Raw genomic sequence first — 129,624 nt, 5'->3', positions numbered from 1 at the left:
TCCCAAAGTGTTGGGATTACAGGCGTGAGCCACCGTGCCCGGCCTATCCACGTTTATTTATTTATTTGTTTATTTATTTATTTATTTTTTGAGACAGAGTTTCGCTCGTGTTACCCAGGCTGGAGTGCAATGGCGCGATCTCGGCTCACCGCAACCTCCGCCTCCTGGGTTCAAGCAATTCTCCTGCCTCAGCCTCCCTAGTAGCTGGGACTACAGGCGTGCACCACCATGCCCAGCTAATTTTTGTATTTTTAGTAGAGACGGGGTTTCACTATGTTGACCAGGATGGTCTCGATCTCTCGACCTCGTGATCCACCCGCCTCGGCCTCCCAAAGTGCTGGGATTACAGGCTTGAGCCACCGCGCCCGGCCCGGGCATCTATGTTTTTAAAAGCTTTTCATTTTTTTAATTATTTTTATTTTTTTTATAAGAAAAATAATAAAGAGGAAGAAAGAGAAAGAGGAAGAGGGAGAGAGAATGGGGGTATTGCTTTATTGCCCGGGCTAGAATGCAATCTAAATATGGGTATGCCTATAATTGTCCTTAATAATGGAGATATAAAAGAAAATGAGGGAAGAGAATAACAAACAAGGATCCAACCAACATTTCGTTTAAACTTCTAAGTTGATATGATGTGGTACTGATCTACGTATTCCTGTATTGGGTGCGTATATATTTAGGATCTTTAGCTCTTCTTGTTGTTGCATTGATCCTTTTATCATTACATAATGTCCTTCTTTGCTTCTTTTGATCTTTGTTGCTTAATTGTAACTTCTGCTTTTTATTTATTTATTTTAGCTCTCTGTTTGGTTGGTAAATCCTTCTCCATCCCTTGTTTTGAGTCTCTGTGTATCCTTGAATGTGAGATGGGTCTGGATGCAGCATACTGATGGGTTTTAGTTTTTTATTCAAATTGCCTGTCTGTCTTTGGATTGGGGGATTTAGTCAATTTAAATTGAGAATCAATAATAATATATGTGAGTTGAATACTGCCATTTAATATTAGCTGGCTATTTTGCCCATTAATTGATATAAATTCTTCATTATATTGATGCTCTTTCTGGTATTTTTTTTAGAAAGGCTGATACTGTTTGTTCCTTTCTATGTGTAGTGGTTCTTTCAGAAGCTCTTGTAAAGCAGGCCTGGTGGTGGTGAAATCTCTGAGTGCTTGCTTATTCACAAAAAACTTTATTTTTCCTTCACTTGTGAAGCTTAGTTTGGCTGGATGTGAAATTCTGGGTTGAAAGTTCTTTTCTTTAAGGATGTTGAATATTGGTCCCCACTCTCTTCTGGCTTGTAGGGTTTCTGCTGAGAGATCTGCTGTAAGTCTGATAGGCTTCCCCTTGTGGGTAACCTGACCTTTCTCTCTGGCTGCCCTTAGTATTTTCTCCTTCATTTCAACCCTGGTGAATCTGACGATTATGTGCCTTGGAGTTGCTCTTCTTGAGGAATATCTCTGTGGTGTTCTCTGTATTACTTGGAGTTGAATATTATCCTGCCCTACTAGGTTGGGAAAATTTTCCTGAATAATGTCCTGAAGCATATTTTCCAGCTTGGATTCATTCTCTTCGTCACATACAGGTACACCTATCAAGCGTAGATTAGGTCTTTTCACATAGTCCCATATTTCTTGGAGACTTTGCTCGTTCCTTTTTATCCTTTTTTTCTCTAATCTTGTCTTCTTGTTTTATTTCACTGAGTTGGTCTTCGACCTCTGATATCCTTTCTTCTGCTTGATCAATTCGGCTGTTAAAACTTGTGCATACTTCATGAAGTTCTCGTATTGTGTTTTTCAGCTCCATCAATTCACTTATATTCCTCTCGAAATTGTGTATTCTTGTTAACATTTTGTCAAATCTTTTTCAAAGTTCTTAGTTTCTTTGGATTGGTTTAAAACAAGTTCTTTTAATTCACAGAAGTTTCTCATTATCCACATTTTGAAGCCTGCTTCTGTAATTGGAACACACTCGTTCTCCATCAAGCCTCGTGCGGTTGCTGATGAGGAACCGTGATCCCCCGCTGAGGGAGAGGCGCTCTGATCTTGGGCATTCTCAGCCTTTCTTGGCTGTTTTCTTCCCTTCGTTATAAATTTATCCATATGTGGTCTTTGTATTTACCGTCTTCGTAATTGGTTTTCTGAGTGAACGTCCGACTTATTCTCAGCGCCGAAATCTGAGCAACCCGCTGCACCGACTAAATCAGTGGCGTTAAGATTGATGGTGCTTTTCTGATTCTGCACCAAGAACCGACGCTCCGAGGCGCCGGCAAAACCGCCTCGCCGGTCACAAGAGTCGCGCTGGCGACCCGTGGGGCTCCTCCGCTGGGAATCTCCTGGTGCCTGAGCAACAAGAATTCATGTGAAGGTATGGCGTCCTCTCGTTCTTTGCGCTTTCACTGGGAGCTACAATCCCGAGCTGCTAGTGATCAGCCATCTTGGATCTCTCTCCGAGTTGAGATTTTGACTCAATTGCAGCCTGGGTGACAGAGCAAGACCCTGTCTCAAAAACAGACAGACAAACAAGAAAATCCCCCAAAACCTGACAAAAGCAGACAAGCATGGGTTCCTGGGTTGAATTAAGGGTGTGTATTCCTGGCATCTGTATCTTAACTTCCTTGAGTTAAGGGTAACAGATGGCTGGACGCAGTGGCTAACGGCTGTCATCCCAGCACTTTGGGAGGGCGAGGGGTGGATTACCTGAGGTCAGGAGTTCGAGACCAGCCTGGCCAACATGGTGAAAACCCGTCTTTAATAAAAATACAAAAATCAGCTGGGTATGGTGGTGGGCGCCTGTAATCCCAGCTACTCAGGAGGCTGAGGCAGGAGAATCGCTTGAACCTGGGAGGCGGAGGTTGCAGTGAGCCGAGATCGCACCACTACACTCCAATTTGGTGATAAAATGAGACTCTGTCTCAAAATAAATAAATAAATGATAAAATAAAACAGACGACCGGGCACAGTGGCTCGCGCCTGTAATCCCAGGACTTTGGAAGGCTGAGGCCTAAAGACAGGAGTTCAAGACCAGTCTGGGCAACATGGCGAAACCCCGTCTCTACAAAAAATACAAAAATTAATCAGGTGTGGTGGTGCACTGTCCTCAGGAGTGTGAGGTGGGAGGATTGCTTGAGCCAGGGAGATCGAGCATGCGGTGTGCAGTGAGTTTAGATTTTTTTTTTTTTCTGTTGAGAGGCTGTCTCTCTTATGCTCATAGTTGGAGCAGGATAAACAAGGCTTGGCAGAGAGGCTATCCCTTAAATAATATTGGAGTTCAGGTCTCATTTCAGGCTAAATGGTGGTTCAGATGTTGGCTCTGCCCTTATTTGTGTTATAATCTCAAGTGAGTTACTTAACCTTACTAGACTTCAATATTTGCAATTTGTATAATGAGGTTAATATAATAAAGTTGTTGCAAAGCTTAAGTGACAAAACAATATAAATAAGTAGTAATGGGACTATCTTTTGTGGTTTTTTTGTTTGTTTGTTTTTGTTTCGTTTTGTTTTGCGCCTGGAGCTGTAGCCACGGAGGAGCATGGCCACAGCCAGAATCTCAGCCTGGTCCAGCGGGCCTCATCCATGCTCGCCTCTCCTGTCTCTGACTTTCACTGACTGAACTCAATCAGAAGCCAGAGCTTGGTGATCCCTGCAGATACAGTCCATAGAGCTCAGGCTCCCAGGACAGGGTAGAGAAGAGCCAAGAATGAATCTAGGTGGTGGGAGGGCAAATGGAGAGAAACCAGCATGGAGGGGAGATGCCTCTGCTTTGTGAGCAACGTGTATATGATTAGTTTGCCTACCAGGTAATCAAGCACTGAGTCAAGACCTGTAGATGGGAGTTCTAAGTGTCATGTTTTGTATAGTTAGGTATTTGTGTGTGCAAGCTTCTTAAAATTGGTGCCACTAATTAGTAGGTCTTGGGTGGGGCAAGGGCATCTATGTTTTTTTTTCTTTTTTTTTTGAGATGGAGTTTCGCTCTTGATACCCAGGCTGGAATGCAATGGCACGATCTCGGCTCACTGCAACCTCCGCCCCCTGGGTTCAAGCAATTCTCCTGCCTCAGCCTCCCTAGTCGCTGGGACTACAGGCGTGCACCACCATGCCCAGCTAATTTTTGTATTTTTAGTAGAGACGGGGTTTCACCATGTTGACCAGGATGGTCTCGATCTCTCGACCTCGTGATCCACCCGCCTCGGCCTCTCAAAGTGCTGGGATTACAGGCTTGAGCCACCGCGCCCGGCCCGGGCATCTATGTTTTTAAAAGCTTTTCATTTTTTAATTTTTTTTTAATAAGAAAAAGAATAAAGAGGAAGAAAGAGAAAGAGGAAGAGGGAGAGAGAATGGGGGTATTGCTTTATTGCCTGGGCTAGAATGCAATCTAAATATGGGTATGCCTATAATTGTCCTTAATAATGGAGGTATAAGAGAAAATGAGGGAAGAGAATAACAAACAAGGATCCAACCAACATTTCGTTTAAACTTCTAAGTTGATATGATGTGGTACTGATCTACGTATTCCTGTATTGGGCGTGTATATATTTAGGATCTTTAGCTCTTCTTGTTGTTGCATTGATCCTTTTATCATTATATAATGTCCTTCTTTGCTTCTTTTGATCTTTGTTGCTTAATTGTAACTTCTGCTTTTTATTTATTTATTTTAGCTCTCTGGTTGGTTGGTAAATCCTTCTCCATCCCTTGTTTTGAGTCTTTGTGTATCCTTGAATGTGAGATGGGTCTGGATGCAGCACACTGATGGGTTTTAGTTTTTTATTCAAATTGCCTGTCTGTCTTTGGATTGGGGGATTTAGTCAATTTAAATTGAGAATCAATAATAATATATGTGAGTTGAATACTGCCATTTAATATTAGCTGGCTATTTTGCCCATTAGTTGATATAAATTCTTCATTATATTGATGCTCTTTCTGGTATTTTTTTTAGAAAGGCTGATACTGTTTGTTCCTTTCTGTGTGTAGTGGTTCTTTCAGAAGCTCTTGTAAAGCAGGCCTGGTGGTGATGAAATCTCTGAGTGCTTGCTTATTCACAAAAAACTTTATTTTTCCTTCACTTGTGAAGCTTAGTTTGGCTGGATGTGAAATTCTGGGTTGAAAGTTCTTTTCTTTAAGGATGTTGAATATTGGTCCCCACTCTCTTCTGGCTTGTAGGGTTTCTGCTGAGAGATCTGCTGTAAGGCTGATAGGCTTCCCTTTGTGGGTAACCTGACCTTTCTCTCTGGCTGCCCTTAGTATTTTCTCCTTCATTTCAACCCTGGTGAATCTGACGATTATGTGCCTTGGAGTTGCTCTTCTTGAGGAATATCTCTGTGGTGTTCTCTGTATTACCTGGAGTTGAATATTATCCTGCCTTACTAGGCTGGGAAAATTTTCCTGAATAATGTCCTGAAGCGTATTTTCCAGCTTGGATTCATTCTCTTTGTCACATTCAGGTACACCGATCAAGCGTAGATTAGGTCTTTTCACATAGTCCCATATTTCTTGGAGACTTTGCTCGTTCCTTTTTATCCTTTTTTCTCTAATCTTGTCTTCTTGTTTCATTTCATTGAGTTGGTCTTCGACCTCTGATATCCTTTCTTCTGCTTGATCAATTCAGCTGTTAAAACTCGTGCATACTTCACGAAGTTCTCGTATTGTGTTTTTCAGCTCCATCAATTCACTTATATTCCTCTCGAAATTGTGTATTCTTGTTAACATTTCGTCAAATCTTTTTTCAAAGTTCTTAGTTTCTTTGGATTGGTTTAAAACAAGTTCTTTTAATTCACAGAAGTTTCTCATTATCCACATTTTGAAGCCTGCTTCTGTAATTGGAACACACTCTTTCTCCATCAAGCCTCGTGCCGTTGCTGATGAGGAACCGTGATCCCCCGCTGAGGGAGAGGCGTTCTGATCTTGGGTATTCTCAGCCTTTCTTGGCTGTTTTCTTCCCTTCATTGTAGATTTATCCATCTGTGGTCTTTGTATTTATCGTCTTTGTAATTGGGTTTCTGAGTGGACGTCCGACTTATTCTCAGCGCCGAAATCTGAGCAACCTGCTGCACCGACTAAATCAGCCGCGTTAAGACTGATGGTGCTTTTCTGATTCTGCACCAAGAACCGACGCTCCGAGGCGTTGGCAAAACCTCCTCGCCGGTCACAAGAGTCGTGCTGGCGACCCGTGGGGCTCCTCCGCTGGGAATCTCCTGGTGCCTGAGCAACAAGAATTCATGTGAAGGTGTGGCGTCCTCTCGTTCTTTGCGCTTTCACTGGGAGCTACAATCTCGAGCTGCTAGTGATCAGCCATCTTGGATCTCTCTCCGAGTTGAGATTTTGACTCAATTGCAGCCTGGGTGACAGAGCAAGACCCTGTTTCAAAAACAGACAGACAAACAAGAAAATCCCCCAAAACCTGACAAAAGCAGACAAGCATGGGTTCCTGGGTTGAATTAAGGGTGTGTATTCCTGGCATGTGTATCTTAACTTCCTTGAGTTAAGGGTAACGGATGGCTGGACACAGTGGCTAACGGGTGTCATCCCAGCACTTTGGGAGGGCGAGGGGTGGATCACCTGAGGTCAGGAGTTCAAGACCAGCCTGGCCAACATGGTGAAAACCCGTCTTTAATAAAAATACAAAAATCAGCTGGGTATGGTGGTGGGCGCCTGTAATCCCAGCTACTCAGGAGGCTGAGGCAGGAGAATTGCTTGAACCTGGGAGGCGGAGGTTGCAGTGAGCCGAGATCGCACCACTACACTCCAGTTTGGTGATAAAATGAGACTCTGTCTCAAAATAAATAAATAAATAATACAAATAAAACAGACGACTGGGCACAGTGGCTTGCGCCTGTAATCCCAGGACTTTGGAAGGCTGAGGCCTAAAGACAGGAGTTCAAGACCAGTCTGGGCAACATGGCGAAACCCCGTCTCTACAAAAAATACAAAAATTAATCAGGTGTGGTGGTGCACTGTCCTCAGGAGTGTGAGGTGGGAGGATTGCTTGAGCCAGGGAGATCGAGCATGCAGTGTGCAGTGAGTTGAGATTTTTTTTTTTTTTTTTTTTTTTTTTTTTTTTCTGTTGAGAGGCTGTCTCTCTTATGCTCATAGTTGGAGCAGGATAAACAAGGCTTGGCAGAGAGGCTATCCCTTAAATAATATTGGAGTTCAGGTCTCATTTCAGGCTAAATGGTGGTTCAGATGTTGGCTCTGCCCTTATTTGTGTTATAATCTCAAGTGAGTTACTTAACCTTACTAGACTTCAATATTTGCAATTTGTATAATGAGGTTAATATAATAAAGTTGTTGCAAAGCTTAAGTGACAAAACAATATAAATAAGTAGTAATGGGACTATCTTTTGTGGTTTTTTTGTTTGTTTGTTTTTGTTTTGTTTTGTTTTGCGCCTGGAGCTGTAGCCACGGAGGAGCATGGCCACAGCCAGAATCTCAGCCTGGTCCAGCGGGCCTCATCCATGCTCGCCTCTCCTGTCTCTGACTTTCACTGACTGAACTCAATCAGAAGCCAGAGCTTGGTGATCCCTGCAGATACAGTCCATAGAGCTCAGGCTCCCAGGACAGGGTAGAGAAGAGCCAAGAATGAATCTAGGTGGTGGGAGGGCAAATGGAGAGAAACCAGCATGGAGGGGAGATGCCTCTGCTTTGTGAGCAACGTGTATATGATTAGTTTGCCTACCAGGTAATCAAGCACTGAGTCAAGACCTGTAGATGGGAGTTCTAAGTGTCATGTTTTGTATAGTTAGGTATTTGTGTGTGCAAGCTTCTTAAAATTGGTGCCACTAATTAGTAGGTCTTGGGTGGGGCAAGGGCATCTATGTTTTTAAAAGCTTTTCATTTTTTTAATTACTTTTATTTTTTTATAAGAAAATGAATAAAGAGGAAGAAAGAGAAAGAGGAAGAGGGAGAGAGAATGGGGGTATTGCTTTATTGCCCGGGCTAGAATGCAATCTAAATATGGGTATGCCTATAATTGTCCTTAATAATGGAGGTATAAGAGAAAATGAGGGAAGAGAATAACAAACAAGGAGCCAACGAACATTTCGTTTAAACTTCTAAGTTGATATGATGTGGTACTGATCTACGTATTCCTGTATTGGGTGCGTATATATTTAGGATCTTTAGCTCTTCTTGTTGTTGCATTGATCCTTTTATCATTATATAATGTCCTTCTTTGCTTCTTTTGATCTTTGTTGCTTAATTTTAACTTCTGCTTTTTATTTATTTATTTTAGCTCTCTGGTTGGTAAATCCTTCTGCATCCCTTGTTTTAGGTCTTTGTGTATCCTTGAATTTGAGATGGGTCTAAATGCAGCATACTGATGGGTTTTAGTTTTTTATTCAAATTGCCTGTCTCTTTGGATTGGGGGATTTAGTCAATTTAAATTGAGAATCAATAATAATATATGTGAGTTGAATACTGCCATTTAATATTAGCTGGCTATTTTGCCCATTAGTTGATATAAATTCTTCATTATATTGATGCTCTTTTTGGTATTTTTTAGAAAGGCTGATACTGTTTGTTCCTTTCTATGTGTAGTGGTTCTTTCAGAAGCTCTTGTAAAGCAGGCCTGGTGGTGATGAAATCTCTGAGTGCTTGCTTATTCACAAAAAACTTTATTTTTCCTTCACTTGTGAAGCTTAGTTTGGCTGGATGTGAAATTCTGGGTTGAAAGTTCTTTTCTTTAAGGATGTTGAATATTGGTCCCCACTCTCTTCTGGCTTGTAGGGTTTCTGCTGAGAGATCTGCTGTAAGGCTGATAGGCTTCCCCTTGTGGGTAACCTGACCTTTCTCTCTGGCTGCCCTTAGTATTTTCTCCTTCATTTCAACCCTGGTGAATCTGACGATTATGTGCCTTGGAGTTGCTCTTCTTGAGGAATATCTCTGTGGTGTTCTCTGTATTACCTGGAGTTGAATATTATCCTGCCTTACTAGGTTGGGAAAATTTTCCTGAATAATGTCCTGAAGCGTATTTTCCAGCTTGGATTCATTCTCTTCCTCACTTTCAGGTACACCTATCAAGCGTAGATTAGGTCTTTTCACATAGTCCCATATTTCTTGGAGACTTTGCTCGTTCCTTTTTATCCTTTTTTCTCTAATCTTGTCTTCTTGTTTTATTTCATTGAGTTGGTCTGCGACCTCTGATATCCTTTCTTCTGCTTGATCAATTCGGCTGTTAAAACTTGTGCATACTGGCCGGGTGCGGTGGCTCAAGCCTGTAATCCCAGCACTTTGGGAGGCCGAGACGGGTGGATCCCTAGGTCGAGAGATCGAGACCATCCTGGTCAACATAGTGAAACCCCGTCTCTACTAAAAATACAAAAAATTAGCTGGGCATGGTGGCTCGTGCCTGTAATCCCAGCTACTCAGGAGGCTGAGGCAGGAGAATTGCCTGAACCCAGGAGGCGGAGGTTGCAGTGAGCCGAGATCGCGCCATTGCACTCCAGCCTGGGTGACAAGAGCGAAACTCCGTCTCAAAAAAAAAAAAAAAAAACTTATGCATACTTCACATAGTTCTCATATTGTGTTTTTCAGCTCCATCAATTCACTTATATTCCTCTCTAAATTGTGTATTCTTGTTAACATTTTGTCAAATCTTTTTTCAAAGTTCTTAGTTTCTTTGGATTGGTTTAAAACAAGTTCTTTTAATTCATAGAAGTTTCTCATTATCCACGTTTTGAAGCCTGCTTCCGTAATTGGAACACACTCGTTCTCCATCAAGCCTCGTGCCTTTGCTGATGAGGAACTGTGATCCCCCGCTGAGGGAGAGGCGTTCTGATCTTGGGTATTCTCAGCCTTTTTTGGCTGTTTTCTTCCCTTCGTTATAAATTTATCCATCTGTGGTCTTTGTATTTACCGTCTTTGTAATTGGTTTTCTGAGTGGACGTCCGACTTACTCTCAGTGCCGAAATCTGAGCAACCTGCTGCGCCGACTAAATCAGCCGCGTTAAGATTGATGGTGCTTTTCTGACTCTGCACCAAGAACCGGCGCTCCGAGGCGTCGGCAAAACCGCCTCGCCGGTCACAAGAGTCGCGCTGGCGACCCGTGGGGCTCTTGCGCTGGGAATCTCCTGGTGCGTGAGTAACAAGAATTCATGTGAAGGTGTGGCGTCCTCTCGTTCTTTGCGCTTTCACTGGGAGCTACAATCCCGAGCTGCTAGTGATCAGCCATCTTGGATCTCTCTCCGAGTTGAGATTTTGACTGTATTGCAGCCTGGGTGACAGAGCAAGACCCTGTTTCAAAAACAGACAAACAAGAAAATCCCCCAAAACCTGGCAAAAGCAGACAAGCATGGGTTCCTGGGTTGAATTAAGGGTGTGTATTCCTGGCATGTGTATCTTAACTTCCTTGAGTTAAGGGTAACAGATGGCTGGACGCAGTGGCTAACGGCTGTCATCCCAGCTCTTTGGGAGGGCGAGGGGTGGATCACCTGAGGTCAGGAGTTCGAGACCAGCCTGGCCAACATGGTGAAACCCCGTCCTTAATAAAAATACAAAAATCAGCTGGGCATGGTGGTGGGTGCCTGTAATCCCAGCTACTCAGGAGGCCGAGGCAGGAGAATCGCTTGAACCTGGGAGGCGGAAGTTGCAGTGAGCCGAGATTGCACCACTGCACTCCAACCTGGGGGGCAGAGACTCTGTCTCAAAAAAAAAAAAAAAAAAAAAAAAGCAACGTTTGTACAACATCCTAGGTTCAGATCCGAGCTCCATCTCTTCCTGGCTATGTGATCTGGGCAAGATCTCGTCTCTCTGTGCCTCAGTTTTCTTCTCTGTAAAATGGGGATGACTCCAGTTGTGGATGAGCCTCATTCATGGGCAGACAGTGTGTTCTACTGAGTCTGCATCTAGTAGGTGCTAAACGTGCCTGAGTGTGTTGTTTTTGTTTTTTGCTGAGAAAGGAATGCAAAAAAGGCAACCACGTGTCCAAGGCTGTGTGTGCTTTTTCTTTTTTTAATGTCTGCTGCTAATAAAATATTTTTACAGAGCCCAAAAAGTCAGAATAGTGCAAAACATCTCAACACCATGCATTCATGACCACTTCTCGTTTGTGTTAAACATTTGTTCCAAGTCACATATTTACAAAGAAATGAAGGCATCTGTGCAGACGCCGGACCGACGGGGTGGAATCAAAACAAAACGAGAAACGAACAACGTTTTGATTTCACATCTGCAATCACATGCTAAGAGAAGCTTGTGGAGGGGAAGCCTCCCGGGACTGCTTGGCCGATCTGCAGGGTGTCTGACAGAGCACGAGACAGGGATGGACAGGGGTGAAGTCCCCCTGGCTGTGTGGTTGGGGATGAGTGGGGGACCCTCCGCCTGTGACCTGTGTCTCCAGAGAGCCACTATGGCTGGATGGGGGGAAGGGGTGGGGTGTTACTGGACACAGTCAACTTCATTTTTCTCTAAAACGATAAAAGGCAAAGAGAAAAGCAACACGTGTCAGCAAAGACAACTTTGGTCCTCAACGATTCTTAGGAAAGGATTTGGAGGAGCAGACGGGGTTGTGATCCAGGATGGAGGCCCTCCCCCCAGCTTCCCCAGGGTGGCAGGGTTCCGGGAGGCCCCAGGCTGTCCCCATCTGCAAAATCGACAGCACACGGGGGTCGGGGTGGGGGACAGAAAGGCTCTGAGATCCCAGCCGAGAGGTCCCAAGGATTTCTAGTTGGGTGTTTAGTTTTTTGCATCTCTGATGGGGGCATGGTGAGGTTTCAGGCTCTGGGGCCTGAGAGGGGAATTAGGGGCATGGACAGGCACCTCCTCATTTTATGCAAATCATTCGAGGGCAGATTGGTGAGACGGAACAGATCCTTCTTTCTCCGGGACACTCTCTTTACTTTCCCCAAGAGCCCTGCTCTGGTCTCAGCAGTTCTTTCTCTGTATTTCTCCATCTCTGTCTCTCTCCAACCTCATCAGGGATCTCACTCTCTGTTTTCTTTTCTTTCTTGCTTTTTAAAATTTATTTATTTATTTATTTATTTTGAGACGGAGTTTCACTCTTGCCACGCAGGCTGGACTGCAGTGGCTCCATCTTGGCTCATTGCAACCTCCGCCTCCTGGGTTCAAGCGATTCTCCTGCCTCAGCCTCCTGAGTAATGGATTGCAGGCGCACGCCACCAGAACTGGCTAATTTTTATATTTTTAGTAGAGATGGGGTTTCCTCATGTTGGCCAGGCTGGTCTTGACCTCCTTACCACAAGTGATCCACCCGCCTCGGCCTCTCAAAGCACAGGGATTATAGGCATGAGCCACTGCACCTGGCCTCCTACCGGATTTTTAAATTTCAGTTGGGTGAGTTGAGACAGGTGGGATTGCTGGGTCAGGTTTCAGTAGAGGCGGCCATATTCTTTTTCTTGTTGAATCCTAATCATCATCTATTAACCAGAGTGGGTTATCCACATTTTGTTTGTTTGTTTGTTTGTTCGTTTCGAGGCAGAGTCTCGTTCTGTCGCCCGGGCTGGAGTGCAACGGTGCGGTCTCTGCTCACTGCAACCTCCGCCTCTTGGGTGCAAGTGATTCTCCTGCCTCAGCATCGGAGTAGCTGGGATGACAGGCACCCAGCATCCCGCCCAGCTGATTTTTTTTTTTTTTTTTTTTTTGTAGTTTTAGTAGAGATGGTGTTTCATCTTGTTGGTCAGGCTGGTCTCAAGCTCTTGACCTCATGATCCACCCGCCTTAGCCTCCCAAAGTGTTGGGATTACAGGCGTGAGCCACCGTGCCCGGCCTATCCACGTTTATTTATTTATTTGTTTATTTATTTATTTATTTTTTGAGACAGAGTTTCGCTCGTGTTACCCAGGCTGGAGTGCAATGGTGCGATCTCGGCTCACCGCAACCTCCGCCTCCTGGGTTCCGGCAATTCTCCTGCCTCAGCCTCCCGAATAGCTGGCATTACAGGCACGCACCACCATGCCCAGCTAATTTGTTGCATTTTTAGTAGAGACGGGGTTTCACTATGTTGACCAGGATGGTCTCGATCTCTCGACCTCGTGATCCACCCGCCTCGGCCTCCCAAAGTGCTGGGATTACAGGCGTGAGCCACCATGCCTGGCCAATTTTCCCCAGCTTCTATTCAAGATGGAGTTGCTCTGGTTCAAACGCCTCTGACATATGGATTTGTCTCTTCTGGACATGTCATGTCAATGGAATCTCACACCATGTGACTTTTTGTGTCTGGGTTCTCTCACTCAGCATCATGCTTTTAGGGTTCAGCCACATTGTGGCAAGGATCAGTGCTTCCTTTGTTTTTTTTTTTTTTTTTCTTTTAGATGGAGTTTCGCTCTTGTTGACCAGGCTAAAGTGCAGTGGCGCGATCTCGCCTCATTGTAACCTCCGCTTCCCAGGTTCAAGTGAGTTTCCTGCCTCAGCCTCCCGAGTAGCTGGGATTACAGGCACGTGCCACCATGCCCAGCTAATTTTGTATTTTTAGTAGAGACAGGGTTTCATCACGTTGGCCTGGCTGGTCTCGAACTCCTGACCTCAGGTGATCTGCCCGCCTCAGCCTCCCAAAGCGCTAGGATTACAGGCGTGAGCTGCTGTGCCTGGCCTGTAACTGGTTAATACTGCAAAAGACCAGAGTCAATAGATTCTGCTCTGCAGACCATCCAGTCTCTACTGCAACCACTCAGTTCTTCAGTTCCAGCCCCAGAGCAGCTGCAGACAATACACAATAAGCAGGTGTGGCTATGTTCCAGTAAAACTTTATTTCTGCCCCGGGTAGCTCATGCCTGTAATCCCAGCACTGTGGGAAGCCAAGGCAGGTGGATCGCTTGAGGTTAGAAGTTCGAGACCATCCTGGACCACATGGGGAAACCCTGTGTCTACTAAAAATACAAAAATTAGCTGGGGTGGTGGTGCGCGCCTGTAATCCCAGCTACTCGGGAGGCTGGGGCAGAAGAATCACTTGAACCTGGGAGGCGGAGGTTGCAGTGAGCCGAGATCGCACCACTACACTCCAGTTTGGTGACAAAATGAGACTCTGTCTCAAAATAAATAAATAAATAATACAAATAAAACAGACGACCGGGCACAGTGGCTCGCGCCTGTAATCCCAGGACTTTGGAAGGCTGAGGCCTAAAGACAGGAGTTCAAGACCAGTCTGGGCAACATGGCGAAACCCCGTCTCTACAAAAAATACAAAAATTAATCAGGTGTGGTGGTGCACTGTCCTCAGGAGTGTGAGGTGGGAGGATTGCTTGAGCCAGGGAGATCGAGCATGCAGTGTGCAGTGAGTTGAGATTTTTTTTTTTTTTTTTTTTTCTGTTGAGAGGCTGTCTCTCTTATGCTCATACTTGGAGCAGGATAAACAAGGCTTGGCAGAGAGGCTATCCCTTAAATAATATTGGAGTTCAGGTCTCATTTCAGGCTAAATGGTGGTTCAGATGTTGGCTCTGCCCTTATTTGTGTTATAATCTCAAGTGAGTTACTTAAACTTACTAGACTTCAATATTTGCAATTTGTATAATGAGGTTAATATAATAAAGTTGTTGCAAAGCTTAAGTGACAAAACAATATAAATAAGTAGTAATGGGACTATCTTTTGTGGTTTTTTTGTTTGTTTGTTTTTGTTTTGTTTTGTTTTGCGCCTGGAGCTGTATTCAGGGAGGAGCATGGCCACAGCCCGAATCTCAGCCTGGTCCAGCGGGCCTCACCCATGCTTGCCTCTCCTGTCTCTGATTTTCACTGACTGAGCTCAATCAGAAGCCAGAGCTTGGTGATCCCTGCAGATACAGTCCATAGAGCTCAGGCTCCCAGGACAGGGTAGAGAAGAGCCAAGAATGAATCTAGGTGGTGGGAGGGCAAATGGAGAGAAACCAGCATGGAGGGGAGATGCCTCTGCTTTGTGAGCAACGTGTTTATGATTAGTTTGCCTACCAGGTAATCAAGCACTGAGTCAAGACCTGTAGATGGGAGTTCTAAGTGTCATGTTTTGTATAGTTAGGTATTTGTGTGTGCAAGCTTCTTAAAATTGGTGCCACTAATTAGTAGGTCTTGGGTGGGGCAAGGGCATCTATGTTTTTAAAAGCTTTTCATTTTTTTTAATTATTTTTATTTTTTTTAATAAGAAAAAGAATAAAGAGGAAGAAAGAGAAAGAGGAAGAGGGAGAGAGAATGGGAGTATTGCTTTATTGCCTGGGCTAGAATGCAGTCTAAATATGGGTATGCCTATAATTGTCCTTAATAATGGAGATATAAAAGAAAATGAGGGAAGAGAATAACAAACAAGGAGCCAACCAACATTTCGTTTAAACTTCTAAGTTGATATGATGTGGTACTGATCTACGTATTCCTGTATTGGGTGCGTATATATTTAGGATCTTTAGCTCTTCTTGTTGTTGCATTGATCCTTTTATCATTATATAATGTCCTTCTTTGCTTCTTCTTTTTTTTTTTTTTTTTGGCAAAGAAATCCTTCCCCATCAGTGACTAAATGAAAAAAACAAACAAACAAAAAAAGGAGCCAACCAGATGCTGTCTATAAGAGACTCACTTTATTTTATTTTATTTTTTTTGTGTGTCACCGAGGCATGGAGGTGGGCCGTGCAAAGTGCAGAGGGTACAGTGTGCGATACTTCTATCTATGGGAAACTACTTCTAAGAAGATTTATAGGAGGATGCTTAAATCACATAGCAGTGACAGAGCTGTCAAGGTTACCACCACCTTCTGGCAGCTTCCAATGGCTTCTATGGGAAGATGCTTTTCAAGCAGCACAGGAGCAAGAGCTGATAAAGTTCACGGTCACCAAGGTGGATTGCCGTTCTGAGGGCAGCCTTCCACAAGAACTGGAGCAAGGTCCTACAACTCCTTTATCAGGAGGAGTGGCTCTCGCCCCAAGCCTGCCATATAGCGGGTATCTTTACAATACTGAACACTGTCGCCTGGGCCATGGATTCTTGTCCTGATATAACTGTCTTCCCTTAAACCATGCTCTGCACTGTGTCTGCTCTAGGCATTCCTCTGACTATAAGCTGCTTATCCCTAATTCATGCTCTGTACTGTGTTCACTCTAGGCATTCCTCCGATTATGGACTAAGATATAATTATAGGTATATATGTAGGGAAATATTCTTTATTTTTAATTTTTTTTATTTTTTTATAAGAAAAAGAATAAAGAAGAGGAAGAAAGAGAAAGAGGAAGAGGGAGAGAGAATGGGGGTATTGCTTTATTGCCCGGACTAGAATGCAATCTAAATATGGGTATGCCTATAATTGTCCTTAATAATGGAGATATAAAAGAAAATGAGGGAAGAGAATAACAAACAAGGAGCCAACCAAAATTTCGTTTACACTTCTAAGTTGATATGATGTGGTACTGATCTACGTATTCCTGTATTAGATGCGTATATATTTAGGATCTTTAGCTCTTCTTGTTGTTGCATTGATCCTTTTATCATTATATAATGTCCTTCTTTGCTTCTTTTGATCTTTGTTGCTTAATTTTAACTTCTGCTTTTTATTTATTTATTTTAGCTCTCTGTTTGGTTGGTAAATCCTTCTCCATCCCTTGTTTTAAGTCTTTGTGTATCCTTGAATGTGAGATGGGTCTGGATGCAGCACACTGATGGGTTTTAGTTTTTTATTCAAATTGCCTGTCTGTCTTTGGATTGGGGGATTTAGTCAATTTAAATTGAGAATCAATAATAATATATGTGAGTTTAATACTGCCATTTACTATTAGCTGGCTATTTTGCCCATTAGTTGATGTAAATTCTTCATTATATTGATGCTCTTTTTGGTGTTTTTTAGAAAGGCTGATACTGTTTATTCCTTTCTATGTGTAGTGATTCTTTCAGAAGCTCTTGTAAAGCAGGCCTGGTGGTGATGAAACCTCTGAGTGCTTGCTTGTTCACAAAAAACTTTTACTTTTCCTTCACTTATGAAGCTTAGCTTGGCTGGATGTGAAATTCTGGGTTGAAAGTTCTTTTCTTTAAAGATGTTGAATATTAGTCCCCACTCTCTTCTGGCTTGTAGGGTTTCTGCTGACAGATCTGCTGCAAGTCTGATAGGCTTCCCTTTGTGGGAAACCTGACCTTTCTCTCTAGCTGCCCTTAGTATTTTCTCCTTCATTTCAACCCGGGTAAATCTGACGATTATGTGCCTTGGAGTTGCTCTTCTTGAGGAATATCTTTGTGGTGTTCTCTGTATTACCTGGAGTTGAATATTATCCTGCCTTACTAGGTTGGGAAAATTTTCCTGAATAATATCCTGAAGCGTATTTTCCAGCTTGGATTCATTCTCTTTGTCACATTCAGGTACACCTATCAAGCGTAGATTAGGTCTTTTCACATAGTCCCATATTTCTTGGAGACTTTGCTCGTTCCTTTTTATCCTTTTTTCTCTAATCTTGTCTTCTCGTTTTATTTCATTGAGTTGGTCTTCGACCTCTGATATTCTTTCTTCTGCTTGATCAATTCGGCTGTTAAAACTTGTGCATACTGGCCGGGTGCGGTGGCTCAAGCCTGTAATCCCAGCACTTTGGGAGGCCGAGGCGGGTGGATCACTAGGTCGAGAGATCAAGACCATCCTGGTCAACATAGTGAAACCCTGTCTCTACTAAAAATACAAAAAATCAGCTGGGCATGGTGGCTCGTGCCTGTAATCCCAGCTACTCAGGAGGCTGAGGCAGAATTGCCTGAACCCAGGAGGCGGAGGTTGCGGTGAGCCGAGATCGCGCCATTGCACTCCAGCCTGGGTGACAAGAGGGAAACTCCGTCTCAGAAAAAAAAAAAAAAAAACTTGTGCATACTTCACATAGTTCTCATATTGTGTTTTTCAGCTCCATCAATTCACTTATATTCCTCTCTAAATTGTGTATTCTTGTTAACATTTTGTCAAATCTTTTTTCAAAGTTCTTAGTTTCTTTGGATTGGTTTAAAACAAGTTCTTTTAATTCATAGAAGTTTCTCATTATCCACGTTTTGAAGCCTGCTTCTGTAATTGGAACACACTCATTCTCCATCAAGCCTCGTGCCGTTGCTGATGAGGAACTGTGATCCCCCGCTGAGGGAGAGGCGTTCTGATCTTGGGCATTCTCAGCCTTTTTTGGCTGTTTTCTTCCCTTCGTTATAAATTTATCCATCTGTGGTCTTTGTATTTACCGTCTTTGTAATTGGTTTTCTGAGTGGACGTCCGACTTATTCTCAGCGCCGAAATCTGAGCAACCCGCTGCACCGACTAAATCAGCCGCATTAAGATTGATGGTGCTTTTCTGACTCTGCACCAAGAACCGACGCTCCGACGCGTCGGCAAAACCACCTCGCCGGTCACAAGAGTCGCGCTGGCGACCTGTGGGGCTCTTGCGCTGGGAATCTCCTGGTGCGTGAGTAACAAGAATTCATGTGAAGGTATGGCGTCCTCTCGTTCTTTGCGCTTTCACTGGGAGCTACAATCTCGAGCTGCTAGTGGTCAGCCATCTTGGATCTCTCTCCGAGTTGAGATTTTGACTCAATTGCAGCCTGGGTGACAGAGCAAGACCCTGTCTCAAAAACAGACAGACAAACAAGAAAATCCCCCAAAACCTGACAAAAGCAGACAAGCATGGGTTCCTGGGTTGAATTAAGGGTGTGTATTCCTGGCATGTGTATCTTAACTTCCTTGAGTTAAGGGTAACAGATGGCTGGACGCAGTGGCTAACGGCTGTCATCCCAGCACTTTGGGAGGGCGAGGGGTGGATCACCTGAGGTCAGGAGTTCGAGACCAGCCTGGCCAACATGGTGAAACCCCGTCTTTAATAAAAATACAAAAATCAGCTGGGCATGGTGGTGAGCGCCTGTAGTCCCAGCTACTCAGGAGGCTGAGGCAGGAGAATCACTTGAACCTGGGAGGCGGTGGTTGCAGTGAGCTGAGATTGCGCCACTGCACTCCAGCCTGGGGGGCAGAGACTCTGTCTCAAAAAAAAAAAAAAAAAAAAAAAAAAGCTACGTTTGTACAACATCCTAGGTTCAGATCCGAGCTCCATCTCTTCCTGGCTATGTGATCTGGGCAAGATCTCGTCTCTCTGTGCCTCAGTTTTCTTCTCTGTAAAGTGGGGATGACTCCAGTTGTGGATGAGCCTCATTCATGGGCAGACAGTGTGTTCTACTGAGTCTGCATCTAGTAGGTGCTAAACGTGCCTGAGTTTGTTGTTTTTGTTTTTTGCTGAGAAAGGAATGCAAAAAAGGCAACCACATGTCCAAAGCTGTGTGTGCTTTTTCTTTTTTTAATGTCTGCTGTTAATAAAATATTTTTACAGAGACCAAAAAGTCAGAATAGTGCAAAACATCTCAACACCATGCATTCATGACCACTTCTCGTTTGTGTTAAACATTTGTTCCAAGTCACATATTTACAAAGAAATGAAGGCATCTGTGCAGACGCCGGACCGACGGGGTGGAATCAAAACAAAACGAGAAACGAACAACGTTTTGATTTCACATCTGCAATCACATGCTAAGAGAAGCTGTGTGGAGGGGAAGCCTCCCGGGACTGCTTGGCCGATCTGCAGGGTGTCTGACAGAGCACGGGACAGGGATGGACAGGGGTGAAGTCCCCCTGGCTGTGTGGTTGGGGATGAGTGGGGGACCCTCCGCCTGTGACCTGTGTCTCCAGAGAGCCACTATGGCTGGATGGGGGGAAGGGGTGGGGTGTTACTGGACACAGTCAACTTCATTTTTCTCTAAAACGATAAAAGGCAAAGAGAAAAGCAACACGTGTCAGCAAAGACAACTTTGGTCCTCAACGATTCTTAGGAAAGGATTTGGAGGAGCAGACGGGGTTGTGATCCAGGATGGAGGCCCTCCCCCCAGCTTCCCCAGGGTGGCAGGGTTCCGGGAGGCCCCAGGCTGTCCCCATCTGCAAAATCGACAGCACACGGGGGTAGGGGTGGGGGACAGAAAGGCTCTGAGATCCCAGCCGAGAGGTCCCAAGGATTTCTAGTTGGGTGTTTAGTTTTTTGCATCTCTGATGGGGGCATGGTGAGGTTTCAGGCTCTGGGGCCTGAGAGGGGAATTAGGGGCATGGACAGGCACCTCCTCATTTTATGCAAATCATTCGAGGGCAGATTGGTGAGACGGAACAGATCCTTCTTTCTCCGGGACTCACTTTTTTTTTGTGTGTGTGTGTGACAGTTTCGCTCTTGTTACCCAGGCTGGAGTGCAATGGCGCGATCTCGGCTCACCGCAACCTCCGCCTCCTGGGTTCAGGCAATTCTCCTGCCTCAGCCTCCCGAGTAGCTGGGATTACAGAGACGTGCCACCATGCCCAGGTAATTTTTTGTATTTTTAGTAGAGATGGGGTTTCACTATGTTGACCGGGATGGTCTCGATCTCTCGACCTCGTGATCCACCCGCCTCGGCCTCCCAAAGTGCTGGGATTACAGGCTTGAGCCACTGCGCCCTGCCGGGACACTCTCTTTACTTCCCCCAAGAGCCTGCTCTGGTCTCAGCAGTTCTTTCTCTGTATTTCTCCATCTCTGTGTCTCTCTCCACCTCCGTGTGTCTCTCCATCTCTGTCTCTCTCCATCCTCATCAGGGATCTCACTCTCTGTTTTCTTTTCTTTCTTGCTTTTTTTTTTTTTTTTTTTGAGACGGAGTTTCACTCTTGCCACGCAGGCTGGACTGCAGTGGCTCAATCTTGGCTCATTGCAACCTCCGCCTCCTGGGTTCAAGCGATTCTCCTGCCTCAGCCTCCCGAGTAGCTGGGGTTACAGGCACACGCCACCATGCCCAGCTAATTTAATTTTATATTTTTAGTAGAGACGGGGTTTCTCCATGTTGGTCAGGCTGGTCTTGAACTCCCGACCCCAGGTGATCCGCCCACCTCAGCCCCCCGAAATGCTGGGATTACAAGTGTGAGCCACAGCGCCCGGCCTTCTGTCTCTGTTTTCTACTTCATTGCTCTTGGTCAGGGGACTTTGACTCTGAGGCATCACTCAGTGTCACCCCTTTAACCTCCACCCTGCCACAGGCCAACTTCTGTGGCCTTTCCCTGATTCATGGAAATCTGGGGCCACCTCCTTGCATGAAGCCGGGTCCAGGGTTCAGAACCCTGGAGGTGTCGTCCAAGGCCGGGCCCTGCCTCCACTTGCTGGGTGGCTTTGTCGAAAGCCCTGCTCCTCTCTGAGCTTTGTTCTGCCAAGACAGGAACTTCCTGATTTCAAAAGGTTTTCAGCCCCCTGGACTCTTTGTGTTTTCTCTGTCCGTGTCTCAGCCGTGTCCACTCTCTGTCCCATGTGTTGGCCTTGGTCTGGCTCAGACACCTCCTAAGTGCCCAGGTGTGTGTGGAAGGGGAAGGTTGGTACGGACATGGACAGACGTGCATGTGGACGTGTATTCACACGACCTCGTCCCAACACGTAATTCCACTAGGCACATCCTCCCTGGCACCCCCTTGGGCTCAGCCTGTTCTAGGTAAAGTTGGGGTTCCTGAGAGGCCTTCAAACCCCCGTCTGGGAGAAACAGCTCAACAGAGACACCCCCAGTCCCATGGCATCAGGCCGGACTGGAGGAGGGATGGAGGCTGGGAAAGTCCTGAGGAGAAAGAGGGAGATTTTCCTTCAAGAGAGGTTTTTGTAATGGGTTTTGAAGGATGAGTAGGAGTTCTCTGGGGGAAAGAAAAGAGGGAGGAAATTGCAAAAACAGTTCTAGCCTGGGAGTCAGGAAAATGCGTTCACCAACCTAAAGCATATTTCCCTTCACACATCTGGGCCATTGCTGGGGAGCCTAAACCCACACACACACACACACACACACACACACACACACACACACCCACCCACCCACCCACCCAAGATCATGACCAGAAAGACTCCTAAGGAATCCTTTGGGAAACATTTTGGCTCTCTCAAGCACCTCAATTTCCCCATTTCTTTCCAGCCATCCAAAATCTTCCAGATCACCCTCACCCCAGGTCACAGATCACTTCTTCCCCTTTGGAGTCTACTGGTTACAACCCTGAATCATCCATCCTCTCCCCACACTCAGCCACGGCATGGTCCGAAACTCACATCGGCGCCTCAGTCCATTAACAGACACTCCCTTATTCCTGGCTCCAGCTTCCCAATCCTGCATGAGGATTTGCATTTTAACCTTTGGTTCAGAACCTCTAGTTACCTGCACCTGTCTGAATTTAGGGGACACGCTGTCCCTTGAAGCAAATTAGAAAGTGATGCCCCTTCTTCCAGACAGTTGCCCTTCCTATGTCGGTAAACCATCATCATAAACATACAACACTCAATGTTTAGGATTTGCATGTGGCCTTCTTAGAGATGCCAAACAGCTGGGCACTATACAACTGGACAACTGTGCCCCACAGCCCTGGAGCTCATCTAAGGGCAGATTTTTAAATTTTTTTTTGATCGGGGAGGGGACAGATGGAGTATTGGTTGCTGGTTGCCCAGGCTAGAGCACAGTAGCGTGATCTCATTTCACTGTAACCTCCGCCTTCAGTGTTCAAGCAAGTCTCCTGCCTCAGTCTCCTGAGTAGCTGGGACACACCATCGTGACCGGCTAATTTTTGTATTTTTAGTAAAGACAGGGTTTCACCATGTTGGCCAGACTGGTCTTGAACTCCTGACCCTAAAGGATCTGCCAGCCTCGGCCTCCCAAAGAGCTGGGATTACAGGTGTCTTTTCTTTAAATACAGCCTTCGGCATCTTTCCAAGAATCAATTTCAGCATCTCCACCCCTCTTCACTGGTTTTAGTCTTCACAGAACAGCTTTTGCATGCTGGAATACAATCTCTCCCCAGCTGTCTTAGAATAAAAGTGACACTCCTCAGGACAGCGGACGAGACCCTGCCTGCTCTGATGCCTCTGCAGATCTCCTCGGCCCCCAGGCTCCCCAGGATCCTCCTTGCTGGCTCAGCTCCAGCCATGCCACCCTTCTTGTTTCAGCAGTTCTCATCTCCTGGCCTTTGCATGTGCCGTTTCCCTGCCTGGAGCTTTTCTCTCTCAAGTAAGTGGTTCCCTCTCATTCTTCACCTCGGAAAGCCTCCCCATCTGATCTTCCATCCTCCAGGAACCCAGCTACTCATCTCACCCCACTTTCATTTCTCCCTAGCACAGCAAAGTCTTGCGCTTCCCAATCCAGCAGAAAAAGGAATGCCATCCACACAGGTAGAAAAGCAGAGCAAACTTAGTTCATGCTGAACTTTCTCTAAAGGTCCCGTAAGCACGCAGTAACTCCAGCCAAGTCACCACGACTTTGCTCATTGGAGAAGGAGCTTCCAGCAGGTAAGAGGGCCACCAGAGTATATATCCTGTGGCTTGGGTGTTTGAATGAATGAATAGGATCTTAGAGACTCAGCTCTGAGTGTGTTTGTGTTTTCTCTCTCTCTCTCTCTCTCTCAGGCACACACACCCCTAGAGTTTCTGGTCTCCTGTTCTTTCCTGTCTAGAGAATTCCGGGAAAGGAAGAAGGGGTGGAGAAACCTGGGACCAGAGCTCGCAAATTCTCTCTTTTGTGGTGGGAGGTCAAGAGCCCTCATGGCATCCCCTATGGAGTCCCAGGAGAAAGGGTTGAGGGCAGGGGTTTTGCTTGGCAGCCAGAGAAGGAAACGTGAAGTAGAGGTCTTGGCCTGGAACTCCCACCCCTTGGAGGAGGCCCCCAAGGGGGAATTAGCAGCAATAGGGAGCTGTGTCAGGTCATCCCGACCTCAGCCCACCCTTCCATGGGGCACACAGGCCTAAGGGAGGGGATAGAGGGTATGGCACTGGGAACCTCAGCCGAGTCTCAAGCAGCTCTTTGAGCCTCAGTTTCGCCATCTGTCAAACGGGTGTGTTGAACTCTATGATATGAGGACTGGGTTTGTTGGGGAAGAAGAGGAGGCTGACTCCCAGAGGGAAGTAGGGGCAACGTGGGGGAAGAAGAGGAGGCTGACTCCCAGAGGGAAGTAGGGGCAACGTGGGTGCCCCAGAGCCGTCCCTCGGCCCCCAGGGTTTGGGCGCCCAAGGGCGCATGTGCTTTTAAAATCCCATCCTCCCCCCTCCCCCCATTTGTTTTTTGCACAAACAACTAAAAGGGACTACGGTATTCCCGGTCCCTCCAACCACCATCCTGGTCCCTCCAGCCCCCAGGCCACCTCCAGGGGCGCTCCGGGGAGCCCTAACCCTTGCCCAGGGCTCCCCCTTGAGTGAGCTGAGATTTTCATACTTGGCAATTGGTCTGGAGTCCCAGGTTTCTGGGACCCGTCTTATGGCTTTTCCAGGGGACAGGAGACGGTGCCTCCTGGTACCAGAGCCCCGGGATGTGGCCTCCTCCGTAGGGACGAGGCTTCCCCCATCCCAGCTCAAAATGCCCCCTAAATGCTGGGGGCGTGGCCTCAAGTTGGAGATGTGGCTTCTTCCTTCGTCGCACCCTTGGGCGTGGCTTCCCGAGAGGGCCGGGCATCCTTCATTCCTAATTCCCGCAAAGGGAGAGCTGTAACAGGGACGCAGGCGCAGCCCTCCCTCGGGGCGGAGCCCCCGAGCCCCGCCCCGAGGGCGGTCCTGCTGAGGCACAAAGCCCGCCCCTCCCCGCCCTCCGCGCAGGCGCAGTGCCGCTCGGCTGCGCGCCCGGCGCTAAGGCGCAGGCGCGGCACCGCCCTCCTCGGCGGAGCGCGTGTCGGACTTGAGCTTCACGAACTCCTTGGCCACCTCGTCGTTGCTGCGCTGCGAGAGGATGCGCAGCACCGTGAGGCCCGTGTCGTCCATGTGGATGCGGCGGCCGAGCGGCAGCCAGCAGGCGGCGGTCCCGCGCTGGGCCAGCTCCCGCAGCTGCAGCACGGCCAGCCCCACCGTGCGGTCCTCGCGCGCGAAGCAGTAGTCCTTGACGCACACCTGCAGCTCGTAGCACTCGGGGCTCGCGTCGGCGCTCAGCGTGCTGCGGGGAGCGGGGCGGAGCGTGAGACATGCCCCGCCCCCCGGGACGCCCCGCCCCACGGCCTCGCCCCCACTGCGTTTGCGGTCCACGCCCACGCCGGGGAGGGCCACACCGGGATACCCACACCTATCACCACCCCACGATACACGATACACTCGCCCCGCCCATGCCCCGTGACTTGCCCTACAACCCAGTGCTTGGCCACGCCCACAGCAGCTGACCCCGAGCTGGGCCACGCCCACACCTGTCTGTTCCCTTTGCACCCACCGACAAATGACCTCGTAGTTTTCCATCCAAGCTCCCGCCCCTCTAAATAACCCTTTCCTCAAACACCGCCCCGCAAGCCCATGCTCCCAACCTGAGATACCTGCACCTGCGCCCTCTTCCGGCGGAACTGCTGCCCGCACGGCCCCGCCCCTAATGTTCCACCCAGAAGCTCTTTAACCAGGCCCTCCTCTAGAACCCCGACGTGGCCCTTCCCCCAGCCCCCCAGCCCACCCCTCTTACTCCCAAGATGCCCTCCAGACACGAGCCTGCCCTGGTGCCTCACTATGGGTGACACTGCCTCCTGCCAGCCCCTCACCTGTGCTCCTGCCCCTAAGCAGTCCAGTGACTCACAAGAGCCCTCCTGCAGGGCCATTCCCAGATGCTCCCTCTTGTCCCCCTCCCAGGTTGCACACCTCGATCTCTGAAGTACTCCGACCCACTCTGGCTGACATCTGACCTCCCACTAGACCAGGCTTCTCCTCCCTAAGGGAGCCAATCGTCCCAAACCCTTCTGACCAAGAGCGCTGGCTGTGAAGGGCGTCACACCTTGCATAGTCTGGCCCTCCAACGGTCTGAGGGACAGTGAACTGGCCCCCTGTGTAAAAAGTTTGGGGACCCCTGCTCTAGACCCTGTCCTGATACCCAGAGCCTAGGTGCACTCCCAACTCTGAGAACCTCCATCCAATGTGACTCCACCTCCACCCCACGTGACCCCCACCCCGATGCGTGGAATCCATCCACACTCCACTCTTGTTCTCAGAGCCGACTCCCTCTGATGGGCTGCCCCAATGGTCCTGACAAGGCTCCACGTGGACTCCAGGGGTCCCCACCCCCAAGCATCCTCAGTCCTGTCCCCAGGTCCCTCAGCCCCGGACTCATAAGCTTCACCACTGCCACCCTCGACCCTTCACCAGTCTCCAGCCCCAGCAATGGCCCCGCCCACCACGCCCTTCCTGCCCACTTCCCCTCCCCTCTGCAAGCCTTCATCACGAAATTATCCCACTCCGCTCACTGCCTCTCCTGGGATCTGCCTGCCCCGAAGGTGACCTCCATCCGCGTGTCCCCTCCCTGATGTCACTCCTGCACTACTAAAATGTCTCCCTTTCCAGCACCCCCACCTAGAATGTGGCCCCTCCCATTCCCGGGCCCAGATCCCAGATCCCTCCTGCCTACCTGGCCTTGGGGTTCACCTGGGGGATGCCCCCTCCCTTCCCCCCATGCTCTTCAAAGCATCCCAAACTCACAACTGGAAGCTCTCATTGTACTTGGGAGCCCAGCTATTGTTCTTGGATTTGGTGGCAAACTTTCGTTTCTTGTCGCTGAGCTGGGGCCCAATGATGTTGACCTCGATGAACGGCCGGAAGATGCCAGAAGTCTGCCACTTGAGGTCATTGGCAGCCACCACTGTGGGGGGAAGTAGAGGGTGAGGCAGGTCAGGTTCTCCCAGTAGGAAAAAGTAGATGGTTCTCAAAATCTGTCTAAGGTCGGGCGTGGTGGCTCACGCTTGTAATCCCAGAACTTCGGGAGGCCAAAGCCGGTGGATCACTTGAGTCCAGGAGTTTGAGACCAGCCTGGGCAACATGGTAAAACCCTGTGTCTATTAAAAATACAAAAATTAGCTGGGCGGCACGTGCCTACAGTCCCAGCTACTTGTGGGGCTAAGGCAGGAGCATTGCTTGAGCCTGGGAGGCAGAGGTTTCAGTGAGCCGAGATTGTACCACTGCACTCCAGTCTGGGTGACAAAGCGAGATCCTGTCTAAAAAAAAAAAAAAAAAAAAAAAAAAAAAAAATTAAAGACCCGGCTCCGTGGCTCACGCCTGTAATCCCAGCACTTTGGGAGGCCGAAGCGGGTGGATCACGAGGTCAGGAGATCTAGACCATCCCGGTTATGAAATCCCATCTCTACTAAAAATACAAAAAAATTAGCCAGGCATGGTGGCATGTGCCTGTAGTCCCAGATACTCAGGAGGCTGAGGCAGGAGAATCCCAGGAGGCGGAGGTTGCAGTGAGCCAAGATCACGCCACTGCACTCCAGCCTGGGTGACAGATACTCTCACCTCTAAAACAAACAACAAAAACACGTCAGGGATGAAAATGCAACGGAAGATCGCAGCAAGACAGATCCCCAACACTGCGAAGCCTCCGTCTCAGCTCGAGGCTGGCTGCTCGAGTCAGTCACCCCAGAGAAAACCCAGTTCTATCACTTTATTTTTATTTGTTTACATGGAGTCTCGCTCTGTCACTCAGGCTGGAGCGCAGTGGCGGGTTCTCGGCTCACTGCCAACCTCCGCCTCCCGGGTTCAAGCGGTCTTCCCACCTCAGCTTCCTTGAACAGCTGGACCTACAGGTACACGCCACTGCACCCAGCTAATTTTAGAATTTTTTTTTGGAGTCAGAGTCTCACTCTGTCACCCAGGCTGGAGTGCAGTGGCTCGATGTTGGCTCACTGCAACCTCCACATCCCGGGTTCAAGAGATTCTCCTGCCTCAGCCTCCCGAGTAGCTGGGACTACAGGTGCACACCACCACACTTGGTTAATTTTTGTATTTTTTAGTAGAGATGGGTTTCATCGTGTTGTCCAGGCTGGTCTTGAACTCCTGACCTCTTGATCTGCCCACTTTGGCCTTCCAAAGTGCTGGGATTACAGGTGTGAGCCACCACACATGGCCCCCCTAATATTTGAATTTTTAGTAGAGACATGGTTTCACCATGTTGGTGAAACACCACCACACTTGGTTAATTTTTGTTTTTTTGTTTTTTTGTTTTTTTGTTTTTTTTTTTTTGAGACGGAGTTTTGCTCTTGTTACCCAGGCTGGAGTGCAATGGCGCGATCTCGGCTCACCGCAACCTCCGCCTCCCGGGTTCGGGCAATTCTCCTGCCTCAGCCTTCTGAGTAGCTGGGATTACAGGCACGTGCCACCATGCCCAGCTAATGTTTTGTATTTTTAGTAGAGACGAGGTTTCACCATGTTGACCAGGATGGTCTCGATCTCTTGACCTCGTGATCGACCCGCCTCGGCCTGTAATCCCAAAGTGCTGGGATTACAGGCTTGAGCCACCGCGCCCGGCCAATTTTTGTATTTTTTAGTAGAGATGGTTTCATCGTGTTGGCCAGGCTGGTCTTGAACTCCTGGCCTCTAGTGATACGCCAGGCTCAGCCTTCCACAGTGTTGGGATTACAGCTCTTGGTCACTGTGCCTGACCTAATTCTATCTTATTTAAGCCATGTTGAACACAGCCCAATCTGTGTTCTAGTCAGCAAAAGCCATGAAAAGGAAACCAAGGCTGAGAGACGGAGAAAGTAGGATTCAGTCTTAGAACACTGTTTACCCTGCTGGATCCAGCCATGCCTGAAGGTGTTCACCTCTGGACATTTTTGTTTCACGGACCATTAAACAACAACAACAACAACAACAACAACAACAACAAAGGGTGTTGCTGAAGCCAGTTTAAGGTTGGTTCCTGTTTTAGAGCCTAGGGAGTCCCTCCCACCTCAGACCACTCACCTTTCACTGTGACCTTGTGTTCTCCAGTTCCCGGATGAGTGAACAGCTCAACATGGACGGAGACTTCACCCACAGCGTCTTCTACACCCGTGCCTGGGCAGGGTAGGGGAGGATGGTTGGCATGAGCTCTGTTCTTCCCCACCCACCAGGAGGGACCTCGATGGCCTCCCACCCACCCCGTGCTGGCGGCACCAGGTCATCAGCCCTGATAGGGAGGCACTGGGGTAGGGGTGGGGGCGGCCAGGATGGGAGGCGCTCTTGGAAAGCCAAGAATCCTGGGTTCTGGCCTTTTACTGCCTTGCTGTGTGATCTTGGGGCTGTCTCTTAACCTCTCTGGGCCTAATGCAATTCTTTCCTTTTCACTTATTCCATTGATTGCCATACTGTCAAAATTCAGTCTTCCTGTTACATCTTGGCAGAGTCTGGCACCCTGGGCTCCTTTGCCAGTCTGTCCTCTTGGCTGCAACAGTGTCACTGACTCCAGATTCTCATCCTACATAGTTGCCACACCTTCCAACCCCCTTGGTCATTTTCCCCTCTGTGTGTCCTCCGACTGACCCTGCACCTCAGTCTTGACCTCTGTTCTTCTTCTTTGTCTTCACTTCCTCCCTAGCTGCCTATAGACTGGAAAATCCTACCAGCTCTACCTTCAAAATACAAAATACATCCAGAAGCAGAGCCACGTCCTTTTTTTTTTTTTTAGACGGAGTCTCGCACTGTCGCCCAGGCTGGAGTGCAGTGGCACGATCTCGGCTCACTGCAATCTCCACCTCCTGGGTTCAAGTGATTCTCCTGCCTCAGCCTCCTGAGTAGCTGAGATTACAGGCGCCTGCCACCACGCCCAGCTAACTTTTGTATTTTTAGTAGAGATGGGATTTCACCATATTGGCCAGGCTGGTCTTGATCTCCTGACCTCATGATCCACTCGCTTCGGCCTCCCAAAATGCTGGGATTACAGGCGTGAGCCACCACGGGCAGCAGAGCCATGTCTCTTACGTGTATCCTACGCATGCCCCCAGCATCCCATGCCTGGACCATTGCAGTAGCCTCCTGGCCAGACTCCCTCCTTCTACTCTTTCATCTGCTCTCAACACACCAGCCAGAAAAATCCTATTCAGTCAGCTGATGTCGGCCAGGTGCGGTGACTCACAGCTGTCACCCCAGCACTTTGGGAAGTTGAGGCAGGAGGCTCACTTGAGCCCTGAAGTTTGAGACTAGCCTGGGCAATGGGGCAAAACACCATCTGTACAAAAAAGACAAAAAGCAGTGGCCGTGGTGGTGTGTGCTTGCAGCCCCAGCTACTCTGGTGGCTGAGGTGGGAGGATTGTTTGGGCTTAGAAGGGTCCAGGCTGCAGTGAGACGAGATCACACCACTGAACTTCAATCTGGGTGACAGAACAAGCCCCTGCCTCAAAAAATAAATAAATAAATAAATAAATAAATAAAATTCAAAAGTCAGATCATGTCTCTCCTTGGCTCAAAACTCTTTCATGGACCAGACAGTGATGGCTCATGCCTGTAACCCCAGTACTTTGGGAGGCTCATGCTTGTAATCCCAGGATTTGGGGAGGCCGAGGTAGGCAGATAACTTGAGGGCGGGAGTTAAAGACCAGCCTGGCCAACATGGTGAAAGCCCATCTCTAATTTTGAAATTACAAACACAAAATTTTTGTATTTGTAAAAATACAAAAATTAGCCGGGCATGGTAGTGCACGCCTGTAATCCAGCTACTTGGGAGGCTGAGACAGGAGAACCACTTGAACCTGGGAGGTGGAGGTTGCAGTGAGCCAAGGTGCAACCACTGCACTCCAGCCTGGGTGACAGAGAGAGGGACCCTGTCTCAAAAAAGAAAGAGAGAGAGAGAAAGAAAAAGAAAAAAGAAGGAAAGAAAGAGAAAGAAAAAAGGAAAGAAAGGAAGAAAGAAGAAAAAGAAAAAGAAAGAAAAAAAGAAAGAAAGAGAAAGAAAATTAGCCAGGCGTGGCTGTGCATGCGCCTGTAGTCCTATCGACTTGGGAGGCTGAGGCAGGAGGATCGCTGCAACCCAGCAGGTTGAGGCTGCAGTGAGCTATGATCCCGCCACTGCACTTCAGCCTGGGTGACAGGGCAAGACTCTGTCTCAAAACATGAAACAAAACAAAAGAAAGCAAAAACAGAGTCTTCCCCGGCTCCCACCTCGCTCTGAAATAATCAAAGTGGGTTTTGTGATTCTGCACCACCCCTTCCAAAAGTGGCCCTTTCCAATAGGTTACTATGACCTCTCCCCACTCACCCCATCCCTGCCCTTGTTAACTCTGACCCAGCCCCACGGGTCACCTCATTGCATCCCCTGGCCCAGAATCCTCATCCCTTTGGATGTGACAGCTTGTAGGGGCATCTTTTTATTTTCCTTAGCCCTATTTCTCTTCTAATGCAGAATCTTGATTAAGTTTCTTTTCTTTTTTTTTTTTTTTGAGATGGAGTCTCCCTCTGTCGCCCAGGCTGGAGGGCAGTGGTGTGATCTCGGCTCACTGCAACCTCCAACTCCCAGGTTCAAGAAATTCTCCTGCCTCAGCCTCCCGAGTAGCTGGGACTACAGGCATGTGCCACCATGGCCGGATAATTTTTATATTTTTATTAGAGATGGGGTTTCGCCAAGTTGGCCAGGCTGGCCTCAAACTCCTGACCTCAGGTGATCTGCTCACCTCGGCCTCCCAAAGTGCTGGGATGACAGGCATGAGCCACTGTGACCGGCCAGAATCTAAAGTTTCTGTTAAGAAATGCTCCCACACTCACCTTAGACCTTGTGGCTCAGGTAAGATGGGCTCCATCCCAGCTTCAGAGATGGCTCAATGAGCCACAGCTGGCCAATCAGAGCATTCCCTGCCCATAGCCTCAATAATTGGTTCAGAGATGGTCATGTGACCCAAGCAGGGCCAATAGGAATTGCACCTGGGACTTTGGTTGTAACTCTTAGTGAAAAAGGTCACCCTCTGGTGCTAAGCTGTGAGCATTGGGCTATTTTTGCTCAATGAGACCCCAAGGAGGTCTCAGCAGAGAACAACGGCCAATGGCGTTCTTGGAGACTCTGGATTCAGCTGTTCCAGATGTCAATTCAACTCTATCTATAATCTTTCATTTTAATTTTTATTCTTTTTTTTTTTTTTTTTTTTTTTTTGAGACAGAATCTCACTCTGTCACCTAGGCTGGAGTGCAGCGGTGCGATCTCGGCTCCCTGCAACCTCTGCCTCCGGGGTTCAACCAATTTTCCTGCTTCAGCCTCCCAAGTAGCTGGGATTACAGGCATCCACCAACACGCCTGGCTAATTTTTGTATTTTTAGTAGAGATGGGGTTTGATCATGCTGGTGAGACAGGCTGGTCTCAAACTCCTGACCTCAAGTGATCCACCCACCTTGGCCTCCCAAAGTGGTGGGATTACAAGCACGAGCCACTGTGCCTGGCCTTGACTCCTGATTTTTTCCCTTCTGTAGCCAACAAGTCCCTTGTCTGCTTGAATTATGGTGTAGTGTGCTTCTGTCTGGGGCCACCACATGTGTCCTTTATGGTTCCAGTGGGGATCACTGACGGGGGAGCTTAAAGGAATCTGTCCCAGTTCTGCCTTCTGTGACTCAAAAGGGCATCCTATGGGGCCTGTGGACCTGTGACCGCCAGCACCTCCCCCAGCCCCTCCCAACCCCCCACCAGGCAGCTCCCCCTTCCTGGACCACCCCATGCACAGGGAGAAGAAGGGGAAGTCAGGTCGGTCAAAGGCTGATTGGGTTACCTCGCGCTGGACAGGAAGTGACTGATGATCGGGGAGCACAGGGGCCTGGAGACTCCCATCACCCCAGTACTGGGGTATGCGGCCCCAGTCTTTGCTGCCCACCCCAGGTCCCGTTCCTTGATGCCTCAGGCTCCCATTCCACCCCGACCTCCACCAGTCACATGCTCAGCCGCTCTGCCCTCCCCCAGGCCGATGCTTCACAGCAAGCTCAATCCGGGCCAGACTTGGGTGCCGGGGGTGCTGGGGGGAGTCGGACAGTGGTGGGTCAGGTGAGGGGTCAGACCAAGGCCAAAGCTAGTAAGAAGTGGGGAGGGGGGCAATGCTGGGTGCCCCCATCCCATGCTTTGCTGGCTCCGTGGGGAAGGGTCTTTCCTGGGCCTCTCAGTGTCTCTCCCAACCCCACTCCCCACTCCCCAAGTCCCGGGACCTCTGCAGGGGAAGGTTCCTGGGACAAGTGGTCGAATCTCTTCTGCTATCAGCATCTCATCTGTGGAATGATGGACCCCTTGTGGGGCAATTGGAGAAATCCTTTTCAGATTCCCCAGGAAGGCTAGGCATGGAGTGAGTGGCCTCATGCCTGTAATCCCAGCACTTTGGGAGGCCAAGGTGGGAGGATCATCTGAGGTCAGGAGTTAGAGAGCAGCCTGACCAACATGGTGAAAGCCCCTCTCTACTAAAAATACACAAATTAGCCAGGCATGGTGGCGCATGCCTGTAATCCTAGGAGTGAGGAGACCAGCTGTGAGGCCAGGAGTTTGAGACCAACCCGGGCAACAGAGCCCGGGAGGTGGAAGTTGCAGTGAGCTGAAATGGTGCCATTGCTCTCTGGCCTGAGTGGCAGCGCCTGCCTCAAATTAAAAACAAACTGGCCGGGCGCAGTGGTTCACACCTGTAGTCCCAGCACTTTGGGAGGCCAAGGCCAAGGTGGGTGGATCACTTGAGGCCAGGAGTTCGAGACCAGCCTGGCCAACATGGTGAAACCCCGTCTCTACTAAAAATACAAAAATTAGCCAGGCATGGTGGTGTTCGCCTATAACCAGCTACTCAGGAGGCTGAGGCAGGAGAATCGCTTGAACCCGGGAGGTGGAGGTTGCAGTGAGCTGAGATTTCAGCCTGGATGACAGAGCGAGACTGTCTCAAACAACAACAAAACCCAACACAGATTCTTCAAGAAATACCTGGCATGAGGTCTTGATCAGCCTAAGAGGCTAAGTGTTCACTGTTTTCAACAGTGGAAATATGACATCAAATATATTAATAAGAACTATAGGCCGGGCGCGGTGGCTCAAGCCTGTAATCCCAGCACTTTGGGAGGCCGAGGCGGGTGGATCACGAGGTCAAGAGATCAAGACCATCCTGGTCAACATGGTGAAACCCCGTCTCTACCAAAAATACAAAAAATTAGCTAGGCATGGTGGCGTGTGCCTGTAATCCCAGCTACTCAGGAGGCTGAGGCAGGAGAATTGCCTGAACCCAGGAGGCAGAGGTTGCGGTGAGCCAAGATCACGCCATTGCACTCCAGCCTGGGTAACAAGAGCGAAACTCCCTCTCATAAAATAAAATAAAATAAAATAAAATAAAATAAAAAAAAAGAACTATAACACCGGGCGTGGTGGTTTGCGTCTGTAATCCCAGCACTTTGGGAGGCCGAGGCGGGCGGATCACCTGAGGTTGGGAGTTCGAGACCAGCCTGACCAACATAGTGAAACCTCATCTCTACTAAAAATACAAAATTAGCCAGGTGTGGGGGCACGTGCCTGTAATCCCAGCTACTCGGGAGGCTGAGGCAGGAGAATCGCTTGAACCTGGGAGGTGGAGGCTGGTTGTGGTGAGCCGAGAGGGCATCATTGCACTCCAGCCTGGGAGAAACTCCATCTCAAAAAAAAAAAAAAAAAAAGAAAAAAAGAAAAAAAGAAAAGACCAGTAACAACAGTGAGGAATTGCTGAGATCTTATCCTGTGCCAGAAATTGCTCTAAATGTTAAGTCCTCCAATTCTTTTTTTTTTTTTTTTTTTTTTTTTCTGAGACGGAGTTTCGCTCTTGTTACCCAGGCTGGAGTGCAATGGCGCGATCTCGGCTCACCGCAACCTCCGCCTCCTGGGTTCAGGCAATTCTCCTGCCTCAGCCTCCTGAGTAGCTGGGATTATAGGCACGAGCCACCATGCCCAGCTAATTTTTTGTATTTTTAGTAGAGACGGGGTTTCACCATGTTGACCAGGATGGTCTCGATCTCTCAACCTCGTGATCCACCCGCCTCGGCCTCCCAAAGTGCTGGGATTACAGGCTTGAGCCACCGCGCCCGGCCTAAGTCCTCCAATTCTAAACATAATCTCATCAGCCTCTGCTAGTGGCTCACAGCTGTAATCCCAACACTTTTGGAGGCCAAAAAGGAGGATCACTTGAGGCCAGGAACTAGATATCAGCCTGGGCAAGAAAGTGAGACCCCCCCCCCCAACAAAAAAAAAATTAAAAAATTAGCTGGGCATGGTGGCATAGGCCTGTAGTCCCAGGTGCTCGGGAGGCTGAGGCAGGAGGATCACTTGAGCATGGGAGGTGGAGGCTGCAGTAAGCAGTGACTGCACCACTTCATTCCAGCCTAGGTGACAGAAGGAGACCCTGTTTCTAAATAATAATATTAATAACAATAATCCTATGAAATAGGGTCCTTGAGTGTCCCCATTTTACAGATGAGAAAACTGAGGCTCAGGGAGACAGATTCTTGCCCAAGGTGCCTACCCAGGGAGTCACTGAGCTGGGATCTGAGCCCACCTCTTAAACTGACAGGTGCCTGTCCCGGGGTCCCAGGATATGGCTTTAAAAAGACGTCATCTCGGGAGAAATGGATTCTGAGATTCCCACTGGAATCGCTTTTTCTTCCCCATGTGGAACCAGCAAATCGTCCTTCCCCCTCACCCGCCTGGGCCCTCCAAGCCGCTCAGGCCTGGGCAGGGGCCCTGCAGGCCCTGGAGGCAGAAGGGCGAGCCTTTTACTAGCCGGGGCCGGGAGGGGCGCAGGCACCGGGCACCAGGCGCGGGTGGCGGGCGGGCGGGCGGCGGAGGCACGTACCCTTCTCAGGATAAATGTCTTCACTAAGGGTAAACCTAGTACCTTTTCCACCATGGACTAATTGGGGGGTGGATGGGGGAGAGAGGGGGGGAGCATGGGGAGCGGGGAGAGACGAGCCAGTGAGAGGTGAGGATGGAGGAGTGTGTGTGGAGGGGGCAGGGGAGGTGCGGAGAGGGGACAGCGAGTGAGAAGGAGGAAAAACAAGAGAGAGAGAAACGTCAGCTGCAGACAGACGGACAGACAGACACACAGCCTCCTGCTCCAGGGACACCAGGGACACTAAAAGCAGCCAGATCTGGACGGGAAGCTGAGCTCAGAGACCCAGCGTCCACGGAGGGCACTGGGCTGGCTGGATCCGGGGAGAAGAGGCCCGTTCGAGGCTCCCCTCGCCCCAGGCTGGGTGCGACAGCGACTCTCCCTCCCCCTCCCGAGGTCAGCCGCCAAACTTCTTTCCCTTGTCTGTCGGGACCAATTGTGAAAAGGGGAGGGCGGTCCCCAGGAAATCCTGCTCTCCATCCAGCCCCAGCTGCCCTGTGTGTGCGCTCAGAGAGGGACAGGAGACCGAAGCAAAAGACAGAGAGAAAGAGAGAGAGAGTTTGAGAAATGGGAACTCCCTCTCCGTCCCTCCCTCCCTTGGGGCTGTCAATCATTCCTTAGCCCCATGACATCACAGAGGTCCTGCTCAGGGGACTTCAACCACTCCCTGGGACCATGATGTCAGAAGCCCCACCCCTGGACCTGCCAATCATTCCTTGACCCCTTGACGTCAGAGGTCCTGCCCATCCTGAGCTGTCAATCACTCCTGATGACCCCCAGAGAGGTCAACCACTCCTTGGACCCATGACTCTCAAGGTCCCCCAGGAGCTGACAATCATTCATTGGCCCTGGGACACCACAGATTTTCCCAGGCGACGACAATCACCTTGTGGCCCTACGACATCATAGGTTCCCCACCCTGGTCCTTGATGTCAAAGACATTCCATCCCAGAGCTGTCAATCATTGTCTGGCCCCAGGAGATTACAGATTTTCCCAGGAGTGGACAATCGCCTCCCGGCCTGTGATGTCAGAGGCCCCGCCCCCACAAACGTTGCATCACTCATTGGTCCCTGGACTTGGTGCAGAGATGTCAATTCTGCCCCATCCATGACATCACAGGAGGAGTGAGCCAATGGCTGCTGCTTAGGCTCTGGGTTGGGCCGCCTCTGCAGAGCTGGAGAGGGTGGTGGGGTCTGGGCACCCTTACCCTGGGCCGATTGCGTCTGCACGAAGGTCTTGATGAGCAGGTCGGTGGCCTGCGTGTACAGTGACAGGGCATAGCGCAAGGATTGCAGGTCCGGGCTCTTCTCCAGGAAGGTCTTCTTAAGGCCCACGCCACCCGCGTGGAAATATTGCTGTGGAGGATGGGGTGGGGAGAGGTGAGGCTGGTGGTATCCTCTATCCACTCATCTAGGGCTGGGCAGCCCTGCTGTTACCACTCCCAGTCCCTCCCTCTGCTACTTTTTCACCTCCTCCTTTGCTTTGACTAGTGAACTCCTATGCATTCCTCAGAACCCACCTCTCACATGCCCTCTTCCAGGAAGTCCTGGCTTTGCCCACCTTGGGCTCCCTCAGCCCGCGTCCTTCCCTCTACCCCAAGGCTGACCCTACAAGGCTGAGGATGGGGTTCCTTAAGCCTCCAGCATTAGCCCGCCCAGCTCTGGCACAGAAGGGGGACAGAGGGAGTATTTACAAATGATTGAATGAATATGGGTCTGAGGCGAACCTAGGTTCATGACCACAGCAGCCACACCCTCTGCACCCCCCACCTGGGATGGGCAGGGGTAGGGCCTCTCACCTTGATGGTGTCCAGGGCCAACTCAACAACGGCACACTGCTTCGGGGTCAAGCTCTTGGCTTCTTCTCGTACCATGTGGTCCTGGATGGATGGGGAGACGGCCACATGGGTAGTGTGGGCCCTGCCTTCAGAATCTGTGTCTATGGGCCTCATCTCTGTAAAACTTGGACAAGCTGGGCTGGGGCTCAATGTTTTCATCATCCCAGCACCCAGCATGTGATTGGCACACAGCAGGTGCTCAATGAATATTTGGTGAATGACGTGCCCTCTTGATCAAGCTGTACCTGAAGCTGAACTATTCACACTTTTCTCACACACCGGGGAGCAAATGTCTTGTGCTTGAGTGAGTAGAGTTCCTGTCCTTGCAGCCTGTAATGCATGTCGTCATCCTGGGACCCCCTCCCCCAGGATGGTGGCAACCTGGAAGCCACGTGAGTATGAGGGGGCAGTCCCCCACCCCATAATCTGTCCCCACTCCTCACCTTGAGTTTGGACAGCTGGCCCAGTTCCTTGGCTGCATTGAAGATCATCTGGGTTCCCTGCAGGTAACAACAGACAGCTGGGTGAGGGCAGGGGCGCTACCGCCTTGTCCCCAAACACCCAGCTGACACCCCAGCCCAGGAGACCATCTTGGTTCTTGCCCAAAGGCTTGAGGCTGGGCAATAATTGTGTCCCAGGGGCAGGGGTCTGGAACGCCCCAGGAAGAACTCAAGAGGATGTGGTAAGCTTGTCCTTGAAAATCCAAGTCCCATGGGGATAGTACCCACTCTGTCAGCCCCACCCAGGCTTGTGAAACGGGACGAACAGACAGGGACCAGGGGCAGTGGATTGGGGGAGCCTCAGACAGCGGTGTTTGTGGGTGTGGGCAGGGCTTTTCAGGGAAAGGAAGCTTGGAGAAAACAGGAGATTGGGCTGGGGTTTCAGAAAGTGGCTCTGGTGAAACGTCTCCTCCTCCTCAAGGCATCATGCCCTCTGCAGGGAAATTTCCCCTGTAATCTGGGAGGACTTTCCGTCCGATTTTTGTTTTGTTTTGTTTTTTGACACAGGGTCTCCCTCTGTTGCCCTGGCTGGAGTGCAGTGACATGATCATAGCTCACTGTGGCCTCACACTCCTGGGCTCAAGAAATCCTCCCGCCTTCCCAGTAGCTGGGACTACACGTGGGAGCCACCATGTTCAGCTAATTCTTTTTTTTTTTTTTAGATGGAGTTCCACTCTTGTTGTCCAGGCTGGAATGCAATGGCACCACCTCAGCTCACCACAACCTCTGCCTCCCGGGTTCAAGCGATTTTCCTGCCTCAGTCTCCCAAGTAGCTGGGATTACAGGTATGCCCCACCATGCCCGGCTAATTTTTGTATTTTTAGTAGAGACAGGGTTTCTCTTTTGGTCAGGCTGGTCTCGAACTCCCAACCTCAGGTGATCCGCCCACCTCAGCCTCCCAAAGTGCTGGGATTACAGGTGTGAGCCACCACGCCCAGCTGCTCAGCTAATTTTTTAATATTTTTGAAATATTTTCCGTAGAGATGGAGTCTTGCCATGTTGTCCAGGCTAGTCTTGAATTACTGGGCTCAATTGATCCTTCCACCTCAGCCTCCTGAAGTGCTGGGATTACAGGCATCAGCCACATTGCTAGCCAGTCTGACCTTTTAAAGGAAAAATCCTCCCTCTACACAACAAACACCTCCATATCCATCCTGCATCCCACCCCCAAACAGATACTAGCAAGACGGCTTTGACAATCTAAATGGGTCTGGGTTCAAATTGCAGCCCTGCTGTGTGCCCTGGGAGAGTCACTTAACCTCTCTGAGCCTCAGTTTTCCCATCTAGATGGGGAAAATTAGATTCACTTTGTGGCTTAGTCTGATCTAAACAAGTCTTTGCTCAGTGTTCACTAATTATCACTTGGTCTCAAAGTCAAAGGCAATGTTAAGGGAGACAGGGTTCCAGCCTGGAAGCCATGCACGTGTCTAGCCTCCTCTGTCACTGTTGGGTGGCCTCAAGCGTGTCCCTGAGCTGTCTGAGCCTCAATTCCCACCCTGGCTAACAGAGATACCCACAGAAACTTGGGGGACAGAGTAGGGCTGAGTATTGAGGTAATGAGTCTTGTATTACTGGGTCCTGGGATGGTCTGGGGGTCCCGGGCGAGGCTAGATGGGGAGGGGGCCCATTTGCAGTGGGGACGTTTGGAATTATCTTCATAGTTTACCTGCTGGTCATGTGGTCATTCCTACTAGTATTATTATTATCATCTTGGCTGTTACTATTATTCTTATTTCTTATCTGTGATCCTAAAGTTCTTACAAGGCACAGTTACTCAGGAGCCCAGTGGACTGGGCCTCAGTTTCCCCTGCTGCACCCACCTGTAGTCTGGAAGGGCTCAGGGGCCTTCTTGGGCACCCTCTGCCCTACCCACCAACCCCCCACCCACCACCCCCCACGAGCAAGCCAGACAGACAAAGGAAGAAGAGACCAACAGACAGGTTCACAGTACGCCCTCGGACGGCACGGACCACAGAGGTGGAAGGGGCACGGGGTGGGGTGAGGGAGTGGGGTGGGAGCCAGACAGACAGTGAGAGGCTGGTCTTACGTCTGAGTGGCTTGTCAATTTCACCCTGCCCTGTGGAGAGAATCAGGTGGAGGTCAGAGTTCTGGTGGCTGCTGGGAGGATACTCAGTGGGACTTCTCTGGCCCCTCAAACCACAGTCCCACTTCCCAGCCCAGGAGCTCCTCCCCAGGTCCTGGGTCTAATGGTGGGTCCCTCCCCAGCTAGCACCTCCTCTTGTTCCCTAGCATGGGCTTTGGGGTCAGACTCCTTGACTACGAGCACACTCTCTGGGTGCCCAGGAGGCTGGAAGCAGCCCCATCCCACAGTCAGCCTGCCCCTGCCCCAGGATGGGGTACCTGGGGAGGTGAGGAGATGAAACAGGGGTAGGGTAGGAATCTCTCCTCCCCGAGTTCCTAAGGGGCTGCCCCTATATCCCCATACCTGACTCTACAAAAGAACATACTAACATATACTGCAAGTTCACTCAATGCTGAAGAACTCATACACTAAACTACACACATGCACTCCTAAACATTTGCAGGCATGTGCACAATCACACACATAAAGCCATACACCAGGTGTCCCCAAACTATGGCCTGCGGGCCGCATGCGGCCCCCTGAGGCCATTTATCCAGCCCCCCGCCGCACTTCAGGAAGGGGCACCTCTTTCATTGGTGGTCAGTGAGAGGAGCACAGTATGTGGCGGCCCTCCAACAGTCTGAGGGACAGTGAACTGGCCCCTGTGTAAAAAGTTGGGGGACGCCTGCCATACACCCTTGACCTCACAGGAATTCACATACACATATAGGGTGCCTGGCACATTGAATGTGACCCCCAAAGGGCTGGCTGAGAGAGTAGGCAACCCTTGTGTCCCACATTCACAAAAGTAAGACTCCATTTATATGTGCACAGGCACAATAACATCTGCACAGGTGCACAGCAAGTCAGCTGCCTGCGTGTTGCTGCAGCTCCCATGTTGCTGTAGCTCCCATCTCCGTACCAATAAACATCCATTAGCACAGCAACAACAACAAAAAATCTATGTAAAAAACAACACATGTCTCAATCCAGAGTGGTGATCCAGTGTGTAGGCTTTTCAAGAAGCCACAGAGTTTCAGCTGAGCCCAGGGCTGTGGGTACTGCTGTGGGAGGACGGGAGCTGTTTGTGCACATACATTAGTTCACATTTGCACACACACTGCACATTCTGTCCCTGGAGAATCACTTCATCTCTGACTTCTGGTTTTTCAGGACTTGGTTAGGACAGCTATCCCTACCCACGACCCCCAGCTGGCCTTCCTGCTCAGGTGCACAGATTCACACACATGCACACACATGCCCAGACACCAGAGCTCAGGGCCTCACTGAGATGAGGCCCTCATTACCTTTTCTAATCCCTTGCCATGTTTTCTCAAGAGGTTCCCCTGCAGAGACAATGTCACAGGGTGATCAACCTGGCAAGTCGTGCAGGGTGGGAACCCGGGATGCTCACAGGTATATTCATGGGGACAGGGGAATCCACACTGCACAGGGGACTGGTGATTGGGTTGCATGGGGATTGTGGTGTGTGTGTGTGTGTGTGTGTGTGTGTGTGTGTGTGTACTTTAATGACTGACTCTTAAATGGTGTGAGAGTCAGAGACAGTAAACAGAGAGAGAGAGAGAGAAAGAGAGAGAAAGAGATACAGATACAGAGCTAGAGAAAGCCAGAAAGAAAGGAGAGAAGTCACTGCCAAAACATAATCCATTTACATTTACTGTACAATGAGACTCTTGGTTCTTGGGTTAATAGCAAAGCAAATGGGCTGCATATTCAGACAGATCTGAATTTGAATCCTGACTCTGGCATTTACTATATGACCTTAAACAAGTGACTTCTCTCTGAGCCTCAGCTTTCCTCATCTGCAAAATGGGGACAATAATATCCACCTCATTCAAAGGCTTGTTATGAAGGTGAGCTGAAACAGGGGCTATGAGAAGGTCTGGCATATGGGCAGTCATTAAATGCAAATTCCTTTATCCCCCTGCCCACAAGTGCATTGCCTGTGGTTGGCTATGCTGCCACCAAAGCATACCCTTTGGCTCTCTATGGTTACAGCCAAAGACCCAGGCTGCGGCTACCAAGAAGTAAGAAGAGCACTTATAAACTTTTGACGAAGTAAAATCTTGTGACAGCCTTGTCTTGCCCACAAAGGGAAAATCTGAAGTTGTTTTGTCTCTGCTCTCATACATGTCTGCATATCACTGGCCCCCCCCACCACCACCATCACCACCACCACCATCATTAGCTCTGATTTCGTGATCGCTGCCTCTGGGCCAGTCACTGAGAGTGCAGTGGCGTGATCTTGGATCACTGCAATGTCCACCTCCTGGGTTCAAGCAATACTGAGATGAGTATTTTAATGCATCATGCCATTTGGTTCTTAGAACTACCCTCAGGGAGGTGATGCAATGAGCCCCATTTTCCAGACAAGAAAACAGAGGCTGGGAGGTCAAGTGACTTCCCAAGGTCACACAGAGAGAGAGAGTGGCTGGGCTAGGAACTGACATCAAAGCCATGACACAAGTCTCCCACTTGGGCACCTGGGTGTGTGTCTGGCATTGGTGTGTGCCAGTGTGGATGGTGGGAGTTGGGTAGGCAGGGTGGTGGGGTACTGAGGGATGGTCTGGAGCATGGAATTTCAGGGGAGTCAGAAGTAGAGACCCTCATGATGAGGATCTGCATTCTGGGAAGCTGCTGACAGTTCAGAGCCCAAAGAGGAGGTCAGAGGGATCCTGGGGTTGATCCTCTTTCTAGCTTCAGGGCATCTGGTGGCATCTGGGCACAGGAGCGAGGTTGGATCCTACCCTTAGATGGCAGGTCCACTGTGAAGGAGGAGCTGGGCCGGGGGTTTGGAAGCGGGTTGTGGGGGGCTCCTCCGGACTTCAAAGGGAGAGGGTGGGTGGGCGTGATCTCCCTCCCTCCCAGCCCTGCCCCCTCCCCATGCCCTGCCCCAGACAGACACAGGCACATCTAGGCGGGAGGAAGGATGGCAGGTGAGGAGGGGGTGCTGGGTGGGTGGGGAGAGGGGTGCAGCGACGCGGTGGGCCGAGTCCCGACACAGAGCGGATGGACAGACATACGACAGACGGGCCTCTACTTACGATCATCTGTCAGCCATGATGGGGGCAGGTTGATGGGGGAGGAGGGGAATAAGGTACCATAAGTTTCCCGGGAAGGCCAGGGAGGGGTCGGAGACGGCAGCAAGGAGGGGCAAGACCCCTGCCCCAGCCCAACCCACAGAATTGGGGAGGCTGGGAAGTCCGGGCCTCCCCCACCATCCTTGCCTCTCTTTGGCCCCCGAGCACCCTCCCCAAGCCTCCAGGGTCCAACTGGGAAACACCTCCCTGTTCCGAGATGTGCCCATAGCCCACGTGCCATTGCTGTTCTCAGGTTCCTGAGGCCTCCTGGAGGGACCCACACCCAACTACATCCCTCTACAGATGTCTGGGTCCCCCTGGTCCCTGGCAGGAGGGCGGTCTATAGATCCTGGTCTCTGGATGGCCACTGACCTCTGCTTGACCTCTCTGACCCTGGATGCCCTTCATGACCTCTGGCTGACCTCCGGGAGCCCCCTGGTCTATTGATCTCTGATCTTTGGAACGAGCCCCAAAGCCCTTAGAAAAACCCACCATTGATGCCTATGTCTTTTTTTTGTTGAGACAGGGTCTCACTCTCGCCCAGGCTGGAGTGCAGTGGCGCCATCTTGGCTCACTGCAGCCTCCACCTCCTGGCTCAAACAATTCTCGTGTCCCACCTTCCCAAGAAGCTGGGATCACAGGCATGTGCCACCACAACCAGCTAATTTCTGTATTTTTAGTAGAGACAGGATTTTACCATGTTGCCCAGGCTGGTCTTGAACTCCTGACCTCAACCAATCTGCCTGCCTCGGGCCTCCCAAAGTGCTGGGATTGCAAACGTGAGCCATGGTGCCTAGCCAAGGTCTATGCCTTCCATGACTCAAGGATAACCTTGATCCCCAAGCCTACCTGTTTTCTGGATGACCTCTGACCTAAGAATGCTCTTTTGACCTACATGCGACCTCTATGACTTTAGATATCTCTTGACTCTACCTAATCTCTTTGACCCTGGAGTCACCACGATGGACTCTGAATGACCTCCTTAACTCTTTGATGAACTTTAACCCCCATGTGACCTCTCTGACCTCTGAATGGCCTCACTGATGTCTGGTGACTTCCACAACCCTTGGATGGACCTTGAGCCTGGATGACCTCTCTGAGCCTGGACGCCTTTGTTCACACCCCCCAGCCTCTCTAGGCACCACGTTTTCTGGGCTCCCCCCAGGAGGTGACCCAAGTGTCCCCATGGGCCCCCTGCAGGCCTCACCGTCTGGTCGGTGAGGGGCGGCAGGACGATGGTTTTCTCCATGGTGTTCATAACCAGCTTCCACAGCTCCTTCAGCACTCGCTTCAGCACCGTCTTCTCGCAGATTTTGGCAAAGAGGGTCAGGCTGGGGGGAGGGGAAGGTCTGAGAGGGGGCCCAGCTGGTCCCAACCCACAGAGCCCCTTCCCTTAACAGGTGGTCGAGGCATTCCACAGACATGAAAGAGGGCACACAGCCTATACAGGGACCCCTGGGTGGTCTAATGGGACTATGATATCTGATGCATGAAGAGAAGAGTGAGTGGTGGTTGGACTGGCCAGCAGGGACCAGATGGGAAGGGGCATCAGTGTCTGGGAGGAAGGCTTGGGCCTTATCATGAGGATAGGGGTAATGGGGAGCCACGGAGTGTTCAAGAGGGAGACACAGCCAGCCTTTCATGTTTGAAAGAACAGTGTGGGGGATGAACTGAAACAGGAAGGATGGAGATCAGGGACTATAGGGGATAAGGCCAAGCCCAGGAGAAAGAGGAGGGAAATGGTCAGAGGAAAGCAGACTTGAAAGGGAAAGCAGCAAAGAAGTTGTGGTTGGATGTACAGGGGTTGAAGGAGAGAGGCAGTCCACCATGATCTATCCACCAACTGATCCAGTACCCACCAATCTATCCCTCCTCTAGTAGTCTTTAATTCTCTATTTTTCTATCCATCCATCCATCCTTCTATGTATCCTTCTATCCATCTACCCACTGGTCCATTTATTTATCCATTCACTAGTTCATTTATCCATCTGTCCATCCATCTATGCATCAAAACATTTATTCATCCATCCAAATATTTATCCACCTATTCATCCATCCATCCATCCATCCATGGACCCACTCGTCCACCTACCCACCCATCTGTCCTTTCATTTATGCATCACATTTATTTATCCATCCAAATATTTATCCACCTGTATCTATGCATCATCCATCCACCTAGCCATCTGCCCACCCATCCACCCATTCATTTATTCACCCAGTCAGCCATCTGTCCATCCATTTCTGCATCAAAATATTTATTCAATGATCCAAATATCTATCGACCTATCCATCCATCCATCCATGCATCCATCCATGCATCTACGCATCAAAACATTTATTCATTCATCCAAATATTTATCCACCTATCCATCCATCCATCCATCCATCCATCCGTCCATGCATGCATCCATCCATCCAGCCATCTGTGCGTCAAAACATTTATTCATTCACCCAAATATTTATCCATCTATCCATCCATCCATCCATCCATCCATCCATCCATCCACCCACTCACCCATCCACCCATTCATTTATTCACCCAGTCAGCCATCTGTCTATCCATTTCTGCATCAAAATATTTATTTAATGATCCAAATATCTATCGAACTATCCATGCATCCATCCATGCATCCATCCATGCATCTATGCATCAAAACATTTATTCATTCATCCAAATATGTATCCACCTATCCATCCATGTATCCATCCATCCATCTTCCCATCCATGCATGCATCCATCCAGCCAGCCATCTGTGCGTCAAAACATTTATTCATTCATCCAAATATTTATCCACCTATCCATCCATCCATCCATCCATCCATGCATGCATCATCCATCCAGCCATCTATGCATTGAAACATTTATTCACTCATCCAAATATTTATCCACCTATCCATCCATCCATCCATCCATGCATCCATCCATCCAGCCATCTGTGTCAAAACATTTATTCATTCATCCAATTATTTATCCACCTGTCCATCCATCCACCCATCCATCCGTCCACTCATCCATCCATCCATTTATTCATCCATCCACCCATCTGTCCATCCATTTATTCATCCATCCACCCATCTGTCCATCCATTTATCCATCAAAACATTTATTATTCATCCAAATATTTATTCACCTATCCATCCATTTATCTATCCATCCATCCAACCATCCATCCATCCATCCATCCAGCCAGCCAGCCAGCCAGCCAGACATCCATCCAGCTACGCATAAAAACATTTATTCACCCATCCAAATATTTACTCAACTATTCACTCATCCATCTTTTTAAGACATCTATCTTCCATCTAGCCTTCTAAACATTTATCTTTTAATCCATGCATCCACCCACCTACGCATCCCTCATGTCACCACCCATTCATCCACACAAATATTTACCCAGGAAGCCTTCCGATCATTCACCCACGCAACTTTCCATCCCCTTCATGCCACCATCTATTCGCCCATCCAACTATCCAATGACCACCCAGCAAACATTCCCTGCACACTCTCTCCAGACCAGTTCCTGGGTCTCTCTGGCCCTGCCCCAGCCCCTCCCTGGCCAGCCCAGTCCACCTGGCCCGGCTCACTTGCTGTCCAACAGGTCCATGATGGGCTGTAACACATTGTCAGCGTCCTGGGCCACGCTACTGCAGGCACTGGCTGGCACATTGCCTGTGCCCTTAACCTGGCTAAGGATGTCACCCATCTGTTTGACACACTCCTCAATGTGCGGCTGGAAGCTGGGGACACAGAAGGGAAGGGCTCAGACCAGAGGAAGGGCCGGATGAAGATGCAAATGTTGATCTGTGGTTGTTAAGGTCATATCAGCATCACAGCACGTAATCAAGCAAGAATGAAGAATCATAACAGCAGAACCAGGCAAAGGGATAAGACATTTGCCTGTTGTTCATTTCATTCTCAAAATCCTACTCAGGTACTATTATTGTCATCACCCTCACTTTACAGAGGAATAAAAAATTCTATAAGGCTCAGAGAGATTAAGTGATTCCCCCAAGGCAGCCACTAGTCACAGCTAGTAAGCAGTAAAGCCAAGATTTCAACTCAGCCTTGTCTAACTCTGAGCCTGCAATCTTCATTTCTACATCTGCTGAGCCTCCAGACGCCCCAGGCCCGGAAGGCTGGGGGCTGTTCCCTCCCCACTGCTCCCAGCCCTGGAGATGTTCCCACCTGGTAGCAAACACCCGGCTGAGCTCGTCCAAGACATTATTGAGCTTCACCTGAAGCTCCTTCAAGATGTCACTGGCTTCAGCATCCAACTAAGGAGAGAGAAGGGTCATCAGGCCAGGTCCAGTAAGCATCCACGCATACTGGGCATTTTCTCTTCTGACCCAGGGAAAGGGATCCCAAGGGGCTGGAGGGGAAACTGAGGCACAGAGAGTTGCACGGCATGCGTGGATTTAAGAGCATGGTTGAGCTGGAATTTATCCCCAGGCCTGGTGGCATATGAGCTCGGGGACCTGCAGGAACGCACAGTGGTGGGGGTGCTCCCATCCCGTCTCCAGCCCTGCCTGGGCCCTGCCTCACCTCCTTCCCTCCCATGGCTTCGAACATCTTCTCCAGCTGAACTCTTAGCTGTTGCGTGTTGTTCATGAGGATGCAGGGCTGTGGAGGGGAACAGAAAGGGGAGTCAGGCCTCAGGACCTCTCCCCAGAGCCTCCCCTACCCTCCGCCAGGGACCTCGGAATGGTTTCAGGGTCTGGGTTTGGAGAAAGCTGGGGTTCCACGAGGTCACCTGCAGACGGCAAGCAGCATTTGTGCTCAGGTTTCTGGGCGTGTTGCCAGGAGGGGGCATCTCTGGGGATGGGTGGGGACAAGGCCAGCCAGCCAGACATCCATCCAGGTAATCTCCCAACCCCAGGCCTGGTAGGTCCATCAGAGGGGCTGGGAACTCGGCGGGTAGCAGAGTTTCCTGCAGGGCCCAGTGTTTTCCAGTTCACACCCCTAAGGCTTCATTTGCAACAGCCAACAGTGACACACTAAGGTGGGTGCCCTCACACCCAGATAGACACACAAGATTCCCCAAAGACACACAAATCCAGACAGGCACAGCCAGACACAGCCACAGACACACACTCACACCATGCACAGTCAACACAGCCAGAAAAACCTGGTGAGACACACCCACCAGATGTGCACAGCCAGATGCACACACACACTCACACTCACTTATACCCTCACACTATATGCAGTTAACTCAGCCAGACAAAACATGGTCGCACACACCCAGACACGCACAGTTGGACACACACATAAGCATACACACACTCACACTACAACCGGTTAACACAGCTAGGTAAAATATGAGACACACACCAAGATGTGCACAGTTGAACACACATACACATACATGCACTCATGCTTTACCCAATTAACACAAACAGATGGAACATGGCTGGACACCCACACTCAGATATGTACAAACACACACACACAGACACACATATGCTCACGTTACACCCAGTTAACACAGCCAGATGAAACATAATCAGACATGCGTACTTAGATGTGCACAGTCAGACTCACACACACACAGTATAACAGTCAACACAGACAATACACAGTGAATCACATGCACTCGGATCCCATACACTCAGGCACACGCAACTAGATACACTCTGATCACACACATTCAAACAAGCACCTGTAACCACACACACAAGCCAGTCAGATCACACACAGGTGGACACACATAGCCTCAGGTGTCAGGGCCCTGGGAAGAAGGGAGCCCTGGGGATGCTGAATGGGGCTGAGGAGGGGACAGGTCAGGGGCCCCAGCAGGTCACCACTTTCTCCTTCTCCTTGGAGCAGTAAGAGGCAAAGTCTTTGGAGATGATGTCCGCGTACTGGAGGAGCACATTACTGATGGTCTGGGGAAGACACAGAGTGTGGGTGAGAGGAGAGGCTGGGACCAAGGTAGGCTCCAGTCACCAAGTGCCATCAAGAGCCACTAGGGAGATCACTGATGAGCCCAAACCTATTGGCACCTAAGATGGACCCTTGGGCTAGGCAGATTCTCCACCCAAGGTGACCATCAAAGCCTAGAGGAGGTGCCACTCAGTGAAGACAATCATTTTATGTAGACCCAGCTTTTTTTCTTTTTTCTTTTCTTTTTTTTGAGACAGAGTCTTACTCTGTGCCCAGGCTGGAGTGCAATGGCATGATCTCAGCTCAACGTAACCTCCGCCTCCCGGGTCCAAGCGATTCTCCTGCCTCAGCCTCCTGAGTGGCTGGGACTACAGGCAAATGCCACTACGCACAGCTAATTTTTGTATTGCGGTTTCACCATGTTGGTCAGAATGGTCTTGAACTCCTGGCCTTGTGATCTGCCCGCCTCGGCCTCCAAAGTGCTGGGATTACAGATGTGAACCACCGCGCCTGGCCGACCCAGCTCTTTTTCAGAGCAACCGAGCGTCATATTAACCCAGCCTCAACTACAAGCATGACCTGATCTTCAATCAAAAGCCAGTTCCTACCTGCAATCCCCAAGGTCAACACAGCCTAATGCCAATCAATCAAACCTCAACACCAATGATCCCAACCCTCAAACTCACCCCAAGACGCACTCAAATTCTGTATCAATCACAGCACTCACTCCAACCTCGATCCCAAATTAAGACCCAACCCAGCCTCAAACTCCAACCAACCAGCGTTGCCAACTGCACCAATGACCTCAGATCCTCAGTTCACACCCTGAAGGCTTCAAAACATTTATTCAGGTGGGAGCGGTGGCTCAGACCTGTAATCCCAGCACTTTGGGAGGCCAAGGCGGGAGGATCACAAAGTCAGGAGTTCGAGACCAGCCTGGCCAACATGGCGAAACTCTGTCTCTACTAAAAATACAAAAAAATTAGCCGGGCATGGTGGTGTGCACCTATAATCCCAGCTTCTTGGGAGGCTGAGGCAGGGAGAATCACTTGAACCTGGGAGGCGGAGATTGCAGTGAGCCGAGATCACGCCACTGCACTCCAGCCCAGGCAATAGTGCAAGACTCTGTCTCAAAAAAATATTATTTATCCATCTAAATATTTACCCACCTATATCTATCCACCATCCATCCATCTACTCATCCACCCATGCATCCACCCATCCACCCATCTCAACCTGATCTCAAACCATACCTCAACTTCAACCTGAGCCTACACCTCAACTCCAAAGCCAACCTCAACTCCAATCTCAATTTAAACACCAGCCCCAACCCCGACCTCCAGCCAAACCTCAACTCCAACCTCATCTCAACCTCAACCTCAACCCAACGTCAATCCCAGCGTCAGTGACACCACCAACCCAACTGTAACCCATCTCCAACTCTGACCTCGATTCCCCAGCCCTGACCTCAGCCCCCAGCCCCAACCCTGCCCACTTTCCCACACCTTGGCAAAGCGTCTCATGTAGTGCCCCACAATCTGGGGGTCAGGGCACTCGAGTTTCTTGATGATTTCAAAGCTCTGATTGAGTTGGGAGAAGACGTCCACCACGGAACAGGAGAATAGAGCATGCTCCGAGGTCTGCTGGAACTGCAGGGGAAAGAAGGCAGGGGGAAGGAGGAGGCTGGCGCCAGAGAAGCCCCAGAGCACGACTCTCCCGCTATCCACGGGGAGAGCCAGAGACCACCTTCCCTGGGGTGAGATGGCAGAGGGCGAGGTCGACTTAAGAGTCAACCTCTAGAGGTGGACGTGGAAGCCATGGGGTGTATGGAGACATCTGGCTTGATGGAACTCACATTAAAAAAAAAATTTTTTTTTTTTTAAAGACAGGGTTTCACCATGTTGGTCGGGCTGGTTTCGAACTCCCAACCTCAGGTGATCCACCCGCCTCAGTCTCCCAAAGTGCTGGGATTCCAGGCGTGAGCCACCACACCCAGCCTGGAACTCACATTTTGTAGTTGATGAATAAACAAAAAATTTAAAAAAAACCATGAGCCAGACGAAGATGGCAGATACCAACAGAGACTGGCCTCATCCCAAGGGCAGATTTCCCCCGAAACTGGACCCCAGTGGGAAGATCAGGAACTTGGTTGTGGGTTGGCCTTCTTACCCCGTCCTTCTTGTCTCGCTCCAGGGCGCCATGCAGGAAATCCCGGGACACCTCCTCATTCTCGTCCAGCCACTGGATGACGAAGGGTTCAAACCATCTGGAATGAAGAGCCGGGGTGGGGCTCTGCCACCTCTTCGCTTCCTCCACCTCTGCGCTGCCTGGTTCTGGCCCAATGCTAGGTGGTGCTACAGTGGCTCCAATTCTTCTTGGAGCTCTCCCTGCAGCCTTGAGTGGCTGCCCCTCTGCCCACCTCCTGCAGCGAGCCTCAGTTACCTCGCTCATGAAATACATTGAGCGGCCCCTTTTACGGCAGGGCCCAGACCTGTGGGAATCCTCGTTCAGATACACTGCCCATGACAAGTGGGTTTTTTCTCCGAGCTCTTGTTTTGTTTTATTTTATTTTATTATTGAGACAAAGTCTCACTCTTTCAGACCTCAATCCAGGCTGGAGTGCAGGGGTGCAATCTCTGCTCACCTCAACCTCAGCCTCCTGGGTTCACGTGATTCTCCTGCCTCAGCCTCCCAAGTAGCTGGGATTACAGGCATGTGCCACCACGCCCAACTCATTTTTATATTTGTTTAGTAGAGTTGGGGTTTCACCATGGTGGCCTGGCTGGTCTTGAACTCCTGACCTCAGGTGATACTGCTGCTTCAGCCTCCCAAAGTGCTACGATTACAGGTGTGAGCCGCTGCACCCAGCCAAGCTCTTGTTTTCCTTTTCTTTCTGTCTTTTCTTTCTTTCTTTTCTTTTCTTTTTTTTTTTTGAGACAGGGTCTTGCTCTGTTGCCCAGGCTGGAGTGCAGTGGTGTGATCTCAGCTCACTGCAACCTCTGCCTCTCAGGTTCAAGTGATTCTCCTGCCTCAGCTTCCCACATAGCTGGGATTCCAGACACATGTCACCACACCTGGCTAGTTTTTATATTTTTAGTGGAGACAGGGTTTTATGATGTTGGCCAGGGTGGTCTCAAACTCCTGACCTCCGGTGATCCACCCACCTCAACCTCCCTAAGTGCTGGGATTACAGGTGTGAGCCACTGTACCCGGCCAATTTTTGTATTTTTGTAGAGCCTTGTTGGCTAGGCTGGTCTCAAACCCCTGACCTCAGGTGATCTCCTGCCTTGGCCTCCCAAAGTCCTGGGATTACAGGCACAAGCCACTGTGCCTGACCCATTCACTCATTTCAGACATGGGGTCTCACTACCTTGTCCAGGCAGGTCTGGAACTCCTGGGCTCAAGCAAGCTTCCTGCCTCAGCCTCCCAAATTGCCAGGACTACAGGCATGCGCCACTGTGTCTGGCCATTTGGCATCTTTAACTCTCCAATTTCTCCTCCGCAAAATAGGAGTTAAAATGATCCTACCTTAACTCATAGAATTGTCAAAGGATAAAATGAGAAAGTCACATGGTTCCTGCTGCTGTTATGACTAGGAATTTTCGGGGCTGTAGGAGTCAACTGCTCAATGGCTGAGCCTAGAGAACATTGGGTTCGAGCCCAGCCTGTGCCCCCGACGCCCAGGTAACATAAGGAGGTCAGCCCTCCCCTCTGGGTTTCCTTCTAGCTGTCAGTGCTATGGTTCTGGCTTGGGCTGGGCTTGGGGCAGGGGACTTACGCAGGGTACTCAGGCACACGGTCCTTGAAGGCAGGAAGTTCCGTCACATACTCATTGTAGAGCCATTTCACCTTGAAGTGGAGGTTCATGTAGTCGGCACTCTTGCATAGACGATGTTTGTCATGCTCTGGCCAGGGACAAAGAGGGTGGCACAGCTGGAAGGTCTGCCACCCTGGGTCTCGGCAGAGAGGCTGCCCACTCTGGCCGTCACTGATGTCCAACTCAGGCATAAGGCTATAGGGCACTCACAGCCTTGGCGGGGGACACAGAGGAGCAGCCATCTCTGTGGCCAGGCTGGGGAACACTGGGGTGGGAAACTCACCTTCCATGGCATACTTCATGTCTTGGGCAAACAGATTCCACATCACTTCAGCGCTGATTTTACCCACATTCAGCTCCTGGGGAAACCTGGCAAAGGCATGGACGTATAAAACTTTGGCAGGCAGAAGACAGATGGCATGGGTTGCTTTGTTCTTTCCTGCCCTACAGAGGAGCGTACGCTAGGGTAGAGGGATTTGGGTAAAGGTTCCCTCACAGCCACTGCTGGCTGACTCTGCACTAAGGCTTCACTTCTCCTTGAGCCTCCACCCACTCATCCATCTGTCCTTCCATTCATTCATTCATCCATTCACACAACTATCCACCCATCCATTCACCAACTCATTTATCTATTCATCCATCCATCCTTCCATCCATTCATTCACCCACTCCTGCAACTACCCATCTATCCAACCACTTACCCCTCTGTCCATTTATCCATCCATCCAACCATCCCTTCATCCATTCATTCACCAAGTCATGGAACTATCCATCCATCCATCCACTTACCCATCTGTCTATTTATCTGTCTACCCATCCATCCATCTCTCTGCTGGGAGAAGCAGCAGCGGAGGAAGGGCTTACAGTGTGCCTACATAAATTGGTTTTATGTATAAAAGAAATCAGGAACAATAAGCTGTGGAAGGCCGCAGGAGGCTTCTGAGGAGGAAGGCCTCTCCATGCCTCATGTTCTGGTGCAGGGTGACCTAGGCTCTGTTACCATAAATATTGTGCTCAAGGACGTAAAACCCCTCTGTAGCACTATGACAGAGCCAGACTTGTAGGCTCTTTGTAAGGCCCACGTTCCACCAGCTGCACATAGATAATAGGCTAAGGATAACCACATGTTCTTGTTTTGTGAAACTCCCAAACCGCCACTGTTACCAAACTTTAGAATGACACATCAGTTCCGGCTCACTGATTCAGTTTCAGCTCACTGATTCACTCCACCACCACGTCACCCTCTCCCCACCATCACTCCCCCCCTGCCCTATAGATCAAAGTGATTGTAGCCAATAAATAGTGTGAGAGATCAGAGCTCGGGACCTTCACTGCCTCCAGGAATAAGTGATGGCCCCCTGGTCCCACTTTCACTCTTAATCTGTCATTTTCTCAATCTTTTGTTGCCACTGAACTTGGGGTACCCATGGGTGATGTGGGGGCTGGTTCCCTACATTTATCCATTCATTCCTTTACTATGCAACTATGCACCCATCCATTCACCTATCCATCTATCTATTCATCCATCCATCCCTCCATCCATTCATTCGCTCGTTCATCCATCCACTCAACCACCTATCTATCTGTTCATCCATCTATCCCTCTACCCATTCATCCAACTATCCATCCATCCAGGTACCCATCTATCTTTTCATCTATCCATCCTTCCATCATCCACCTACGTATCTATCCTTCCATCCATTAATGCACCCACTTATCCAACTACCCACCCACATCTATTCATCCATCCACCCATCCCTCTATCCATTTATTTACTGACTTATCCAGCTATCCATTCATCCATTTACACATCCAACTGTCCATCCGTTCATCTTTTTTTTGAGACAGGGTCTGATTGTTACGCAGTCTAGAGTACAGTGGTGTGATCTCAGCTCACTGCAACCTCCACATCCCGGGTTCAAGTGATTCTCGAGTCTCGGTCTCCCAAGCAGCTAGGAGTATGGGTGCAACCGCCAAACCCAGCTAATGTTTTGTATTTTTAGTAGAGATGGGGTTTTGCCACATTGGCCAGGCTGGTCTCGAACTCCTGAATTCAGGTGTTCCTCCTGCCTCGGCCTCCCAAAGTGCTGTGATTACAAGCGTGAGCCACCACGCCCGGCCCATCCATTCATTTATTCACACACTCAACCTTCTACAAATCTACCTGTCCATCTGTTTATTAATTCATCCATTCATCCACCCACCCTTCAATCCATCCAAATCCCTGATCTTAATTCCCCAACTAACCAAGACATGTTAATGTCCCGAAGTTAGAGCCCTCTCTAGCACTCATCTGGCAGAGAAACAGAACACAATAGCTCATTCAGCTAACACAAGTGAAAATTCGACAGATGCATAAGTCCACAAATGGAAACTGTGTACACATCCACACACAAGACTGTATATTGTACAATATTGTATGTTGAAGTATGTTCACTATTCTTTATACACATATGCATAATCAAACCTGCTGACCACAACAATATACAAAATTACTTACCTCCATACGTGTACGTACAATGCAATTTAAATGTACAGTACATAGTAGAGTAGCACATAGTAATACTTGAGCAACACTATCGCTAATTATCCTACGCACATACGAAATTGTATACAGTTATTCACGCGAATGAATGCATACGAAATACATGTCTGATCATACCGTGATTGTGAACATACACACAGTTTTGTTTATGTTTGCAAATTGTACCCATATTTGAATGTCGCACAGGCACAATCAGACCCCTCATTACCCCCAGGTACGTTTCTGTACATTTGTATCATTAGACCTGATCACCCTGACACACAAGACACAAAGTTGTATACATACACACGACGACACCCAGATAATTAACTACACAGAGACACGACTCACTGGTTGAGGCAGGGAGTGTACGAATTCTTGTCTTCCTCAATGATGGACACTATGAGGGTAATCAGCTTGGACCAGAAGTCGAGATTCTTGATGCTGGGACCCTGTTCCTCTGGGGGAACTTCCCCCTTCTTCGCCTGAAATGGGCAGTGGAGGCCTCGGTTATAGGAGGGCCAGAGGTTGGTGCCTCGGTCAGTTTATTACCCAGGGACAAGAGGTTGTTGAGGAACGGCTCCCATTACCATGTGTATGGTTCAGGTAAGAAGTCTACAGAGAAAGTAAACTCATAAGCTGCTCCAAACGCAGCTCATGTCAATGCAGCTTGACGAAGCTTAAGATTTTAGACTCCACTCTAAAACTGAATGGAAATAAATGAAACCAAATTCAGTTGAACAAACCCAGCTCCACTAAACCAAACGGAACTGAAATGAATGCAAATTAAGCCCACTTAGCTTAACGGAAGTCAGTTCTCGGTGTTGAATCAACGGAATTGAACTTGGGCCAATTATACTGAATGGAGTGAAATTCAACCTAACTGGATTGAATTAAACTCAAATGAACTCCATTGGATTGAACCTAATCAACTTGTCCAAGACGAACATTAACCCAAATCAAAACAATGGAAAAAAATTGACTTGAACTCAACTCTACACCAAGTCAACCCAATCCGATTCTACCTATCTAAACGCAGCCTAACATATCCAGTCCAATTCAACCCAACGTTTGTTAATTAATGGAAATGAGCATCATCAGCTGAAATTAGCCCAATTCAACCCAACTCAACTGACATCAATTGCTTCTAATCCAACAACCCAGTTCATCCGAACTCAAAACAATTTAACCCAGTTGAGAACAACTTGACTTGACTGTAAATGAACTAAATGGAAATGTATGAATTTGTACTCAATAACACTCAGTGCAATCAATCAACTTAGTTCTGCTCACTTTTTTTTTAAGAGACAGGGTCTCACTCCATCACTCAGCCTGGAGTGCAGTGGTATAATCATGGCTTACAACAGACTGGCACTCCTGAGCTCAAGTGATCCTCCTTCCTCAGCCTCTCAAGTAGCCAGGACTATGGGTGTGCCACCACACCTGGCTAATTTTTATATATTTTGCAGAGATGGGGTCTTGCTACATTGCCCAAACTGATCTCGAGCTCCTGGCCTCAAGGGATCCTCCTGCCTGGCTTCCCAAAGTGCTGAGATTACAGGTGTGAGTCACTGAGCCCAGCCTAGCTCACTAATTTGTCAAGAACATTTTTTTTTTTTTTTTTTTTTTGAGACAGAGTTTCACTCTCATTGCCCAGGCTGGAGTGCAGAGGTGTGATCTCAGCTCACTGAAACCTCCGCCTCCCGGGTTCATGCAATTCTCCTGCCTCAGCCTCCCGAGTAGCTGGGATTACAGGTATGCACCACCACATCCAGCTAAGAACAATTTTAACTTAAGTCAACTAAACAGAAATAAACAGAACTAAACTGATTATGGTTGAACTAAACAATTTAATTTAATCCAGTTCACCTCAACTCAATTCAAATGAGAGTGAGACTGATTCCAAGGCTAATCAACTGAATGTAAAGGAACAGAATGAAATCAAACTGAACTGAACACAGCTTGTGTGTTACATCCTATCAGAACCTGGGATAAGGGCTGCCTCCAGCTCCCACAGCCTCCAAGACCCCACCATCTCAATACTAATCATCCCCGTTTGTATATTTCCAGTTTGTACATCTTTCCCTCATAATAGGCCATAAGCTCCTTATAGGTGGTGGCGCCTGCCTGTAATCCTAGCACTTTGGGAGGCTGAGGTGGGAGGATCACTTGAGCCAGGAGTTCGAGACCAGCCTGGGCAACATACTGGGATGCCTTCTCTACAAAAGTACAAAAATTAGCCGGGCATGGTGGCATGTGCCTATAGTCCCAACTACTTGGGAGGCTGAAGTGGGAGGATCGCTTGAGCCTGGGAGGTCGAGCCTGCAGTGAGCCATGATCGCATCACCACACTCCAGCCAGGGCAACAGAGTGAGATCCCATCTCAGAATAGATAAATAAATTCAATTCAACTCAACATTGATTGAACAGTGACTGCAAGCCAGACATAAATTTTTATGCCAGGCCGGGCGCGGTGGCTCATGCCTATAATCCAAGTACTTTGGGAGGCTGAGATGGGTAGATCACCTGAGATCAGGAGTTCAAGACCAGCCTGGCCAACATGGTGAAACCCCATTTCTACTAAAAATACAAAAAATTAGCTGGGTGTGGTGGCGGGGACCTGTAATCCCAGCTACTCAGGAGGCTGAGGCAGGAGAATTACTTAAACTCGGGAGGCAAAGGTTGCAGTACGCTCAGATCGCACCACTGCACTCCAGCCTGGGCAACAAGGGTGAAACTTCCTCTCAAAAAAATTTAAAAAAAAAAAAAACAACTTTATGCCAAACTCAGCTACGCAACCAAGTGTACTATGTGCCTACTGTATTTTATCTAAAGCTTATAGCTCTTGAACTCTTCTCCCTACTCCTGAGATGTGGGTTAATGATCCCATTTTACAGAGTAAGATACTGAGGTTCAGAAGAGTTAAATCCCACAGGAAGGGGCGGAGCTGGGACTTGAGTCTCGCTGATTTCCCCGTTCCCTTCTGACCCATCTAGGGTCTCACCGGGTCTGTCTGGTACTCCCGGCTGTAGAGCTCATGACAGTTGTTGAAGATGTACTCATAGGTAGAATTAAGGCAGGCTTTCACGCAGTCCTTCACCACCTGGCTGGCTCGGGGTGGGCTCTGGAGTTCTTGTACCTGAAGGGAGGGAGAGAGGCATAGGCGGCCACAGCTGGGACAGGAGGTCCCCAGAAGTGACTGCAAGTCATTTTGGGTTTAAGGAAATGAAGTGGAACGGAGGGAGAAGGTTACTGAGAAAGGCTGCCATTCTCCAGGAGAAATGGCACTTGTCCCGAAAGCTAGGAATCCTAGAGAACCTTCCTCGGAGGGCAGATGCAACCAGATCCTCTCCTACCTTCATCCGAAAGAAGGTGATGCTGGTGAGAAGGTCCACAGTGGATTTGAGGTCCTGGAGTCTCTCCGGGCTGCTGGCTGGGAAGTTATTCTGTTGGAAACAGGAAGAGAGGTGGGGTTATGGAAGAAGGCTCGGGGAGGAGGGGAGAGTGCTTTTTAGGGGGATACAAAGTCTCCCTGGTTTCAGGTTGGGGGTTGGTTAGAGCACCTCGAAGGGACTTGGGGTCTGCTTGGATGCGCCAAGCACGTTAGGGCAGGTAGTGCCCGTGCAGGCATACACACGCCAGAGGAACACATCGTAAGTGTGGAGATGGGTCCCCTCATGCACACACCTGCTGGTTGCTTTCCCCTCCAGGCACACACACGTGCACGGGGCCAGGAAATCCTCATGCACGCACTTCCTACCCGGTACATGGAGAGGTCAATCCGCAGAGAGTTGTGCAGCTGGTCCAAGAGTTTCACGAAGCGCTCTTTCTGAGGAGGAAGGGGAGGAGGGAGGATGGATGGAGGCAGGACTTGGCTGCCATGCTGGCTGAGCGCCTACCGTACACTAAGTACACCCCATCCACCCCCCTCATAATGTCCATTTCCATTCAGTTGCAACCTCTTACATTTATTTTTTTTTAGACAGCCTCGCTCTGTCTCCCAGGCCGGAGTGCAGTGGCACAATCTCAGCTCACTGCAACCTCTGACTCCAGGCTCAAGCGATTCTCCTGCCTCAGCCTCCCAAGTAACTTGGACTACAGGCACAGGCCACCACACCTGGCTAATTTTCTTTTGGATTTTTAGGAGAGATGGGTTTCAACATGTTGGCCAGGCTGGTCTCAAACTCCTGGCCTCAAGTGATCCGCTCACCTTGGCCTCCCAAAGTGCTGGGATCACAGGCATGAGCCACCTCGACCGTCCTCCATTCTATAGCATTCTACAGAGGGATCAATGGAGGCCCAGAGACAGCAAGTGACTGGCAGAAAGTCACACAGCAATCTGGTCTAGATTGGGGACCCAGGAGTCACATCAGTTCTGACCGGTATAAAGTTGGGCTTTCCCTCATTCTCCAGTCCCAGCCCCCAGGACTGACCCCGAAGTTGGAGGCGGCGAAGCGGTCGGAGGCAGACACGTTGGTGGAGGCGGTGGTGTGCGCGTAGTAGGCATTGATGTTGGCGAGCAGGGTGCTCATGACGGCGGGCACCCCCGGGCACATATACTTGGAGGAGAGGCAGGCAAAGTGGCTGGAGACAGGGACCAGAAGGCACTGGGTCAGGGTTCCAGCCAGGATGGACCAAGTTCCCCCCAGAACGCCTCCAAGACAGCATCTGTGAGTGGCTGTCCGCCACCACCCAATCCATCCCCGCCTGATTCTATCCTTGGAGTGTCTGCGTCTCCTCTCCACTCCTTCGTTATACCCTTTTGAGTTGCTCTAACTCTGCTTCTCTTTTTTTCTTTTCTTTTTTTTTTTTTTTTTTGAGATGGAGTCTCACTCTGTCACCCAGGCTGAAGTTGAGTGGTACAATGTCAGCTCGCTGCAACCTCCGCCTCCTGGGTTCAAGTGATTCTCCTGTCTCAACCTCCTGAGTAGCTGGGATTACAGGCAGGTGCTACCACACCTGGCTAATTTTTGTATTTTTTAGTAGAGACAGGGTTTCACCATGTTGGCCAAGATGGTCTCGATCTCTTGACCTTGCGATCTGCCCGCCTCGGCCTCCCAAAGTGCTGATTACAGGCGTGAGCCACCGTTCCCAGCCTCTATCTCCGCTTCTAACTCCTCCCTCTCTTCCTTGTCACTCCAGGTGTCCATCACAGCGCTCTCCTGATCTCCAGGGGAATTACAGAACCCCCCACACACCACGCCCACTTCCTCTCTGGCCCCTCCCCCTCAGAATCACCCACAGCAGACTTGCTAATGCCCCCCCCCAACTTTTTTTTTTTTGAGATAGAATTTCCCTCTGTCACCCAGGCTGGTGTCCAATGGTGCGATCTTGGCTCACTACAACCTCTGCCTCCCGGGTTCAAGTAATTCTTCTGCCTCAGCCTTCTGAGTAGCTGGGACTAGCGGCACATGCCACCATGCCCAGCTAATTTTGTGTTTTTAGTAGAGACGGGGTTTCACCATACTGGCCAGGCTGATCTCGAACTCCTGACCTCATGATCCGCCCGCCTTGGCCTCCCAAAGTGCTGGGATTACAGGCGTGAGCCGCCACGCCCGGCCGCCAGTGCCCTCTTGGTGACCTCCCTCTCGTTTCCTGCACCTTGCCCTCGTGTCCACCCCAGTCTGCGGCCTCACGTCATGGCTTGGTAGATGGACTCGACGCCGTAGCGCATGGCAAACTCGTCCACAATCTCCTGGGCTGTCTCATCGTAGTAAACCTTCCAGGCGTCGTCGCCTTTGGCATCCGGGATCTTCACAACCCCGTTGTTCTGCACATCCGTCACGAAGTGGAAGAGGTTCTGCCACCATGGGGGAGAAGGCATCATCATGGAGAGTGCAAGGGGTCACCAGGGCTCAGAGGTCCTAGCGTCCGGGGCCCCTTACATCATACACCTGCTTGTTTACTCATTAATTCATTCATCTACTCTCATCCATCCACGCACCCACCCATCTAACTACCCCAAATTTCACCCATTCACTCTTCCAACCTTTCAGTAATTTAACCATCCATCCATCCATCCACCCATCCATCCACCCACCCACCCACCCATCCGTCCATCCGTCCATCCGTCCATCTGTCCATCCACCCACCCACCCATCCAGCCATCCATCCACCCATCCAGCCATCCATCCACCCGTCCACCCATCCGTCCGTCCGTCCGTCCATCCGTACGTCCACCTGTGCACCTACCCACCCACCCACCCATCCATCCATCCACCCATCCAGCCATCCATCCACCTATCCACCCGTCCATCTGTCCATCCGTCCATCCGTCTGTCCGTCCGTCCGTCCGTCCGTCCGTCCGTCCTCCCACCCACACACCCATCCATCCATCCACCCACCCGTCCGTCCATCTGTCCGTCCACCCGTTCACCTGTCCACCCCTCCATCCGTCCACCCGTCCATCCGTCTACCCGCCCACCCATCCATCCATCCACCCACCCGTCCATCTGTCCACCCACCCACCCATCCGTCCATTCGTCCATCCGTCCACCCATCCACCCATCCACCCATCCACCCACCCACCCATCCATCCATCCACCCATCCATCCATCCACCCACCCACCCACCCATCCATCCATCCATCCACTCATCCACCCATCCACCCATCCATCCCATACATTGATCCATAGCTTAATCCACCTGTCCAATCATTCATTCTTCCATAAACCAGCCATCCGTCTAGCCATCAACTTACCACCCATCCATCTATGCATCTACTCTTCATCTGTCCACCAACTACTCACAACCATCCGTCTATCTAAATGCTCAAAAATTATGAACCCACTTTTCAATACTTTCAATAATTCAACCACACGTCCTTCCATACATCCACCCACCCACCCATTCATCCATCCGTCTGTCCATCCATCCATCCATCTACCTATCTACCCATCCAACTATCAACAAGTTCACCTATCTACTCATCCTTCCTTCTAATAATTCAACCACACATCCACCCATCTCATCCAATACAGCTTAACGTTCTCATCCAACAACTCATCTATCCACCCATTCAATCATCTGTCCACCAATCTATCTATCCACCTATCAAGTTATCCATCTATCATCTATCCAATTACCCCAAAATTCACCCTGCACTTCCAACAGTTGAATCACATATCCATCCATCTGTCCATCTATCATCCATCTAGTCACGAATCTACCCATCAACTCATCTATCTCTCCATCCATCCTTTTATCTACCTCATCACTCATTCATTTATTCAGTCATTCACTCATTCACCAGCATTCATTCAACAAACTAGTTCCTGGGGATAGAGTTGTTTCCAGGAACCCCCAGGCAGCCAGAAGAGACATACCCAGACACAAACAGCCCAATCCTGAGTGGTTAGGGCTGGAACAGAAGGAAGAATCTGATGGTGTGTATGAGAGGCAACCTGGAGGCCAAGGAAGGCTTTCCAGAGGAGGCAACCCTAAATCTGGACCTTGATGGATATAAAGGGAATGGCATGGTGGGCAGTCTCAGAGGGCCAGGAGAGTGTGGACAGTGTGGCCAGAGAGAGGAAGGGCGGGAAGAAATGGTGAGTGGAGGTGGCATGGGAGGGGCTGAGCAATGAGGCTCACCTCGTGCAGACAGGTGTACTGGACGTGATACGGGGCCACCTTCTCCTCGCCTTTGATCTCCACACTGATGTGGAGCCGGATGGCGCCAGACACGGCAGATTTGTCAGTTCGCTTGTCTGTGGGGCAGAAAAGGATGACCAGCGTCAGAACCTCTCACTATAGCTGTGGGCAATTTTTAATAGATGCATGATTCCGTAGTCCTCCCAGACCTCCGGAAACTAAGGCCTGGGTGTCTCTCTTCCGATTGGCTCCCTAGGCTTGAGTCTCTCTGCTTAGGCTAGAATTCCTGAAGCCCTGTTTCTCCCTTCAAACAAGGATCCCAGGCCTCGCTTCTTCACTCAGATTAAGTTCCTGGGTGTGTGCCTCCCTCCTTAGACTAGCAGCCCTAGAGCCTGCTTCTTGCCCAGTCTGAGCTCCCAGGACCTGCCTCCCCCATCAAATCACACTCCCCAGAAACTACACATCTTAGACACGGTTCCTGGGTCCGTGCCTCTCTCCTTTGACTAGGACCCCCAGATCTTGTCTCCTGTCTCCCCCATCAGAATGGGATATGTAGATTTCTTCGAACCTAAGAGATTTCTGGGCTCCACTCAACCCTCTCAGGCTGGGTCTTTTCTACCCCTTCAGATTAGGTTCATACACTCTGCCTCATTAGATTGGACTCCCCAGATTCTACTCATTTTCTTTTTGTTTTTTCTCTTTCCTTTTTTTCTGAGATGGAGTCTCGTTCTGTAGCCCAGGCTGGAGTGCAGTGGTGCGATCTCAGCTCACTGTGACCTCTGCCTCCCGGGTCCCAGTTCAAGCAATTCTCCTACCTCAGCCTCCCAAGTAGCTAGGATTACAGACATGAGCCACTACGCCCAGCTAATTTTTGTATTTTTTAGTAGAGATGGGGTTTCACCATGTTGTCCAGTCTGGTCTTGGAACTTCTGACCTAGTGATCCACCCACCTTGGCCTCCCAAAGTGTTGGGATTACAGGTGTGAGCCACTACGCTGGCTTTTTTTTTTTTTTTTTTTTTTTTTTGAGATGGAGTCTAGCTCTGTCACCAGGCTGGAGTGCAGTGGTGCAATCTTGGCTCACTACGACCTCTGCCTCCCAGGTTCAAGCAATTCTCCTGCCTCAGCCTTCCAAATAGCTGGGATTACAGGCACATGCCACCACGCCGGGCTAATTTTTGTATTTTTAGTAGAGACAGGGTTTCGTCATGTTGGACAGTCTGGTCTTGAACTCCTGACCTCAAGTAATCTACCCACCTCTGCCTCCCAAAGTGTTGGGATTACAGGTGTGAGCCACTGCACCTGGCCGTATTTGTTTTTTGAGAAAAGGTCTCACTCTGTTCCCCAGGCTGGAGTGCAGCAGTGCAATCACAGCTCACTGCAGCCTTTATCTCTCAGGCTCAGGTGATCCCCACACCTTAGCTTCCAGAGTAGCTGGGACTATAGGTGTGTGTCACCCTGCCCAGCTAATTTTTCTATCTTTTATAGAGACAGGGTTTCACAATGTTCCCCAGGCTGGTCTCAAACTCCGGGACTCAAGTGATTAGCCTGCCTCAGCCTTTCAAAATGATAGGATTACAGATGTGAGCCACTGCCCAGTGCCCCCAACCTGGATTCTTTCTTTTTTCTGGAGATGGAATTTTGCTTTTGTCGTCCGGGTTGGAGTGCAGTGGTGTGGTCTTGGCTCACTGCAACCTCCGCCTTCCAGGTTCAAGCGATTCTCCTGCCTTTGCTTCCTGAGTAGCTGGGACTACAGGTGCCCACCACCATGCCCGGCTAATTTTTGTATTTTTAGTAGAGATGGGGTTTAACCATGTTGGCCAGGCTGGTCTCGAACTCCTGACTTCCGGTGATCCGCCCACCTCCGCCTATCAAAGTATTGGGATTACAGGTATGAGCCACTGCACCCAGCCCCAGCTTGGATTCTTAAAGCTCAATCTTCTTTCTTTGATTTGGTTTATAGGTCTGTGCCTCTCCCCTCAGACTAGGATTACCAGGTCTTGCTTCCTGCCTCCCCCATTAGACTGGGACACGGAGATTCTGTCCCTGCCCTCCCTTGTAAGCTGAGCTATGAAATTCCTGGGCTCTGCTGACCCTCCCTGCCTGGGTGCTTTCTGCCCCCATCAGATTGGGCTCCTAGACCCTGCCTCCCCCATCAGATCATGCTCCTTGACCAAACTTTTCTTGAGAATGCTTCTCTCCCCTCTTCATGGGGTCCACGCTCTGGCTGGATCCCTGGGACCCATCCCCACCCCTTTCAGAACCCGGCTTCTCTCACCCAGGTTGTACCACACGTCCATCTCGCCGCTGAGCGTCCGCACCTCAATGATCGTCTGCCCCAGGAAATCGTCAGATTCCCTCTTGAACCTCTGTTTCACACGGGATTTGATGTCATCATCCTCGTCCCAGACGCGCACCTTGATGCGGTCGGAGGAATTGTGACATTCACTGTGGCGGGAGGAGGAGGCAGGGGCGGGGGTCAGGCGGCCAGCGTGAGTCCTGTCTTTGGAGCCCCCTTTCGGCTGCCCCAGCAGGGAGCCCCGTACGGGCCCAGGGACCCAGCCAGGCACTTACAAGTGGAAATTCTCCTCCCACACCGGGTTGAGGTTCCCATAGATGGTTTTTGTCCGTTTCTTGGTCTTCCCGACTTGGACGGTGACATAGGGGTCACTGGATCCCGTCTTGTCCTTTGCCTGCAAGCCCTGGGCGCAGACCACTGGAAGACACAGAGGGCGTACACAGGCGTGTACTCAAGGAGCGAGGCATGCTGGGGCAGTCGCTGCCACACACTTCAGGCTGATAACTGGGACACCTGCAGCATGGCTGGAGAGCAATGGCAGGCACGCTGGACTTGCTAAAGAGGTTTTTTGTTAGTTTGTTTTTGAGATGGAGTTCGCTCTTGTCACCCAGGCTGAAGCGCAGTGGCTTGATTTTGGCTCACTGCAACCTCTGCCTCCTGGGTTCAAGCGATTCTCCTGCCTCAGTCTCCCAAGTAGCTAGGATTACAAGCGTGGGCCACCATGTCCGACTAATTTTTTTTTTTTTTTGCATTTTTAGTAGAGATAGGGTTTCAGCATGTTGGCCAGGCTGGTCTTGAACTCCTAACTTCAGGTGATCCGCCCGCCTCAGCCGCCCAAAGTGCTGGGATTACAGGCGTGAGCCACCGTGCCTGGCCTTGGTAGGGAGTTAACAAGGAGGGAGCACCCAACCCATGAAGGATGGGAAGGTGCCTCAGCCCCCCTTGCGCATGGTTGGGACCTCTTTCAGGTGTGAGCTCTCCGAGGTCGTACACCCAGAAGAACCCATTGTCCCCGCGATCTCCTGCTCGTTGGCGCCCCCTGCAGGGTGCCTTCCCTCCCTGACTCGCCACCCCAGCTTCATCCTGGGGTCGTTTCCTGGATAACCCACATACCCTGAAATCCTCATCCTCGGATCTGTTTATGGGTAAAATCCACATGAGTCTGGGTGTGGAGAAATACTAGTATCCTCGCCCCTGAGTGGGGCCACAATGAGCTGCATGAATGACCCCACGATGGGCTGAGCTGGTGGCCTACAGCATGGTCTGCCCCACGGTATCTCCTCCAGGGCACCTTCCACCCCTGTCTCAAGTCCTTGCCCCTCACCAGGGCTTTCTGGGGTCACTTTCCAGATAAACTATGCACCCACAATTCCTCTTCTTGGGGTCTCATTCTGGAGGGCACCATCCAAGATGCACCCAGACACAGCCTCATGAACAGGCATTTGGAGGTACACACGTCCCCCCATATGCGTGCACACACGGACATGGGATGGAATGGACGAGATCGAGGACTTGCTGCAAAGGAGAGGTACAGGCCTCAGTGGGTGGAGAAGGAGGGGCCCTGTGGCGGCCCCCACCCCCTCACCAGTGATGCTGATCTTGGCGGACCACTTGGATGTGCCGTCCAGCACGCTCTGCTTGACCGCCTTCATCTGCTGTGTGTGCGCCGTCTTGGTCACTGCGAAGATCTCCTGGATGAGCTCGAAGATCTCAGGTTTGTTGCGCTCCCGGATCTTCATGCGGTCCTTGAGCACCATGATGATGTTTTGCGTCCGGTCCTCCGCCCCGTGCTTGGAGCTCTTCTCCGCGGCTCCTGCGGACGCCAGAGGCCGGCGCTGACCCCAGCGCGCCTGCCCTGTGGCCCCTCACCAGGGCGAGAGCCCCGCCCCATTCATCAACCGCGGGGGCTCCGGTGTCACCCCTGAAGCCAGTTTCCTGCCTGCTGTCTGTACCACCCATCCAGACCCCTTCACCTTTCCGACTCCAGGCTCCTCTGAGTCCCCACGACCCTGAGTCCTGCCCTTCTCTACCTTCCGCCTCTCGGAGTCCCCACAGGATTTTGGAGCCCCTAAGCCCCACCCCTCGAAGTCCCCGCCCCCTCTCTGAGCCCCACGCCTCTGAGTCCCCGCCCCCTCTGAATCCCACCTCTCTGAGCCCCACCCCCTCTCTGGGCCGTACCCCTCTGAGTCCCCACCCCCTCCCTGAGCCCCACTCCTGAGTCCCCGCCCGCTCTCTGAGCCCCACTCCTGAGTCCCCGCCCCCTCCCTGAGCTCCACCCCCTGAGTCGCCGCCCCCTCTGAATCCCACCTCTCTGAGCCCCACCCTCTCTCTGGGCCCTACCCCTCTGAGTCCCCACCCCCTCCCTGAGCCCCACTCCTGAGTCCCCGCCCCCTCCCTGAGCCCCACCTCTCCGAGTCCCCGCCTCCTCTGAATCCCGCCTCTCTGAGCCCCACTCCTCTGAATCCCCTCCCCATCTCTGATCTCCACTCCTGTGAGTCCCTTCCACATCTCCGAGCCCCTACCTTCCCTGATACCCCTCCGCCTTCCAACCCCCTCCTCCACAGTCCTCTCTCAGTCTGAGCCCCTCCCTTCTCTGAGCCCCTCTTCCAGAGCTACCCCTAGCTAACCCATTTCTATCCAGGGGAGCCGCCTCTTCTCACTAAGCCTGTCCTTTGCACCACCTCGCTCGTCCCTGAGCCCTCCCCCATCCCTCTCTGACACCCTCGCAGCTTCTTTCCCCATCCCTCGCCGCCCTGGCCCTTTCCCCGGGGAGTCCTGCCCCTCCAGCCCCACCCCTCCCCTTCAGCGGGACGCTCCCTTGCCCCGCGACGCCCCGCCCCTTGCCCCGCCCCCTCCCCACCTCATGGCCCCGCCCATCTTCTCGCTCCTCCAGCCTTTCCTCCCACGCAAGCCGCGGCGCTCCCCACGCCCACCCGCAGGCCTGAGTTCGGGCCCTGCGCTCACGCTGCAGGCAGTCGGCGTTGAGCAGGTCCTGGCACTTCTCGTGGCACTTGACGCCGCACTCGGTGCAGCGCATGCCCTGCCTGGCGATGCCCCACAGCAGCCCCTCGCACTCGTAGCAGTAGGTGGGCGTGGTGGCCGTCCACACCTCGAAGTTGTGCGGCGTCGTGCATGAGATGGGATAGATTAAGGCTTGCAGGGTCTTCTTGTAAACGTGGTTTTTCTGCAGGGAGGGAGGGGTGCGCTTTGGGGCCCTAACCTGGTGCTGTCCGTCTTGCCCGCCTCGGCCCCAGCACTGAGCGCGGTAAAGTCCCAGACCCTCCCTGCCTCCACGCTGTCGCAATCCAGGCTGCCTCCTCTTCCCAGGGAGCCACAGAGGCTTGGACTCTTCCAGAATCTCCCAGCCCAGTCCATCTCTGACCCCGGGAAAAAGAGGTGCCCCACATACCAGCTCCTCGTTGTTCAACGTGCTGGAGGCCAAGGCCGAGGTGATGCCCGCTTTCCTGGACTGGACCAGGGACTAGGGAGGTCACAGAAGAGGGAGTCGGGGGGTTGACATCCATGAGATCACCACCAGGAGGGTTCACAGCCACACATGGGGCCCGAAGCCATATTTTGGAGCCGCAACCACAAATTGGAAACAGGTCACCGACAGCATCCGGGCCAGACCCAGCAAAGAATTAGGAGGTGATGGAGACTTTGAGTTAGAAGGGACCCTGGAAAGTGAGCAGCCCCACACCCCGACTCACAGCCTCCAACACAGAGGGAGAAGGCAAGGTTCCACCAGAAACCATGAATTGGGGGCCTGTTACAAGATCCCCCTAGGGGATTTTGGGGAGAAGACCCCAAGGGGCCCACGTCACCATCACTCACCATGGCCTGAAGTGTCCACGCAGCACGTGGGGGTAGAAATCAGACTACATTAGACTCAGAGAATGCCTAGCTAGCCCCCAAACCCAGGTTGACCATGGGCAGTTGTACAGGCTGCACACTGCTTATAGCAGGCCTGCTCTGCTCGGGGAGTAAAGTGGGTGGGTGCTTACCAGGTCACTCACGAGCGGGATGGGTTTCCTCTTGCGGATGTCTGGCATGCTGTCGATGATGATGAGACCGCCCCCTGGGCTGCAAGACACAGAGGGACATTGAGGGCCCAGACGTCCCTATTCCTCACACAGACATCACTTGAGGCGTGGGGAGAATGCTCAGCCTCCCCGGGTGTTAAGGGGTTGAATTGAGTCCCGCAAAAAAAAAAAGATATGTTGATTCCTTAACCCTCACTACCTCAGAAGGCGACCTTATTTGGAAATGGGTTGTCACAGATGTCATTAGTTAAGATAAGGTCATATGGGGCTAGGGTAGATGCTTCATCTAATATGACTGGTGTCTTTAGAAGAGAGAGGTGGAAAGAAGGTGTCTGCGTGGCAACAGAGGCAGAGAGTGATGATCTGCAAACAAGTATCTACTTGGTGACTAAGGATTTCAGGCAAACACCAGAAGCTAAAAGAGACAGGGGAGGAATTCTCTTCTAGATTCCAGAGGGAGCATAGCCTGACCAACCAACGCCTTCATTTCAGACTTCTGACCTCCAGAACTGTGAGGCCAAATGCTACTGTGGTTTTAAGCCACCAGTCTATGGTACTTTGTGATAGCAGTTCTAAGAAACGGAGACACCAGGCCTCAACCTCCGCATCTGAAAAATGGGGAGATGATGGAGTTGCCCACCTTGAATGAAAACGTGAATTAAGGCAAACCTAAGTTATATACTAAAATATAGATGAGATCTTTCTTTTTTTCGAGACAGAGTCTCGCTCTGTTGCCCAGGCTGGAGTGCAGTCCTGAGATCTCAGCTCACTGCAGCCTCCTGAGTTCAAGCAATTCTCGTGCCTCAGCCGCCCAAGTAGCTGGGATTACTGTCACACACCACCACACTGGGCTAATTTTTGTATTTTTAGTGGAGAAGGGGTTTCACCATGTTGGCCAGGCTGGTCTTGAACTCCTAACCTCAGGTGATCCACCCACATTGGCCTCCCAAAGTGCCGGAATTACAGGCATGAACCACGGCGCCTGGTCCACACCCGGATAATTGAAAAAAAATTTGGACTAGGTGCAATGGCTCATGCCTGTAATCCCAGCACTTTGGGAGGCAGAGGCGGGCAGATCACCTGAGGTCGGGAGTTCAAGACCAACTTGACCAACATGGGGAAACGCTGTCTCCACTAAAAATACAAAAATTAGCTGGGTGTGGTGGTGTATGCTTGCAATCCCAGCTACTTGGGAGGCTGAGGCAGAAGAATCGCGTGAACCCGGGAGGTGGAGGTTGCAGTGAGCCAAGCGCCGTTGCACTCCAGCCTGGGCAACAAGAGCAAAACTCCATCTCAAAAAAATTTTTTTTTTTTGTTACCCAAGCTGGTCTTGAACTCCTAGTCTCAAGCGAATCTCCAGCCTCACCCTCCCAAGCATGCACCACCAAACCCGGCTAATTTTTGTAGTTGTAGAAGAGACGGCATTTTGCCATGTTGGGCAAGCTGGTCTTGAACTCCTGACCTCAGGCGATCCACCTGCCTCAGCTTCCCAAAGTGCTGGGATTACAGACGTGAACCACCACACCCGGCCCCAAAAGTCTCTCATTGGCCAATGAGATAGGTGCCTGCAGCCAATGACTCCAGACAAGCCCACAGGGCCATTCCTGCTACCAAGCTTTCTGCAGGAGTCGACTGAGGCTTAGAGACGCCTAAGCCACATCTTTTCTCGGTGGCCTCCCCTAGTCTGACAGCTTTCTCCTGAGAGAAATATCCTTCATAAATCAGGTGCACAGAAATCCCCATTTCAGGCCCTGCCTCCAGGCTCTCTAGCTAGGGCACCTGCTCATTTATTTAGGAGTGCCAGCTGCTGCCTCCCTGCCTGTCTGCAAAGGGTGTACAAGGAAGGTCACTATCGTGCTGCTATTTTAAAACCTGAGCATATTTTAAAAATATCTTGTGCATCCTCTAACCTGAAAATCCCTAACATAAGAAGTTAGATGTGATCACATGCCCCACTGAAGAATAAACAACTATCTTTAATCAAGAGCCCTCACTGTAGCAATAATTAGAGAGATTTAAAAATAGATTCAAAGCAAAAAACTTTGCTCTGGGATTACAAATATATAGTGTATATTTCCCAATAATGTCTAGTTCCTAATAGTGTCTGCTTTATATTGCATTTATTTATTTGTTCATTTTGGAGACAGTGTCCCTCGCGGTTGCCCAGGCTGGCGTGCAGTGGCGCAATTTCAGATCACCGCAACCTCTGCCTCCTGGGTTCATGCAATTCTCCTGCTTCAGCAACCCAAGTAGCTGGGATTACAGGTGCCTGCCACCATGCCTGGCTAATTTTTGTATTTTTAGTAGAGACGGGGTTTTACCGCGTTGGCCAGACCGGTTTCAAACTCCTGACCTCAAATGATCCTCCTGCCTCAGCCTCCCAAGGTGCTTGGATTATGGGCATGAGCCAGGGCACCTGGCCCTGTCTTCAAAGATGACTGCCTTTTGCATCTGCATCTGGTTGTGTGCCTTAGGAAATTGACATATTGTGCCCAAGCTCAATCTGTCCCCCGTCTAAATGACCCCTCCCCATCCTCTCTGGGCTGAGGCTCAGGCACAAACCAGCCTTGAGCTCAGCTCGGGGTTCAAAACTTCCTCCCACCACTCACAGCTCATCACTTACCCGCCTTTGAACCACAGAGATTTGGACATCTCTCCTTCTCCCCGGGCCTGCAGGACAGACAGACAGATACGGGCAGTGTGGTCGTCCCTCCCCTCCCCACAGCAGGCTCCACACCCACTTCTGATCCCCTCTGGGCTGGGAGTCAGATGGCCTGGGTCCTAGTCCTGGCTGAGTGATCTTAGGAAGCTCCCTGGTTATCTCTGGCCTTAGTTTGCTCATCTGTAAGATGGGCTGGGGGAGAAAGAAGAGCCTCTCTTTCACCTACCTCAATGGATCTCAGTCTCTTCATTGGTTACCCTTAAACTCCCTACAGTCTCACAGTCTCACTTGTTCATCTGCTCTCGTGCCCCGGGCCCCTTCCAGGAGTTGTGACTTTAGCTTGTATGCGCCCTTACCTTCTGCACCCACCCAACCAGCCTCTGTTTATCATTCAGGTCTCAGCCAGACTCAGGGTCCACACCCCCTACCTTCCCTCCATCTTGTAACTAAAGAGTTAACACGGGAGTCCTTTCGGGGGAGAGGGAAGCATTCTTCTGTTCTGAAATATTGAGGGGGTGTTTGATTTTTTTTAAAGACAGAATCTTGCTATATTGCCCAGACTGGTCTTGAACTCCTGGCCTCATACGATCTTCCTGCCTCAGCCTCCTGAGTAGCTGAGACTACAGGTTTGATCCACCCCACATGGCTCCTGAAATATTTTTTCCTTTTTTTTTAGAGACGAGGTCTCACTATGTTGCCCAGGCTGGTCTTGAACTCCTGAGCTCAAGTGATCCTCCTGCCTTGACCTCCCAAAGTGCTGGGATTACAGACGTGAGCTCCTGAAATATTGTTGAAATATTTTGAACATCAGTTTTCCTTAAGTGTCATCTCCTCCAGGGATTTTGCCTGATTGCCCTGGATTAGTTTTGTGCTTTTCCTATGAAACCCAGAGAGCCCTCCATGTTTCTTTTTCTTGTCGTATCACTAGTTCCATAGTTTGTTTTTCTTGTATATTGCCAGTTCTATAGTTTATTTTTCTTGTCATATCACGTAGTTCCAATAGTAGCTGCTATTTGTTTAATTTAATTTGCTGACCTAGTAAAAGTTATCCAGAAGCCTTTTTCACTGTGTACTCTTCATCTTTCTAATTTAGAACCATATGTCAATATCGCTGAGTCAAAAAACAGATTTCTCTTTTAAGGGTTTTCATTTCATTTCATTTTGTTTTGTTCTTTTAGTCAGAGTCTCATTCTGTCGCCCAGGCTGGAGTGCAATGGCACGATCATGGCTCACTGCAACCTCCGCCTCCTGGGTTTAAGCAATCCTCCTGCCTCAGCTTCCTGAGTAGCTGGGATTACAGGCACCTGCCACCACGCCCAGCTAATTTTTGTATGTTTAGTGGAGATGGGGTTTCATCATGATGGCCAGGCTGGTCTCTTAGCCAGGCTAGTCTTGAACTCTTGACCTTATGATCCTCCCACCTCAGCCTCCCCAAGTGCTGGGACTACAGGTGTGAGCCACTGAGCCTGGCGACTGGATTTCTGTTTTAAACTAATAAGAAGTTTTGTTTGGTACTTCTGTGGCCCTGATATTTGATGGTTTAAGCCTCTGGGAGGTCTGTTTAGAATCTCCTCCTGCCAGTCCCACTGCAGTTTGGAGGGTAACCCTGAAGAGTGACCCTGCTGTCCCCAGCCCAGGGTGAGCTGAATGAAGGAATAAATGAATGGCCTCCACCCTGCTGCCCATCTGAACGGTCACCCAGCCCTAATGTTAATTTTTTCCTGATTCTTACTCCCCTACTGACCCAGCAGCAGACCTTTCCCTAACCCTGACAATGACCTCCAATTTGACCCTAAGCACTGACCCCTTTGCCTGACACCGATTGTAACCCTGACCTCTGATCTTTGATGGCTGAACTGACCCTGACCTTGATCCCTAACCATGACTTCAGCCCTATTTCAATCTGTTTTCTCTCCTCCCTCTTGACTTAGAAAGCCCAGGCTGACAATGGGGAGAAGGCTGTGCTGGGGATGGGTGGGACCAGACTTGGCGTGGGGTTTGGGAGTGAGCATAACCCGGCTGGTGTGGATGGGCCATAGGGATGCCCTGGGCCGCGTGTGCACGGGGCTAAGGAAGGGTCAGGGTGGGCGGGGTATGGGCAACATTAGGCGTGGCCAGGATGAGTGATGGTGGAGCCAGGGAAGGGCTCCAGTGGCGGGGCATGGGCACAGTGTGGGCACTGCACTGGGCAGGCCCAGGCTGGGCTTGGGTACCAGTTGGGTGTTGGGCGTGGCCAATCTAGGTGTGGGTGTGGCCAAACCATGCGTGGGCGTGGAATTGGGTTTGGCCTGGCTGGACGTGGCCAGGACGTGGCCGGGACAGGGCCAGGCCTATCACTCACCTCCTGCAGCTGCATCCGCACCTTGTTGAAGGCACGCAGCCAGTTGGCTTTGGCCCTGGACATGGAGTCCTGCCCCTCCTGGCCTTCCTCATCCTCTCTCGGCCTGAAACTGAGGCAGGGAACCCTATGAAGCTCCGGGCTGGCTCTCCATGACTCCTGCCCTTCCCTCAACCCTCCAGCTGTGCAAGCGATGCAGGCTCCTCATGGTACCTCTGACCCCTCAGAGACACTGGGACCCACCTGTGTCCCCTGGCCCGGCTCGGTGCCCCCACCCACTCCCACACACCCAATGCTTCTTTGACACTGTCACTGTTCCTCAGCTTCCTTGTCACCAGCCCAGCCCCTCTGGCCTCCCTTTTGCCCGAGATCTTGACCTCTCCGACCCCGGCAACCCCTAAGGTCACAACCTCTAAGACTCCTTCATGACTCCCCTGGACCCTCTTTGACCCCCTACTCTGCCCTGTCGCTTCTGATCCCTTTAAGAAACCCAAGGCCCTGTGACATCTTCAGCCCAGGCAACTACCTGGGTCCATGCCAACCCCATCATAGCGCTGCTGACTCTGTGACCTTGAGGCAGCCCCTCGGCCCCTTGGCCCCTCCTGTTACCTCTCCTCGGCCTTGGGGGGCTCAGGTTCAGGAATTTCCTCGGCCGCAGGCACCTCGTCGGGTGTGGCTGGCTTGGGGGCTACCTTAGCCATGTCGGGGGCCTCGGTGGGTGCCACTGGGGCCTTGTCCTCCTTCCCCGGGGCAGCCGGTGGGAGGCTGATGCGCTTGAAGTCTTTGGGCTCAGCCACAGCCACCTCTTCACGCTGGGCATAGCTGCCCAAATCATCAGGCACCTCCTCCTCCTCCTCCAGCTCCTCCTCATCTTCAGGAAGCCCCTCCTCCTCCAGGAAGTCCTCCAGGTCCTCATCCAGCTCCTCCTCATCCTGGTCCCAGCGAGGTGAGTCTTTGTGGTAGCTGACTGAGCTGTGGCAGGAGTGGTAAGAGTCCCGGTCCCGCTCATCCTCCATCTCAGAGCCCTGCAGGCTGTGCTCGTCAGGGTCAAAGTCCTCACTCAGCTGTGAGCTTCCCTGGCTCAGCTCCCCGGAGGAGGCGTAGCGGCTGCTGCCCGTGGGGCTGTGGGGATGGGACAGCGGTTAGGGGTTGGGGTAATGAGTCGCTGCCCACCTGAGCCTCGTTCACACATGCATTCACTCAGCACCAATTGAGCACCTACTGTGTGCCAGGCCCTGCTCTAGGGGCCGGAACACATAGCCATGATCAGAAAGGACAAAAATCCCACGCCTGTAATCCCAGCACTTTGGGAGGCCGAGGCGGGCGAATCACCTGAGGTCAGGAGTTCGAGACCAGCCTGGCCAACATGGTGAAACCCCATCTCTACTAAAAATACAAAAATTAGCCAGGTGTGGTGGTGTGCACCTGTAATCCCAGCTACTCGGGAGGCTGAGGCAGGAGGATCACTTGAACCCGGGGGGCAGAGGTTGCAGTGAGCCAGGATCACGCCACTGCACTCCAGCCTGGGCGACAAGAGTGAAACTCCGTCTCAAAAAAGAAAGAAAGCGAAAAGTTTGTGTGGCATCTTTGGTCTGTGGGGGAAAGGCAATAGGCTATGCTGGAAGCTCAGGGTCAGCGTCATCATCACCGTGCCACAGCAGGTCTCCTGGCCGCCACCTCAAAAAAAGTCTGGGAAATGCATCCACTTCCCAGTGCCCTGGCCCCCATCCCAGGCCAGCCTCTGCTGTCTCCACGGTTCTCACTACCCTTGGAAGCCACAGGGAATGATAAATCCAATCACCTCCCTCCTCTGCTCTAAATCCGACCATAGCTCACTAGTGCCTCGGTATAAAATCTGTGCTAGCCCTGTGTGGCCCTTACCCTCCAAATTCCAAACTTGCCCTGCCTATCTCCCTCCACTTCCCCCCACCTCCTCCATTCCAGCCACACCAGCCTTGTAGCCTCTCCAATACCATTAGCCTGGGCACTTGCTGTGGTCTCTTCCTTGCCTGTTTTTTTTTTTTTTTTTTTTTTGAGACGGAGTTTTGCACTTGTTGCCCAGGCTGGAGTACAATGGCGCAATCTCGGCTCACCACAATCTCTGCCTCCCGGGTTCAAGTGATTCTCCTGGCTCAGCCTCTCGAGTAGCTGGGATTACAGGCACGCACCACCACGCCAAGCTAATTTTTGTATTTTTGGTAGAGACGGGGTTTCATCATGCTGGCCAGGTTGGTCTCGAACTCCTGACCTTGTAATCTGCCTGCCTCGGCCTCCCAAAGTGCTAGGATTACAGGCTACAGGCGCGAGCCACTTTTGAGATGAAGTTTCGCTCTTGTTACCCAGGCTGGAGTGCAGTGGCGCGATCTCGGCTCACCACAACCTCCGCCTCCTGGGTTCAAGCGATTCTCCTGCCTCAGCCTCCTGAGTAGCTGGGATTACAGGCACGCGCCACCATGCCCAGCTAATTTTTTTTTTGTATTTTTAGTAGAAACAGGGTTTCTCCATGTTGGTCAGGCTGGTCTCGAATTCTTGACCCCAGGTGATTTGCCCACGTCGGCCTTCCAAAGTGCTGGGATTACAGGCATGAGCCATGCACCGCACCGGGCCTTTGTCTGCTTTATCTAGCAAACTCCTACCCATCCTGCACCCACTGAAACATCACTTACTTGTGTGACTGCCCCCCACTCTCTGGCCAGGTCAGGCCCTCTGTTACATGCTCCTTATATGAACCCAGGATCATGCTCGATGTCACCAGAAAGAAATATCTGTCTCTGTCCAAGTGCAGGCAGGAGGACATAGGTGCCGCCACTCAACCCTCTTCTAACCATTCACTTAGTCACTCAACAAACCTTATCATTTCCTGATTAGAAACCTCCTCCAATCTCAGTGCCCGGGACCCCCTTCCCTGGCCAGCCTCGGGGAAGCTACAGGAATAAAAGTGGGGTTCAAGACCAGCCTGGGCAATGTGGCAAGACTCCCGTCTCTAGAAAACATAAAAATAAGTTAGCTTGGTATGGTGGCCCGTGCCTGTAGCCCCAACTACTGGGGAGGCTGAGATGGGAGGATCGCTTGAGTCCACGAGCCCAAGGCTGCAGTGAGTCATGATGGTGCCACTGCACTCCAGGCTGGGCAGCAGAACAACATCTTGTCTCGCAAAAAATAAAAAAGTCTCACTCTATCATCCAGGCTGGCCCACTGCAGCCCTGATCTCTCAGGCTCAAGCCATCCTCCCACCTCAGCCTCCTGAGTAGCTGGAACCACAGGTACATACCACCATGCCTGGCTAATTTTTGTATTTATTGTAGTGACGGGAGGTCTCACGTTATTGCCCAGGCTGGTCTTGAACTCTTGAACTTAAGCGATCCTCCCACCTCAGCCTCCCAAAGTACTTGTATTACAGGTGTGAGCTACCACACCAGGCTGCCTGTAGAATTTCCTTGCAAGCTTTTGTGTAAAGAAAGAGGCCGGGCGCTGTGGCTCAGCCCTGTAATCCTAGCACTTTGGGAGGCCGAGGCGGGTGGATCATGAGGTCAGGAGTTCGAGACCAGCCTGACCAACATGGTGAAACCCTGTCTCTACTAAAAACACAAAAAATTAGCCGGATGTGGTGGCGGGTGTCTGTAATCCCAGCTACTTGGGAGGCTGAGGCAGGAGAGTCACTGGGGCCCGGGAGGTGGAGGTTGCAGTGAGCCAAAATCATGCCATTGCACGCCAGCCTGGGTAACAGAGCGAGACTCTATCTCGGATAAATAAGTAAATAAATAAATAAAAACACAAAAATGCCCCAGGCGTCGTGGTGGGTGCCTGTGGTCCCAGCTACTCAGGAGCCTGGGGCAGGAGAATCACTTGAGCCTGGGAGGTGGAGGGTGCAGTGGGCCCAGATCTCGCCCCTGCCCTCCAATCTGGGTGAACAACAACAATAAAAAAGAACAGAAAAGAAAAGAAAAAAAAGGGAACCATTTTCACAAGAAAATGTAAATTCTGCTTTCCCGGAGCTCCACCTGCAGCTCCAGGCCCCCACCCCTCTCTCCACCCCAGGAGACACAGCAGGGCCGTCACGCGCACCCAGGCTGCACTCCCCGGCAGCTACCTGAGGGCCTGCGGCTCAGAGAACTCCTCGTAACTGTGCATGGAGTCACTGTAGGATTCCCGGGAACCCAGGGGTGGTGGCCGGACAGAATACTGGTGGACTGAGGCGTTGGGTTGCGACGTAGTATAATAGGGTGGCGGGATGCTGTTGCTCGTTTCGCTGCGGTAGTCACTGTCACGGTCATCCACTGCGCTGTCGGGGTCATCGTCTGGAAGAGAGAGGAGATATGGGAAGAGGGTGGGCAAGAGAGAGCGAGCACGCATGTGATGGGGGCCAAGACGGTTTCCCCGACTTAGGGTGCCGCTACCAAAGAAGAGAATTTTTTACTAGTATGGATAAAGAATTGTGGATTGTGTTAAGAGAGATACGGGCTTCAGAACAAAGGAGGTGAAAACCCTGCTTTGCCTTCCATGGGTCAAATTGGACTTATAGAGTCTAGGGGCTAGGGTAGGTCCTACAATGTGAAGAAAACAAAGACGAAGTAGAGGGCATCGTTCAGCTCAAATGTGAGGAACAACTTGGCTGAAGGTCAGGATCTCTGAACACGAGATGGGATTTCTTTCCACTGGGCAGTTAGTTTCCCATAACAGGAGTCACACGAACACTCGGGGAAGTTGGAGGAAGATCAGGAGTTCAAGATGGAGTGAATGCCCTTTAACCCTAGAGATTTCCTGATAGCTGAGGGTGAGGACCCCAGACCTGAAGTTACAGGTGCAGCACCCAGGAAGATGCTGTGATGTGGTTCTGTCTTTTTCAAAAGGATTAGATCCTTAGCTTGGCAAACTCACCACACACTAAGACTCTATTGCTAAAAGGGAATGTGGTAGAGTTGCCAAACTTCATGTTTAACGAGAACTAAAAGATATTTTAGTTTGGTTTCCTTAGAAAAAAGAACAGTTTGTTTTCTAAATCCTAAAAGAATTCCAATTCTAAAAGCAACATGTCTCGGGGGGGTGGTATAATTGGGGATTGTACATTTTCTTCTTTATTCTTTTCTGTACCTTCTGGAAAAAAAAAGATTTCAATAATGCCATCTTTTCTATTTTTTAAAATTTAAAAAAATAATAAAGTTATCTTTAAAAGTAAAGCAAAGGCCGGGCACAGTGGCTTACACCTGTAATCCCAGCACTTTGGGAGGCTGAGGTGGGCAGATCACTTGAACCCAGGAGTTCAAGACCAGCCTGGGCACCATAGCAAGACCTTGTTTCTACTAAAAATAAAAAAAAAATAGCCAGGGGTGGTGGCATGTGCCTGTAATCCCAGTTCCTTGGCAGGCTGAGGCAGGAGAATTGTTTGAACCCAGGAGACGGAGGTTGCAGTGAGTCAAGATCACACCTCTGCACTCTAGGCTGGGTGACACAGCAAGACCCTGTCTCCAAAAAATAAAATGCAAGTTAAAATAAAGAAAAATATAGTCCATGGGCCAGGCGCAGTGGCTCACACCTGTAATCCCAGCACTTTGGGAGGCCAGGGCAGGAGGGTCATGAAGTCAGGAGTTCGAGACCAGCCTCACCAATATGGTGAAACCCCGTCTCTACTAAAAATACAAAAATTGGCCAGGTATGGTGGTGCATGCTTGTAATCCCAGCTACTCGGGAGACTGAGGCAGAAGAATCATTTGAACCCGGGAGGCAGAGGTTGTAGTGAGCCAAGATCGCGCCATTGCACTCCAGCCTGGGCAACAAGAGTGAAACTCCGTCTCAAAAAAAAAAAAAAAAAAAAAAAAAAAAAAGCAAGCAAGCAAGAAAATATGAGAAATACAGAGAAGGGGAAGAGGAGGTTTAAAAAAATGAAGGAATTCCCAGACTCCAAACTCTCTGAGTAATGAATGAACTCTTCCGATTTTTGGTGCATTCAGGGTCTCTCTCACTTTGGGTGGAGTGCAATGGGGCGATCATAGCTCACTGCAGCCTCAACCTCCTGGGTTCAAGAGATCCTCCCACCTCAGCCTCCAGAGAAGGTGGGACCACAGGTACACACCACCACATCCAGCTCATTTTGTTTATTTATTTATTATTTTGTAGAGATGGGCTCTCCCTCTATTACCCAGGCTGATCTTGAACTCCGGGGCTCAAGCGATCCTCCCACCTCAGCCTCCCAAAGTGCTGGGCTCACAGGTGTGAGCCACTTTGACCAGATGGCATTCTTTCTACTGAATTGTCCTTGACCCGGCTGAGATGTTTCCGGTCAAACCGCATGAGGCTGTGCACGTGTTTACTAAGCCTTTTTTTTTTTTTCCCGATGAATTGTCTGCTTTTGAAAGGTCAGTTACTTGGCGTTGGAGTCTTTTTGCTTTCATCCAGGCTCTGCTTTCTACCAAGCAGTTCTTGACTAAATTGTCTGCTTCTGGCTATTTTCAACTACTTTTGTTTTGACCAAATGGTCTGATGTTTTCGGCTCAGTTGTCTTTCCTTTTTGACCCAAATATCTATCAGCTTTAGCTATATTGGTGTTTTTTGTTTTGTTTGTTGTTGTTGTTGTTGCTATTGTTGCGTTTTGTTGGAGATGGAGCCTCACTCTGTTGCCCAGGCTGCAGTGCAATGGTGTGATCTCAGCTCACTGCAACCTCCACTTCCCGGGCTCAAATGATTCTCCGGCCTCAGTCTCCCGAGTAGCTGGGATTACAGGCACACGCCACCATGCCTGGCTAATTTTTGTATTTTTAGTAGAGACGGGGTTTCGTTATGTTGGCCAGGCTGGTCTTGAACTCCTGACCTCAAGTGATCTACCTGCCTCGGCCTCCCAAAGTGCTGGGATTACAGGTGTGAGACGCCGTGCCCGGCCTGTCTTTGGTTTTGACCATACTATTCGTTTGTGTCAAGTTGGTTGTTACCGAGCTTGCTCTGTCTGCCAAACATTCATTTTGGAGAAATTGAGTTTGTTATTTATTTAAATCTGTTTATTTTGTAGAGACAGGGTCTCATACTGTTTCCTAGGCTGAAATGCAGTGGCACAACCATGGCTCACTGCAGCCTTGACCTCTTGGGCTCAAGCAATCCTCCTGCCTCAGCCTTCTGAATAGCTAGGACTATAGGAGCGTATCACCACAACTGGCTTTTTTTTTTTTTAGAGATGGGGTCTCACTCTGTTGCTCAGGCTGATTTCAAACTTCAGGCGGGGATCAAGCGACCCTCAGACCTCAGCCTCCAGAAGTGTTCGGATTACAGGCGTGAGCCCGTGTGGCTGGCCTGAATTGATTTTTTTCTGAGACGAAGTTTTGCTTTTGTTGCCCAGGCTGGAGTGCAGTGGCGCAATCTCTGCTCACTGCAAGCTCCGCCTCCCAGGTTCAAGCAATTCTGCTGTCTCAGCCTTCCCAGTAGCTGGGATTGCAGGCACGCACCACCACACCCGGCTAATTTTGTATTTCTGGTAGAGATGAGGTTTATCCATGTTGGTCAGGCTGGTCTTGAACTCCTGACCTCAGGTGATCCACCTGCCTCGGCCTCCCAAAGTGCTGGGAGCCACTATGCCAAGCCTCTAGATTGATTTTTAACCAATTTGTTTTTGATAAATTGTGGTGGACCAAAGGGTTTGTCAACAGTTTCGCTGGTCCTGGAGTTAGGTTTGTCCACCAAGATATGAGAAAGAAGTGAAGAACTCCCCAGTTGGTGGAGGAGAGAGAAGGAGGCAGATTTATCCTTAGAAGAGAGGACTGGCCAGGCTCGGTGGCTCACACCTGTAATCCCAGCTCTTTGGGAGGCTGAGGTGGGTGGATCATGAGGTCAGGAGTTTGAGACCAGCCTGACCAACATGGTGAAACCCATCTCTACTAAAAATACAAAAATTAGCCAGGCATGGTGGTGAGTGCCTGTAGTCCCAGCTACTTGGGAGGCTGAGGCAGGAGAATCGCTTGAACCTGGGAGATAGAGGTTGCAGTGAGCTGTGATCGCACCGCTGTGCTCCAGCCTGGGCAACAGAGTAAGACTCTGTCTCAAAAAAGAAGAAGAATCTAACGCCTGATGATCTGTCAGTGTCCCCCGTCACCCCTAGATGGGACTGTTTAGATGCAGGAAAACCAGCTCAGGGCTCCCACTGCTTCTACGTGATGGTGAGTTGTATCATTATTTCATTATATACTGTAATGTAATAATAATAGAAATAAAGTGCAATAAGCTTGAATCATCCAGAAATCATCCCCCCTACCCCCTAGTCCATGGAAAAATTGTCTTCCATGAAACTGGTCCCTGGTGTCAAAAAGGTTGTGGACTGTTGTTAGGTAGAAAGATGGACATTTAATTTAGGGAGGGGGTGGCCTGCCTTCTTCCCTGCGAGAGCAAATGAAGGTGGGAGGTGACGTGTGAGTGTGGTTGGAGCCTGGGGAGATGCTGAGGTCCCTGACCCGCCCCTCTGTTGGAGACCCTCTCCTTGCCCACCCACTACCCTCTGAGTGACACTGGGCCCATTTCCAGGTGGAGAAGGAAGGTAGGAAGACCAAAAGGCAGAGGGGTTGAAGGAGAGGAGGCAAGGTTATACAGGGGGAATGGCAAAAGGGGGTCACAGTGCCCGGCTGGAGACAGGCAGGTGTTTGGTCTAAATGTCCACCCCTTCAGGCTGAATCCCCCCACCCCAATAATGTTGCCCACTCCCCAGCAGAGAGCAGGTGTCCCAAGACAGGCACTAATGAAGAGGGTGCAGGAGAGCTTGGCAGGGGTCTTGCCAAGCCCTCTGGCCCCCACGTGCTGGTCACGGGCACCCTGGTTCCCTGTGTGGTAGTGCAGAGGGGCCTTGGGATCACCAAGGTGCCCACCTTCCCATGGGCCTCCCAGAACATCATTCAGGCTGAGTACTTACTGTGCTGCTCACCCCAGCCAAAATAATTCCAGTTGCCTACAAAGAAAAGGGGCAGACATAATAAAAGGGAGCAGACAGAGGGGTGGGTGTAGGGAGGGGGGCTCCCCTGTCGTCTTCCTCACTCTCCCCATCTCCTCCCTGCACCCCAAGATGGGAGCCCTCTTGTCCTGAGTACCTTCCGTGAGTATCATTTTTGTTGCTGACACTTGCTCTGTCTGTGCTCTCCACCTTGGGAGGAAGGGGTATATCCCTGTTTGTTATTGTTGTTGTTGTTGTTGTTTTTAATTTTCTTTTCTTCTTTCTTTCTTTTTTTTTTTTTTTTGAGACAGGGTCTCGCTGTGTCATCCAACCTGGAGTGCAGTGGTGCAGTCATGGCTCACTGCAGCCTTGAATTCCCAAACTCAAGCAATCCTCCCACCTCAGCCTCCCGAATAGCTGGGGTTGCAGGCACGCACCACCGTGTTCAGCTAACGCTTTGCTTTTTTGGTGGTTTTTCTTTGTGTTTTTTTGTGTAGAGATGGAGTCTTGCTATGTTCCTTAGGTTGGTCTCAAACTCCTGGTCTCAAGTGAGGCCAAGTAGTGGGATTACAGGCATGAGCCACTGTGCCTGGCTCAGTTTTCAGCGAGAGGAAAGGAGCAGTCAGGAAGTAACAAAGTGGGTATTTGGGCCTAATGTTTTCTAACTATAAAGTCTGGGGTTAGCAGCCTCCACCCTTTTCCTCTCCCTGCTTTTGAATAAGGAAAGATACACTAAAGTGGAAAACCTAAGCTTTGAGACACGCTTGTTGGGTGGATTTTATCATTCTGTTCATTTTATAGGTGAAACAATGGGTCTCAGAGAGACAGAGTGAGCAGCCCAAAGTCACACAGCCTCTGAGTATCAGAGCCAGGGCAAGAACCAACTTTGCCTATCATGTGAAGTACCTGGCACTTCAGAAAAATGTCCTGGACCAGAAACCTGGCTCTTCTGGCCACTGGCTGCTTTCTCTGGGAAATGGGGGTGACAAAACACTCCCAGTATTTACTTGTGGATAAATACTGAGTGGTGGTCTCCATTCCCCAAATTGAACCTTCCCCTGGCTCCAGTCCATCCACCCAGGGGCCCGCTGCCATTGCCTTCCTGCCTCCACTATGCCTGGCCCCACCCCACTGCAACCTCTCAGTGACCCCATTCACTGGGGAGGGCGTTTGTAATTCCTTCCAGGCAGGGATGGCCCCTCCCTGGCCAGGGAGACCAAGGGACTTTCTCAATGTCACACCCCAAGTCAGTGTAGAAACAGGGTCTCCCCAGCTGCAGTCCCTAAGCCCCTCCCACCTCTAGGTCAATTACCACTCTCCTGGACACGTGATAGGGGAAATGCAGATGCAGGAAAGACGGCGAGAGGGGAGAAAAGGAAGACGAAAAAGGAAATGAAAAAAGAGCCGAGCGTGGTGATTACACCTGTAATCCCAGCACTTTGGGAGGCTGAGGCGGGTGGATCACATGAGGTAAAAAAATTTTAGACTATCCGACCAACATGGCAAAACCCTGTCTCTACTAAAAATACAAAAATTAGCTGGGCGTGGTGGTACGCGCCTGTAATACCAGCTACTCAAGAGGCTGAGACACGGGAATCGCTCAAACCCAAGAGGCGGAGGCTGCAGTGAGCCAAGATCCTACCATTGCAGTCCAGTCTGGGTGACAAAGCGAGATTCTATCTCCAAAAAAAAAAAAAAAAAAAGGAAAGAAAGAAAAGAAAGTAAATGGGAGGCTGAAGAGTGGAGTGGGGTTTTGGTGTCAGCAGGTGGGAGCTGTGCCCTGAGGCTGTATGGTTTGCTACTTCCTCTCCACCGCAGAGCAATGGGGAGGCATTTTAAGGAGGGAGACAGCTGTTCCATCCATGAAAAGACCCGGTCTGGATGCATCTGAGTGTCCACAGGGCCCAGGGAGATAAAAAATCTTGACTGCTGCAGCCTTGTTGGAAATAGGAAGGGGACGTTTTGATCATCATAATTAACAGACAGGATGCGGTGGAAAGGGAAGCAAAGTTGGAGTCCCTGAGACCTGGGTTCAAATCCTGGCTCTGCCACTTGCCGAGTGTGTGGGTATGGGTAACATCTCCTCTTGGGCCTCAGTTTCTCCATCTAAGAAAATGGGTGAATGAAACAGCCTTTGTCTGTTGGGGGTGCACCCGTTGTACGTGTGCTGGCACATCTTCCATCTGTGTCTGTCTGCAACGTCTGAGTGTGGGCTGCTTGGGGTTTGTGCTGGCCCCATGACTAGTTTGTTGAATGAGTTCTATGTCCTCATCCAGGATCTGATGAATGGAAGTGAAGCATCTACACAGTGTTTTTCATGTCTCTAGATGTCCCAGATCCTTCCAGCAGCCCTCAGAGTGTGGGTCTGTCAGATGTGCTGTTTCAAAGAGAAGGTCCCTAAATGTTGGAGGGACACTGGCCTGCTCAGGACCATGGGGCAAGGTGGGACTCAAGCCCAAGTCTCAGAGCTAGCTAGCTTTCTCTCTTTCTTCTTTCTTTTCTTTTCTTTCTTTCTCTTTTCCTTCCTTCCTTCCTCCCTTTTCTGTTCTTTTCTATTCTTTTCTTTTTTGAGTCAGAGTCTTGCTCTGTCGCTCAGGCTGGAGTGCAATGGTGTGATTTCGGCTCACCACAGACTCTACCTTCTGGGTTCAAGCATTTCTCCTGCCTCAGCCTTCTAAATAGCTGGGATTACAGGCACCCACCACCATGTCTGGTTTTTTTTTTTTTGTTGTTGTTGTTTGTTTTTTGTTTTTTTTTTGTTTTGTTTTGTTTTGTTTTTTGGGTTTTTTTGTATTTTTAGTAGAGATGGGGTTTTGCCAAGTTGGTCAGGCTGGTCTTGAACTCCTGACCTTGGCCTCCCAAAGTGCTGGGATTACAGGGATGAGCCACCACGCCCAGCCTCAGAACTCTAATTTCTAATACACTGTAAGTGGACACTGCACTCTCAGGACTTTGTATCTCTGGAGGGGAGGAGTCTTTAGACAGGACAGTCATGGGGTTGGGGAGGGATGAGGGTTTCAGCTGATGCCCAAGAAGAATCAAGAGGTACTTACAACACTGGTTGCTGGGGACAGGCAAAGGCTTTTCTTGCTCATCTTGGAACGAATACTGAAGGGGTGGGGGAAGGAGAAAGGGCTTGTCTCAGAGGGACTGAAGGCCAGGGGACCAGGATAGTCCTCTGTTCTGTCCCATTCTCACTTCCCTCTACCTCCCAAATTCTCTCCCTATGAGAAGGATATGGGGAGTAAGAGAGCACACACACACACACACACACACACACACACACACACACACACGAGAGAAAGACAGAGACAGAGAGAAACTGAGGAACAGATAGGAAAAAGACTAGGGGCGGGGCATGGTGGCTCACACCTGTAATCCCAGCACGTTGGGAGGCCGAGGCGGGAAGATCACCTGAGGTCAGGAGTTTAGGACTAGCCTGGCCAACATGGTGAAACCCCATCTCTACTAAAAATACAACAATTAATCTGGCCGTGGTGACACATGCCTGTAATCCCAGCTACTTGGGAGGCTGAGGTACGATAGTCGCTTGATGCCGGGAGGCGGAGGGTGCTGTGAGCCGAGATCGCGTCATTGCATTCCAGCCTCCAGCTTAGACGACAGAGCAAGACTCCATCTCAAAAAAACAAAGAAAGAAATTGTTCTACCAAAAGGACACATACACACGCATGTTCATGGCAGCGCTATTCACAATAGCAAAGATACAGAATCAACTTAGGTGCCCATCAATGGTGGATTGGATTTTTTTTTTTTTTTTTTTTTTTTTGAGATGGAGTTTCACTCTTGTTACCCAGGCTGGAGTGCAATGGTGTGATCTTGGCTCACTGCAACCTCCGTCTCCCAGGTTCAAGCAATTCTCCTGCCTCAGCCTCCCGAGTAGCTGGGACTACAGGTGCCCGCCACCATGCCTGGCTAATTTTTCTATTTTGTTGTTGTTGTTTTTTGAGATGGAGTCTTGCTCTGTTGCCAGGCGCCAGGCTGGAGTACAGTGGCACAATCTCGGCTCACTGCAACCTCCGCCTCCCAGGTTCAAGCAATTCTCCTGCCTCAGCCTCCCGAGTAGCTGGGACTACAGGTGTGCACCACCATGCCCAGCTAATTTTTGTATTTTTTAGTAAAGACAGGCTTTTACCATGTTGGCCAGGATGGTCTTGATCTCTGGACCTCATGAGCCGCCCACCTCAGCCCCTCAGAGCGCTGGGGTTATAGGTGCCCACCACCAGGCCTGGCTGTTTTTTCTATTTTTAATAGAAACGGTTTCACCATGTTGATCAGGCTGGTCTTGAACTCCTGACCTTAGGTGTTCCTCCCACCTCGGCCTCCCAGAGTGCTGGGATTACAGGCATGAGCCGCCATGCCTGGCCTGGATTTTTTTTTTTTTTTTTTTAAATGTGGTACCTATCACCATGGAGAACTACACAGCCATGAAAAAGAATTAAATCATGCCCTTTGCAGGAACATGGATGGGGCTGGAGGCCATTATCCTAAGCGAATCCATCCAAAAACAGAAAACCAAATCCCAAGTGTTCTTGCTTATAGGCGCCAGCTAAACATTGGCTGCTCGTGGACATGGAGATGCAAACAGTAGACACTGGGGACTCCAGAAGGGAGGAAGGAGGGAGCGGGACAAAGGGGAGTGAACTACCTGTTGGGGGCAGGGCGCAGTGGCTCACGCCTGTCATCCCAGCACTCCGGGAGGCTGAGGTAGGTGGATCACCTGAGGTCAGGAGTTCGAAACCAGCCCGCCCGACATGGAGAAACCCCATCTCTACTAAAAATACAAAAATTAGCTGGGTGTGGTGGCCCATGCTTGTAATCCCCGCTACTCAGGAGGCTGAGGCAGGAGGATCATTTGAACCTGGTAGGTGGAGGTTGCAGTGAGCCGAGATCACGCCACTGCACTTCAGCCTGGGCTAATATGAGCTGGAGGCCATTATCCTAAGCGATATCCTCTGTCTTAAAAACAAACTTACCTGTTGGGTACTGTGTTCACTATTTGAGTAACACCATGGAAGTCCAAACCTCAGCATCATGCAATATATCTGTGTAACAAACCTGCACGTGTACCCCTTGAATGTAAAATAAAAGTTTTTATTTTATTATTATTATTTTGAGACGGAGCCTTGCTCTGTTGCCCAGGCTGGAGTGCAGTGGCACGATCTCGGCTCACCGCAACCTCTGCCTCCCAGATTCAAGTGATTCTCCCACCTCAGCCTCCTGAATAGCTGGGCTTACAGGTGCCTACCACCACACCTGACTAATTTTTGTATTTTTAGTAGAGACGGGGTTTCACCATGTTGGCCAGGCTGGTCTCGAACACCTGACCTCAAATGCTCTCCCTGCCTTGGCCTTCCAATGTGCTGGGATTACAGACCTGAGCCCCTGTACCCGGCTAATTTTTTATTTTTTATTTTACTTTTAGTAGAGACAGGGTTTCACCATGTTGGCCAGGCTGGTCTCGAACTCCTGACCTCAGGTGATCTGCCTGTCTCAGCCTTCTAAAGTGTTGGGATTCCAGGTGTGAGCCCCAGGCCCAGCCTCTGCGTGTTTCTTAACCCCAACATTGTCTCGAGACTGGACCACGTGAGTCATGGATGCAGTCAAGTTACAAAGAATTAGAAACAGATATTCAGGGAAAGACAAGCTCAGAGAGAAACAGCATCGGTAAGTGGAAGATGTGGGGAGACAGAGACAGATACAAGGCAGAAAACAGCCCTTCCCACCCCAACACTCACTTCATCCTGGTCCCGCATGGCATTGAGCTGCTCCAGCTTCTTGGCCCAGTAGCGGGCCTCTTCTTCCGGAATGTCTGCAAGCAGAGCCCCGTCTGTGAGCCTGGAAGCCCCTCCCTGCCCTTCAGCCTCCATCCTCCAGGCATCCTGAGCTCCAGCCAAGCCCTGGCTTCTGGGGTCTTTGGCAAACCCTCAGAAGTGGGGGTGGGCTGATCTGTGGTCCCAGGAGGGTAGATGGAGATGAAAGGGAGGTACCGTGGTGCCTCTGCCTCCCCCTCCCCAGAGATGGATGGAGAACGGTTGGAGGATGAGAGGAGATGATTCCTAGCATTTACAAGGGTGGGGAAGCCATTGTTTTTATTATTTATCTATTTAATTTTTTTTTTTGAGATGGAGTCTTGCTCTGTTGCCCAGGCTGGAGTGCAGTGGGGCAATCTCAGCTCACTGCAACCTCCGCCTCCCAGGTTCAAGTGATTTTCCTGCCTCAGCCTCCGAGTAGCTGGGATTACAGGTGCCCGCCGCCATACCTGGCTAATTTTTGGTATTTTTAGTAGAGATGGAGTTTCATCATGTTGGCCAAGCTGGTCTTGAACTCCTGACATCAGGTAATCCTTCTGCCTCGGCCTCCCAAAGTGCTGGGATTACAGGCTTGAACCACCATGCCCAGCCCATTGTTTTTATTTTTTTTTTAGAGTCAGGGTCTCAGTCTGTCACTCAGGCTGGAGTGGCGTAATGACAGCTTACTGCAGCCTCATACTTCTGGGCTCAAGCAATCCTCCCGCCTCAGCCTCCTGAATAGCTGGGACTATGGGAACCTGCCACCATGGCTGGTGAATCTTTAACTGTTTCATAGAGATGGGATGGCACTAGATCATCTGGGCTGGTCTCAAACTCCTGGCCTCCAGTGATCCTCCCACCTCGTCCTCCCAAAGTGCTGGGATTACAGGCATGAGACACTGAGCCTGGCCAGCCATTGGTTCTTAGAAGAATGAGGTGGAGAGACCCAAGGTCTTTCCAGGAAAGGATGGGGGACTGTCCGTTCTCAGCCTCTGTCCACATCTCTCTCTGTCTCTCTGTCTCTGTCTGTCTCTCCTCCTATCCCCAGCCCACTCTTGCAGCCTCAGGCATAACCGAGGAATAGCCAGGATGGCCCAGCCCTGAGCCCCCTGGGTTGTGAAGCGTTTGCAGCTCAAATTACGGGGCCTGGGTCACGGTCCGCACATGGCAGGTTCACAGCAATTGTGGGAAGTAGAAAAGCTTCCTTTTTAAAGTTTCCTTTCTTAAAGAATAAATCATAAGTGTGCTAATAACTTTGTTAAGCCCTATCCTGTGTAGCTGTTAGACATGCTTATAGGTATATCCTTGTACTTTAACCAAGATATCTGTGCTGGACGCGCTCACGGGCAGGTTCCAGTTCTCTATTGCTTTTAGAAAAGTTTTAAGTTGGCCGGGCGCGGTGGCTCAAGCCTGTAATCCCAGCACTTTGGGAGGCCGAGGCGGGTGGATCACGAGGTCAAGAGATCGAGACCATTCTGGTCAGCATGGTGAAACCCCGTCTCTACTGAAAATACAAAAAATTAGCTGGGCATGGTGGCGCGTGCCTGTAATCCCAGCTACTCAGGAGGCTGAGGCAGGAGAATTGCCTGAACCCAGGAGGCAGAGGTTGCGGTGAGCCGAGATCGCGCCATTGCACTCCAGCCTGGGTAACAAGAGCAAAACTCCGTCTCAAAAAAGAAAAAAAGAAAAGTTTTAAGTCATTAGCCAATCAGGTTTTAGTTTACATTGTGAGGTCTGGCTCCAGCCAATGAACATCAGACACAGCAGTAAGGACCACCCCGAATAGGTGAGGAATAAATTAGTGTGTTTTCCTTTGTTCACTGCGCTCGTGTGGCAAGATGGCTAGCGAGGGTACCCTTCCTGCAGTCCAGGAAGTAAAAATTGTGTTGCTGAAAGATCCTTTGTCTCAGTGCTGATTTTTCTTTCCGGCACCAAGCGTCTATTTCCAACAACCCTGTTCTCTGAAACCCAACAAACTCTCTCTCCTCTGGAGCGAAGGACCCTCATTCTCAGCCCGGAGGGTCAGCTGGACCTCCCCAGGCCTGTTCACTCTCCTGGAATAGCTGAGTGAGTCCAGAAGTGGGGCCGGGGCTGGGTTGAAGGTCACGTGCCCCGGTACTCACCTAAAGGCAGCTCAAAGCGCGTGTCCAGGAGGATGCGGTGGAAAGTGGGGTCCTTGGTGCCGCAGATCTCGCTGTCTGCCATGATGACCTGAGAGTCCAGCGTCAGCCACTCTCCGGGGCCCTCCTGGGGTGGGGAAGCAGGTGTGTGGTCAGGTGTCTGCTGCATGCTGGGCCCCGGGGCCCCTACTCTCACATGAAACATCCCCCCACCCCTACCCCGAAACAAAAGTCATGTCTCATGTCTCTCTCTCTCTTTCCTCCTTTCCTCCCTCCCACCTTCCTTCCTTCCTTTTTTTTTTTTTTTTTTTTTTTTTTTTTTGAGACAGAGTCTTGCTTTGTTGCCAGGCGCCAGGCTGGAGTGCAGTGGTGTGATCTCGGCTCACTGCAACCTCCGCCTCCCGGGTTCAAGCTGTTCTCCTGCCTCAGTCTCCCGAGTAGCTGGGACTACAGGCGCGCACCACCACGCCCAGCTAATTTTTGTATTTTTTAGTAGAGAGGGGGTTTCGCCATGTTGGCCAGGATGGTTTTGATCTCTTGACCTTGTGATCCGCCCGCCTCGGCCTCCCAAAGCTTGCTTTCTTTCTCTTTTTTTTTTCTTTCTTTTTCTTCCTTTTCTTTCTCTTTCCCTCCTTCCCTCCTGTCCTTTCTCTCTTCTTTCTTCTTTTTCTTTCTCCTTCCTTCCTTCCTCTCCTTCCTTCCCTCCCTCCCTCCCTCTCTCTCACCCTTCCCTTCCCCTCCCCTCTCCTCCCTTCCCCTCTTTTTCCCCCGCCTCTCTTTTTCTCACTCTTTATTTTTAGAGCTGGGGTCTCCCTATGTTGCCCAGGCTCATCTTGAGCTCCTGGCCTCGAGTGATCCTCATGCCTCAGCTTCCAGTAGCTGGGACTACAGGCACATGCCACTGTGCCTGGCTGTATTCCCATGTTACACATGAAAAAAACAGATTCCGAGAGGGAAAGGTCTCAGTCCAGAGCCACATGGTGAGTCAGGGGAACCCAGAGCAAGGGACCTAGAGGGGGAGCCCCTTGGGGTCATGTAGGGACAGCCCCAGCCTGCCATGGTAATTCCCAACCCCTGATAAGGGGTTATGGGACTCTGACTTCAGATAAAAGCCCTGGGGCCTGCCGTCACCCAGGGAGAACGTCCCCCAGGAGAGCGAGTCCATTTCCCCTGGTTCAGAAATGTCAGCCTTTGAGCAAGTGGGGTCCACCCTGAATCTCAGTCTCTTCATTATTCAAATGGGAATGATCTTTAGTGGAATCTACTTTCTGCCACCCCAGGTGACCAGGATTCCCTCACACTTGAAGGGCCGCTGAGGAAATTTTGGGTCTCCCTCAAGGCTTCCTTTTATATATTTTAATTTAATTTTTTTGATACAGGGTCTCACTCTATCACCCAGGCTGGAGTGCAGTGGCATGATCTCAGCTCACTGCAAACTCCGCCTCCCAGGCTCAAGTGATTCTCCTACCTCAGCCTCCTGAGTTGCTGGGATTACAGGTGCACACCACCACGCCTGGCTAATCTTTTGTATTTTTTAGTAGAGACGGAGTTTCACCATGTTGACTAGGCTGGTCTTGACTTTTGACCTCAGGTGATCCACCTGCCTCAGCCTCCCAGAGTGCTGGGATTACAGGCATGAGCCACCACACCCAGCCAGGGCTTCCTTTTAGACTCACTTGCCTGGAATGTTGCAACCATTTCGTCCCTCTCCATTCATTCATTCATTCAAAAGCAGACACTCACTGGCCAGGTGCGGTGGCTCATACCTATAATTCCAGCACTTTGGGAGGCCAAGGTGGGCAGATCACTTGAGATCAGGAGTTAAAGACCAGCCTTGCCAGCATGATGAAACCCCATCTCTACTAAAAATGCAAAGATTAGCTGGGTATGGTGGCGGATGCCTGTAATCCCAGTTACTCAGGAGGCTGAGGCAGGAAAATCACTTGAGCCAGGTAGGCAGAGGCTGCAGTGAGCCGAGATGATGCCACTGCACTCCAGCCTGGGTGACAAAGCAAGACTCCATTTCAAAAAAAGAAAGAAATGACATAACAAAATGAACAAAGAAAAAATAGTCCCCAGTCCCTCCTGTATACCTGGTTTATACTGGATGATGCCAGGGTCTCCCAAGAGGCCCCAGTCATCATCACCATCTCCCCCGAGGAGCCCACAGCCCTGGGAAACAGAGCTGGACACAGGCACCCCCAGCCCCATGAGGTCATAGCTAGCCCAGGGCTAAAGGATCCAGATGGAAGTCAGAGAGGGATTCCTGGAGGAGGACACATGGGAATTTAGAGGGTGATGGAAAGGAGGACACTTGAAACTCAGGGAACAGACTATGCAAAGGTTCAGAGGCTGGAATCTGGGAGGGGTGGAAGTTGGAGTGTGGGGGGAGACAAGGCTAGTAGGCGGGTGCCATCTAAAGGGAAATAGACAGGGGAGGATGGATCAGAGCTCCAGGTAGTAAAACCCTCCTGGGGTCAGCATGGAGGGGTTGAGACTTAAGGTCAGGAGGCCAGCGGTTGGGCTGTGGGGACAGACGAATAGACACGACCACAGCTTGGTGCAGTGGCTCATGCCTGTAATACCAGCAGTTTGGGAGGCCGAGGTAGGTGGATCACTTGAGCCCAGGAGTTCAAGACCAGCCTGGGCAACATGGCAAAACCCCGTCTCTATTTAAAAAAAAAAAAATGGGGGGATATGGTGGCATGCACCTGCAGTCCCAGCTACTCAGGAGACTGAGATGGGAGGATCACTTGAGCTTGGGAAGTCGAGGCTGCAGTGGGCCATGATTGTGCCACTGCACTCCAGTCAGGGCAAAAGAATAAGAGCCTGTCTCAAAAAATAAATAAATACAAAATAGACACCACTACTACCTGCTGACCGTGAGGCATGGACTGAGGGGCCAGGGTTCTTACCCAGCACCTTCTTCTGAGCTGCTGTAACCTTCCTGCTGCTGCCCATCTGGGACACAAAATGCCAATTGCCTACATTATCCCTTTTCTCTTTCCGTAGTAATATATTTTTAGCTGTGCCTAGGGTTGCACAGCCTAGGACTACATTTCCCAGCCTAGAACTACATTTCCCAGAATCCCTTGCAGTTAGGTGTTGGCCACATGTCTAAATTCTGGCCAATGAGATGTATCTGAACTCCCTGCCCCTTACCACCTTTTCCTGGTTGGAATGAAGATGCAATGGTGAGCCTGAAGCAGCCATTTGGGGCCACAAGGTCAAAGCCACATGGAGAGAGAGGCAGAGCAAGATGGAAGTTGTATTAGGCCCTGGTGACTTTGGAAGGTTCATGGCAGACCCAGGTGTCTACATTGATGTTGTCAGGCTCAGGCCACCTGCCACTCACCTCATTGGACTGGCGGATGGTCCGCAGTGGGATCCACACTGTGCCCACCATTGTGTCCCAGATGAGACCCTTGTTCCACACCTCCACCGTCAGTCCCAAATCCAGACGGTTAATCTCGCTGTGGAAAAAGGACGGGGGCATCGAGGGAGAAAATGGGGGTTCAGAGAGGTTAGTTCATTCATCTGAGAACACACAGCATGCCACAATTCAAACCCAGGCCTGGGAGTGTCCTGGCTGATATGATAACGTGGTGGTTCTCGTTTTATAGAGGGGAAACTGAGGCCAGTGAGGGAAGTTAAGAGCTCGAGGTATCACAGAAGGACCAGGATCGAAAGCCGGGAAGGGCGGCGTGGAGACAGATGTGACACACTGCCTGCAGCTTCGTCTTTCTGGGCCTTCCTTAAGCCCTCCAACCCTGACCATGCTGGCCAAGTGGGGAAGAGGATCGAATACCTGCACAGCTCCTTCCACCCCCAGGATAAGAACATTTGGGGACCTCTGTCCTTCCCAGTGTCATCTCCATCTCATGAGGTGAGGACACGATCCCATCTCCAAGCACTTTCCCTGCAGGCCTCGTCCTAGACATATGTTGATTCAGGGGCGCAGGAAACTTGGCGAAATGTGAGATTCACTGAATTTACAGTTTACCAAAGATTTATCTTAAGGAATGTATTTTTAAAATATACCTGTTGACTGGGCCTGGTGGCTCATATCTGTAATCCCAGCAATTTGGGAGGCCGAGGTGGGCGGATCATCTGAGGTCAGAAGTTCAAGACCAGCCTGGCCAACATGGTGAAACCCCATTTCTACTAAAAACACAAAAAGTAGCCGGGTGTGGTCGTGTGCGCCTATAGTTCCAGCTACTTGGGAGGCTAAGGCAGGAGAATTGCTTGAACCCAAGAAGTGGAGGTTACAGTGATGCGAGATCACGCCACTGCACTCCAGCCTGGGCTACAGAGTAAGTCTCCATCACAAAAAAAAAAAAAAAAAAAAAAAGAAAGAAAGAAAGAAAAAAAAGAAGAAATAATCTGTTGGCCAGGTGTGGTGGCTCACATCTGTAATCCCGGCACATTGGGAGGCTGAAACAGGTGGATCACCTGAATCCAGGAGTTTGAGATCAGCCTGGCCAACATAGTGAAACCCCATCTCTACTTAAAATACAATTAGCCTAGTGTGGTGGCACACTCTTGTAATCCCAGCTACTTGGAAGGCTGAAGCAGAAGGATCACTTTAATCCGGGAGGTGGAGGTTGCAGTGAGCTGAGATCATGCCACTGCACTCCAGCCTGGGGAACAGAGTGAGACTCTGTCTCAATCAAACGAACAAACAAAACAATTGGTGGCGAGGGCTGGGAAGACATGATGCCCTGAAATGGTAGCTTGGGCATGATGGTCAGGGAGGGCTTCACTGAGGAGGTGACACAAGCTGAGACCTGAAGAAGAGCCAGCTGGGGACTGGAGAGCAAGCGCAAGGGCCCTGGGGCAGGAACAAGCTGGGAGGCGTTGGAGAAAGAGGTGGGTGTGGGTACGGCCGGGGCAGGGGAGTGAGAGGGTGTAGACAGAGCGAGAAGGTGGCGGGAACCGTGGGGAAGACTCTGGGTTTTATTCTGAGGTCGATGAGCCACGGACAAGTTTGGAACATGGGAGCGACAGGATGTGATTTGCAGTTTTAAAAATAGCCCCCTGGCTGCCTGGAGGAGAACAGATTGCAGGAGGTGGATAGCACAGGAGGCCAGGGCGGAGGCTGGCGGGCAGCGGGGACTTGGCTGGTGGCCCTGAAGACCAAGGAAAGTGATTGGATTGGGAATGTGTTTTGGAGGTGGAGGACACAGGATGAGGGAGGCTGGAGGGGAGTCGCCTGGGCTTCCCCAGTGTCCAGTTCAGCCCTGAGGGGCCAGGGTCATGCCAGAGGCTGCAGACTCACAACATGAAGTCCTGCTCCCAGCTGGGCTGGCTGCCCCGCACTGCGATGGTTGTGCTCTTGACATTCTGCACCTTCAGGGTCACGTACGTGTTGAATTTCTCTGTGGCAGTGAGAGCAGGGATCAGGCACTGGGGCTCAGGGGCTCTCCAATGCCCCTTTCCAAGCTCTAGATGACCCGCTGGGACCCCCTTGGGAATTTCTGGGCCACTCACCCCCTAACCCCCAACCCCACCCTCAGGGCACGAGGGAGGGTCCTCAGTGGGGAGAGATGTGGAATTTTGGGATACTTCCTCCAGCTGCCTCAAAATGACTACATCATTGGTTTTTGGCTAAAAAGACTGAGGCCCCAGAAGAGGGAACAAAATTGACTGAAGGAACCCCCGTTGCTGGGTGGGCGCGGTGGTTCACGCCTGTGATCCCAGCACTTTGGGAGGTCGAGGCGGGAGGATCACTTGTGCCCAGCCTGGATAACTTGGGTAAGCCCTGTCTCTACTAAAAATACAAAAAAATAATTAGCCAGGCACAGTGGCACATGCCTGTGGCCCCAGAAACTCGGGAGGCTGAGGTGGAAGGATCGCTTGAGCCTGGGAAGTTGAGGCTGCAGTAAGCCATGATTGCACCAGTGCACTCCAGCCTCAAAAAATAAAAAATTAAAATTAAAATTAAAAAAAAAAAAAGAGGCAGGGTGTGGTGGCTTACGCCTGTAATCCAGCACTTTGGGAGGCTGAGGTGGGCGGATCATTTGAGGTCAGGAGTTCGAGACCAGCCTGGCCAACATGGAGAAACCCTGTCTTTACTAAAAATACAAAAACTAGTTGGGCGTGGTAGAGGGCGCCTGTAATCCCAGCTACTTGGGAGGCTGAGGCTGGAGAATCGCTTGACCCAAGGAGGTAGAGGTTGCAGTGAGCCGAGATTGCGCCACTGCCCTCCAGCCTGGGCTACAGAACCAAACCCTGTTTCAAAAAAAAAAAAAAAAAAGAAGAAAAGAAAAGAAAGAAACTCCCTTTGCCTCTGTGAGCTTCACTTTTTGCAACTGTAGCCCCATTTAAGAGTCCCCATCCTGCCTCTTAGGACCCTGGGAAGAGCCACTGGCTCAGGGCAAGCCCCACCCCGATACAATCTCCCAATATGGCTGGGGAGACCAGGGAACCCCCATACAAACTCCAGGGACCCCATGCCAAGGGCTGCCCCTCCCCCTGTTTAATCCTCTCACCCCTTTCCTGATGCTCAGAAGACACAAAGCTCAAGTCTAAGTCTGGTCTCCAAGAGACAGACAGACAGACAGACAGACAGAGAAACGGACAGACAGGCAACACGGGACAGGACAGCAAGAGAAGCCACTTACCTTGGGCACCGTCAAACTTGGCTTTTTTGACTGTGGAGAGAGACAGAGATAGGGAAGGGAGATGCGGGGAGAAGTGGGGAGGAGAGGGGCAGAGGGAGAGAGAGAGTCAGAGACACACCAAGATAGAGACAGAAGGAGAGAGACACGGAGGAGAGACAGGCAGAGATCAAAAAGCAACAGAGAGGTTTTTAAAAAGATAAAGATAGAAGCAATGTCGGAGGCAGAGACAAGGAGAGGAGGAGAGGGAGGAAGGAGGAGGCAGGGATGAGAGGGAGAGAGAGAGAGAAGCCATCAGACAGATGAGCACAGGCGGCCCTAGGATGGAAGGAAATTTGGACCCTGAGAGCAGTCCCTACCCCTCCCTCTCCCTCCAACCCCGTCCCCATCAAACTCCCCAAGCTCCCCAACTAGCTGTGCCGTTACCCGCAATTAAACCAGATTAGAAAGAAAGAGCTGGGCAAATGGTGAGAGAGGCCTCCTACAGGAAGCCCTCCAGGATGGCCCCAGAAGAAGAGGGGAAGTTGAAGAGGTGGAGAAGAAGAAGGTGAGGATAAAGACAATCTCTGATGACTCCACCAGCCCCTTCAGGCCCACAAGACCTCTTCCTCCATTGTCCAGCTCAGTCTGCGATGTCAGATGCTCTCAGGTTTTGGGGAAGCCTCAAAGAAGGCCGGGCGAGGTGGGATAAAGCAACCCAGAGAGCTGGCTCTCAAAATGCACACGGAGGGTAAGGCACGGTGGCCCACACCTATCACCCCAGCACTTTAGGAGGCTGAAGCACGTGAAGCACCTGAGGTCAGGAGTTCGAGACCAGCCTGGCCAACATGGTGAAACCGCGCCTCTACTAAAAACACAAAAATTAGCCAGGCGTGGCGATGGGCGCCTGTAGTCGCAGCTACTTGGGAGGCTGAGGCAGGAGAATCTCTTGAACCCAGGAGGCACAGGCTGCAGTGAGCTGAGATCGCAGCACCGTACTCCAGCTTGGGTGACACAGCGAGACGCTTGTCTCAACAACAGCAAAAAGTTAACGCAAGTGGAGACACCTTCGTCCTGGCCGGAGGGCTGGCGGGGATTGTCCAGCCCCACTTGCTTGTGGGAGGTGCAACCTGAATATACGTCTGGCACCCGCCGAGGACCAGTCTCTCACATTTCACAGAATTCCGCAGCCCCAGGAGATGCAAAGCCATTCCGCCCCCTCCTGGCACTTATAACCAGGTATTCCATTTCCACCGCCAACACCTCTCACACTCTGCTCTCGTCCCCCACGTCTTTTTCCTCCATTCATTCTCTACTCCCACCCCCAATCTGTTCCCACACTGAGCCCTTCCTCCCTTCCTTCCTTCCTCTTCTTTCTTCTTTCTTCTTTCTTCCTTTCTGATGGAATTTTTCTTTCCTTCCTTCCTTCTTTCCATCCCTTCCTTCATCCTTCCTTCTCTTCCTCCCCCCGCCTTTTTTTTTTTGAGACGGAGTTTCGCTCTTGTTACCCAGGCTGGAGTGCAATGGCGCGATCTCGGCTCACCGCAACCTCCGCCTCCCGGGTTCAGGCAATTCTCCTGCCTCAGCCTCCTAAGTAGCTGGGATTACAGGCACGCGCCACCATGCCCAGCTAATTTTTTGTATTTTTAGTAGAGACGGGGTTTCACCATGTTGACCAGGATGGTCTCGATCTCTCGACCTCGTGATCCACCCGCCTCGGCCTCCCAAAGTGCTGGGATTACAGGCCTGAGCCACCGCGCCCGCCCCCTCCGCCAGCCTTTCTTTCTTTCTTTCTTTCTTTTCTTTCCCAGTCTTGTTCTGTTGCCCAGGCTGAACTACAGTGGCGCGATCTCAGTCACCGCAACCTCTGCATCCCCGATTAAAGCAATTCTCCTGCCTCAGTTTCCCAAGTAGCTGGGGCTACAGGCCTGCAACACCATGCCCGGCTAATTTTTGTATTTTTTAGTAGAGACAGGGTTTCACTCTATGTTAGCCAGGCTGGTCTCGAACGCCTGGCCTCAGGTGATCCACCCGCCTTGGGCTCCCAAAGTGCTGGGATGACAGGTGTGTGCCACCGCGCCAGCCCCTTTTCTCTCCTCCCTATTTTCTTCTCCCCTTTTCCTTGTCAGATTAATGTCTTTGTTTGTGTAGGCAACGCATGCACATGTTGTGAAATCCAAAACAACTAAGAGATGAAACACTGAGAATAAAGCTCTTTCCATCCCGGCCCTACGTCTCCTTCCCAGATGCAATCTACGTTGGCAATTGCTTGTGCCACTGGAGATGGTCCATGTGTCGGCAATCATACCCACGTTCGCCTTGCTTGATTTCCAAGACAAATGGCTCACTCGACACCCACTGTTCTAATCCTTCATGTTTTTTTCAGTATGTCTTGAAGAGCGTGTGCTAGCGAGTTGAAGGCTAAATTCCTAGAAACAGAATTGCGTCTCCTCTCTGGGCAGATGTCACAGCCTCCCATCCCGGGTTTGCAACTCTGTCCTCATCACTCGAATTTCTGTCTCACAAAAGGCACCTGAGTGGAACCAGTGAAGAGAGAATTCGCATGAAGAGCCGGGGAAGTGCGATGGCCCTCAACACATGTCAGTAAAGACGGTCTGTTTCCGGCCAGGCGTGGTGGTTCCTGCCTGTAATCCCAGCACGTTGGGAGGCCGAGGCGGGTGGATCACTTGAGGTCAGGAGTTCAAGACCAGCCTGGCCAACATGGCGAAATCCCATCTTTAGTAAAAATGACAAAAATTAGCCAGCCTGGTGGTGTGCACCTGTAATCCTGGCTACTTGGGAGGCTGAGCCAGGAAATCGCTTGAACCTGGAAGGTGGGGGTCACAGTGAGCAGAGATGAGGCCACTGCCCTGCAGCCCTTAGCTGGGCCTTGGAAGAGGTGACCGCTGATTTGAGCCAGGTTCGGATTCCAGAGCTGTGTGACCCTGGGCAAGTGAATCCCTTCTCTGGGCCTTCATCTCTGTTTGGTTCCAACTCTGTCTTTTTTTTTTTTTTTTTCTAGATCTGGTTTTCTCTCTCACATTGCCCCACCCAGCCCCCAGGGAGCGCACCCACCTGGCACCTCACCCCTGGGGCTGAGATAGGCTCAGGAACACTCAGGAATGTGCCCAAGAGCTTTGGGCCTCGCTCTTGGAGGGGGTCCAGGCTGCAGGTGTGTGGATGCTCTGTGAGGGGAGTGGCCAGGGGAAGGGGCAGGAGGGAACATGATGGCATCAGGGGGCGGAGGAGAGAGTGACAGAGGCTGACACTGGCCCCACAGCTGGAGGGTCTCATACAGGGAGAGGAAGAAATGACAGGATGAGAACGGGAGGGTACAGACAGATGGAGAGAAATAGACAGAGACGCGAGGAGACAGAGAGAGCGCCAGACATGGAGGCACATGCTTGTAATCCAATATACTCGGGAGGCTGAGGCGGTGGCGGGGGGGCCTTGAGATGCTGAGTTCAAGACCAGCCTGGCCAATGTAGTAAGATCCCATGTCTAAAAATAACGATTTAAAAGACAGAGAGAGGCCAGGCGCCATGGCTCACACCTGTAATCCCAGCACTTTGAGGCCGATGCAGGTGGATGGCCTGAGCTCAGGAGTTCGAGACCAGCCCTGGGCAACATGGCAAAACCCCATCTCTACTAAAAATACAAAAATTAGCCGGGTGTGGTGGTGCACGCCTGTAGTCCCAGCTACTTGGGAGACTAAGGCAGGAGAATCACTTGAACCTGGGAGGCGGAGCTGGCAGCGAGCCAAGATGGCACCTGGGTGACAGAGCGAGACTCTATCTCCAAAATAATAATAATAATAATAATAATAATAATAATAATAATAAAAGAGAGAAAGATTTCCACTAGGGAGGGCAGGCAGGTGGAGAAGCCACTGGGGAGAGGAGAGGCCACTGGGAGAGAAGAGGAGGGAGAAGTATGTGGGGGTGGGGAAGTAACAGGCCCTGGGGGGGGTGACACAAGGGGCTCACTGGGGTCTAGCCTGGGCTTGGCCCCACTTGAAGCTCCTCCAACTGTGCCCCGTTTTATAAACCACGGATTTAGGCTCAGAAGGGAGCCCAGTAGCTGCCTGATCTGTTCTGTCTCTCCCCCCATCCCTGTCTCTCGTCTCCCTCCTCCCTGTTCTGTTTCTCTCCACCCCTGCTATCTTCTTTCAGTCTCTATTCTCTCCTTCTCTCTCTCTCTCTGCCCTTTCTGTGTCCCTCCCTTGGTCAATCCGCGCCTCCTCTTTCCAGCGCCTCAGCTCCTTGCTGCAGCTTCTCTTGGCTGGAGGGGAATGGTCTCCGTTGGGGTCGTCGGGCAGTGGGGGACCGGCTGGAGAGCTGTACCTCGGACAGCTGAAGCCAGGCTCCGGCCCCTAGTCCCCTACCGAGGTCCAGGGTGAGGACCATGTTTTTTCATCACCGGGGCTCGGAGTGAGTGGGAGAGGGGTCTCAGAGGGAAAGGGGAACAGGGAAGGGGGCGGAGATGGGGAGGGGGGTTCTCAGGAGGGAAGGGGGTTCGCGTTGGGGGAGGGGATTCGGGCAGGGCGAGGGGCGCGGAGGAGGGAGTGGACTCAGAAAAGGCACCCAGCCTTCCTCCCTGTCTTCCCTGGTCAGTAAATAGTCCCTGAGTCACCGCCTTCGTCGTCACATCCCGCCACCCTCTCCCCGCCCGAGCGCGGTTGCGGTATCAGGGTCAGCGGGGCGGAAGCGCCACCCCTCCCCGGCGGGCTTCGGGTCACACGCAAGAGGCTATTTATAGCGTGGGCGCGCGGAGGGCGTGGGCGGCGCGCCGGAGGGCAGGGGGTGGGGGACGAGGGGGGAGCCCGCTGCGGTCCCCAGCGACGGGCGGGTGGAGACACCGCCTCACGCGGCCTCCGAGGTCTTGGGGGGCCCCCCCAGCAGCGCCGATTGAAGAATGTAGGGGCGGAACCCGGGGAGGTTGAGGCAGGAATTCAGGCTGCGGGGACCCCCCTGCAGCCTGGCTCCGGGCCTCAGTTTCTGCATCTGGAAAATGGGAAGACAGAGTGTCTGGCCTCCCTTGCCTTTCCTTTCTCTGCTTCTTCCCTCCTCTTCCTCTCTTCCCTTTCGCAGAATCATGATTATAGTGTCATTTATACCACTATTATTATTACTAGTATCATTACTGTTTTTATTATTTGGTTGTGTTCTAAGGGTGCCCCTGGCCTGGATTCTAGGATTTGAAGACGCTGGATTCGTTTTTCTCTTCCCTCCCTTTCTCTCCTCTTTCTTTCTTTCATTTTCTTTCTTTCCTTTCTTTCGTCTTTCTGACTTTCTTCCCTCTTTCCTTCCTCTCTCTCTCTCTCTTTCCTCCTTTCTCTCTTTCTTTCGACAGGGTCTCCTCTCTGTTACCCAGGCTGGAGTACAGTGGTGTGATCATGGCTCACTGCAGCCTCGACCTCCCAGGCTCAAGCGATCCTCCCCATTCAGCCTCCCGAGTAGCTGGGACTGCAGATGCTGCATCACCATGCTTGGCTAATTTTAGATGGGATCTTACTCTGTTGCCAGGGCTGGTTTCAAACTCCTGGCCTCAAGCGATCCTCCCACCTCGGCCTTCTAAAGTGCTGGAATTACAGGCATGAGCCACATGGCCAACTGACCCTGGGTTCTAATTAAGGGGGACTCTAGTCTCGGGGCACTCGCTTCCTGACCTGCCACGTGGGTGTGGGGTGGGGAGATAGGAGGTGGAGATCCAGCCGTCTAGGGCTTCTGAAAGCCCACCTGCTCCACGATTAGCCTGGGGGAGGGGAGGAAGCATAGAGAATCCAGAAATAGATTCTAGGAGATTTTGTGTGTGATGTTGGTGGCGGGCATTTCAGCGGGAGACCGATGGGCTTCAGAATAAAGGACCTAGCTCTGCTGGTTTCACATCCGGGAAAGACTAAATGAGGACCTTTATCTTCCGTTGGCACAACGGAACCCGACTGAAGCCTTCGGTGTAAAAAACACCAAGAATCTGGAGTTCCAGAGAGCTTCAGGAATCGGGGATTTCTGTGTGTGTTGTTTACCATGTACCACTCAGAACTAGGACTAGCCTATAGTAGGTGCTCATTAAATAGTAATTCGTGGAAGGAATGACGTCATCTCCTCCAGCAGCCCTGCGAAGTTGCGCTAAGAGCTGACCCCAGAGGCGTGTGCAGGCGCTGTCCGCGGTGCTGAATGTTCGGTCCCCTGCTTTTGTACCCTCAAAGAACTTGGCTCCCTCCTGAGCGTGGGACTGGGGACCCCTCTTGGAGCGTTCGCTCTTTAGGCTCCAGAACGCAGTGGACTCTCGGAAATGTTCTACACTCAGAACCGCCTTCCAGAAAGCTTTTAGTCCCCATTAATAAAAACATCATCATTGATTTTTTTTTTTTTTTTTTTTTGGGATGGAGTCTCACTCAGCCCAAGCTGGGGTGCAGTGGCGCGATCTTGGCTCACTGCAACCTCCGCCTTCGGGGCTCAAGCGATTCTCGTGCCTCAGCCTCCTGAGTAGCTGGGACTACAGGCGCCACCACGCCCAGCTAATGTTTTGTACTTTAGTAGGGACAGGGTTTCACCATGTTGCCCAGGGTGGTCTTGAACTCCTGAGCTCAGGTGATCCGCTCGCCTCAGCCTCCCAAAGTGCTGGGATGACAGGTGTGAACACCACGCCCAGCCCATCATTGATTTTTCATGTCTTTTGCTCACGCTTATTGGACCTTTCCGTAGGTCAGGCGGCATGCTGAGGGCTGTCTCAGCCTCACTAGAGAGTTCTGGAAAACGTAGATGATGGGTACTACTCCCTTGCCCATTCCACAGATGAGCACACTGAGGAATGCAGAGGATGTGGGACTTGCCAGGAAGTGGGGGACTTAGAAATTCACACTCAGGGTCAGGCACGGTGGCTCACGCCTGTAATCCCAACACTTTGGGAGGCCGAGACTGGTGGATCACGAGGTCAAGAGATCTAGACCATCCATCCTAGCCAACATGGTGAAACCCTGTCTCTATTTAAAAAAAGAAAGAAAGAAAGAAAAAAGAAAGAGAGAAAGAAATTTACACTCAGGCCTGCTGGACCCAGGATGTCCTCACTTGCACCTCACCGAAGAGGTCCATTGTATGTGGAAGAAAACAGAGGCCAGGTTAGGGAAAGGGTGAGGCTGCAGGGCATCCCATGAGGACGGTAGGAGCTGAGGCCTGGATGCAGCTCCTCCAAGCTGGAGGGTATCAGGGACTGGGTAGCCAGGAACAGAGGGATGTGTGAAGGCTTCTTAGGTAAGGGGCAGGGGAACAGCCCCAGTGAGTAGAGAGATTGTGACATGTCTGTTTATTGGATGCATGAAAGAAGAAAGCAACCCTGGCTGGATGTGGTGGCTCATGCCTGTTATCCCAGCACTTTGGGAGGCTGAGGCAGGTGGATTACTTAGTGGTCGGGCGTTTGAGGCCAGGCTGGCCAACATGGTGAAACCCTGTCTCCAAGAAAAATACAAAAAATGAGGCTGGCATGGTGGTGAGTGCCTGTAATCCCAGCTACTCGTGAAGCTGAGGCAGGAGAATTGCTTGAACCTGGGAACTGGAGGTGGGCAGTAAGCCGAGATCGCAGCACTGCACTCCAGCTTGGGCAACTCTGTCTCAAATAAATAAATAAATAAATAAATAAATAAATAAATAAATCAGAAGGCAACCCCAGGGCAGATCTTCACCCCACAGAATGGACTTGGCTGTCTCCCAGGTCCTGGGAGCTGAGAGAGGGCTCAACCTTTTCCCCCAACCCCAGTAGGCTCTAGAGTCAGTCAGCTCCATCTCTGACTCTGTGACACTAGACAAGTTGTTAAAGCTCCCTGAGCCTCAGTTTTCCTCATTTGTACAATGGGGCTACTGTGAGGGCTAAAGAGGGCACAGACATAAAAATCCTCAACATCGTGCCTATGAAATGCTGGGCCGGGCACAGTGGCTCACACCTGTAATCCCAGCACTTTGGGAGACTAAGGCAGGAGGATCACTTGACGTCAGGAGTTTCAGACCAGCCTGGCCACTAGAGATGAGAAACCCCATCTCTACTAAAAATACAAAAATTAGCCAGGCCTGGTGGCACATGCTTGTAATCCTAGCTACTTGGGAGGCTGAGGCAGAAGAATCGCTTGAACCTAGAAGGCGAAGATTTCAGTGAGCCAAGATCACACCACTCCACTCCAACTTGGGTGACAGAGTGAGGCCATGTCTCAAAAAACAAAACACACACACACACACACACACACACAGAGCTGAATGGATAAATGAGGTTTATAATTGTTACTGTTATAAGTTGTGAAGCAAACCCGCCCCCGCCTAAATTCAATGATTTGTTCATGTCATTTATTCGTAAAATGTTTGTGGAGCCTTTAAAACATCAGTTGGGTGTGGTGGCTCATGGCTATAATCCCAGCACTTTGGGAGGCTGAGAAGGGCAAATAACTTGAGGCCGGGAGTTCAAGATCAGCCTGGGCAACAGGGCAAACCCCTGTTTCTGTAAAAAATAAAAAAAAATAACAGCTAGGCAGGCGTGGTGGTGCGTGCCTGTAGTCCCAGCTACTCGGGAGGTTGAGGTGGGAGGATGACTTGAGCCCTGGAGGTCAAGGCTGCAGCGAGGTGAGGTCATGCCGATGAACCACAGCCTGAGTAACAGGCTTTGAGTGGGACCCTGTCTCAAAACATCAAGTGGCCTATGCAAAATGCTGTGAGGCACATAGGAAGAGCTGGAACCAACCCTCCCCACCACCATGCCTTTACTCATGCTGCTTCCTCCACACAGAATACATCTCCCTCCTGCTCATCTTCCCCTCATCATATCTGAGACTCAAGTAAATGGTGGTGGTGAAATCGTGGCAGGCTTCCCAGAGGAAGAGAGCCCTGGATAACCCACTCCTCAGCTCCCTTAGCCCTCCCTTAGCTCTCATTCTAACCTCATGGGAGATGCGAGGGTGGTGACTAGGAATAGAGCTGGGTCCCCAGAGCCAGGTATACAGTAGGTGCCTGGTATACAGTAGGTGCTCAATGCTTGCTGAGTAAATAAAATGGGTGACTTCATGAAGGAACCAGGTGGCATTTGCCATCCACAGCCTCAGGATGCTGCTAAGATTTAGCGAATGGATTAAGGTGTTGGAGAGCATCGGGGCTCCACACGGATAAAAAAATGAAGAGGGGGCAGAGATAAGGCCCATACACCATACAGGGTGATCGGCTGTGTGTTGGTGCTGGGTGTATACACGAGAGCTTGCATTTGCCTGTACTTGCTTGGATATTTGCAGCAGTAGCTGGCTCATGTTACCAGGTCAGGCAAGTGCGTGCCTGTACACGGATATGAGCGTGCATGTGTGCACAGCATGTGTGCCCCTTAAGTGCAGGGGGGAGTCTGCACATGCGTTTCTGGGAGGGGGGTGTCACTACGTCAGAGACACACTGTGTGTGTGAGCTTGTGGGTGATGTGTCAGGTGAAAACCACATGTACTGATGTTTGCATGGATGCAGTTCTGTGGCAACTGTATCTGTTTACCTACATACATGCACACCCAGATGTGTATTTACTTGTATGCGTCATCATCCCCTTGTAGAAAGGGGCTGCTTGGAATGTCCAGGCAAGTGTTGTCATATGCATACGTGGCCTTGACATGTGCTTATGTGAATATATGTGTGCTTTAAGGGGTTGGGGACCATAACAGGTACGTATGGGTACATGTCTGAGCGTGAGGACATGAGTGGATTATTTTTTTTTTTTTTTGAGACCGAGTCTCTCTCCAGGCCCAGGCTGGAGTGCAGTGGCCTGATCTCAGCTCACTGCAACCTCTGATTCCTGGGTTCAAGCAATTCTCCTGCCTTAGCCTCCTGAGTAGCTGGGACTACAGGCATGCCACCATTACGCCGCCTAATTTTTTTTTTGTCTTTTTAGTAGAGACGGGGTTTTACCATATTGGTCAGGCTGGTCTTCAACTCCTGACCTCGTGATTCACCTGCCCTGGCCTCCCAAAGTGCTAGGATTACAGGTGTGAGCCAGCGCACCGGCCTTTTTTTTTTGAGACACAGTCTCACTTTGTTGCCCAGGCGAGAGTGCAGTGGCAGGATCTCAGCTCACTGCAAACCTCCGACTCCCATGTTCAAGTGATTCTTCTGCCTCAGCCTCCCGAGTAGCTGAGATTACAGGTGCACACCAGCACACCCAGCCAATTTTTTGTATTTTTCAGTAGAGACAGAGTTTCACCATGTTGGCCAGGCTGGTCTCAAACCCCTGACCTCCAGTGATCCGCCCACCTTGGCCTCCCAAAGTCAAAGTGCTGGGATTACAGGCCTGAGCCACCACGCTTGGTTGGATATGAGTGAATCCTTATGTGACATGTATATTGTGAATATTCCTCAAACACACGTGGATACCTCTATATGTGTGCTGGCAGACACACACACACACACACGTGTGTTGCCGGGACCATGTCTACCTCAGCAGGTTGTGTCCTATATACATGTGTACGCTTGTGTTCACACAGGCTTGTGAGTGCACACGTGTGCCTATGGAGCGTGCCTTTCCAGGCACATGGTCCGCGTGGAGCCTTATGCATCCTAAACATTTGTGTCCACACAGGCATAAGTCTGGGTATGAATGTGTGTAGAGATTGGCTAACGCCTGTGAGTCCCTGTGGAGGGGGAGGGCAGGTATTTCCTCAACTCGAAGGATGAGCTCAGGCAACGCACAACCCATCTCAGCCTAGCTTCACTGCAGCCAAGCCCACCCCAACACTCTCGGCTAGGGCTCAGCCATCCCAGCCCCTCCCCTCTGGGGGCTCGTCCCACCTCTCTCTGGGAGGCTGGCCTCACCCAGCGCTTCTCCCTCTCCCCACGCTCCCTGCCTCCTCACTCCAAACTCACACCTCCCTTTACACCTGTGGGCCTCACCTCCCACCCTGCTCAACCTCTTCCCCAGCCTTGCCCCTCCCAGCGACTCCATTCCACTCAGGCGGCGACACCTCCCTATGAAGTCCACAGAATCCAGCCCAGTCCTCCCCCGACGCCTCTGTTTCTGGAAGCCTCATCCCTCCTGCCTCCTGCTGCCCCTCCCTGAATGCCACCCCCGCAGCCAAGCCTCCAGTTTGCGTCAGAGTTAAGGGTGAGATCCCCGCCTCCCCCCACTCTACTAGGCAATCCTTCCAGAGAAACCCAACTTGGAGGATGTGAGGAGGGATGGGGCAGGGTGCTGGGGGGGAGAAGAGAGAGGATGGAGAAGTTGGTCAGGAACACCCACGTCGGAACCTCCTCCCGTGCCACCCCTAAAAGCCCGCAACTTAGAGCAGAGGGAGAGGTCAGCAGGGGGTCTGGACATTCTTGTTCCCCTCTCCTTCCGTCCTCAGGCCTAGGCGGTGGGGGGCGCCTAGGGGTCTCCTTCACTTCCCTACCCCGGGAACTCCATAGGCCGGGAGGCCAGGGGCTGGAAAAGTTGGCCTTTGACTCTAGGGACTCTTCTTCCAACACCCCCAGTCCCGTCCAACAGAAACGAGCTCAGAGAAAGGAGGCCCCCACTGTCCCTTTAAGAGCACCCGCGTCCACGCCGGCCCAGCCCGGCCTGATTTGCACTCGGAAAGCCGCCGCGGCGGCGGGGAGCGGGCGGGCGGGCGGGGCAGGGTTTGTGAATGAAGCGGCCGAGGGGGAGGGGAGGGAGGAGGAGGGGCGGCGGGGGCGGTTCCCGGCTCCCCTGCCTGCCCACCCCGGGTCCAGGCTGCCAGAGTTCAGCACACACGCGCTCCCGAAGCCCGACGTCTCAGGCTTGGCCGACACACCCCTTCGCCCACCCTAGCCTTCTTAAAGAGTGTGGGAATGAGGGGGACCCCAGGCCTTAAGAACCAGGGTTCAGAGCTCTGCAGGCGTTGAACGGCGGTCCATCCCCATCCCTGCTACCAAGGTCTCTCAGAGCTTGAGTTCTCAAACAGGAGTGCCCAGAACGCCTGGGTTCGGGTGGGCTGGCTTCTCCTCATCCCCAGAGCCATAAAGGTGTGGAGTGGGGGGGGTCATGCCCCTCCCACGTCTCCCTCCCTCCCCCAACCCCAACGCAGAGCGTGGGCCTGGGCGTGGGCCTCTGTGCAGATGGCGTTCTGGCCCCAAAATAGCTCCCCCACCACGTCTCCTGCCCTCCCTCTCTCCAGCGCAAAGTGGGTGAGGTGAGGAAGGGCCGGGAGGGGGACCAGGGGACATTGCTCTTCCAAGAAGTAGGCTCCCTGCCGAGAAGGCCCTGAAACGTGTTTGGGAGAACCGGAGGGGCGGGGAGCGGGAAGACCTGGCCATTCCTCCCACCCCCATTCGGGTGGCCAAAGAGTTAACTGGGAAAGCGCCCCCAGACCCTCAGTCACAGCCCTCCCTGGACGTTGGGAGGAATCTCCTGTCTCCCCACTCCCCCCACTCCAGTCCTCTCTACACCCAGGGCTGGGGGAGTCCTAGAACTCGTGGATGTCCTGATGGCCAAGCCCCCCTTCCCATATCTTACATCCCCAGGGCTTGGAGAACGCTCCCGCCGCACTCGGTTCCAATTTCCAGCCGGGTCCGCCTCCATGAGGACCGGCAACCCAGTCCACACCACCAGACCCCTTCCAAGTACCCCGAAGGCTTCAATCAAACTACCCAGCCCAGACTCTTCCTCACCGACCCTCTAAAAACCCGGTCTACACAGACGCCCAAGTCTAGAACCCCAATCCCCGTCCGCGTCCACACGGGCCTCCGCGTTCAGCCGCGTCCACACGACCCCTCCAGCAGCGGCCACCGCGACCACCGACAGCCCCCCCCCGCACCCCACCTCTACACGGATCACCGCCTCCGGCGTCCTGCCACGTCGACAAGGGCTACCCCTCTCAAAAGTCCAGCCGCCTGGACTCTGGTCACCCACCCACCCCAGGATTCCCCCAGGAGCCGCATCCACGCGGACCCCGAGCCCAGCCCGCGTCCACACGGGTTCCCCGACCCCCAGCCTCGCCTCCTACCTCCAACGCAAAGCAGAGACATGTCTCCGGGCTCGCAGGCGGGCCGGAGGCGGCCGGGCCGGGTCTGTCGGGTCGGGCTCAGCGGCCGCTGGGCTGGGGCATCTCCCGGCTGCAGCCCGCGCTCGGCTCACGCCGGGGCCCGGCCGCCACCGGCCATCTTGGTTCAGCACCGGGGGCGCGGACAGCGCCTGACGTGGCGCTGATGCGGGGTGGGCAGGCGGGGCCCAGGGACGCCTGATGGGGCGGGGGCGCTGCGGGCTGGGGGGGCGTTAAAGGGCCTGGCTCCGGGAAGGGGCGCCCCGCCCCAGACCTCCTCGTTGCCTGGGGACACGGGGCGAGGGCGGTCCCCACGCAGGTTTCCTCCTGTGCGTGTGCCCCTCAACCTATGCACGGACACTCCAGCCCTGATAACCCGGGTAAACTCCTCCCTGCAATTCTCAAGCAAGTACAGGCAAATGCAAGCTGCTGTGTGTACACCCGGCACCCACAACGGGCAGATCGCCCTGTTCCCTGAGGATCCGTCTTCCTCTGTCTCTGCGTCTCTGTCTCTCTGACTCTGCGGCTCGGTCTCTTTCTCTCCCTGGGTCTCTGTTCCTCTGACTCTGTCCGCTGCTGTCCCTCAGTCACGTCTGTCTCTCAGCCTCTCTCTGTACAGTCTTTCTGCAGCTCTACTGCATCCTGTCTAGGTCTCTCTTTCTGGCTCTAAGCCACCCAGCCCAGGGGTCCTTGTCTACACTCTGACTGGATCCCACCCTTTATGCCACTGTGTAACTGGAAAACTCCTATTCATCCATTAATGTCTTATCTAAATATGCCCTTCTCCAGGAAGCCTTCCCTGACTGCTCCAAGCTGAGCCTTTGTGCCTCCTCTCCGGACTCCACCCCCATCCCTTCCTCTGATTGGGTCCTGACCCCAGTGAAACTCTGCTCACCACCGCTCCCCACATCGTTTTGTTTTTTGTTTTTTTGTGGTTTTTTTTGAGATGGAGTGCCCCTCTGTTACCAGGCTGGAGCGCAGTGGTGCGATCTTGGCTCACTGCAACCTCCGCCTCCTGGGTCCAAGCAATTCTCCTGCATCAGCCTACCTGAGTAGCTGGGACTACAAGCAGGAGCCGCCATGCCCAGCTAATATATATATATAGTATTTTTAGTAAAGATGAGGTTTCACCATGTTGGCCAGGCTGGTATCAAACTCTTGACCTCAGGTGATCCACCCACCTCGGCCTCCCAAAGTGCTGGGATTACAGGCGTGAGCCACTGCGCCCAGCCCCCTCCCCACGTATCTAACTGGGCAGTTCCTTGTGGGTCCTTGCCCTGCTCGCTGTATCGCCAGCACCTGAAACAGCATGAGCGGCTGAGCCCCACCTGAAACAGCGTGAACGGCTGAGCCCCACCTGAAAGTGTGAACGGCTGTCTCCTACCCCCAGTCCACATGAAGGAGCCTCACAAATCCAGCAGGTGCATGGAGTTATTTGAGTGACGCCATTGTTCAAAACCCAACTCTGCCAATCATCACAAGGCTGACCTTGGGCAGGTCATGTGACCTCTTTGTGCCTTAGTTTCCCCACCTGTAGAATGTGGATGGTAACAAGCCCTGCCTCACAAAGTTGCTTAACTACTACATGAGTTAACAAGTGAAACCAGTTGTAATTTTCCTTTTTGAGATGGAGTCTCGATCTGTTGCCCAGGCTAGAATGCAATGGCATGACCTCAGCTCACTGGAACCTCCACCTCCCAGGTTCAAGCCATTCTGCTGCCTCAGCCTCCCGAGTAGCTGGGATTACAGGCGTGTGCCACCACATTTGGCTAATTTTTTTTGTATTTTTAATAGAGATGGGGTTTCACCATGTTGGCCAGGCTGATCTCGAACTCCTGACCTCAAGAGATGTGCCCACCTCCGCCTCCCAAATACTCCAAAATCCTCCCAAAGGATTTTGGGAGGATTGCAGGCGTGAGCCACCTTGTCTGGCCTCAGTTGTAATCTTTTCTTTTCTTTTTTTTTTTTTTTTTTGAGACGGAGTTTCGCTCTTGTTATCCAGGCTGGAGTGCAATGGCGCGATCTCGGCTCACCGCAACCTCCACCTCCTGGGTTCAGGTAATTCTCCTGCCTCAGCCTCCTGAATAGCTGGGATTACAGGCGTGCACCACCATGCCCAGCTAATTTTTGTATTTTTAGTAGAGACGGGGTTTCACCATGTTGACCAGGATGGTCTCGATCTCTTGACTTCGTGATCCACCCGCCTCGGACTCCCAAAGTGCTGGGATTACAGGCGTGAGCCACCTCAGCTGTAATCTTAATGCCTAATGGTAACCATGTTTGTAGCTCTCCCTGATTTACATTTTTAAAAAAATTCGCACAGCAAATTTTTGTATTATTTTTAGAGACGGCGTTTCACCATGTTGCACAGGCTGTCTCAAGCTCCTGGGCTCAAGTGATCTTTCCACCTCGGCCTCCCAAAGTGTTGGGATGGCTCATGAGCCACCATACCTGGTCTTAAATTTTTATTAAACATCAATTAGAGACAGGTAAGCTCTAAGGAGCAGCAAAGACAGGCTTGGATAAAAAACAAAAACGTTATCATCGCAATGGAAGACCCCGAGTGCTCCTCCCCAATCTCGTCACCCTTCCCTGCTCATGGAAGAACCATCACAAATTTTGTTTCTCGTTCCTTCCTTTTCCTTACAGTTTACCACATGGTTGTCAGCGAACGATACATAGTTACCTTTTGTATGTTTCTATTTTTTTGAGACAAGGTCTCTCTGTGTCACCCAGGCTGGAGTGCAGTGGTGGGAGCTCCAGTGCTCAAGCAGTCCTCCCGTCTCAGCCTCCTAAGTACCAGGAACAACAGGCATGCACCCCAACGCCTGGCTAATTTTCTTTTTCGAGATGGGGTCTCGCTCTGTCACCCAGGCTGGAGTGCAGTAATGTGATCTCAGCTCACTGCAACCTCCACCTCCTGGGTTCAAACGATTCTCTTGCCGCAGCCTCCGGAGTAGCTGGGACTACAGGCGCAAGCCACCATGCCTGGCTAATGTTTTGTATTTTAGTAGAGACGGGGTTTCACGGTGTTAACTAGCATGGTCTCAATCTCCTGACTTGGTGTTCACCCACCTCAGCCTCCCAAAGTGCTGTGATTACAGGCCGAAGTGCTGGGATTACAGGCGCGAGCCACCTGGCCCTGCCCTGGCTAATTTTTAAATTTTTTGTAGAGATGAGGGTCTCACCATGTTGCCCAGGCTGGTCTTGAACTCTGGGGTTCAAACGATCTGCCTACCTTGGCCTCCCAAAGTGCTAAGATTACAGGCATGAGCCACTTCATTTGGCCTTGTTCACACTCTTTACTCATCTGGTTTTTGTTTGTTCATTTGTTTTTTGAAATGGAGTTTCACTCTTGTTTCCCAGGCTGGAGCGCAGTGGCACGATCTCGGCTCACTGCAATTTCTGACTCCCAGGTTCAAGCAATTCTCCTGCCTCAGCCTCCTGAGTAGCTGGGATTACAGGCACCCCCCACTGCCAAGCCTGGCTAATTTTTGTATTTTTAGTAGAGACAGGGGTTTCACCATGTTGGCCAGGCTGGTCTCGAACTCCTGATCTCAGATAGTCCACCCGCCTCAGCCTCCCAAAGTGCTGGGATTACAGGCGTGAGCCATGTACCCAGCCTGCTAATCTGTTGTGTTTGCTCAATAGGAATCTGCTGATATTCATTCATATTGCTGCGTGTGGCTGTAAGGTTTGAATTTTTCAAGGCTGCATACTATTCTTTTGTATTCATCTGTTCTCCAGTTCGTGGACTTTTAGGTTGTTTCAAGCTTAGGTTTATTCAAAAATAAGTTCTTTTGAGCATCCTCAGACTTCAAACTTGTGTGCTGGCACACACGGATAAGGACGGCTGGGTCAGAAAAGACATATACATTACTGGCGCATATTACATATTTTACGGCTGTAATCCCAGCACTTTGGGAGGCCGAGGTGGGCGGATCATGAGGTGAAGAGATTGAGACCATCCTGGCCAACATGGCGAAACCCTGTCTCTACTAAAATACAAAACAAACAAACAAACAAACAAACAAAAAACTAGCTAGGCGTGGTGACATGCACCTGTAGTCCCAGCTACTCAGGAGGCTGAGACAGGAGAATTCGCTTGAACCATGGAGGCGGAGGTTACAGTGAGCCAAGATTGCACCACTGCACTCCAGCCTGGGGACACAACAAGACTCCATCTCAATAAAAAGAGACAGACAGAGAGAGAGAGAGAGAGAGAGAGAGAGAGAGAGGGGGAGAGAGAAAATACATATATGCTCAGCTTCACCTGATAACATGAAATTGCTTTGTTTATTGTGACTCTGGCAATTTACGTCATGCCAGCACAGTATAATAATCGGTTCCTCTACGTTCTGTTTTGTTTTCATTTTGTTAATGGTTTTTGTTTTTTTCTTGAGACAAAGTCTCACTCTGAGGCCCACGCTGGAGTGCAATGGTGCAATCACAGCTCACCACAGCCTCCACCTCCTGGGCTCAAGCGATCCTCCTGTCTTAGCTTCCCAAGTAGCTGGGACTACACGCCTGTGCTACCCTGCCTGGCTAATTTTAATTTTTTAGATCGGGTCTCCCTGTGTTGCCCATCCCTGTGTTGTCCAGGTTAGTCTCAAACTCCTGAGCTCCAGGGATCCTCCTGCCTCTGCCTCCCAAAGTGCTGGGATTCCAGGCATGAGCGCCTGTGTCTGGCTCTAAGTTTTTGCCAACACTTGGAATTGCCCAGGGTTTTCACTGGGCCAGTGTGGAGGGAGGGAAAGAGTGCCTCATTTGGGTTTGGGTTTGCTTTCTGATTGCTCTTGAGATTGAACTTTTTATGTGACTACTGGTTTCGTTTTCTAGTGAAGTGCCTGTTCAAGACGTTTATCCATTTCTTCATTTTTTAATCTTTTCATTTTATTTTATTTTATTTTTTTTTAAGACTGAGTATTGCTCTGTTCCCCAGGCTGCAGTGCAGTGGTGCAATCTCAGCTCACCTCACTGCAACCTCTGCTTCCCAGGTTCAAGTGATTCTCCTGCCTCAGACTCCCAAGTAGCTAGGATTACAGGGGCCCGCCACCATGCCCAGCTAATTTTTGTATTTTTAGTAGAGATGGGATTTCACCATGTTGGCCAGGCTGATCTCGAACTCCTGACCTCAAGTGATCCACCCACCTCAGCCTGCCAAGTGCTGGGATTACAGGTGTGAGCCACCAAGCCCAGCCTCAATTTTATATTTTAATTGTTGTAAAATACACATAACAAAAAATTTCATTTAATTTTTAAAGATATAATATTGAGATAGAGGCTCACTCTGTCACCCAGGCTGGACAGCAGTGGCATAAACTCGGCTCACTGCAACCTCTGCCTCTCTCGTTTAAGTGATTGTCCTGCCTTAGCCCCCAGAGTAGCTGGGGTTACAGGTACGCTCTACCACACCCAGCTAATTTTTGTATTTTTAGTAGAGACGAGTTTCCACCATGTTGGCTAAGCTGGTGTCGAACTCCTGGCTTCAGGTGATCTGCCTGCCTTGACCTCCCATACGGTTGGGATTACAGGCATGAGCCACCACACCAGCCTATTTATATATTTTTAATGCATTTAGTGTTGGGGGGGGTGGTCTCGCTATGTTACCCAGGCTGGTCTCAAACTCCTGGTCTCAAATGATCCTCCCACCTCAGCCTCTAGTAAAATGTACCATTTGAACTTGATAATTCAGTGGCATTTACTACATACACTATGTTGCTATGTTGTTGTGCGTTCATCACCTCTGTCAAGTTCCAGAATATTTCCATCACCCTGAAAGAAACCCCCTTCCTCATTAGTAATCACTCTCTTCCCCCCACGTCCAACCTTGGGCTACCACTAACCTGCTTCCTATCTCTATGGATTTAAGGTATTAGAGAGAGATCCAAGATGGCTGATAACTAGCAGCTCGGGATTGTAGCTCCCAGTGAAAGCGCAAAGAACGAGAGGACGCCATACCTTCACATGAATTCTTGTTGCTCAGGCACCAGGAGATTCCCAGCGGAGGAGCTCCACGGGTCGCCCACGTGACTCTTGTGACCGGCGAGGCGGTTTTGCCGGCGCCTCAGAGCGTCAGTTCTTGGTGCAGAGTCAGAAAAGCACCATCAGTCTTAACGCCGCTGATTGAGTCGGCGCAGTGGGTTGCTCAGATTTCGGCACTGAGAATCAATAAGTTGGACGTCCACTCAGAAACCCAATTACAAAGACAATAAATACAAAGACCACAGATGGATAAATCTACAATGAAGGGAAGAAAACAGCCAAAAAAGGCTGAGAATACCCAAGATCAGAACGCCTCTCCCTCAGCAGGGGATCACGGTTCCTCATCAGCAACCGCACGAGGCTTGATGGAGAAAGAGTGTGTTCCAATTACAGAAGCAGGCTTCAAAATGTGGATAATGAGAAATTCTGTGAATCAAAAGAACTTGTTCTAACACAATCTAAAGAAACTAAGAACTTTGAAAAAAGATTTGACGAAATGTTAACAAGAATACACAATTTAGAGAGGAATATAAGTGAATTGATGGAGCTGAAAAACACAATAGGAGAACTTCGTGAAGTATGCATGAGTTTTAACAGCCGAATTGATCAAGCAGAAGAAAGGATATCAGAGGTCGAAGACCAACTCAATGAAATAAAACAAGAAGACAAGATTAGAGATAAAAGGATAAAAGGGAACGAGCAAAGTCTCCAAGAAATACGCTTGATAGGTGTACCTGAATGTGACAAAGAGAATGAATCCAAGCTGGAAAATACGCTTCAGGACATTATTCAGGAAAATTTTCCCAACCTAGTAGGGCAGGATAATATTCAACTCCAGGTAATACAGAGAACACCACAAAGATATTCCTCAAGAAGAGCAGCTCCAAGGCACATAATCGTCAGATTCACCAGGGTTGAAATGAAGGAGAAAATACTAAGGGCAGCCAGAGAGAAAGGTCAGGTTACCCACAAAGGGAAGCCTATCAGACTCACAGCAGATCTCTCAGCAGAAACCCTACAAGCCAGAAGAGAGTGGGGACCAATATTCAACATCCTTAAAGAAAAGAACTTTCAACCAAGAATTTCACATCCAGCCAAACTAAGCTTCATAAGTGAAGGAAAAATAAAAGTTTTTTCTGAACAAGCAAGCACTCAGAGATTTCATCACCACCAGGCCTGCTTTACAAGAGCTTCTGAAAGAACCACTACACATAGAAAGGAACAAACGGTATCAGCCTTTCTAAAAAATACCAAAAAGTAAAAAACATCAATATAATGAAGAATTTACATCAACTAATGGGCAAAATAGCCAGCTAATATTAAATGACAGTATTAAAGTCACATATATCATTATTAATTCTAAATTTAAATTGATTAAATTCCTCAATTCAAAGACAGGCAATTTGGACAAAAAACTAAAACCGTATGCTGCATCCAGACCCACCTCACATTCAAGGATACACAAAGACTCAAAACAAAGGATGGAGAGAGACTTACCAACCAACCAGAGAGCAAAAATAAATAAATAAAAAGCAGAAGTTACAATTTTTGCCTCTGATAAAATAGTATTTAAAGCAACAAAGATCAAAAGAAGCAAAGAAGGACATTATATAAAGATAAAAGAATTAATGCAACAACAAGAAGAGTTAAAGGTCCTAAATATACACGCACCCAATTCAGGAATACCCAGACATACAAGACTTATAAAGAGACTTAGACTCCCACACAATAATAGTGGGAGACTTCAACATTAATATTAGACAGATCAATGAGACAGAAAATTAACAACGATATCCAGGACTTGAACTCAGATCTGGAACAAGTAAACGTAATTAACATTTATAGAACTCTCCACTTTACACAAAATATACACTCTTATCAGTACCACATCATATCAACTTAGAAGTTTAAACGAAATGTTGGTTGGCTCCTTGTTTGTTACTCTCTTCCCTCATTTTCTTTCATGTCTCCATTATTAAGGACAATTATAGGCATACCCATATTTAGATTGCATTCTAGCCCGGGCAGCAAAGCAATACCCCCATTCTCTCTCCCTCTTCCTCTTTCTCTTTCTTCCTCTTCTTTATTCTTTTTATTATTCTTTTTCTCAAAAAAAAAAAGAAAAAGAAAATGTATATCCATAAAAAAACCTGCACAAAAAAAAACAAAAAAAACAAAAAAAAAAACCAAAAATAAGTTCTTTTGAGCATCCTCAGACTTCAAACTTGTGTGCTGGCACACACGGATAAGGACGGCTGGGTCAGAAAAGACATTTACATTACTGGCGCATATTACATATTTTACGGCTGTAATCCCAGCACTTTGGGAGGCCGAGGTGGGCGGATCACGAGGTCAAGAGATTGAGACCATCCTGGCCAACATGGCGAAACCCTGTCTCTACTAAAATACAAAAAAAACAACCAACCAACCAACCAAACAAACAAACAAAAAAACTAGCTAGGCGTGGTGACATGCACCTGCAGTCCCAGCTACTCAGGAGGCTGAGACAGGAGAATTCGCTTGAACCATGGAGGCGGAGGTTACAGTGAGCCAAGATTGCACCACTGCACTCTAACCTGGGGACACAGCAAGACTACATCTCAATAAAAAGAAAGAAAGAAAGAAAGAGAGAGAGAGAGAGAGAGAGAGAGAGAGAGAGAGAGAGAAAGAAAGAAAATACATATATGCTCAGCTTCACCTGATAACATGAAATTGCTTTGTTTATTGTGACTCTGGCAATTTACGTCATGCCAGCACAGTATAATAATCGGTTCCTCTACGTTCTGTTTTGTTTTCATTTTGTTAATGGTTTTTGTTTTTTTCTTGAGACAAAGTCTCACTCTGAGGCCCACGCTGGAGTGCAATGGTGCAATCACAGCTCACCACAGCCTCTACCTCCTGGGCTCAAGCGATCCTCCTGTCTTAGCTTCCCAAGTAGCTGGGACTACACGCCTGTGCTACCCTGCCTGGCTAATTTTAATTTTTTAGATCGGGTCTCCCTGTGTTGCCCATCCCTGTGTTGTCCAGGTTAGTCTCAAACTCCTGAGCTCCAGGGATCCTCCTGCCTCTGCCTCCCAAAGTGCTGGGATTCCAGGCATGAGCGCCTGTGTCTGGCTCTAGGTTTTTGCCAACACTTGGAATTGCCCAGGGTTTTCACTGGGCCAGTGTGGAGGGACGGAGTGCCTCATTTGGGTTTGGGTTTGCTTTCTGATTGCTCTTGAGATTGAACGTTTTATGTGACTACTGGTTTCATTTTCTAGTGAAGTGCCTGTTCAAGACGTTTATCCATTTCTTCTTCTTTTTTTAATCTTTTCATTTTATTTTATTTTATTTTTTTAAGACTGAGTATTGCTCTGTTCCCCAGGCTGCAGTGCAGTGGTGCAATCTCAGCTCACCTCACTGCAACCTCTGCTTCCCAGGTTCAAGTGATTCTCCTGCCTCAGACTCCCAAGTAGCTAGGATTACAGGGGCCCGCCACCATGCCCAGCTAATTTTTGTATTTTTAGTAGAGATGGGATTTCACCATGTTGGCCAGGCTGATCTCGAACTCCTGACCTCAAGTGATCCACCCACCTCAGCCTGCCAAGTGCTGGGATTACAGGGGTGAGCCACCAAGCCCAGCCTCAATTTTATATTTTAATTGTTGTAAAATACACATAACAAAAAATTTCATTTAATTTTTAAAGATATAATATTGAGATAGAGGCTCACTCTGTCACCCAGGCTGGACAGCAGTGGCATAAACTCGGCTCACTGCAACCTCTGCCTCTCTCGTTTAAGCGATTGTCCTGCCTTAGCCCCCAGAGTAGCTGGGGTTACAGGTACGCTCTACCACACCCAGCTAATTTTTGTATTTTTAGTAGAGACGAGTTTCCACCATGTTGGCTAAGCTGGTGTCGAACTCCTGGCTTCAGGTGATCTGCCTGCCTTGACCTCCCATACGGTTGGGATTACAGGCATGAGCCACCGCACCAGCCTATTTATATATTTTTAATGCATTTAGTGTTGGGGGGGTGGTCTCGCTATGTTACCCAGGCTGGTCTCAAACTCCTGGTCTCAAATGATCCTCCCACCTCAGCCTCTAGTAAAATGTACCATTTGAACTTGATAATTCAGTGGCATTTACTACATACACTATGTTGCTATGTTGTTGTGCGTTCATCACCTCTGTCAAGTTCCAGAATATTTCCATCACCCTGAAAGAAACCCCCTTCCTCATTAGTAATCACTCTCTTCCCCCCACGTCCAACCTTGGGCTACCACTAACCTGCTTCCCATCTCTATGGATTTAAGGTATTAGAGAGAGATCCAAGATGGCTGATCACTAGCAGCTCGGGATTGTAGCTCCCAGTGAAAGCGCAAAGAAGGAGAGGACGCCATACCTTCACATGAATTCCTGTTGCTCAGGCACCAGGAGATTCCCAGCGGAGGAGCTCCACAGGTCGCCAGCGCGACTCTTGTGACCGGCGAGGCGGTTTTGCCGGCGCCTCGGAGCTTCGGTTCTTGGTGCAGAGTCAGAAAAGCACCATCAGTCTTAACGCCGCTGATTGAGTCGGCGCAGTGGGTTGCTCAGATTTCGGCACTGAGAATCAATAAGTTGGACGTCCACTCAGAAACCCAATTACAAAGACAATAAATACAAAGACCACAGATGGATAAATCTACAATGAAGGGAAGAAAACAGCCAAAAAAGGCTGAGAATACCCAAGATCAGAACGCCTCTCCCTCAGCAGGGGATCACGGTTCCTCATCAGCAACCGCACGAGGCTTGATGGAGAAAGAGTGTGTTCCAATTACAGAAGCAGGCTTCAAAATGTGGATAATGAGAAACTTCTGTGAATCAAAAGAACTTGTTCTAACACAATCTAAAGAAACTAAAAACTTTGAAAAAAGATTTGACGAAATGTTAACAAGAATACACAATTTAGAGAGGAATATAAGTGAATTGATGGAGCTGAAAAACACAATAGGAGAACTTCGTGAAGTATGCATGAGTTTTAACAGCCGAATTGATCAAGCAGAAGAAAGGATATCAGAGGTCGAAGACCAACTCAATGAAATAAAACAAGAAGACAAGATTAGAGATAAAAGGATAAAAAGGAACGAGCAAAGTCTCCAAGAAATACGCTTGATAGGTGTACCTGAATGTGACAAAGAGAATGAATCCAAGCTGGAAAATACGCTTCAGGACATTATTCAGGAAAATTTTCCCAACCTAGTAGGGCAGGATAATATTCAACTCCAGGTAATACAGAGAACACCACAAAGATATTCCTCAAGAAGAGCAGCTCCAAGGCACATAATCGTCAGATTCACCAGGGTTGAAATGAAGGAGAAAATACTAAGGGCAGCCAGAGAGAAAGGTCAGGTTACCCACAAAGGGAAGCCTATCAGACTCACAGCAGATCTCTCAGCAGAAACCCTACAAGCCAGAAGAGAGTGGGGACCAATATTCAACATCCTTAAAGAAAAGAACTTTCAACCAAGAATTTCACATCCAGCCAAACTAAGCTTCACAAGTGAAGGAAAAATAAAGTTTTTTGTGAATAAGCAAGCACTCAGAGAATTCATCACCACCAGGCCTGCTTTACAAGAGCTTCTGAAAGAACCACTACACATAGAAAGGAACAAACAGTATCAGCCTTTCTAAAAAATACCAAAAAGTAAAAAACATCAATATAATGAAGAATTTACATCAACTAATGGGCAAAATAGCCAGCTAATATTAAATGACAGTATTAAACTCACATATATCATTATTAATTCTAAATTTAAATTGATTAAATTCCTCAATTCAAAGACAGGCAATTTGGACAAAAAACTAAAACCGTATGCTGCATCCAGACCCACCTCACATTCAAGGATACACAAAGACTCAAAACAAAGGATGGAGAGAGACTTACCAACCAACCAGAGAGCAAAAATAAATAAATAAAAAGCAGAAGTTACAATTTTTGCCTCTGATAAAATAGTATTTAAAGCAACAAAGATCAAAAGAAGCAAAGAAGGACATTATATAATGATAAAAGAATTAATGCAACAACAAGAAGAGTTAAAGGTCCTAAATATACACGCACCCAATTCAGGAATACCCAGACATACAAGACTTATAAAGAGACTTAGACTCCCACACAATAATAGTGGGAGACTTCAACATTAATATTAGACAGATCAATGAGACAGAAAATTAACAACGATATCCAGGACTTGAACTCAGATCTGGAACAAGTAAACGTAATTAACATTTATAGAACTCTCCACTTTACACAAAATATACACTCTTATCAGTACCACATCATATCAACTTAGAAGTTTAAACGAAATGTTGGTTGGCTCCTTGTTTGTTACTCTCTTCCCTCATTTTCTTTCATGTCTCCATTATTAAGGACAATTATAGGCATACCCATATTTAGATTGCATTCTAGCCCGGGCAGTAAAGCAATACCCCCATTCTCTCTCCCTCTTCCTCTTTCTCTTTCTTCCTCTTCTTTATTCTTTTTCTTATTATTCGTTTTCTCAAAAAAAAAAAAAAAAAAAGAAAATGTATATCCATAAAAAAACCTGCACACACAAAAAAAAACCAAACAAAAAAAAACCAAAAATAAGTTCTTTTGAGCATCCTCAGACTTCAAACTTGTGTGCTGGCACACACGGATAAGGACGGCTGGGTCAGAAAAGACATTTACATTACTGGCGCATATTACATATTTTACGGCTGTAATCCCAGCACTTTGGGAGGCCGAGGTGGGCGGATCACGAGGTCAAGAGATTGAGACCATCCTGGCCAACATGGCGAAACCCTGTCTCTACTAAAATACAAAAAAACCAACCAACCAACCAACCAACCAAACAAACAAAAAAACTAGCTAGGCGTGGTGACATGCACCTGCAGTCCCAGCTACTCAGGAGGCTGAGACAGGAGAATTCGCTTGAACCATGGAGGCAGAGGTTACAGTGAGCCAAGATTGCACCACTGCACTCCAGCCTGGGGACACAGCAAGACTCCATCTCAATAAAAAGAAAGAAAGAAAGAAAGAAAGAGAGAGAGAGAGAGAGAGAGAGAGAGAGAGAGAGAAAGAAAATACATATATGCTCAGCTTCACCTGATAACATGAAATTGCTTTGTTTATTGTGACTCTGGCAATTTACGTCATGCCAGCACAGTATAATAATCGGTTCCTCTACGTTCTGTTTTGTTTCCATTTTGTTAATGGTTTTTGTTTTTTTCTTGAGACAAAGTCTCACTCTGAGGCCCACGCTGGAGTGCAATGGTGCAATCACAGCTCACCACAGCCTCTACCTCCTGGGCTCAAGCGATCCTCCTGTCTTAGCTTCCCAAGTAGCTGGGACTACACGCCTGTGCTACCCTGCCTGGCTAATTTTAATTTTTTAGATCGGGTCTCCCTGTGTTGCCCATCCCTGTGTTGTCCAGGTTAGTCTCAAACTCCTGAGCTCCAGGGATCCTCCTGCCTCTGCCTCCCAAAGTGCTGGGATTCCAGGCATGAGCGCCTGTGTCTGGCTCTAAGTTTTTGCCAACACTTGGAATTGCCCAGGGTTTTCACTGGGCCAGTGTGGAGGGAGGGAAAGAGTGCCTCATTTGGGTTTGGGTTTGCTTTCTGATTGCTCTTGAGATTGAACTTTTTATGTGACTACTGGTTTCGTTTTCTAGTGAAGTGCCTGTTCAAGACGTTTATCCATTTCTTCTTTTTTTAATCTTTTTATTTTATTTTATTTTATTTTTTTAAGACTGAGTATTGCTCTGTTCCCCAGGCTGCAGTACAGTGGTGCAATCTCAGCTCACCTCACTGCAACCTCTGCTTCCCAGGTTCAAGTGATTCTCCTGCCTCAGACTCCCAAGTAGCTAGGATTACAGGGGCCCGCCACCATGCCCAGCTAATTTTTGTATTTTTAGTAGAGATGGGATTTCACCATGTTGGCCAGGCTGATCTCGAACTCCTGACCTCAAGTGATCCACCCACCTCAGCCTGCCAAGTGCTGGGATTGCAGGTGTGAGCCACCAAGCCCAGCCTCAATTTTATATTTTAATTGTTGTAAAATACACATAACAAAAATTTTCATTTAATTTTTAAAGATATATATTGAGATAGAGGCTCACTCTGTCACCCAGGCTGGAGAGCAGAGGCATAAACTCGGCTCACTGCAACCTCTGCCTCTCTCGTTTAAGCGATTGTCCTGCCTTAGCCCCCAGAGTAGCTGGGGTTACAGGTACGCTCTACCACACCCAGCTAATTTTTGTATTTTTAGTAGAGACGAGGTTCCACCATATTGGCTAAGCTGGTGTCGAACTCCTGGCTTCAGGTGATCTGCCTGCCTTGACCTCCCATAGTGTTGGGATTACAGGCATGAGCCACCGCACCAGCCTATTTATATATTTTTAATGCATTTAGTGTTGGGGGAGGGGGTGGTCTCGCTATGTTACCCAGGCTGGTCTCAAACTCCTGGTCTCAAATGATCCTCCCACCTCAGCCTCTAGTAAAATGTACCATTTGAACTTGATAATTCAGTGGCATTTACTACATACACTATGTTGCTATGTTGTTGTGCGTTCATCACCTCTGTCAAGTTCCAGAATATTTCCATCACCCTGAAAGAAACCCCCTTCCTCATTAGTAATCACTCTCTTCCCCCCACGTCCAACCTTGGGCTACCACTAACCTGCTTCCTATCTCTATGGATTTAAGGTATTAGAGAGAGATCCACGATGGCTGATCACTAGCAGCTCGGGATTGTAGCTCCCAGTGAAAGCGCAAAGAACGAGAGGACGCCATACCTTCACATGAATTCTTGTTGCTCAGGCACCAGGAGATTCCCAGCGGAGGAGCTCCACGGGTCGCCCGCGTGACTCTTGTGACCGGCGAGGCGGTTTTGCCGGCGCCTCGGAGCCTCGGTTCTTGGTGCAGAGTCAGAAAAGCACCATCAGTCTTAACGCCGCAGATTGAGTCGGCGCAGTGGGTTGCTCAGATTTCGGCACTGAGAATCAATAAGTTGGACGTCCACTCAGAAAACCAGTTACAAAGACGGTGAATACAAAGACCACAGATGGATAAATCTACAATGAAGGGAAGAAAACAGCCAAAAAAGGCTGAGAATACCCAAGATCAGAACGCCTCTCCCTCAGCAGGGGATCACGGTTCCTCATCAGCAACGGCACGAGGCTTGATGGAGAACGAGTGTGTTCCAATTACAGAAGCAGGCTTCAAAATGTGGTTAATGAGAAACTTCTGTGAATCAAAAGAACTTGTTCTAACACAATCTAAAGAAACTAAGAACTTTGAAAAAAGATTTGACGAAATGTTAACAAGAATACACAATTTAGAGAGGAAAATAAGTGAATTGATGGAGCTGAAAAACACAATACCAGAACTACGTGAAGTATGCACAAGTTTTAACAGCCGAATTGATCAAGCAGAAGAAAGGATATCAGAGGTCGAAGACCAATTCAATGAAATAAAACAAGAAGACAAGATTAGAGAAAAAAGGATAAAAAGGAATGAGCAAAGTCTCCAAGAAATATGGGACTATGTGAAAAGACCTAATCTACGCTTGATAGGTGTACCTGAATGTGACGAAGAGAATGAATCCAAGCTGGAAAATACGCTTCAGGACATTATGCAGGAAAATTTTCCCAACCTAGTAGGGCAGGATAATATTCAACTCCAGGTAATACAGAGAACACCACAAAGATATTCCTCAAGAAGAGCAACTCCAAGGCACATAATCGTCAGATTCACCAGGGTTGAAATGAAGGAGAAAATACTAAGGGCAGCCAGAGAGAAAGGTCAGGTTACCCACAAAGGGAAGCCTATCAGACTTACAGCAGATCTCTCAGCAGAAACCCTACAAGCCAGAAGAGTGTGGGGACCAATATTCAATATCCTTAAAGAAAAGAACTTTCAACCAAGAATTTCACATCCAGCCAAACTAAGCTTCATAAGTGAAGGAAAAATAAAGTTTTTTGTGAATAAGCAAGCACTCAGAGATTTCATTACCACCAGGCCTGCTTTACAAGAGCTTCTGAAAGAACCACTACACATAGAAAGGAACAAACAGTATCAGCCTTTCTAAAAAAACACCAAAAAGAGCATCAATATAATGAAGAATTTACATCAACTAATGGGCAAAATAGCCAGCTAATATTAAATGGCAGTATTAAACTCACATATATTATTATTAATTCTAAATTTAAATTGACTAAATCCCCCAATTCAAAGACAGACAGGCAATTTGAATAAAAAACTAAAACCCATCAGTATGCTGCATCCAGACCCATCTCACATTCAAGGATACACAAAGACTCAAAACAAGGGATGGAGAAGGATTTACCAACCAAACAGAGAGCTAAAATAAATAAATAAAAAGCAGAAGTTACAATTAAGCAACAAAGATCAAAAGAAGCAAAGAAGGACATTATGTAATGATAAAAGGATCAATGCAACAACAAGCAGAGCTAAAGATCCTAAATATATACACGCCCAATACAGGAATACGTAGATCAGTACCACATCATATCAACTTAGAAGTTTAAACGAAATGTTGGTTGGCTCCTTGTTTGTTATTCTCTTCCCTCATTTTCTTTTATATCTCCATTATTAAGGACAATTATAGACATACCCATATTTAGACTGCATTTTACCCTGGGCAATAAAGCAATACCCCCATCCTCTCTCCCTCTTCCTCTTTCTCTTTCTTCCTCTTCTTTATTCTTTTTCAAAAAAAAAAAAAAAAAGGTATTAGACTTGCTCAATCTTTTGCAGTGTAGGATACCATGTCTAAATCACAGCGTGCTTTCTTGTTTAAGAAATCCTTCTGCATTGATAATTAAGCCAAAAGAAAGAAAGAGCGAGAGCGAGAGCGAGAGCGAGAAAGAAAGAAAGAAAGAAAGAAAGAAAGAAAGAAAGAAAGAAAGAGAGAAAGAGAGAAAGAAATTCTTTCCTGGCTGGGTGCATTGGCTTATGCCTATAATCCCAGCACTTTGGGAGGCCAAGGCAGGAGGATCACTTGAACCCAGAAGTTCAAGACCAGCTCAGGCGACATAGGGAGATCCCGTCTCTACAAAACATGCAAAAATTCAGCAGGAGAGGTTGTGCATACCTTTAGTCCCAGCTACCTGAGAGGCTGAGGTGGGAGGATCACGGGAATCTGGGAGGTCGAGACTGCAGTGAGCTGTGATTGTGCCACTGCACTCCAGTCTGGGTGATAGAGTGAGACCCTGTGGAAAAAAAGAAAACGAAGGAAGAAGGAAGGAAGGAGGGAAGGAGGGAAGGAGGGGGGAAGGAGGGAAGGAAGGAAAGAAAAGAAAGAGAAAAGAAAGAGAGAGAAAGAAAGAGTAAAAAAAGAAGAAAGAAAAAGGGAGGGATGGAGGGAGAAAGAGGGAGATAAAGAGAGAAAAAGAGAAAGGGAGAAAGAAAGAAAAACAGAAAAGAAATCCTTTTCTGTCTCAGCCTCATGAAGATCTTACACCTATTCTCCATTTTCTGAGTTTTGTCATTTACAGTCACGTCTTGACTCTCTTGGAACTGATTTCTTAGTGTGGAGTAAGATCAAGTCCAATTGCATATTTTGTCCATGGAGATAACCTATTTTCCCAACACCCTGTAATGAAACTCACAAAGCAAGGTTTCATGCATGTGTGGCTCTAACAGCAAGCACAGAACAACCGGGAGTCAAGTGATGCTGCCAGTGTCTCCACACCTGGGAGTCGATTCTGAGATCTTGCTTCTGTCCCAGGGGCTGATCCATCCCTGATAGAATCTTTGTGCTGATCATTTATATCTGCCAATACCAGTCACGCATCTGACTTTTTTTTTTTTTTTTTTAAGTTTCACTCTTGCTTCCCAGGCTGGAGTGCAATGGTGCGATCTCGGTTCACCGCAACCTCTGCCTCCCGGGTTCAAGCAATTCTCCTGCCTCAGCCTCTGGAGTAGCTGGGATTACAGGCGTTCTCCATCGTGCCCAGCTAATTTTTGTATTTTTAGTAGAGACGGGGTGTCACCATGTTGGCCAGGCTGGTCTTGAACTTCTGACCTCAGGTGATCTGCCCACTTCAGCCTTCCAAAGTCCTGGGATTACAGGTGTGAGCCACGACGCCTGGCCGCATCTGACTTATTCTTTGCCTTCTTTTCAGCTTTTTGGGTTCCATGGAGAAACTCATTTGGGACTTAGATTGGAATTGCACTGAATCTATAAACCAAATTGGGAGAATGAGCATCTTTTGTGATCGAATCTTTCGAAGCGAACAAACAATGAATCATTCCATTTATCTATCTTTCGGCAAAGCTTATAACTTTGGGATTTATTTCTAGATGCTTTGAGTAGTTGGTGCTGTGGATAAGTGGCCTGTTTATTTATCTTCTTGGGGGACAGGGTCTGGCTCTGTCACTGATTCCAGAGTGCAGTGGTGCAATCATAGCAGATTATGACCCCAACCTCCCTGGCACAAGTGATCCTCTTGCCTCAACCACCCCAGTAGCTGTGACTACAGGCATGTGTCACCATTCTTGACTAATTTTTTTATTTTTTGTAGAGACGGAGTCTCCCTATATGCCCAAGCTGATCTTAAACAACGGGGCTCAAGCAATCCTCTTGCCTCGTCTTCCAGAGTGCTGGGATTGCAGTTGTGAGCCACCCAGGGCTCTACCATCTATTGAGTTTCTCAACTTTTTGTAAAACCCATCATTAGATGGGTACATTCTTTGGGGGTTTGTTGCATACAAGGATGTCATCTGCAAATAAAAACACTCTTTTTTTGTTTTTGTTTTTGTTTTTGAGGCAGGGTCTGGCTCTGTCACCCAGGCTGGAGTGCAGTGGTACAGTCTCTGCTCACTGTATCTCTGCCTCTCGAGTTCAAGCAATTCTCCTGCCTCAGCCTCCCAAGTATCTGGAACTATGGATGCAGGCCACCATGCCTGGCTAATCTTTTGTGTTTTTAGTAGAGACAGTGTTTCACCATGCTGGCCAGGCTGGTCTCGAACTTCTGACCTCGTGATCCACCTGCCTCAGCCTCCCAAAGTGCTGGGATTACAGGTGTGAGCCACCACGCCCAGAC

General features: G+C 50.1%; 1 protein-coding gene across 1 annotated transcript; it reads right to left on the bottom strand.

Annotated features, from left to right (window-relative positions):
- Positions 1 to 20,087: 20,087 nt before the first annotated feature.
- Positions 20,088 to 110,724, bottom strand: UNC13A (unc-13 homolog A). Its single transcript, XM_039466980.2, has 46 exons — positions 110,538 to 110,724; positions 97,595 to 97,624; positions 96,250 to 96,349; positions 94,327 to 94,444; positions 90,975 to 91,098; positions 88,798 to 88,871; positions 86,095 to 86,149; positions 83,024 to 83,059; positions 78,233 to 78,440; positions 74,752 to 75,264; positions 74,146 to 74,254; positions 71,766 to 71,812; positions 69,104 to 69,182; positions 68,934 to 68,939; positions 68,509 to 68,580; positions 68,064 to 68,283; positions 66,685 to 66,912; positions 65,375 to 65,516; positions 65,079 to 65,248; positions 62,803 to 62,918; positions 60,849 to 61,012; positions 59,646 to 59,796; positions 58,973 to 59,041; positions 58,569 to 58,658; positions 58,217 to 58,351; positions 55,564 to 55,697; positions 52,972 to 53,057; positions 52,650 to 52,776; positions 51,041 to 51,137; positions 50,377 to 50,520; positions 48,790 to 48,873; positions 47,531 to 47,608; positions 47,174 to 47,262; positions 46,573 to 46,725; positions 44,192 to 44,315; positions 42,949 to 42,954; positions 41,191 to 41,229; positions 39,848 to 39,877; positions 37,744 to 37,800; positions 37,262 to 37,342; positions 36,671 to 36,818; positions 35,427 to 35,483; positions 28,600 to 28,692; positions 26,338 to 26,497; positions 21,731 to 24,826; positions 20,088 to 21,688 (listed from the first exon to the last, which is right to left on the bottom strand). Exons 1-45 carry the CDS (start codon positions 110,557 to 110,559, stop codon positions 24,526 to 24,528), a joined length of 5,166 nt encoding a protein of 1,721 aa, XP_039322914.1. The 5' UTR covers positions 110,560 to 110,724; the 3' UTR covers positions 20,088 to 21,688; positions 21,731 to 24,525.
- Between the last annotated feature and the right edge of the window lie 18,900 nt (positions 110,725 to 129,624).

The sequence above is a fragment of the Saimiri boliviensis genome, chromosome 14 (genome assembly GCF_048565385.1).
Source record: "Saimiri boliviensis isolate mSaiBol1 chromosome 14, mSaiBol1.pri, whole genome shotgun sequence".
NCBI classification, from domain to species: domain Eukaryota; kingdom Metazoa; phylum Chordata; class Mammalia; order Primates; family Cebidae; genus Saimiri; species Saimiri boliviensis.
This window is presented reverse-complemented; position numbering and strand designations above follow the sequence as displayed.

Excerpts from the sequence above, each read along its gene's own strand:
- UNC13A (XM_039466980.2), bottom strand. The coding sequence starts at position 110,559 with ATGTCTCTGCTTTGCGTTGGAG. Across the intron at positions 28,693-35,426 it reads AGACATTTATCCTGAGAAGG|GCACGGGTGTAGAAGACGCT; the intron begins GTACGTGCCTCC and ends TACCCTGCCCAG. Across the intron at positions 24,827-26,337 it reads TACAATGAGAGCTTCCAGTT|CACGCTGAGCGCCGACGCGA; the intron begins GTGAGTTTGGGA and ends CGCTCCCCGCAG.